Source organism: Telopea speciosissima, chromosome 8 (genome assembly GCF_018873765.1).
Source record: "Telopea speciosissima isolate NSW1024214 ecotype Mountain lineage chromosome 8, Tspe_v1, whole genome shotgun sequence".
Lineage (NCBI taxonomy): Eukaryota > Viridiplantae > Streptophyta > Magnoliopsida > Proteales > Proteaceae > Telopea > Telopea speciosissima.
In genome coordinates this window covers 42,815,118-42,959,296 of record NC_057923.1, presented here as the reverse complement: position 1 = coordinate 42,959,296, position 144,179 = coordinate 42,815,118, and positions in this window count along the sequence as shown.

The window sequence follows — 144,179 nt, the reverse complement described above, 5'->3', positions numbered from 1 at the left end:
CATTCTGAATGCTTTCACTTCGGGTTATCTCATTACCTAACCCAACTTTAGAATGATTTGGAATATTGATGAAATCTCCTATTGTTCACTCCCAGTATGGAGGGAATGCATTTGGTGACCCATTACCCCATTCATATCTGTCATTGGAGAAGGTCTTATTACATCCTTCAGTTTTAGCTTTCACAACCTTATAAACCTACTATAGAGTCATCCCACAGGGGAAAGTCCATAATGGTCCTCTTTCGAGAACCAAACAACCTCCTAATAGTTTTGGTCCAAGTTAATTCATTTTAGTAGGTTTTAATAATTTACCTACCCGATCATTGTCAATTCATTGACCACTAACTCGTGATCAACATGACCAAGGTCGGGGCTCAACTAACTAATCATAGTAAGGTTGAGACAATGTTACATTGTAATGTAGGGGAGTTGATTTATGCACACATTATGGTTCAAGGGATATATTTACCCTATCTCGTTTTACTTTCAATTCACACATATATACAAGTATAAGTTTAATAATTTCATTCATATCCCTAAGGTTGCATTTGTCACCTAGGTAAATCCACAAGAACAAGGAGTTTTTAGGTACGGTATACTAGGTCTCTCTGGAAGGTCTAAATACTATTCAAGGCTCCATTTATGGGTCTAAACAAAATTTGGATAAACCAAGCAAAATTTTCAACAAAGTTGTCACTAGCCTGTGAGGTGTCATGAATGACCTTCACTTCTACAAGGTCTCTATTAATCACCCAGCTAAGCTTATTTAAAACCGTTCCTATCATTTCCTTTCTTATATCTGACTACGAGTCTGGATCCTATGCACCCCATTAAGGGTTCCTACCTGCATAGGTTTAGGCTTCCTATCCATAAGTTTTAGTTCATTAAATTCAAGGGGTTTAAGGATTTTCATCCTCAAGGGTAACTCTCCTCCTTTCTCGAAAGAGGGGAGCCACAGCATATACTAATGCCTGCCATCTCTCATTGGCTGGCCTAGTCGGGTGTAGGCCCTAACCATTTCACTTTTAAGGCATTAAACTAGACTTAGTTGATCTCCACGAATGGATCAAGCAACAGGGGTGTTAAATCTAGGGTATAGGCATAAAATCATCACATATAGGTGTGGTCAAAAGGCCTAAAAAATCTGGGCTCAAAATCCTAAAAGACATCTGGCAGACTCACGGATGGAATCAGTGCCATGAGTCCGTTCGTGACTCCTCCGTAAGATAGGTAGAGCGAACTAATAGGCGGATGTGGAATGTGAATCCATTCGTTCGTCCATTCTCAGAAGACTCAATTTTGTAAAAATACCGAGACGATCGAAACTTCAGACAGACTCATGAGAGTGGATCCGTTCATTACTTTGCGTAATTTTAAGAATGAAAAGTTGTAAGTTTATGCGGGGCGGATTCACGGGCGGAATCAAGACAAGTGGATCCGTTCGTTCGTTCGTTCCCAGAATTTTCATAAAACAGAGCCACGAGTTTCAAACCTCATTTTGGCTCCAAAAGAGAGGGACACACCCATAGGAGAAAAGGCTCTCCAAGGACTTTCGCTCAAGTATCCTTGCCCCCTTTTGGGTGGTTTTTTGGCGATTCAAGCCCTAAAATCGATCTCCTCCACTCCTAAGGTAAGATTGTTCTTCCCATTTTTCCTTTCATTTTCTCTTCCTTTCCATTTGCAAGGTTTTTTCTTGTGTCTCTTCATCTTTCTTTTCCTTTTTCTTGGATTTGGGATGAACATCTCAAGTTTGTGATTCTGTCTTGATTTTGGTTGTATTCTCCTAGCCATGTACACCAAGACCATACCAAAATCGATTGGGACTAGGGTTTTTGGGGTTGAATCAAGTCCTATTCGATCAATGGCACTATGTTAGTGGTTACTCGTATGCCTATTGTACCTTTTATTAGTTTTAAAAGTCTTTACAAGCATCTTAAAGATTGGTTGTCATGTTTGCCATGCCTAGTTGAATTTCTTAAATTGTTTCTAGGTTTTGGTTGGGTAGAATCTTCAAATCCTCAATGCTTTGGGAAAAACTCTTAAAAGCAGGTTTAATTCATTATATGCCCTAAGGCTTCATAGAAAATCATTACCTTGTCATATCCTCAAGCATATTCTCTTCTTGTTCATGGGGTTATTAGTGCAATCCTTGGAATTTATCCCCTTTTTCTTCAAATAATTAATTCTTGTCTCTTGTTGGGGTATTTCATTCAATCACTTGCATGCTTGGTGTTCATTGGGATGTAAAATAGTCAAAAACACATGTTGTTCATATTAATCTCATTCTTTCACATCCACACAGTAGGGATCTCACATGGATTTTATATATGTATTGATCTTGCCTCCCTTCCTTCACTTCAGTCATATCTCCAATGGTATCCATGTTCTATTTTATTATTATTTTTTTGATCTTCTCATTATGTATAACCTTTTCATCTAACCATCTCCATATCATTTAGGCATTTTACTTCTATAATTTTATTTGCCAATCCTAACTCATTTACTCCACTTTGGCTTACATTTGTTGTCTTCTTTGGTGGTTTCTTGTGTGTAGGAAAATAGTCATGGCTCCCAAAAGGAAAAGGGATCTTTCTATAGTGCCAGCTATTCCCACGGCCTATAATGTGGGGCAGTTTATCTTGGCAAAAATCGAAGGAATATTCTGGGAACACCTCTTTAATAGGAAAATTTTAGTGGAGAGAGATGTAGTGTTGGAAGAGCTTCTGGCCTACATGGTGGGTGCTAGGTTTGACAGGATAAAGGGGAGCAACATGCTTACTCATCCAGAACTTTACTATCCCATATTGGTCAGGGAATTTTACTCAAATTTGGTACTGGTCAAAGAGGATGATAATGGCTTCAAGTTGACCTCCTTTGTGAAGGGGGTCACCATTGGTTTTAATGCTACGGAGTTGGGGATTCTCCTGGATGTTTCTGTAGAGGGTGATAGGGTTTATCATCCCCCAGGCAGTGATCCTAACAAGTGTCTATCTCTAGTAGAGAATCAAAAACTGTTCAAGACTCTCACCAACAATAAGTATGATGAGAATGAAGACCTTTCCTGGTTTCCTCCTTCACAAGGGGTTCTTACATTCATAGCCACGACCAATCTGGCTCCTTCCAAGGCACATAGTACCCAGGCTCCTATGATGTCTATAGTACTAGCATATTCCCTGTACACCGGCCAGCATTTTTGTCTACCACATGTGATTATCCAGCATATGGCTCACGCAGTGTTAAATCCTACCTGCAACAGTACTTTGCCATATGGTAGACTGCTCACCAGAGTCTTTCTATATTTTGGGATTGATCTTGACCATGAGCCTAAGGAAACAAGTACTGAGGGGCCTATTGGGTTCAATGCATTACAGAAGATGGGACTGTTATGCGATTATGACAGTTTTGGAGAGCCAGTCAGATATGGGGAGGGTAGAGGACCAGGAGATGTTGATGATGATAGTGATGATGACATCGAGTTCATGGGCTTCGAGCCATTTACTGCAGGGACTTCTGCAGCACCAGGGGAAGGTGAAAGTGATATTCTCATTACTATCATACGATTGAACTTGAGGATGTTGGAGGGCTTCGATGATGTTAATAAGTAATTCTCCAATCAGGCTTGGTGTCTCGAGGGCATAGAGAGAGGAGTGGACGACATCAACACCTTCCTTGGTTGCGGTGGTGATGATGGCGCGGATGACTAGCCCAGTTCTTTCTCCAAGCAATTTGAAGTTATTTTGATCAATCTTTTGTTTTCTTATTCTTGGATGGATGTTGGAACTTTTCTTTTAGTTTTCTTGCTTTACCTTTTTTTTTTTTTTTTGATCAGCTAGTTTGGGGAACTTTTGATGGTGGAAGTGTGTGGAACTTTTGGTTTATGGTGGACAAAATCATATGTTTTGAGTTGGATTCATTGGGATCTTGTGTTTTGAATTGAGAGAATCATAATTACTCCTGATTCTCACTCCCAAGCAGGAATTGGAACATTATGATGGTTAGATTTGTATCTTTTGATTTGGCAGGACAGAATCACAGGTTTTAAGTTTGAGGTAGATGAGATCAAGAATGTTGAGTTGAGAAGGACATGAATGCCCTCAAGGAAGGATTAGAACAATTTGGAAGTTTACTTAATTCCTTCTTTTGGATCATCTTTGGACTACTGTGGATTGTTCATGTTTGTTTTATCATTGTTTACTGTGAATCATCATATATAATTGCCCACCTATTAACTACTTAAACTCAACCAACCAATTACACAGTTGTAACTTAACAATTTATGTTTCAAGTTCTAAGTTCTATGTTACCTATTATCTTCTAGGTTCTCATGTCACCACAATCAATCTTCTCCTATGTCTGCACACAATCATTTATGTTCTTGAGATTTTTTAATTTAAAACCTAATTTGTAGAGAGTAAATCAAGTGGTTACGCCAGACTGTGGTCGATGCAGAGCATCATTGCTCTGATACCACTCTGTCACTCCCCCATCCCGAAGAAAGATATTTTACAATAAAGGGGGTGACTGAGACAACATGTGTCACCCAATACCTACCAGGATCACAGATATAGTGTCCCGAGCCGCAGCCCACACTGCCATCAATCGTGATAATAGCAAGGAACGTGCCCAAATGGAATAAATCGTTCCAATCACAAAGTTAGCGGAATCAAAATTTAATTAAATCATGTAAAATTATAGAGCATCGGTTCTCTAATGATAACATATAGTACAATTTCCATAAATGTAACTATTCATTTCTCTCCTTATAACTAAACATAAAGTTCATATATGATTGTTGATGAATACATAAATTAAATAAATAATCGCCACTAGGGCACCATTCTTGGGTGTACATCGACATCTAAGTCACAACCACCGGCTCCACTTGATTCGTATCCAACGGTGCTCACCAAGAGTTTACCTGCATATCAAATAAAAAAGGGTTATGTAATTAGGTTAGCTACACTAGCTAGTGAAGGATCAAAGGGGAATGCACATACATACACAAAAAAAATTTCAAGCAGAATGATGCATGCTAATGTTAGATTCATTTTCCACCTAACACACAATTTTATAAGTCAAGTGTATACTACTGTGATAACTCGGGAGACACTGAGGGTCACTTAACTTATCACTCCAGTGAAACCTCAATTATCACACGGGAGCCTACGCTGGTAGAAACCATCCAGTCACCCAGTGGCAGACCCCGATAGCCATCACTACCCCTGACCTGGCCTCTCCCACTTGCACAGGCAATAGGTGCTCAGACTATCCAACACATAAACCCCTGTTGGCAAGGGTTGTAGCATAAGGGAGCAAGTATCCTAGCCATAGATATACTACATACAAGTCCTATCGTCCCAAGAGGTATTTCGGGTGCATCAACGTCCCATTCCATCTAGTACCTGGGTACCAGCACGGCACGACACATACAGATCAGGGTGACATATAATAGTTTTCATAATTAAATAAATTGGGGTTCCGGTACCGTCACCCGATATAATGGTGAGAATAATATCACATTCATATCAAATTCACATTTGAGGTAAATAATGCAATGCGCACAATGTTTATATTTATATAATAGCATGATCAAGTTTTCTTAATATATATTCAAACTGAACAAAGTCACCCAAAACCCACTCACCAAACTCGGGTGTCACCTGGCGTGGTTGACATGAATCTCACCGGTGCACCAGCTATCTATCGAGTTGGGTAGCCTAAAATATAAAAGCAATCATTAAACAATGTATAGAGGGGTCCCATGCTAGGCCCCCAAGGTTAAAACTAAGTTTCAACCAAGATAGCACGAGCGAACTCATGGACGGAAGCAACAGGGTGAGTCCGTCCCTAACTTTGTTCAGGCCAAAAGGTCAAAACACAAGGAGTAGATCCACGGATGGAACTTCTTTCTTGGATCTGTTCGTGCATCTGTTCGATTTCTGAGACACACCTGAGAGCGAGCGGACCCACGGACGGATGCGCCATCTTAATCCGCCCTTGCATCCGTTCATTTTCTGAGACATACCCGAGAGTGAGTGGACCTATGGGCAGAGACAACTAAATGAATCCGTTCCTTCATCCATTCAAGTCAAGTCACTGGGATTGCACTATACGGACTGATGGATGGTACCACGATTAGTGGATCTGGTCGTGCGTCCTTTAGAAATCTTTTTTGAGATTTCAAAGGGCTTCTCCTCTAGCTTGAAGCTCCAGCACTCAAGGTCATGGAAGGGGTATCTAGGTCTCCCTAGGGTCATTAGAACCTAGGCTTACCTCATGGATTCAAGATCACACAAAGATTTTGTTCCAAAGATAGAGTTTCATAGTTTGGAATCAAAGGTTCAGCTACAATGGCTATAATGCAACTCATATAGGTCTTTAATAGGGTGTCAGCACCATTTGAGCTCCCATTAAGGGTCAAACATCACCTTGAGTCCCAAATGGAACCCTAGGTTAGCTCAAGCTCAAGGAATCTATCAAAATGGAAATGGAAAGAGAAGTACCAAGGGTTTAGGTCATACCTTAGTGAGAGGAGCTCTAATTCTAGCCCTAGCCAGCCTTGAAGATCCCCTCCTTTTCCTTCCTCCCTTCCTTTCCATCTCTTCTTCTTCTTTTAGCCTTGTCCGGACAACAAGAAGAGGAGATGTGGGGCAGCCAGCCATCTTGGCATGCCTCCATCTTCTTCCCTTCCCCTCTCATTCCTCTCCTACTTCCACTTCTTCTTCTTCCTTGTCTCTTCTCCTTCACGATTTGCTTGGGAGGGGGAGAGATAAGGGAATATGAAGTTCTCTTATCTTTTAAAGATAGGAAAGGGCCTTAGGCCTTGTTTGTTTAGGTGCCCCTAAAACACTTAGTGGTCTCCTAGGTTCAAATGGGTTTTAATTTGGGCCTTAGGTCTAGTTTTGGCCCAAGTCACAACCTATTAGGTCTATTTAGTTAGTTAGGTCATGTTTGGGTTCACCCTAAGTCCCATAAGACCTATTTGTTCTCTATGGTATGTTTGGTTTAAGTTAGATTATAAAACTCATTATTTATTTTAAGTTAAGTCTTGTGGGCCTACTTTCATGGCCCAATTAACCAATTGATGGTAAGGGTGGGGGTCCATCGAGTCCAAGGGTCCAAGTGTGGTGTCCAGAACATGGGGATGTGGGTCCCACAAGAAAATAAATCAAAAGGGCAAGTAATAGCACGGGCGGATCCACGAGCGAAACCAATTAAGTGAGTCCGTTCGTGACTCCATTGCTGCTGTTAGGGCCCAAACTTCAATGAAAGTTGTGGGGCTTTGACCCGTACTTCCAGGACTTCGAGGGGACACTTATAATAAAATATTAGGTTTAAGGTCATAAGTGTTGACCATAGCCACCATGGCATTATCCCTTGGTAAGGTCTAAATTGCCTTGGGGCATTAGGGTATATTTCGGGTGCGGGTGTAACATAACTAATTGTCAAACTAGTTTAGATAGTAAAAAAGCACTGTTCAACAGTGAATCACTTGGGGTTGACATCGAGGTTGATTCTTTGACAGTGTGTCGATGCCGAGGAGCCATGGTTCGCTGTCGAATCGAGAAGTTTCACTGTCGACCCTGTGTTTCCAATTCTAATTTGTTTCCTTTTTGGAATGCCCAGTTTTGAGATTTTCTGATTTCCCTTCCCTCCCTGGGCCTTTGCTCATCCTTGGGGCTATATTAAGGGACTTGGTGAGTATAGAAACTCTCTACTATTGCTCTCCTTGCTCTTGGGGTGTTACCTTGGTATTTTTCTCTCCCTCCTTCTCTATTTTGCTATTTTTTTATTTTCTTCACCAATGGACAAGGCTTTGAGTTTGTGGATGGATTCCATGTTGAATGATGATCGTGAATCCTCGGGGAGAGTGCATCTCCAGCCTTTGGTGGGTTTGAAAAACATGACACTTGCATGGGACTTGTTTCGAGGCATTTTGAGGTATTTCTCGCTATTGGATCATAAAAATTCATGTGTTCCGCTTTGGTACAATTGAGGTATGTCCAATTTATGAAGAATTTTGTGCATACTTTCTCTCTCCTCATTATGGTGCTATGATACATCCCCTCTTGAAGGATGATTATTCCAAAGGCATCATGTTATTCTTTGGTTTGGAATAAGGATGCCTTCCCCACTTTATGCATGATCACCGTATTGACGTTTTGGTGATTATTCGTCTCTTTGTGGGTCAATGTAGGGGTGACCATGGGTTCATGGAGTGTAGGAAGAGAGCTTTCTTGTTCTATGTGATTGCTCAATTCCTTCTTCGTTCTGGTGCTCGTGGGGCTTCCCCTGTGCTGATGGAGGTTGTTAAGCAAATCCAACGAGGTGGTGACATCGTTCCTACTATTTTGGCAGAGATAAAGAGAGGGTTGGATATCTTGAGTGGGATTCAAACTCCTCGGAACGAGGATTTTACTGGCAGCCCATACTTGCTGCAGGTACCTTATTTTCCTCTCTTTCTTGTGGTTTTTCTTTTTGTTCTTTGCCATGCGTTTGGAACTACCCTTGCTTCCATTTGGATGGCAGGTGTGGCTTTGTACGAGGTTGTAGTTCGTGAAACAGATGAGAGGAGACCTCAAGATTAAGCACTATCATCTCCGTTCGGTGGTGACGGAGTATCATCAATGGGACTCTAGGGAGCATGCTTTATCCTGTATTTCTTTTGATGACATCCATTGGCAATGCTCCTGGTTAGATGTTAGTGCACCGGTGCTAAATTCATTTGGATGTAACTATGTGCGCCTGATGGGACTAGGTCACACTTCCTTCTATATACCTATTCGGTTGCGTCGACAGTATGGGCTGACTCAAGATGTGCCTGAGGACTTGGTGAATTTCTATCCACTGCAACAGTTGGACAAGGAGCTAGTGGGAAGGATTGTGAGTTTATGCCGATCCAAGACATTATTGAAGACTGTGGGAGCCATTGATGATGGCGGAATGATTGTTGGATATGAAGACTGGGTGAAGACTCAAGGAAAGGAGAAAGGGAGACTATAAGGAGGAGGTTGACATGGGAGCACAAGGAGACTTTAAGGTCTTCAAGTTCCAAGAGTTCTAGGGAAGTGGAAGAAGATGATGGTGAAGACATAGATGATCCAATTGTCCTGAAGGCGAGGATTGCAAAGTTGTAGAAGAAGGTGGAGGATTTGAGCTATTAGGATGTTTTGGGTACCAAGAGTATTTTTTCTTTTTTTAATTATGTTTTTTATTGAGCTTTGAACTTCAAATTTGTGATTGAACCTTGAACTTGATTAAATGATGATTTTTTTTTTGATGTGATGTGACTGGTCCTAATGTTTATTTTACCAAAATGCCTATGTACCCTCAAGTTTTTGAGGGATCAGGTCGAACGTAGTTCCGTTGTTTAGGAAACTTTAGACATAGTACTTCTTGTGTTGATCCATGTTTGTTAAGTGAGGGAGTTTGATCCCGTCTAGATCCACCACTCGAACTACTTGGCCAGGTAATATTTCTTTAATCATGTAAGGACCAGTCCAATTAGGCCTGAATTTACCTCGTGGATCGTGTATAAGGGCTTGTTGCTCCTTGAGCACCAAATCACCAACGGATAGTTGATGTGGCACAACTTTCTTGTTGACTGTCTATATCATCCTTTGTTGGTATTTCTTCATGTTTTCCATTATATGCATCCTTCTTTCGTCAATGAGGTTTAGCTCTTGGAATCTTGTCTTGACCCATTCTGCTTCTGGAATTTCGCTATCCATCATAACCCGAAGCGAGGGTATCTCGAATTCGACCATGAAGACTGCTTCCATTCCACAGACTAGTGAGTAAGGTGTTACCCCAGTCGAAATTCGGATGGATGTTCTGTATGCCCAAAGTGCATAGAGCAGCTTGTCGGCCCAATCAGTGTGCTTGTTGGCCATTTTCTGTATTATCCTCTTAATGTTCTTGTTGGTGGCTTCTACCACGCCATTGGTTTGAGGTCTATAAGGTGATGATGTATGCCTTTGAATGTTCATCTTATCGCACAATTTCTTCACTTCTCCCTTGAAGTTGGATTCTTGATCTGATATGAGTTCTTGAGGAACTCCATATTGGCACATGATGTTGTTGCTTATGAACTTGGCCACCTTGGCTGTCGTTAGTTTGGCATAGGATTGTGCTTCCACCCATTTAGTGAAGTAATAAATAGCTACTAAAATGTACTCATGACCATTAGAGGATTTAGGGACCACTTGGCCGATAACATCTATGCCCCAAGTAGTGAATGGCCAGGGTGAGCTTGGAGTGTGTAACTCTAAGGGCAGTGTATGTATGAGATTGCCGAATATCTGGAACTTATGACATTTCCTCACGTATTGTGCACAATCAGCTTCCATAGTGTTCCAAAAATACCCTAGACTTAGAATCTTTTTTGCCATCATCCTTGCATTCATTGTTGAGGAAAGGACCTTATACACTCCTTTATGATTTTGATGATAACAAATAAAACCTTGTGGACTAACTCTTGTTCTAGATGTTTAATAAGTCTAGATGAATAAGAAGCCCTCTACAAGAGCATAGCAACAAGTGAGGGGGAGAGACTATGCTCAAGAGTATATACACACATGCAACACAAGCACTTCAATTCATGCTTGGAAGGATTTCAAAGTAAGCTATGACATATTCAAGACATGAAGCACTCAAGGACTTGAAGACTTGAAGAAGTGTTGAATTTGTGTTAAAATTATAAAAAGATGTATTACGATTTTAAATCAATGTATCGCATACACACACGCATGCATACATGAAGAAAGACCTTAGGAGGTGAGAAATAACTCAATTCTATGTGCCCTTGCCAATTGGACATCACCCCGTATCAGCCCTTTTAAAGGACATGCAGAAATCACACAAATTTGCTGATTCGAGATATTGAATTTGAATCCGGCATACCGGATCACATTAAACTTTCAGATATACAGTCACAGAGAGCAAACAGAGTGCTCTGGATTGAATCCAGCATACTGAATCATTATCCGGCATACCGAATCAAGATCCAGCATATCGAATCCAAATTTGACTATTATGTTCTGACCGTTGAGACAAAAGCTCAAATTAGGTAATTTGGTAATCCGGCATACCGGATTGGGATCCAGCATACCAAATTATCTTTGGATTTGGAATCCGATCTCATATTAGATTCCTAATTAAATTAAGCCACCTAGCTTATAAATAGACTATTGCTTAAGGCTCTAAACACTATTACTAATCATAATTAAGAGCTTTCAATATAAGATCATTGCAATAGCCTCAAGTGAGAATTCAAGCATTCATTCAAAGCACAATCTCACACAAGCTCCTTCATTCACTTAGCATTAAGCTTCAAAGTTGAAAGGTAGCAAACACTACTAAAGTTGAGGTAACTCTAATCCTTAGTACACTTTTTATTTTATGTGTAGTTGAGTTCTCTTGCTCAGAATCAAGAGTAGTTTGAGTCCTCTTGCTCATTAATCAAGATTAGTTGTTGTTGAGTTCTCTTGCTCATACTCAATATTCGTTTTAGTGAAATTCTCTCTAAGGTGAGAGGAGTGGACGTAGGCAAGTATTGCCTGAACCACTATAAATTTCGTGTGTTATCTTTTTTATTTAGTTATATTTCATTGATAACTTGTTTATTTTTGCAATATTTTTTTAATCCCTACCTTCACCTATTCACCTCCCTCTAGATAAATTCACATTTGGTATCAGAGCGGGAGCTCAAGACCTTGATTATTTTTCAATCTATTTAAGAGTTAAGGACCATGGGATCCTCTGACAATCGTAAGGTTGGGATACAACATCATCCGACCATCCTTCATTGAAGGTGAATGATTTTCCTATTGGAAGAATCGCTTCAAGAACTTCGTTTGTACCAATAACATTGATGTATGGGAAGTCATTGAGAATGGACCAAACACAATAGACAAACCCAAAGAAGAGTGGACTCAAACTGAAAAAGTAAAGGTTCAACTCAATTATATAGCAATAAGTTACATCTAATGTGTTTTGGGAGAAAAAGAATATAATAGGACTTGTATGTATGACTCCGCTAAGGAGATGTTTGACAAGCTCGCTGTAATCTATGAAGGTACTTTGGAGGTCAAACAATCTAAGATTGACATGCTTGTAAACGAATATGAATTGTTTAAGATGAAAAATGATGAGGACATAAATGCTATGTTTACCCATTTTACTAACATTGTAAACAAGCTGAAATGTTTAGGAAAGATTTATTCCAATGGTAAAAATGTTCGAAAGATACTGAGATCTCTCTCAAAGGAATGGAGACCTAAAACTACGACAATTAAAGAATCCAAGGACATCGACAAATTAAGCCTAAATGAGCTGTTGGGATCACTCCAAACCCACGAGATGGAACTTAAACTTGACACCAAGGAAGATGAACCAAAAGAACCTAAGAAGAACGTCGTAGCGTTCAAATCATATAAAATCAGCGATGATGAAGAAGAACTGTTTGAGGATGAGATCGCTTATTTATCCAAGAAATTTTTAAGATTATTAAGGAACAAAGGCAAAACTACATTCAACTTGAAGAAATTCTCAAAAGACCAAAAAAGTAAGAATGCTCTTAAATAAAATAATGACTCTTCTTCAAAAGACATTATGTGCTATGAGTGTAGGAAACCAGGACACTACAGGGGAGACTGTCCAAAAATAAAGAAATACAAGAAGGCCTACAAAGCTGAGCACTCCTTTGATTCAAGTGATGACGAAGAGGATGATTAAGTATCTCAAGAAGAAGAAGAACAAACCAATCTCGCACTCATGGCTATCGAAGATGAAGAAACTCAAAAAGAGGTAACCCCCACTTCTCCACCTCATAAGGATAAAGACTTTTTAGAATTGGAAGAAGCCTTTGAGGACCTCTACCAAAGTAGCATGGAATTAGCTACTACCAAAAAGAATCTTTTATAAAAGATAAATACCCTCAAAGACCAAAACACGACTCTAACTTCTCAACCTAACAACTTGGAAGAAGAAAAAGTGAAGTTGTGCAAAGCTTTAGAATCTTTTACTAATGATAAAAAGACTCTTGACATCTTACTTGGAAATGCATCCAAAACACCTCTCAACAAGGAAGGGGTAGGCTATGACGAGAACAAAAGTTCAAATCAAACTAAAGAGCCAAGTACAAGTAAAATGACAAGTAAGAAAGTAAAGAAGAAGTTTTGTAACTACTGTAGGAAGAAAGGACACTCCATTGAGGAATATTACTCCAAGAAGAAAAGTCCTCAATTTAGCAAACCTAACCCCAAAGGGAAGACTCTATATATTCTTCAAATTGTTGTATGCAATAATTGCAACAAGAAGGAACATACTATCTGGGAATGTTATTACATGAACTAATCTTTCCACCATCTTAGAAGACCTTACAATGGTCAAAATAGGATGAATCATCTAAAGGTGCAAAGACTAATTAGAACTCCACCTAAGGTGCAAAGACCACTCAAAAACCAAAGATCACATAGAGTACCTCAAAATCAAAGGCCTTGGAATCCCCAATCATACCCAAATTGATATGGAAACCAAAATGAAAAATGGTAACTAAATGGTTTAGAGACCAAGAGAAAGGTATGATACTAACAATGACGGACCCAACATACAATGGGGACCAAAATTTTATTAAGTATCTTTGTTTTGTAGGTGCACATGAGCAATATGGAATGGTACATCGATAGTGACTGCTCAAAGCACATGACATCCAATCCAAACCTGTTTTCAGAGCTCAAGAAGCAAAAAGGAGGATGGGTATCCTTTGGAGACAACAGCAAAGGAAGAATTGTTGGAAATGAATCTATAAAATTTGGAGGTACAGTAATTTCCAACGTTAGCCTAGTTGATAATCTTAAGAATAATTTACTCAGCATAAGTCAACTATGTAATAATGATTACTTCATAAATTTTAATGCCTCTAAATGTAAAATTAAAGATTCTAATGATAATATAATTCTTGAAGGTTGTAGAAAGAATAATGTGTATACTTGCATATTTAGTGTAAACTCACAAGATACCTATTTTATTTCAAAATCTGATGATGCTACCTTATGGCATAGAAAATTGAGACATATTAATCCTAAGATAGTTAGATTCCTTTCCTCTAAGAATTTGGTAAGAAATTTATCTAAGTTGAACTTTGATAAGCAACACACTTGTGGAGCATGTCAAAGAAGTAAACTTACCAAAGTTTCTCACAAGGCCATTAATTTTGTTGCTACTTCGAGACCCTTTCAATTACTTCACCTTGACTTGTTTGGACCTATCCAAACCACAAGCCTAGGAGGGAAGAAGTACACTTTTGTTATTGTAGATGACTACTCCCGATTCACTTGGACCCTCTTTCTCAAGCATAAAAATGATGCATTTGAGGAGTTTGTATCTCTTTGCAAGAGAATACAAAATCAGAAAGGTTACTTGATCACTTCTATAAAAAGTGACCATGGTGGTGAATTTGATAACATAGATGAATTTAATGACTTTTGTCGAAAACAAGATATAACTCATAACTTTTCGGCTCCTAGAACACCACAATCAAATGGTGTGGTAGAAAGAAAAAATAGAACCATCCAAGAGATTGCAAGGACAATGCTCCATGAGTACTCTTTGCCAAAGTATCTTTGGGCCGAAACTGTTCATAGGGCATGTTATGTGTTAAACCGGGTTTTGATAAGACCTGTACTTTTGAAGACCCCTTATGAACTCTTTCATAATAAGCTTCCTAAAGTTGACTATTTCAAAGTTTTTGGTTGTACATGCTTTATTCTTAATACTAAGGATAATTTAGGAAAGTTTGAACAAAAGGCCAATGATGGTATTTTTCTAGGCTACTCCACAAATAGTAGAGCTTATAGAGTATTCAATTAAAGAACACTAGTTGTGGAAGAGTCTATGAATGTAAAGTTTGATGAATCTATGGCCAATGATAAGTACAAAGACTTAGAAGAAGATGATGAAGATGAAATACTTGAAATTAGGAAAAGAATTGAAAATATCTCTTTAGAAGAACCTAATAATCAAGTATATCAACTTCCAAGAGAGATAAGGACTGTTAAAGACCTTCTTAACCTTGTCATTGGTAGCCTAGAGAAAGGCATACAAACTGAAGTAAAGTTCAAAATGTTTGTTCAAATGTAGCCTTCATCTCTACCATTGAACCTAAGAATATAAAGGAAGCCCTTTTGGATAGTAATTGGATAATTGCTATGCAAGAAGAACTTAATCAGTTTGAAAGGAATCAAGTTTGGGACTTAGTGCCAAGACCCTCGAACACCAAAATAATTGAAACTAGATGGGTATTTAGGAATAAACTTGATGAAGATGATAACATAACTAGAAACAAGGCTAGACTGGTTGCTCAAGGCTATAACCAACAAGAAGGCATTGACTTTGATGAATCATATGCACCTGTAGCTAGACTTGAATCTATTAGAATGCTGCTTGTTTTTGCTTGTCATAAGAATTTCAGGTTACATCAAATGGGCATGAAAATTGTATTCTTAAATGGCTTCATAAATGAAGAAGTATATGTTATTCAACCTCCTGGATTTGAAGACTCAAAGTATCATAATCATGTCTACAAGCTGAAGAAGGCCCTATATGGCTTAAAACAAGCCCCAAGAGCTTGGTACAACAGATTAAGTAAGTTTCTTGTTGACAATGGTTTTTCAATGGGTAAGATAGATACTACTTAGTTCGTTAAGCATGAGAAGAATGACCTAATTATAGTTTAAATTTATATCGATGATATCATTTTTTGTTCTACCAATGAATCGTTTTGTCTTGATTTTAGTGAAACCATGAGTAGTGAATTTGAAATGAGTCTAATGGGAGAATTAAATTTCTTTCTAGAAATTCAAATAAAACAAACCCCTAATGGGATTTTCATCAATCAAACTAAGTATCTTAAGGAACTTTTAAAGAAGTTTGACATCAATGGACAAAAACCTTTGAGTACTCCAATGAGTACATCAGTAACCTTGTCCAAAGATGAAGATGGAACTCCTGTTGACCCTACCAAATATGGAGGCATGATAGGTAGCTTAATTTACCTAACGGCTAGTAGACCAGACATAATGTTTAGTGTCTGTGCTTGTGCTAGGTTTCAAGCTAAAATATGCAATCCCATTTGAGTACTCTAAAGAGAATCTTTAAGTACTTAAAAGGAGCTCCAAGCATTGGCCTCTGGTACCCTATGGACAATGACTTTGACCTTGTTAGCTTCTCCGACGCCGACTTTGTCGGGTGTCATGTTGATCGGAAGAGTACAAGTGGAACTTGTCATTTCTTAGGATCATGTTTGGTTTCATGGTTTAGTAAGAAGCAAAACTCAGTTGCTATGTCTACCACCGAGGCTGAATATATCACAATCGGACGGTGTTGTGCACAAGTATTATGGATGGCAAACTCTCCAAGATTACGGAGTTATGTTTGACACTTCCTCAATCCAGTGTGATAATACCAGTGTAATTAACTTAAGTAAAAACCCAATTTTACACTCAAGAGCAAAACATATTGATATTCGCCATCACTTCTTGCGCGATACTGCTCAAAGAGGTGAAATCAGACTTGACTTTATTAAGAATGAGAAGCAACTTGCAGATATCTTTACAAAATCCCTGAGTGAGGAGGGATTTTGTATGTTAAGAAGAGAACTAGGGCTTTGTAGTCTCTGTGACTAATAATCTGTATGTGTTTTTTTTTTTAAACTGTGAAAAATTGCTGAAAAACTCGATTCGGCATACCGAATCTGGAAACGGCATACCGTTTCATATTTTTTCTGCAGATGTGAACTTCCCGACAGTAAACGACATACGCCGGATTCGATTCGGTATATCGGATCGTATTTTTCTTGCAGCTTTTTGGCCATTTTCTAGCCGTTGGAGGCTATGTTTTGCCTATATAAAGGACACTATTTTTTCTTGTTGTTCACTCTATTTCACTCATATATCACTCCCATTGTGCTAAACACATCAATTACTTACCCTCACTCATTTTCTCTCAAATCTCTCACTTTCCCTTTAAGCATGAGTTGTAAAGGAAAGGAACAATTGCCTCAAGATGCCCCACTTTCTAAAAGAGGATGGACTGGAGGTCGATTTGCTCCAATCCGTGGAGCCTCTTCAGGAGCAGGAGCTGGTGTCAGTAGAATCTTCCCCAACGATGAATACCGAGATACTTGGCCTCCCTTCAATGATAAGAAAATTAAAGAAGGACATGATGTGGACGTTCCTTCTTTCCAAAGTCTACATCTTGAAGAAAAATTCAAGGATTTGGGTTGGGATTCCTTCCTTCATCTTTCGGAACCTTGCTACCCAAATCTTGTTAGATACTTCTATAACAATCTCCGATTTAGCGGATCAGAAAGGGAGTTAAAGATAAATACTTTTGTAAAGGGCAATCAAATGGACATTTCTATCGATGATCTTGCTAGCTATCTCCAAATCTCTAGTGAAGGTCTGTGTATCTTTTGGACCCCCCAGAGCACTTCCTTTCGTGACTTCATTGATCAGCAAGAAGTATATTCTAACATCCTTGAAGAATATCATGGAGATGAGGGAATCGGTTCCTATTTCTTGCCTCAAGCTCATTCCTCACATCATTTCATACATCATCCAACATAATTTCATTCCTAGAGGAGGAGATCAAAGTAAGTGCTTGACCCCTCAAGCTTACCTCACCTATTATGTGAACACCTTTACTCCTTTGTGCCTTCCTTACTTTATTATGTAGTACATGGAGTCCATTGCACACCCAAGGAGGTCCACAAACCTTCCTTATGGTCGCCATCTTACACGCATCTTCAAGGCATATAACATTGACCTTGATCGTGAGGTAGAATCTACCACTTCATTCCTTCCAATCACTCAAAATTCTTTCCATACCATCAATATTCTGGACTTTGATGAAGAATATGAGGAGGGAGACTCAGGAAATGAAGGTGAGTGCCAACCAAGGAGACAACCCTATCAACAACCTTGGGCACCCGAAGTTTTTCAAACTTGGGTTTCCAACTTGGAGGACTACATGGAGGAGACCAACATAAGAGTAGTTGATCTTGAAATGGGACAACAACAGCTCCAATAAGATGTGGTGTCATTGTGTCAAGAAGTCCAAACCGGTTTTGATTCTTTAAACTCTAGACAAGAGCAGATCCTCACAGCGGTCCAAAATTTGACTATGAATCTTGGTTTTGTGAATTCACCTAGAGGGGGGTGAATAGGTGAAGGTTGGAAAAATTAAAAAAATATGCAAAAATAACCAAGTAAAGATAAGCAATAAACAAACAATAAATTAAAGAGTGACACAAGAGATTTATAGTGGTTCGGCCAACACTTACCTATGTCCACTCCTCTCACCTTAGAGAGATTTTCACTAAATCGAATCTTGAGTAAGAGCAAGAGGACTCGTACAAATCTTGAGATAAAGAGCAAGAGGACTCAAAAACAACTAATCTTGATTTAATGAGCAAGAGGACTCAAACTACTCTTGATTCCGAGCAAGAGAACTCAACCTACTTATAAAGTAAAAGTGATACTAAAGGGTTTAAAGTTACCTCAAACCTTAGTAATGCTTTGCTACCTTTCAAACTATGAAGCTTTAATGCAAAGTTGAATGAAGGAAGCTAAGTGAGAGTGAATGCCTTGAATTGGTGTTTGAATTCTCACTTGAGAGTGACTTATTTTTTTAGGCTCTTGATTGTGATTAGTAGTGGTGTTTAGAGCCTTAAATAAGTGGGTATTTATAGGCTAGATGACTTAATTTAATTAAGAATCTAAATTAAGATCGGATTCCAAAAGCCATATATAATTCGGTATGCTGGATTCCAATCCGGTATGCCGGATTACCTAATTTCTATATTGAATAGGGGAATAACGGTCAAATTATACCAGTAATACACTGATCCAGTATACTGGATACCTATCCGGTATGCCGGATCAGGGTAAAACAAAGGCCAACAAGGATCCGGTATGTTGGATCATAATCCAGCGTACTCCAGAGGGCTACTGTGACCATTTTCCTGAGATTCCCATTGATCCGGTATGCCGGATTGGGCAATTTCAGTGGAAATAGTCCAATTCCATTAAGGGGTTGGTTTGGGGGGGGTTCCAAAACTCAATAGTCACATGTCTAAGGGGTCAAAATACCTCCTAAGGACATTCTAAATGGATGTATACGTGCGTGTGTGCATTACATCAATTGTGACTTTATCATTACAACTATTTGAATACATAGTCTTCAAATTATCTTCAGTCTTAAATAGGCTCTTTGGTTAGTCACAGCCTTTTGTCTTCAAGCTTTGACTTTTAACTTCCATGTCTTTGAAAAACATATTGAGCCGTATTCTTGTATGCATTTGTACACGCTCTTATATATGCTCTTGTATACGCTCCCCCTCACTCGGTGCTATGCTCTCATCTAAACATCTTACACAAATGTTAGTCCAAGAGATGCTTTATTTGTTATCATCAAAACATGGCTTGGAGTGTATAAGGTGTATTCCTCAACAATCTCCCCCTTTTTTATGATGAAAAATAATCCAAGTGAATAAAATAATAATAAAGCAAAAACATGTAAACAAATGCAAAACAAGCAAAGAGTTCCAAATATACATGCATACACATTCCAAATTTTAAAAGATTCCAAAACATAAATATATTCAAAAAAAGTTCCAAACATCACATCCAAGTCCAAACATTACATTTTTATTCTCAAATATACTCCCCCTTTGTCATTGTCAAAAAGAGGGTCAATACAAATCATGGATTTGGGTCAAAGGGTGGAATAGGTGGAATGGAGCTTGATGCACCAGGAAAAGGTGGTCTAACTCCTTGAGGGATGATCCCTTGAGGAGTGGCTCCCGGCGTGTCAAGAGATAGAAAGCCAAGATTGAGAGAGAGTTGATGAACTGCTTTAAAAATTTTGTCTTGGCGAACATTTAGAGAATCAAACCCGGTCTTCACGTCATTGCGAAGAGAAGTCACATCGTCTTGAATTCAATGTTGACCAAATTCAAGTTCCATGATCCGGTTATTTGTTTCGTCCATATATTCATCGATGCTTGAGACCCATTCTTGTAGAGATGCCGGTATCCCTTCTTGTGCTTGACGAGTAGGGGGCACATTCTCATCCAAAACTTCTTCTTCTTCAATAAACACATCGGAAGGAGGAGGAATAGCTATGGTGTGAAAGCTATTACGGATGATGTGTTGGAAAGACAAAGTGGACTCTTCCTCACGATCAAGATCAATGTCAAAGGCCCAAAAAATGCGAGTGAGAAGCCGGCCATAAGGAAGATTAGTGTGCTTGTGTGGGTAAGCACACGATTCCATATACCTAATGATGAAATATGGAAGACAGATAGGGTTGTTGGTGTAGATGCAATAAGTGATGTAGGTCTATGGAGTAAGGCACTTGTTTCTATCACCACCCCTAGGAATGAAGTTGTGTTAGACTATGTAAGAGATGACATGAGCGATGAGCCAGAGGCGACCGGTGACAACGGTCCCCGCATTAGGGTCAAATTGTTTGAGAGTGGAGGAATATACTTCTTCATGGTTGATCAAATCACCAAAGTTAGTGTTCTTTGGGGTCCAAAAGATGCAAGGTCCATCATTAGGGATTTCAAGAATGCGGGTAAGGTCATCAAGAGAGAGTTCTATATGAGTGCTTTTCACATAGGAGTGAAGTTTCAAACCTTGTTCCGCCCCGCTGAAGTAGAGATTTGCATAGAAGTACTTGACAAGATAGGGATAACAAGGGTCCAAAATGTTGAGAAGAGGTTCCCAACCAATCTCCTTGAATCGTTCTTCAAGACGGATGCTGTTGAAGGAGAACACGTCAACCTCATGTCCTTCTTCTATTTTTCTTGCAAGGTGGAGATGCCAATTTGCACGGCATTCCCTAGACCTAAAAAGTCGATCTTCTCCTTCAGCATAAGGAGGTCTTAAACCGCTTCCTCTTCCTTCAGTCCTTCCTCTTTTAGAAGGTGGATTCTCAGCCATTGTCTCCTTACCTCTTCGACTCATTGTGAAAGAGAGAGAGAAAGAGTAAAAGTAGAGAGAGAAATGCTTAACAAAATGTAAACACAGTGTAAATCACAATTAGAGTGAACAGTGAATAGGAAAATGACAAAAAATTGGGCTTTAAATAGGCAAACACATCTGCATAACAGTCAAAAAAGGGTCAAAAAATCCAATCCGGTATACCATTTTGGGTCCAACGGCTATAAAAATAGCTAGAATTACTGAACCAGCATACCGGTTGGCAATCTGGTATGTCGTTTCAGCAGAAACAGAGGCAAAATAGCAATAAAACAGTGTAAAGGATTAGGCAAAAGGATCACAAATGCCTAGGTCTCTTCTAACGGTGTAGAATCTTTCTTCACTCAAGGATTTTGTGAAGATGTCCGCGAGTTGCTTCTCGGTCTCAATAAAATCAAGTCGTATTTCACCTCGTTGAGTTGTGTCACGTAAGAAATGGTGACGGATATCAATGTGCTTAGCTCTTGAGTGTAAAATCGGATTAAGGTTAATTGCACTTGTGTTATCACATTGGATAGAGGAAGTGTCAAACTTAACTCCATAGTCTTGGAGGGTTTGCCTCATCCATAGCACTTGTGCACAACACCGTCCGACTGCAATGTATTCAGCCTCGGTGGTACAAAGAACAACAGAATTTTGCTTCTTACTAAACCAAGAAACCAAACATGCTCCTAAGAAGTGACAAGATCCACTTGTACTCTTACGATCAACATGACACCCGGTAAAGTCGGCGTCAGAGAAGCTAACAAGGTCAAAGTCATTGTCCATAGGGTACCAAAGTCCAATGCTTAGGGTTCCCTTCAAGTACTTATAGATTCTCTTCATAGTACTCAAGTGGGATTGCATAGGTTTGGCTTGAAACCTAGCACAAGCACAGACAATAAACATAATGTCAGGTCTACTAGCCATTAGATAGAGTAAACTACCTATCATGCCTCTATATTTAGTTGGGTCAACAGGGGTTCCATCTTCATCCTTGGACAAAGTTACAGATGTACTCATTGGGGTACCAGATGACTTTTGTCCATTGATGTCAAACTTATTTAATAATTCTTTAAGGTACTTTGTTTGACTGATGAAAATCCCATTAGAGGTCTATTTTATTTGGAGTCCTAGAAAGAAATTCAATTCTCCCATTAGACTCATTTCAAATTCACTACTCATACATTTACTAAATTCATGGCAAAGTGATTCATTTGTAGAGCCAAAAATAATATCATCGACATAGATTTGAATTATAATTAAATCATTCTTATCATGCTTAACAAACAGGGTAGTATCTATCTTACCCATTGAGAATCCAGTATCAACTAAAAACTTACTCAATCTATCGTACTATGCTCTTGGGGCTTGTTTCAAGCCATACAGGGCCTTCTTCAGCTTGTAGACATGGTCAGGGTATTTTGAATCTTCAAATCTAGGCGGTTGAATGATGTATACTTCTTCATTTATGTAGCCATTCAAGAATGCGCTTTTGACATCCATTTGGTGTAACCTGAAATTCTTATGACAGGCAAAAGCAAGCAACATTCAAATTGACTCAAGTCTAGCTACAGGTGCATATGATTCATTAAAGTCAATACCTTCCTGTTGATTACAGCCTTGAGCAACCAGCTTAGCTTTGTTTCTAGTTATGTTACCATCTTCATCAAGTTTATTCCTAAATACCCATCTAGTCCCAATAATTTTGGTGTTAGAGGGTTTTGGTGTCACACCCCAAACCACCCCCTGGAAGGATTAGGTAGGTGACCCGAATTGCATAACGGCAATCCGCCAAATCCCACGGATCTAGAAGCGGTGCTTATATTCACAGAACCACATTCGTTCACTTTACCAAAGGCAAGATCAGAGTGCTGCAGATAAACTACAATTCCAATAATAAAATAGAAAGCGTAGCAATACGGGAACTGGTGATGATATATATACATAGATAAGTTTGTGCTGATACATTTCCCCATAACCCACAACTTAAGAGCAAAGCAGACAGAAACAAAGCTAAAACTACCATATACATATATATACAGGGCGAGATAACTCAGCCCCAAAAAGAAAGAAAAGAAACTACAACAGAACCGCAGTCAGTATAGGGATAAACTCCTAGACAAAACAAAAAGGAGTCCCCAAAACAAAAAGCATCAAGTGCACCCTTCAATGGTCTTCATCCATGACCACCGAGAATACACACATCGTCGACACAACCTTCGTCGGGGTCCACACCAAGATCATCATAACAACCAAGGATCTCCTCCTCATAATGAGCCTCCACGCCACAACGGCATCGATCTGCAAAATCATCTAAGAAAAAAATAATGTATAATAAAGTGTGAGCCCCACTGAGCTCATGAGCAAAACATATCATCATGCATGCACATGTAACCATAATACACATGATCCTACATAATATGCAAGTCCAGATTATTTATTAGCCACCTAACAATACAACTAAGTTAGATCTGTGCTACTACAATCCCCAATATATGTATCCCTGGTGCGGGCTTCTAACCCCTTCCCGCGATACGCCCATTGAGTTTTCGGAGAGGACCAGTCAGCTCCCACATTCGTTCACCAAGGTCAGCCCAACCAGCCCTCTGTGATTAACCCACGGGACAATCCATTTCTTTTCTATTTTCTTTTCTTTTTTGGCTCGTAGCCCATATTCAGCATTCCAGTGTTCTTTTAATTGATTGACCATTCCGATGTTCTTTTCAGTTCTTTTCTCTTTTTCTCATATACATATGGTCGCCCCCACAGGCATCCAACACCTAAACCCCTGTTGCCAAAGGTGCGTAGCACGGGTGATGAAACTCTAACTCCATGTCTATATGGCATCATATGAGTCGGGTGGTGTCAACCGCATCCCATTCCACGGGCTACCACAGGCCTCATTTCCAAGTTGACTACGGCATCTAGTCTAGCATTCACAATCATTATATAAGAATTCCCAGTGTTGATCAACAGACAGTCATTATGCAGTGATTTGAGTAATTTGAAATAGAAGTAAGTAACACAGCATTTATAATTTCAATTCTTAATAGCCGGCATAGCATCATAATTACATATGCACATATGATGATATTATTCACTCACCTGAGTTTGGTTCTAGAAACTCGATTGCAAACTCAGTTCCAATAGCAGTTTGATTGTTGATCTCGAGCGCGAGATCAAGTCCTAGATATGAATCAGAAGTTGTCATATTAGGTTTCCAAGCTGTCTCTAGTAGTCCTAGGTTTAACCTAAACTTACTGGGTTGACCCGGTACTCAATTGGTACACACTTGGAATCATTGGGCCATTCACTCAGCCTAGGTCCATGTCCTGGTGCATCTTCCAGTATCAGTGGCACAGGGGTAAGATGGTCATTAATAGTGACTGTACATGACCCTAGGTCAGATTAGGTTCACAGTACTATCCACAGCTTGTTTGTGCTGTAGGACCAAGCACAGGCAGGGTTTCCTTCACCTGCAGGGCCTACTAGGGCTTTTAATATGGACAGATGTGGGGAAGGGCATTTATGTCATTTCCCACCTTCCCACAGTGTCCCACAGCCATTGGGTGAAATCCCCAAGGTTTGATTGCAGAAATAGCAGCATTTCCTTCACTGGGCGATGGCTCTGGGCGTTGGGTGCATCGCCCAGTGCCCTCAAATCGACATTGGGCTGAGTTCCCAAGGTTGGGCTTTTTAGGATATGCTCAATTCTGATCCTTTGCATGTTAGGGGGGTCAGTTAGCCCCTGGGATGATCTACCTTTTGATCCAAATGGATCTTCCATCAGGGTCACCATTTGGCTGCCAGAGGCTGCCCAGACAACCTAGTGAATAGTATCACAGGGTTTTCCCCAAACTTGAAAAATTCGATTTCATCCACATGCAAGGCTGGATTTACACATGCAACATGGTTCTGGGGCTGCTACCACCTAGGGCTAGGTCAGTGCAGCCCTAGCTTGCATCCAGGGTTCCAAATCACAAAGCAACAGAGCATCTGGCAGTGCAGCTGTGCACAACCAGATTCGGCTCTCAAGAACAGTGTAACAGCCTTATAAAATTCAATAAAAATCATAGGTCTCCCATGCTCAAGGCTTGCATGGTAGATCTGGAGCTGTCCCGGGCAAACCCTAGTTGTTCAGGGCTGCCCAGAGAACAAGAACATCACAAATACAGAGATGAAATGGGGGCAGCAGGTAAATATAGGTATTCTTATACCTGAGCAGGTCTTGAGAGAGCTCGAACCAGCCTTGGATGGGGGTGGCAGCTCCTCCTCTTTCTTCTTCTTCCTTCTTCTTCTTCCTTCTTCTCCTTTCTTCTTCTCCTTCCTCTTCTTCCTCTCTTCTTTCTTTCCTTTCTCTCCTCATGGTTTTAGAGTTGCTAAGGGCTCTAAATATGCCCAAGGCCTTCTTATTTATAGGCCCAGCCCACACTGAGGCTTGTTTGGCTCACTGGGCGATGTCACTAGGCCTTGTCTACATCGCCCAGTGTCATCGTCCAAAGAATTCTAGCAAACTGTAATTCAGTGGGGCTTGCACTGGGGTCTGGCCCTTGGTCAGGGCATTGTCCCCACATGCCTTATAGGAGATTTTACACACTTTTTTTAGAGGTGGGTCCCACTGTTTGGGGAGGAGAGAGATTACCTGGGGTCTAGGCCATACATCATGTTATGAGCTGTGCAAGTGTAGGGGTCTGCTATCCATCTTCTGACAGGTATATAGGGGAACCTGTTCATAGTCTTCTCATTGATCCCATTGACTGGAGTGATGCTCCACAGTGTTCCTGGTTGCCTGGTCAGGGGTTCCTGCTCTTAAATAAAAAATCCAACCAATCAGGAGCAGGGTTTGACATTTCTCCCCACCTTATAAAAATTTCATCCTCGAAATTTGCTTACCCTGCAATCCAAAGAGTTGAGGATACTTCTCCTTCATTTCTTCCTCATGCTCCCATGAAGCTTCTTCTATCGGGTTGTTTCCCCATCAAATTTTTACAAAAGCGACTGTGCGGTTTCGAAGGTTATGCTCCTTTCTGTCCAATATCTCCGTAGGTTGCTCTTCGTAGGTCATATCCACATCCAACTATTCAGGTTCAGTTGATAGCACATGTGTCAGATTATTAATATACTTCGTCAGAATCGACACATGAAAAACATCGTGGATGCCTGACAAAGATGGTGGTAGTGCCAGTCGGTATGCTACGGGTCCTACTTTATTGAGTATTTCATAGGGACCAATGAATCTTGGGCTTAACTTGCCTTTTTTATTAAATCATTGCAATCCTTTAGTTGGGGACACCCGAAGGAATACTTTTTCTCTGATTTCAAATTCAATATCCTTCCTTCGATTCTCTGCGTAAATTTTCTGTCTTAACTGGGCTACTTTGATCTTCTCTCTTATAACATCAACCTTATCGCAGGTCGCTTGTATCATCTCGGGTCCAAGATACCTTCGCTCGCCGACTTCATCCCAATATAGCGAGGTTCGGCACTTCTGGCATAGAGTGCTTCGAATGGTGCCATGCCAATGGTGGAGTGATAACTATTATTATAGGCAAATTCCACCAACGGTATGTGAGCATCCCAACTATCATTCATTTCCCAAACACAGGCTCGAAGCATATCTTCTAGTGTTTGGATGGTTCTTCCCGAATGTCCGTCCGTTTGTGGATGGAAAGCTGTACTAAGATTTAGTTGAGATCCCAATGCCTTTTGCAAACTACTCCAAAACCTTGAGGTAAATCGAGGATCTCGGTCAGACACAATACTAACAGGCACGTCATGTAGGCAGACTATGTTTTCAATGTATATCTGGGCAAGCTTCTCCATTGGGTAACTTATTTTGATTGGTATGAAGTGTGCCGCTTCCGTTAGTTTGTCTACAATCACCCAAATTACATTCATGCCCTTCCTAGTATTGGGCAGGTTTGTCACAAAATCCATAGTTATTCTTTCCCACTTCCATTCAGGTATGGGTAGTGACTCTAATAAACCATACGGTCGGTGTCTCTCTGTTTTTATCTGTTGATAGGTGAGGCACTTGGACACGTATATTGCTATGGTTGCTTTCATTCCCATCCACCAATAATACTTCTTCAAATCCTTGTACATCTTTATACTTTAGGGATGGATTGTATAGGGTGAATTGTGCGCCTCTTTAAGAATTCGGTCTTGGACATTACAATCATCAGGCACGCACAATCTGTCTCAAAACTTCAACGCACCATCATGGGCCAAAGAGAAATCTGGGTCCTTATAGACACCTTGTTGTACTTCCTAAATTATCTTGGCCAGCTCAGGATCTAATGGTTGCTTTACAATTACTTCTTCACGTATCGACGGTTGCAGGTCCATAGCTACTAATTGCATAGCCGTTCCTTCAATCACGAGTTCCAGATCAAATTTCCGAGCTTCTTCTATCAATTGTTCGCTTACTACTAAGGAAGCGAGAGATGCAGTCTGAGATTTTCTGCTTAAAGCATCCGCAACAACGTTGGCCTTGCCGGGGTGGTACTGGATTTCACAATTATAGTCTTTCACCAATTCCAACCACCGCCGTTGTCTCATGTTCAGCTCCTTCTGGGTGAAGAAATACTTCAGACTTTTGTGATCGCTGAAGATTTCACTCTTTTCACCATATAAGTAATGTCGCCATATTTTTAACGTGAAGACCACCGCTGCTAATTCTAACTCATGAGTAGGGTAGTTCTTCTCGTGCTCTTTTAATTGTCTGGAGGCGTAGGCAACCACTTTTCTTCTCTGCATTAAGACGCCACCCAATCTTGTTCTGGATGCGTCAGTATATACTACCATTCCTCCAGTACCGTCTGAAATGGTCAGGACCGGAGCTGACACCAATCGGGTTTTCAACTCCTGAAAACTTTTATTGCATGCCTCGTTCCATTCAAATTTGGCTCCCTTCCTTGTAAGTTTTGTCATGGGTACTAAAATTCATGAGAAATTTTCAATAAACCGTCGGTAGTATCCAGCCAAACCTAAGCAACTTCGAATCTCAATGGCACTCTTTGGAGTTTCCCATTCAAGAACTGCTTTCACCTTGCTTGAGTCTATTTTAATGCCGTCCTTGGTGACGATGTGTCCCAAGAATCCGATCTGGTGAAGCCAGAATTCACATTTGCTGAATTTGGCAAAAAGCTGGTGTTCCCGCAACCGCTGCAACACGAAAGTAGGGTGTCACGCGTGTTCTTCCTCATTCTTAGAGTACACCAAGATGTCGTCAATAAATACTATGATGAACTTATCCAGCACGTCATGGAATTTTCTATTCATAATATCCATGAATGCTGCGGGGGCGTTGGTTAACCCGAACGATAGAACTAAAAATTCATAGTGTCCGTATCGAGTTCGGAAAGCTATCTTATGGATATCACCGCTCTTGATCTTCAATTGATGGTATCCCGACCTAAGATTGGTTTTGGAGAAAACCCGTGCTCCTTATAATTGATCAAATAGGTCATCGATACGCGGCAACAGATATCGATTCTTGATAGTCAACTTATTCAACTCGCGGTAGTTGATACATAGCCGCATACTACCATCTTTCTTCTTAACAAATAGCACGGGTGCTCCCCAGGGTGATACACTGGGTCGTATAAATCCTTTCTTCAGCAAGTCTTGAAGTTGAACCTGTAATTCCTTCAATTCAATTGGTGCCATTCGATATGGTGCCTTAGATACTGGTCCTGCATCAGGAATTAGATCAATCGCAAACTCTATATCGCGGTCAGGCGGTAGTTGCATCAGATCTTTCGGAAAGACATCAGGAAATTCTTTGACAACTTTAAGTTCCTCCGTTGGTTTTATCTTTGCCTCCGTGTCTATTACTGTGGCCAAAAAGCCTTGACATTCATCGTCAAGCAACTTACGCGCCTGAAGAGCTGATAAGGTTATTTTCTTGGATTTCTTCCTTGGTTCACTTTGATATGTTAAGATTGAACCATCCCCCAACTTAAACATTATCTTCCTTTCCGCACACAAGACGTTTGCATCATAGGCAGACAACCAGTCCATGCCTAGTATTACGTCAAAATCCTTTATATCCATCTTTATCAATCGTGTGGTTGGTTTCTTCTCATAAATTTCAATCTGACAAGGGTTGTAGACCTTCTTCAAGCTCACGACACTTCCTGTCGGCGTGCTGACTACTAGCTCATGCCCGATGTCTCTCGATTGATCTTTCATCTTACTTGCAAAGGTCGAGGAGATGAAAGAGTGGGTCGCGCCTGAGTCAAATAATACTCGTGCGGGTATGGTTGAGACATTCAGGGTACCTAGGGTTTATAGGTAATTTAGGTTACATAAAGTAAGCCAATTAGTCCCTATAAGTTAGTAGTGCTCAGCAAACTTACTTGTCAATACATCAGGGTTTGCCTCAGCTTCTTCATTTGTCATCGTAAACACCTTTCCTCGCATCTGATTATCCCGCGGCTGGAAGGACCTAGCATAGGGCTGATTCAGCGAGTTGTTGCTGTACCCACGCGTTTTACAATCTTTGGCCATATGCCCTTCCTTATTGCACTGGTAACACTTAAAGGGTGGAGTAACAGGTGTTGAGGCTTGGCTCACTTGACTTGTTGCTGGTCGGGCTGGCGAAGCTGCTGTTGTCGCTTGACTCATCGCCGGTTGAGCAGGTCAATTGAAAGCGGGGTGGAAAGGGTTCTGACCCATGTTCGGCCTATGATACGGAGTCGAGACGGAATTTGAGTTGGTTTCGCGGTAAACTTTATTTGGCCAGGCATAGGTCTGGAAATTGTTTGGCCTTTTGCCCATGGACGACGCCACAGTTTTTTCTTTCTCTTTCTCTTTAAACCTATCGTCTATGGTCTTCGCCTTATCGACCGTTTGAGCATAATCCCGGATGTCCATGATTGAAAATACTGACCCGATCTCAGTCTTGAGTCCTTTCTCAAATTTCTTCGCCTTACTAACTTCCCCTTTCAGGTGTTCTAGAGAAAAATGGAATAAGTCCTCAAATCGCTGTTGATAATCGAGCACTGACTTGGTTCCTTGCACCAGTGCGATGAATTCAGCTTCTTTTCTATCCCTGAAACTCTCCTGGAAGTAGTTCTTGAAGAAAACTTCTTTAAACTTCTCCCATGTGGGATTTGGATGAGTGGCTTCCAGATTTGGCATAGTAGCCTTCCACCAAGCTTCGACTTCATTCTATAACTGATAACCCGCACATATCAACTTCTGTGCATCCGTGCACTCAAGTACTTCAAATGCCTTCTCTAGTGCACTAATCCACCATCCCGGCTGCATTGCTTTAGAAGTTATTTTGGAAAATGCAGGCGGTTGGAGTTTCTTGAATCTTTCCATAACCTTGGTGATAGAATTCTCTGCTAAGTGTTGAGGCATAGGTGGTGGAAATAGTATGGGCCGGTTGGGTGGTGGTGGTGGTGCAGCACGTTCGTGCATCATGGTTGCAAACTGTGTGGACATCTGACCAAGTAATTCTTGCTGTTGTTGCATGGTCCGCATCATAGTGGTCATGAATGCAATAACGTCGTCGGCTGCCACATTTGGCTGAGGTGCTGCAGCAGTGGCTTGTGCAGCCACTGGTGCCTCTAATGAAGCAGCCAATGCTTCAGAATTTTGAGCCTCAGTTCCATTAGGTAGTTCAACCTCTGGTACAACTTGAGGTTGTTTTCCTTTACGCCATCCATGAGAACCTCTTCTAGTGTTGACCATGATGGCTTCTCTGAAAAGAGGAGCTTGTTCAATATTCTAATATCATCCGTATGGATCAACAGTTATTACCTAGCTAGAGCAGGTACAAATCTAGTCCACAGTTCCAATGAGTTTCATGAGTCGCACCAATAAGGTGGATTATTAGATATGTTATCTTGGTTTATAGTGAGATGTTTCATTGTTTGTGCTTTGTTTCTCTGGTTTAAACATTTTTATGTATCAATATGCTATGCATGACACTATATAAGAGGCTTCAAATTTTTTAAATAGAAGGCTTTTAACTATTTACCTGATCTAACAGGCAAGCATCTCCAGCTTCTTCCCTGTCATAAACTCCATCGCAAGCAGAAATTCTATGTCTGCTCTTACCTCTTCAGCTAAGGTCATAAAATAGTCTCGCTTTTCTGGTCCACTAATGGCAGCAATGGCTAAATAAAAATCCAATCGATTCTCGGCTCGGGGCAGTACTAGTCGTATCCATCTCAATCTCTCTCATAAATGTCTAATATAAATCATGATGCTGGGGTCTCCAGCCTTGGCTGAGGTAGTAGGTCCTGTCATAGAAAATGATTCTAAACATTAGGTCATACTTAATTAAAAGAATTAAGTACATGTCTATTGGAGTTTAAATGACTAAGATTCAATAAAACTAATCTTGGGATGGCTCAAAGTACCTTAACGTCTAAGTGCTTCGATTGGTTAGACAACCTATTCTCGATTGACCTAGTCCTCGGGTAAGGTAAGATCTACACTCCCTATACATCATAATTATGCATACAACCTACCTATTTATCTATGTTTGGTTTTGCATTACATCAGACCATTCGGTTCATACATCCCAATATTAGCACTTAATAACCAAATATTTATTACTCACACCAACTTTTATAGATATAAATTTATTTATTTATCCACAAGTTCTTACTCTAATGAGAAAATAAAAGAATGTGTTATATGTGCCCCACCAAAAATTCCCAAATAAGAGTTGTCTTCCCTTTGCTTTAAGAAATCTACACTTGTTTGATTAATTTAATTATTTATATATTTATATTATAGTTTTTTTTTACTAAATAAGAATATTCATATTTTTATGTCCCTTAGGGTTATTATGGTCAAATCTCAAGTCCTTATATGCAAATAGCCCAAATCAACAAAATTACATTCACTGGGCAATGTCTTTGGGCGTTACCACATCGCCCAGAGAATCGGGGCACAGGTTTATTAATCCGAGAGGGGCCCATTTGCTTTCTAACTTCTTCTAAACCTCTCTAAACTCCTAGGAAAAGTCTTTGGAGGGTAGTGGGACTCATTCTATACCAAATCCTCGCACTTCCTTGTGTTCTTCGCGAATCTACACGTGTCTAGGTAAGATTTCTTAGTTGTTTTCCCTATTTTAGCTCTTCTTTTTGTTTTCCTAATATTTTGACTAGGGTTTTGCCAAATTTCTTGCCCTAACTATATTCTTTTCTCCTCTTTTTGTAGAAAATGTCTACAAGTCACCGTACAGCCAGGAAATCTGTGGCTCAGAAGCGACTTCAAGTTGAATCTGAGGATTCCTCATTTTCCTCGGTGCCTCCATCATCTCCTATGGATGATTCTTCTTCGGAGGAACCCAACTTTGACCGGTTTCTCTTTTCTAGGTACGAACATGCTAAGGAGTGGAAAAATTTTGAATCTCTAAAGATTGTGAATGGTCGGGTGGTCTAGGTAGAGGACTTTCACTAGTATAGTCTTTATGCTAGGTTCAATGCCCTAGGTTGGGCTTCTATGTTGGCACCTACTGAGCCTCGTTATCCCAACTTGGTTCGATACTTCTATTGTAACTTGATGCCATCTAGGGCACAAGAGTTTATACTGTTGAGTAGGGTTAGAGGAGTGGATATTAGGCTATCCACTGCCCTTTTAGCAGAGATTCTGAGTTTACCTGACTCAGGAGAGAGGTGTTATTATCAACCACGGATGGATATATCAGAGATGTTTTCTTTGGAGACTAGGAAGAGGGTCTTCAAATCATTGACAGGATCACAGGTCATGCTTAGGTCTGAGACTTCTTACAAGCCTAGTGCTCGTGTCATTAGTAGATGCGTGACCTACAACATCTACCCCAAGGACGGTAACAGGGGTAGTATATCTATGTTGAGAGCCTACATCACATATTGTCTTTTGGAAGCTGGTAAGGGGGGTTCAATCATAAACCTCCCAGATCTTTTACTTCAGGTGATGCTTTACCATGCTAGGAACCCAGCTGATGGGAACCTTCCTTATGGGAAGTTCCTCACTTTAGTCTTCTAGTACTTTGGGGTTCCATTGGAGGGTGAGTACGCTGAGAAAGACAGGTCCCGGCCTATTGACAAGACTTCCATTCTGAAGATGAAAGTGCCTGGGGAGGATCCACCAGAGGATGAGGAACAGATGGGGATGCAACAAGGAGATGAGGGGTTGGATGCGGAGGAGCTGGGTGTTGATATTCATGATGAGGAGGTGCAGGACTTTGGAGTGGACATCCAGGGCGAGCATGGTGAGAGGTAGGGCATGGGTGCAAAGGAGCAGGGCATGGGTCAGGGTGATTTCGAGGGCATTGGCACGCAGTACACTGACTTACCTGCCTATGAGGCCATGGGTGCCACTAGTTCTCAGGTTCTAGGGCCATCAGAGTGGACACAGATGATGACATACTTTCAGAGTCTCGGTACCCAGCTTTCAGATATGGCGACTAGGATGGATCGAGGCTTTACTTCATTGGAGAGTAGAGTGGGTTCTGTAGAGCAGCGTCTGGACTTCTGGGACAGATTCTATAGGGTTGACTCTCGCCAGACACAGCCTCCACCTAGCAACTTGCCTCTGACTGAGTAGCTCCTGATCAGCTTCAGTTGCTCATGCTACGTGATTTAGACTATTTCTCTTTTATTTAGGTTATGTATTTTTTTTTCCTTTGTTTGTGATGTTTCTAGTTTAGCGTTTGTTTCTTTTCACCTTATGTAATTATTGAAGTAATACTTTCAATCAGACTTATGTAGTGGCTTGGCCAAAATTATCTTTTATTTAATGGAAATTATGCATCTTCTATTTAATTGCAACTACCTCCCCTATAGCTTTTAGTTGTTACTTGTTTTATTATTTATAGCTTATTAGTCCTAGTTCTGCACTCCATGGATGTAAGAACAGACTCATGCTCTGATACCAAGCTCTGTCACACCCCAAACCACCCCCTGGGAGGATTAGGTAGGTGACCCGAATTGCATAACGACAATCTGCCAAATCCCACGGATCTAGAAGCAGTGCTTACATTCACGGAGCCACATTTGTTTACTTTACCAAAGGCAAGATTAGAGTGCTGCAGATAAACTACAATTCTAGTAATAAAACAGAAAGCATAGCAATACGGGAAATGGTAATGATATATATACACAGATAAGTTTGTGCTAATACATTTCCCCACAACCCACAACTTAAGAGCAAAGCTGACAGAAACAAAGCTAAAACTACCATATACATATATATACAGGGCGAGATAACTCAGCCCCAAAAAGAAAGAAAAGAAACTACAACAGAACCACAGTCAGTATGGGGATAAACTCCTAGACAAAACAAAAAGGAGTCCCCAAAACAAAAAGCATCAAGTGCACCCTTCAATGGTCTTCATCCATGACCACCTAGAATACACGCATCATTGGCACAACCTCAGTCGGGGTCCACACCAAGATCATCATATCAACCAAGGCTCTCCTCCTCGTAATGAGCCTCCATGCCACAGCAGCATCGATCTGCAAAATCATCTAAGAAAAAAATAATGTATAACAGAGTGTGAGCCCCACTGAGCTCGTGAGCAAAACATATCATCATGCATGCACATGCAACCACAATTCACATGATCCTACATGATATGCAAGTCCAGATTATTTATAAGCCACCTAACAATACAATTAAGTCAGGTCTGTGCTACTACAATCCTCAATACATGTATCCCTGGTGCGGGCTTCTAATCCCTTCCCGTAATACACCCATTGAGTTATCGGAGAGGACCAGTCAGCTCCTGCATTTGTTCACCAAGGTCAGCCCGACTAGCCCTCTGTGATTAACCCGTGGGACAATCCATTTCTTTTCTCTTTTCTTTTCTGGCTCGTAGCCCATATTCACCATTTCGGTGTTCTTTTCATTCATTCACCATTCCGGTGTTCTTTTCATTTCTTTTTTCTTTTTCTCATATACATATGGTCGCCCCATAGGCTTCCAACACCTAAACCCCTATTGGCAAGGGTGCGTAGCATGGGTGATGAAACTCTAACCCCATGTCTATATGGCATCGTATGAGTCGGGTAGTGTCAATCGCATCCCATTCTACGGGCTACCACCAGCCTCATTTCTAAGCCAACTACGGCATCTAGTCTAGCATTCACAATCATCATATAAGAATTCACAGTGTTGATCAACAAACAATCATTATGCAGTGACTTGAGTAATTTGAAATAGAAGTAAGTAACACAGCATTAATAATTTCAATTCTTAATAGCCGGCATAGCATCATAATTACATATGCACATATGATAATATTATTCACTCACCTGAGTTTGGTTCTAGAAACTCGGTTGCAAACTCAGTTCCAACAACAGGCTGATTGTTGACCTCGAGCGCGAGATCAAGTCCTAGATATAAATCAGAAGTTGTCATGTTAGGTTTCCAAGCTGCCTCTAGTAGTCCTAGGGTTAACCTAAGCTTACTGGGTTGACCCGGTACTCAATTGGTACACACTTGGAGTCATTGGGCCATACACTGGGCCTAGGTCCATGTCCCGGTGCATCTTCTAGTATCAGTGGCATGGGGGGAAAATGGTCATTAATAGTGACTAAACCTGACCCTAGGTCAGATTAGGTTCACAGTGCTGTCCACAGCTTATCTGTGTTGTAGGGCAAAGTACAGGCAGGGTTTCCTTCACCTGCGAGGCCCACTAGGGTTCCAAAGCATTCCTTTAATATGGATAGATGTGGGGAAGGGCATTTATGTCATTTCCCACTTTCCCACAGTGTCCCACAGCCATTGGGTGAGATCCCCCAGGTTTGATTGCAAAAATAGTAGCATTTCCTTCACTGGGCGATGGCTCTGGGCGTTGGGTGCATCATCCAGTGCCCTCAAATCGACATTGGGCTGAGTTCCCAAGGTTGGGCTTTTTAGGCTATGCTCAATTCTGGTCCTTTGCAAGTTAGGGGGGTCAGGTAGCCCCTAGGATGATCTACCTTTTGATCCAAATGGATCTTCCATTAGGGTCACCATTTGGCTGCCAGAGGCTGCCCAGACAACCCAGTGAATAGTATCACAGGGTTTTCCCCAAACTTGGAATTTGATTTCAGTCACATGCAAGGCTGGATTTACACATGCAACATGGTTCTGGGGCTGCTACCACCTAGGGCTAGGTCTGTGCAGGCCTAGCTTGCATCCAGGGTTTCAAATCACAAAGCAACAGAGCATCTGGCAGTGCAGTTGTGCACAGCCAGATTCGGCTCTTAAGAACAGTGTAACAGCCTTATAAAATTCAATAAAAATCACAGATCTTATAAAATTCAATAAAAATCACAGATCTCCCATGCTCAAGGCTTGCATGGCAGATCTGGAGCTGTCCAGGGCAAACCCTAGCTGTTCAGGGCTGCCTCAAAAGCAAGAACATCACAAATATAGAGATGAAATGGGGGCAGCAGGTAAATATAGGTATTCTTATACCTGAGCAGGTCTTGAGAGAGCTCGAACCAGCCTTGGATGGGGGTGGCAGCTCCTCCTCTTTCTTCTTCTTCCTTTTTCTCCTTTCTTCTTCTCCTTCCTCTTCTTCCTCTCTTCTTTCTTTCCTTTCTCTCCACACGGTTTCAGAGTTGCTAAGGGCTCTAAATAAGCCTAAGGCCTTCTTATTTATAGGCCCAGCCCACACTGAGGCTTGTTTGGCTGTGAATGCCTCTTCTAAAAATCAATTTTTAAACTGATTCTGAGTTATTCTGGGCACACTGGTGGGGTCCATTATGAACTAAGGGTATGAGGTGGTCCCTCAGACTCCCCTCTATCTATGGAGGGTGCCCATGTCCAGGTTGGGTGGTCCCCATAATTAAAAACTATTAAAAGTATGTTGTTTCACTCACTGGGCGATGTCACTGGGCCTTGTCTGCATCGCCTAGTGCCATCGTCCAGAGAATTCCACCAAACTGAAATTTTGTGGGCTTGCACTAGGGTCTGACCCTTGGTCAGGGCATTGTCCCCACATACCTTATTGGAGATTTTATACACTTTCTTAGAGGTGGGTGCCACTGTTTGGGGAGGAGAGAGATTACTCGGGGTCCAGGCCATACATCATGCTATGAGCTGTGCAAGTGCAGGGGTCTGCTGTCCATCTTCTGACAGGTATATAAGGGAACCTGTTCATGGTCTTCTCATTGATCCCATTGACTGGAGTGATGCTCCATAGTGTTCCTGGTTGCTTGGTCAGGGGTTCTTGCCCTTAAATAAAAAATCCAACCAGTCAGGAGCAGGGTTTGACATTTGGCACTAAGTCCCAAACTTGATTTCTTTCAAATTGATTAAGCTCTTCTTGCATAGCAATTATCCAATTACTATCCAAAAGGGCTTCCTTTATGTTCTTGGGTTCAATGGTAGATATAAAGGCTACATTGGAACAAACATTTTGGATTTTACTCCTAGTTTGTATATCTTTATCAAGGTTTCCAATGACAAGGTCAAGTGGATGGTCTTTAACAGTCTTAATCTCTTTAGGAAGTTGATGTACTTGATTATTAAGTTCTTCTAAAGAGACATTTTCAACTCTTTTCCTAATCTCAAGTACTTCATCTTCATCCTTCTTCTAAGTCTTTGTACTTGTCCTTGGCCATGGATTCATCAAATTTTATATCCATAGACTCTTCCACAACTAGAGTTCTTTTATTGAATACTCTATAAGCTCTACTATTTGTGGAGTAGCCTAGAAAGATACCATCATCAGCCTTTTCTTCAAACTTTTCTAAGTTGTTTTTAGTGTTAAGAATGAAACATGCACAACCAAACACTTTAAAATAATCAACTTTTGAAAGCTTATTATGAAAAAATTCATAGGGGGTCTTTAACAAAATAGGTCTTATCAAAATCCGGTTTAACACATAACAAGCCGTGTGAACAGCTTCGGCCCAAAAATACTTTGACAAAGAGTACTCATTCAGCATTGTCCTTGCAGTTTCTTGGATAGTTCTGTTCTTCCTTTCAATCACACCATTTGATTGTGGTGTTCTAGGAGCCAAAAAATTATGAGTTATACCTTATTTTCGACAAAACTCACCAAATTCATCTATGTTATCAAATTCACCACCATGGTCACTTTTTATAGAAGTGATCAAGTAACCTTTTTGATTTTGTATTCTCTTGCAAAGGGATACAAACTCCTCAAATGCATCATTTTTATGCTTAAGGAAGAGGGTCCAAGTGAAACGGGAGTAGTCATCTACAATAACGAAGGTATACTTCTTTCTTCCCAGGCTAGTGATTTGAATTGGTCCAAATAGGTCAAGATGGAGTAATTGCAAAGGTCTAGAAGTAGCAACAAAGTTAATGGCTTTGTGAGCTACTTTTGTAAGTTTACTTCTTTGACATGTTCCACAAGTGTGTTGCTTATCAAATTTCAATTTAGGTAGATTTCTCACCAAGTTCTTAGAGGAAAGGGATTTAATAATCTTAGGATTAATATGTCCCAATTTCCTATGCCATAAGGTTGCATCATCAAACTTAAAAAAGAGACATACGTTATGAGAATTTATACTAAATACACAAGTATAAACATTGTTCTTTCTAGTTCATTCAAGGATAATATTATCGTTAGAGTCCTTGATCTCACATTTAGAGGCATTGAAATTAACAACATAACCATTGTTACATAGTAGACTTACACTAAGTAAATTATACTTAAGATTATCAACTAAACTAACGTTGAAAATAATTGTACCTCCAAATTTTATGGATCCGTTTCTAATAATTCTTCCTATATTGTTGTCTCCAAAAGATACCCATCCTCTTTTTTGCTTTTTGAGTTCTGAAAATACTTTTGGGTCGGATGTCATGTGTTTTTAGCAACCATTATCAATGTACCATTCCAAGTTGCTCATATCTTACAAAATAAAGATACTTAATAAAACTTTGGTCCCTATTGTATGTTGGGTCCATCATTGTTAATATCATACATTTTCCTTGGTCTCCAAACCATTTAGTTACCATTTACCTTTTGGTTCTCATACCAATTTGGGTATGATTGGGGGTTCCAAGATCTTTGGTTTTGGATTACTCTATATGAACCTTGGTTCTTGAGTGGTCTTTGTACCTTAGGTGGATTTCTCCTGTTTTGACCATTGAAAGATCTTTTAGGAGTTTGACCATTAAAGGGTCTTCTAGGAGGGCAAAAAGGTTATTTCATATGATAGCATTCCCAAATAGTGTGTCCCTTCTTGTTGCAATTATTGCATACAACAGTTTGAGGGATATATGTGGTCTTCCCTTTGGGATTGAGTTTGCTAAATTAAGGGCTTTTCTTTCTTAAGTAGCACTCCTCAATAGAGTGACCTTTCTTTTTACAGTAGTTACAAAACTTCTTTTTGACTTTCGTACTTGCCATTTTACTTGAACTTGGCTCTTTTGATTGATTTGAACCTTTGTTCACATCATAGCCTACCCCTTCCTGTTTAGAGGTGTTTTGGAGGCATTTCTAAGTAAGATGTCAAGAGTTCTTTTTTTGTTAGTAAAGAATTCTAAGGCTTTACATAATTTCTCTTTTTTTTCTTCCAAGATGTTAACTTGAGAAGTTAGAGTTGTGTTTTGGTCTTTAAGGGTATTTATCTCTTTCAAGAGATTCTTTTTGGTAGTGGCTAATTCCATGCTACTTTAGTAGAGGTCTTCAAAAGCTTCTTCTAATTCTAAAAAGTCCTTATCGTTATGAGATGGAGAAGTGGAGGTTACCTCATTTTGAGTTTCTTCATCTTCAGTAGCCATGAGTGTCAAATTAGTTTGTTCTTCTTCTTTTTGAGATGCTTCATCCTCATCTTCTTCATCACTTGAATCAAAAGAATGTTCAGCTTTGTAGGCCTTCATGTATTTCTTTATTTTTGGACAATCTCCTCTGTAGTGTCCTAGTTTCCTACATTCATAGCACACAATATCTTTTGAAGAAGAATCATTGGTTTCTTTGAAAGTATTTTTACCTTTTTGATCTCTTGAAAATCTCTTCTTATTGAAAGCGGCTTTTCCTTTGTTCTTCAAAAATTTAGAGAATATCTTGGATAGATAGACAATTTCGTCATCAGACAATGCTTCTTCATCATCGCTAATGTCATATGTCTTGAATGCTACAACATTCTTCTTTGGTTCTTTCTAATCATCCTCGTTGGTGTCTTGTTTGAGTTCTATCTCATGAGTTTGGAGTGATCCCAACAGCTCATCTAGGCTTAGCTTGTCAATGTTTTTGAATTCTTTGATTGCAGTAGTCTTGGGTCTCCATTCTTTTGAGAGCGACCTCAAAATCTTACGAATATTCTCACCATTGGAATAAACTTTTCCTAAACCTTTCAGCTTGTTCACAATGTTAGTAAATCGAGTAAACATAGCATATATATCTTCATCATTTTTCATTTTAAATAGCTCATACTCATTTACTAGCTTATCAGTCTTAGATTGCTTGACTTCAGAAGTACCTTCATAGGTAACAACAAGCTTATCAAACATCTCCTTAGCGGAGTCACATATGCAAGTTCTATTGTATTCATTTTCTCCTAGAGCGCATTGAATATAACTTATAGCAACAAAATTAAGTTGAATCTTAGCTTTTTCAGCTGGGGTCCACTCTTCTTTGGGCTTGTCTATGGTATTTGGTCCATTTTTAATTACTTCTCATGCGTCAATGTTATTGGCACACACAAAATTCTTGAAGCAATTCTTCCAATAGGAGAATCCTTCACCTTCAAAGAAGGGAGGTCGGGTAATGTTGTATCCTTCAATCTTACGATTGGCAGAGGATCCCATGGTCTTAAACTCTTAATTGAATTATAAAAATCACAGTCTTGAGCTCCCACTCTGATACCAAATGTGAATTCACCTAGAAGGGGGGTGAATAGGTGAAGGTTGGAAAAATTAAAAAATATGCGAAAATAACCAAGTAAAGACAAGCAACAAACAAGCAATAAATTAAAGAGTGACACAAAAGATTTATAGTGGTTCGGCCAACACTTGCCTACATCCACTCCTCTCACCTTAGAGAGAATTTCACTAAATCGAATCTTGATTAAGAGTAAGAGGACTCGTATAAATCTTGAGATAAAGAGCAAGAGGACTCAAAAACAACTAATCTTGATTTAATTAGCAAGAGGACTCAAACAACTTTTGATTTCGAGTAAGAGAACTCAACCTACTTATAAAGTAAAAGTGATACTAAAGGGTTTAGAGTTACCTCAAACCTTAGTAATGCTTTGCTACCTTTCAAACTATGAAGCTTTAATGCAAAGTTGAATGAAGGAAGCTAAGTGAAAGTGAATGCTTTGAATTGGTGCTTGAATGCTCACTCGAGAGTGATTTTTTTTTTGAGGCTCTTGATTGTGATTAGTAGTGGTGTTTAGAGCCTTAAACAAGTGGGTATTTATAGGCTAGATGGCTTAATTTAATTAAGAATCTAAATTAAGATCAGATTCTAAAAGCCATATATAATCCGGTATGCTGGATTCCAATTCGGTATGTCGGATTACCTAATTTCCATATTGAATAGGGGAATAACTGTCAAATTATACCAGAAATACACTTATCCGGTATGCTGGATACCTATCCGGTATGCCGGATCAGGGTAAAACAAAGGCCAACAAGGATCGGGTATGCTGGATCATAATCCAGCGTACTCCGGAGGGCTACTGTGATCATTTTCCTGAGATTCTCATTGATCCGGTATGCCGGATTGGGCAATTTCAGTGGAAATAGTTCAATTCCATTAAGGGGTTGGTTTGTGGGGGGGGGTTTCCAAAACTCAATAGTCACATGTCTGAGGGGTCAAAACACCTCTTAAGGACATTCTAAATGGATGTATGTGTGCGTGTGTGCGTATGTGCATTACATCAATTGTGACTTTATCATTACAACTATTTGAATACATAGTCTTCAAATTATCTTCAGTCTTCAATAGGCTCTTTGGTTAGTCATAGCCTTTTGTCTTCAAGCTTTGACTTTTGACTTCCATGTCTTTGAAAAATTTCTTAAGCCGTATTCTTGTATGCATTTATACACGCTCTTGTATATGCTCTTGTATACGCTCTCCCTCACTTGATGCTACGCTCTCATCTAAATATCTTACACAAATGTTAGTCCAAGAGAGGCTTTATTTGTTATCATCAAAACATGGCTTGGAGTGTATAAGGTGTTTTCCTCAACATGTTTTCTATCTCTTGATACTCCGGGAGCGACTCCTCAAGGTTTCACCCCTCAAGGCTTTCAACCACCTTTTCAGGCACCCTTCCCCAGAGAGTCTAGTTCTATTCCCTCCATTCCACCTTTTCTCGATAGGGCTTCTCAAGATCCAGCCAATCCCGAAGCCCCATAGTTTATCTGTTGTTAATAGTTTTTGATAATGTCAAAAGGGGGAGAAAAAGTGGAAAATGATTGTAGTAATGTAATCTTGAAAGTCTTTACTATTTATGTTTATCTCTTATTTATGAATTTCAATCATGATATGCTTTATGGTTTTAATTGTGTGCACGATTATCTTATTTTCCTTACTTTGATATGTTATTTGTCATCATCAAAAAGGGGGAGATTGTTGAGGAAAGGACATTGCACATTCCTTTATGGTTTTGATGATAACAAATAAAACCTTATGTACTAACTCTTGTTCTAGATGTTTAATAAGCCTAGATGAATAAGAAGCCCTTTATAAGAGCATGGCAAAAAGTGAGGGGGAGAGACTAAGCTCAAGAGTATATACACACATGCAACACAAGTACTTCAATTCATGCTTGGAAGGATTTCAAACTAAGCTATGACATATTCAAGACATGAAGCACTCAAGGACTTGAAGACTTGAAGAAGTGTTGAATTTGTGTTAAAATTGTAAAAAGATGTATTAAAGTTTTAAATCAATGTATCGCACACACACACGCATGCATACATGAAGAAAGACCTTAGGAGGTGAAAAATAACCCAATTCTATGTGCCCTTGCCAATTGGATATCACCCCATATCAGCCCTTTTAAAGGACTTACATAAATCACACAAATCTGCTGATTCAGTATACCGAATCTGAATCCGGCATACTAGATCACATTAAACTTTCAGATGTATAGTCACAAAGAGCGAACAGAGTGCTCCGGATTTAATCCAGCATACCGAATCCAAATTTGACTGTTATGTTCTGACCGTTGAGACAAAGGCTTAAATTAGGTAATTTGGTAATCCGGCATACCGGATTGGGATCTAGCATACCGGATTATCTCTGGCTTTGGAATCCGATCTCAAATTAGATTCCTAATTACACTATTACTAATCACAATTAAGAATTTTCAATACAAGATCATTGCAATAGCCTCAAGTGAGAATTCAAGCATTCATTCAAAGCATAATCTCACACAAGCTCCTTCATTCACTTTGCATTAAGCTTCAAAGTTGAAAGGTAGCAAACACTACTAAAGTTGAGGTAACTCTAATCTTTAGTATATTTTTTATTTTATATATAGTTGAGTTCTCTTGCTCGGAATTAAGCGTAGTTTGAGTCCTCTTGCTCACTAATCAAGATTAGTTGTTGTTTAGTTCTCTTGCTCATTCTCAAGATTTGTATGAGTTCTCTTGCTCATACTCAAGATTCGTTTTAGTGAAATTCTCTCTAAGGTGAGAGGAGTAGACATAGACAAGTATTGGCCGAACCACTATAAATTTCGTGTGTTATCTTTATTATATTTCATTAATAACTTGTTTATTTTTATAATATTTTTTATTCCCTACCTTCACCTATTCAACCCCCCCTCTAGGTGAATTCACATTCATGTGAGGCCCACATGTCTTGGTGGATTTGATCCATGACTAGTTTTGATTGTTTTTCATTAATGCACAGTAGTTGCACTCCATCATATGATCTCTTTAGAGAATGCCTTCTAGGAAGACGGATTCCGTAGCATATCTCCTCAAGAAGCGCTTTTCTTTGGTTGTAGCCTCTTTAAGGTATCGTCCTTCTCTAATGAAATCCAAAATGTTCACGTACCATGGTCATCCATCAACCATCAAGGCATGAATGTGTGTGATGTATGCCGGTTGATGTCTTTGGATGATCGAGAATGGGTGTACCTTTGTTTCGGATTCCATCTCAACCATAGATGCCAAAGTTGCTAGTGCATCGGCAAACCGATTGTTGTCTCTTGGCAAGTAGGAGAAGGTGATCTCGAATTCCCTAGATAGTATCTCCACATGTTCTTGATAGGGAATTAACTACTCATCTTTAGTTTTCCATTTCCCTTGCATTTTTCATATGACCAAGGAAGAATCCCCATAGAGTTCTAGTCTCTTGAGTCCTATTGATAAGGCGGCCTTAAGTCCTATGGTGCAAGCTTCGTACTCAGCCATGTTGTTGGTGCAATCAAAATTTAGCTTAAACAACCAGGGCATATGGGTTTCATTGGGTGTGATTATTAGTATGTCGACTCTATAACCCTTGTGATTGGTCACTCCGTTAAATACCAATTGCCAGACCGTATTGGTGTCTTCTGACTCTAATTGTGCAATATCCTCGTCATGAAATATATCTTCCAACGGTCTGGTTTCAAGAGTTGGATGTGTTGATAAATGATCTGGGTTGCTCATCCTTTGATTGACTTTTGAGTCATATGTTTGACATCAAATTCTGATAGTAAGAGTAATGATCGTGCCAATCTTCCTGCCAAGATCGGTTTCTCGAATAGGTATTTGATTGGATCCATTCTCGAGATTAAAAACACTTGGTAGGCTATCATGTAATGCCTCAATTGCCTTGTGGCCCAAATCAAACCTGTGCAGACCTTCTCTAGTGGTGTATATCTAGCGTCATAGTCAACAAATTTCTTGCTCAAGTAGTATATGGCTTGTTCTGTTTTGACATCTTCTTGGTGTTGTGCTAGCATTGCTCCCATGGCCATGTCTGTTATAGATAGGTACAGAAACAAAGATTTTCCAGATATCGGGGGTGCCAATACTGGTGGGTTAGCAAAATTTTCCTTGATTGTGTTGAATGCAGCCTGACATTGCTCATTCCATTCTTTTGGCTCGTTTTTCTTGAGTAGCTTGAAGATTAGTTCGTACACCATAGTTAACTGAGAAATGAACCGATTGATGTATTATAATCTTCCAAGAAATCCTCTTATTTCTTTTTCAGTTTTGGGTGGTGGCATATCCATAATTGCCTTGATCTTGGTGGGGTCGACTTCTATGCCCCTGTGGCTGACTATGAATCCTAAGAGTTTTCCAGCCGTGGTTCGAAATACAAACTTTTGGGGGTTTAGCCTTAGCTTGTATGTCTTAATTCTTTCAAAGAATTTCCTTAAGGCTTTAACATGTCCTTCACGTTCTTTTGACTTGACAATCATGTCATCAACATAAACCTTGACCTCTTTGTGCATTAGGTCATGTAAAATGGTGGTTGCCACTCTCTGATCACTTTTTCACCCTCTTTGGCATTTTTCTTTCACTATTCATTCTCCATTGAGCCTAAGTGATTGTGAACTACTTCAAACTCTTCACTTCCATCACTCTCTCTCATTTCCACAACATGAGTCAAAGGGGAAAAGAACCAATGGCGGGCGAAGATCAACCCTCCAAGCATGGGCGACGAGGAGGATGATTTACTCCTATTCGGGGAGCTTCTTCTCGATCTCAAGGAGCTTCTCATCATACTCAACAGTCCATTCAACACTTTCCCTCCCAAGAATTTCTTGAAACATGGCCCTTGTTTGCATCAAGAAAGATTGAAAAAGGCCGCTTCGTCGACATTGCCTCCTTCGAAGGTTTTCATCTTTAAGAACTGTTTCAAGAACTAGGTTAGGAATCCTTTCTTCACCCTTCTGAATCTTGCTACCCCACACTTGTTCGCTAATTCTACAATAATCTCTGATTCAGTGGCATGGAACAAGACTTGAAGCTCTCTTCCTTTGTCAATGGCGTCACCATTGAGCTTACCATCAATGAACTTACCGCATTACTTCATATTCCTACTACCGGACCTTGTATTTATTGGAATCCGAAGTACACCAATTTTGAAGACTTAGTCAATCATGAAGATATTTATTAAAATATTCTCACCGAATATCAAGGCAATGAATCATCCGTTCCAATCGGTCAACTCAAGATGGTTCCTCATGTTATATCTTATATTATTCAACATAATTTTATTCCAAGAGGAGGAGACCGGAGCAAATGCTTGACCCCACAAGCTTACCTCACATATTGTGTTTTCACCGGCACTCCGACATGCCTTTACTACTTTATGATGAGGTATATAGAACACATTGCAAAGCCATCTTGGAAGACCAATCTTCCTTATGGCCGCCTTCTCACCCACATCTTCAACTCCTTCAATATTGATCTTTCTTATGAAGTGGAATCATCCGAAACTTCACAACCCATCTCTAGAATTCTGCTTCGTAATATCAATATTCTGGACCCTCTCGAAGAATCTGGCGGTGAAGAGGATGTACCACCAAGACGTCAACAACGTTCACAAAGGTTTGTACCGGACACTTTCTAAGAGTGGGTTTCCAATATTGATGAGTATTTGGATGAAGCAAACTCCTGATTGGTGGAACTTGAAATGATACAACAACATATCCAAGAAGATGTTTCCTCCCTCCGCCAAGATTTGAAGACCGGTTTTGATTCTCTCAATTCTAAACAAGAAAGCATACTCATGACAATTCGTTCTTTGGCTCTCAATCTTGGACATCTCCCATTTGATACACTGGGAGCTACTCCTCAAATCGGACCATCTCACGGCATTACTCCTCAAGGATTTATTCCCTCTATCCCTCCATCTCTGGGGATGTCCTCTCAAGACCTGAATGCTCCTCCGGAGTGATTTTGCTTTGTTCCCTTCTTTTTTCTTTTTGATAATGCCAAAGGGGGAGAGAAAATTGGGTTTATGTTTATATCTATGTTTCGTTCTTTGGCTCTCAATCTTGGACATCTCCCATTTGATACACCGGGAGCTAGACCTCAAGTCGGACCATCTCACGGCATTGCTCCTCAAGGATTTATTCCCTCTATCCCTCCATTTTTGGGGATGTCCTCTCAACCTGAATGCTCCTCCGGAGTGATTTTGCTTCGTTCCCCTCTTTTTTCTTTTTGATAATACCAAAGGGGGAGAGAAAATTGGGTTTATGTTTATGTCTATGTTTATGAGTTTATGATATGCTATGAAATGAAATGTAATTTTGTTTTGAAATTAATTCAATTATTTGTTTTGAGATTATCTTTTGAACATATATTGTCTTCATATTTATCTCTTGATATTTTTTATTTGTCATCATCAAAAAGGGGGAGATTGTTGAGGTAAGGTCCTCACACATCATCCATTATAGTTTTGATGATAACAAATAAGTCTTGTATATTAACTTATGTTAAGTTGTATAGAGAGACTTCACAAGAGTAGAGCATCAAGTAAGGGGGAGCACCGAGCACTTAAAAGATTGATGCACCAAGACAAAGCTTTCAAAGATTTTTGAAGACCACAACCCAAGACAAAGTAAGGTTTCAAAGACTCTTAAAATGAAGGCTACAACACAAGACTTCTCTTCAAACAAAATTCATGGGAAACAAGCCTTAGAGAACTTTGTCTATTTTTGTATCGAGTTGTATTTAAGTTGAAGTCCATATTCAAATGTAATGCACACACCACGCATACATACATGTAGTGTGACCCTTGGAGGTATTTTTAGACACCTCTTACATGGACTAAACCCAAGCAACTGGCCCCGTCCTGTCCAAATAAGGACTTAGCCAGTTTCAGCAAAGACAGCTGATCCGGCATACTAAATCCAAATCCGGCATGCTGAATCCACTTTTGATTGCAAACTACAATCTCAGGGTTTTGCTCACAGTGACCAAATGGAATGTGCCGAATCTTGATCCGGCATACCAAATTACAATCCAGCATGCCGAATCATGATCCAGTATACCGAATTGGCATTTGACTGTTATGAATTAGTCGTTGGTCAATGGATATATTCCATGATCCAGTATACCGAATTGGGAAATGGCATACCGGATTAGGACAGATTAGTATCCGAATTTAGCATTAATTCTTAGATGCCTTGAACACATTTGCCTATAAATAGGTAAGCTTAATTAAGCTAAACACAATTAATCAAAGCATATCAAAGGCATCAAAAGGCATTACTACTTGATCATCCAAAGCATTGAAGTGTGCATTCTTCATCAAGTTTTCATTCAAGTATATTCTCTCACTAGCTCCTTCATCACACTTAGCAATAAGCTTCAAAGTGAAAGGTAGTAAAACACTACTAAAGTTGAGGTAACTCTAATCTTTAGTACACTTTTTATTTTATGTATAGTTGAGTCCTCTTGCTTGGAATCTAGAGTAGGTTGAGTCCTCTTTCTCAAAAATCAAGATTAGTTGTTGTTGAATTCTCTTGCTCGTTTCTCAAGATTTGTACGAGTTCTCTTACTCATACTCAAGATTCGTTTTAGTGAAATTCTCTCTAAGGTGAGAGGAGTGGACGTAGGCAAGCATTGGCCGAACCACTATAAATCTCGTGTGTTATCTTTGTTATTTAGTTATATTTCATTGATAACTTGTTTATTTCCGTAATATTTTTTTATTCCCTACCTTCACCTATTCACCCACCTCTCTAGGTGAATTCACAGAAATGTTCAATGATCTTCCACTTCATCTCCTAAAAATAATCCAACAAAATGAAGAAAAAAGAGTTCAACCAATCTCTGATTAACTTTAAATGAACTAGAGGTCCAACCTCTAATTTAACTTTTAAAGGAATACATGGAAGTGTTCACATGGTCATACGATGACATGTCCAGAATTGACACCATCATTGTCACACATCATCTACCTTTATACCCTGGGATGAAACTAGTAAAGAAAAAACTTAGACGGATGAGGCTGGAATTGATCTTAAAGATCAAAGAGGAAGTCACTAAACAACTTGAAGCAGGATTCTTAGAAGTGACGGAATACCCTGAATGGTTGGCCAACATTGCGTTGGTACCCAAGAAAGACGGACTAGTCCGAATGTGTGTAGATTTTAGAGACCTGAGCAAAGACAGTCCAAAAGATGACTTTCCCCTACCGCACATTGACATACTCGTAGACAATACGGCCAAGCACGCCCTTCTATCATTAATGGACGGGTTCTCGAGATATAACAAAATCAAAATGGCACCCGAAAACATGCAAAAGACATCCTTTATAACTCAATGGGGAACATACTGTTATAAGGTAATTATACATTCCCAAACCCACACATTGTGAGATTTGATTATGAGCCTAGCAAAATTTTTGGTCTCACTGTGTGGAAGAGGGAACCATTAATTTTAAATAGGGTTTTAATAGAAATATTTTTTTGAATGCGTACTAAATGTCCTCCCTTGCACATTGTAGTGATGGCTACCAAAAATGTTGTTGCTGACCTTAACCAAGGCAACAAGTTGGATGGAACCAACTATGACATGTGGCATCATAAGATGAAGTTCTTACATAATGAACAAGATTACCTTAAACACCTGACCTCTGAAATGGCTTAACCCGATAAGGGTACTACCGCCCATCACCGTCAAGAAAAGGAAGCCCATGAGGCTTGGTTTAAGAGAGAGCATAGTGCTCGCTTTATTGTGTTAAGCTCGATGCACGATGATTTTATCGTCCAGTTTAAAAAGTGTGAAACTGCCAAGTTCATGTGGGATTTGGTTAAGTTAGAATGTGGTGGTACATTAACTACAAGGCTGCGGGCCATGACCTTGAAGTATGAGATGTATCGTAAAGACCCCAAGCACAATATGGTTGAACACCTTATGTTTTGAAAGACATGATACGAAATTTAGATGATGCTGGGATATCACCTTACTGATGAGCAGCAAGTTCAAGCCGTCATTAGGATGTTACTTGATTCTTGGGCCCAAATGAAAGTGGTTCTCACACATAATGGCAATGTCAAAACTTTCAATGACATTGCCGCTCATGTGGAGCTAGAGACGGAGCACCTAGAGGCGACCCAATTACATGCCCTTGTCGCCCAAGCGGGGCAGCACAAGACTTCTTGGTCTAAACGCAAGAGACAAAGGAACACATGGAATCAGGGACACGCTCAGAACACTGCACCAAGTGGAGGCAAAACCGCAAAACGCAAATGTGGCAAGCGAGGATGAAAAAGAGATATTACTAGGGTCAAGTACTATAACTGCCAGAAGATGGGGCACTTCGCTCGTGATTGCACTGAAGCAATGAAGGTACCATTTCTATCCCTCTCTTCATGTACTTCTGTCTATACACATGTTTTTATGGTGACACTTTTGAGATACTTTTGGATGGTAGTTCTTTTAGACAATGCAAATTTGAAAATGGTTTTATTAAATTAGACTTAATAACTCCTGTGATTACTTCTTCATCTTTTGTAATTAATATTAATGTTTATTCAGAATCAATTACATGGCATGCTAGACTAGGACACATAGGTCGAGATAGGATGGGATGGTTAGCTAGAGAATGCCTTCTTGGTCCACTCGCTAAAATCAACCTACTGACATGGGAGCCCTTAGCTGGTAAGGCCCACTGGAAGCCTTTTGGAAAGGCAATCCAGGCAACCCAGACCCTAGAACTTGTCCATTTGGACATCTGCGGACCAATGAATGTGAAGGCATGTCATGGTGCTTCTTATTCCCTTACCTTCATAGATGACTATTCACGATATGGTTATGTCTTTTTGATCGCTCACCGCTATGAAATATTAGATTGCTTCAAACGCTTTATAACAGAGGTTGAGAATCAATAAGGCAATGGTTTAAAAACTCTACGCACTGACGGAGGATGCGAATATCTGTTAGATCAGTTCAAAGAACTATGTGAGAAAAAAGGAATCACTAGAAAATTAACTATTCCATACACTCTGTAGCAAAATGGTATAGCAGAGCGAAGGAATAGAACACTTCTAGATATGGTTAGATCAATGATGGCCCAGGCCAACCTCCCAATATCTTTCTGGGGGGATACTCTATTGACCGCTGCCTACATCCTTAATCATGTGCCCTCATAGTTAGTTCCTTCCACTCCCTATGAATTATGGAAAGACGCAAAACTCACTTTGGGGCATATGCGACAATGAGGATGTGTAGGATATGTTCATAGTACCTCCCATAAATTTGGAAAACTTGGTCCTAGAGCTAAAAGAATATTTTTATAAGATATTCTGATAGCTCAAAAGGTTATGTAATGTACGATGGATGTCAGGATGGAGGAATGACCGAGACTGAGTCCCGGGATGTTGATTTTGTTGAAATCGATTTCCCTAGTATTACCGACGCTAGCAGATATCTTGATCTCTTTGAGATAGAGACTGATGAAAATGTTTCACCTACTCTTAAAGAATGTGGAGAATTAATAACTCATCATGAGATTGCCAGAGAGGGTGAGAGTGATCATTAGTCTAGTGGGAGTGCGCCACTTAGTGAAAACGCTCAACCCGAAGGTCAAGATCTCTTTGAGTGTAGGAGCGCACATAGACATTTTGTTATACCCGCACGTGAAATATACCCTAGTACCCCAGAGCAATTTAGACCATACCAAAGGGGTAATGCCATGGTGGCAATGGTCAACACTTATGACCTTGAAACTAGTATTTTATTATAAGTGTGCCCTCGAAGTCTTGGAAGTACGGGTCAAAGCCCCGTAACTTTCCTTGAAGTTTGGGCCTTGACAGCAGCAACGGAGTCACGAACGGACTCACTTGACTGGTTTCGCTCGTGGATCCGCCTGTGTTGTTACTTGCCCTTTTGATTTATTTTCCTATGGGACCCACATCCTTGTGTCTCAGATACCTTAATTAGATCCCCGGACCAAATGGACCCCCACCCTTACCATTAATTGGTTAATTGGGCCATGAAAGTGGGCCCACAAGACTTAACTTAAAATAAAGAATGGGTTTTATACCCTAACTTAAACCAAACAAACCTTAGAGGATAAATAGGTCTTATGAGACTTAGGGTGAACCCAAACATGACCTAACTAACTAAATAGACCTAATGGGTTATGACATGGACCAAATAAGACCTAAGACCCAAATTAAAATCCATTTAAACCCAAGAGCCCACTAAGTGTTTTAGGGGCACCTAAACAAACAAGGCCTAAGGCCCCTATGGTCCTTAAAAGAAGGGATAAGTCTCCTATTCCCTTATCTCTCCCCCTCCCAAGCAAACCGTGGAGGAGAAGAGACAAGGAAGAAGAAGAAGTGGAAGTAGGAGAGGAATGAGAGGGGAAGGGAAGAAGATGGAGACCATACCAAGATGGCTGGCTGCCTCACATCTCCTCCTCTTGCTATCTGGACAAGGCTTGAAGAAGAGGAGAAGAAGAAGAGATGGAAAGGAAGGGAGGAAGGAAAAGGAGGTGGATCTTCAAGGCTGGCTAGAGCTGGAATTGGAGCTCCTCTCACCAAGGTATGACCTAAACCCTTGGTACATCTCTCTTTCCATTTTTATTCTGATAGATTCCTTGAGCTTGAGCTAACCTAAGGTTCCATTTGGGACTCAAGGTGATGCTTGACCCTTAATGGGAGCTCAAATGGTGCTGACCAAACCCTATTAAAGACCTATATGTGCTGCATTGCAGCCATTGTTGCTGAACCTTTGGTTCTAAGCCATGAAACCCTATTTTTGGAACCAAACCCTTGTGTGATCTTGGATGCATGAGGTAAGCCTAGGTTCTAATGACCCTAGGGAGACCTAAGACACCCTCTTCCTGACCCTGAGTGCAAGGGGTACTCCAAGCTTCAAGTTGGAGGAGAAGCCCTTTGAAATCTCAGAAAAGATTTCCAACGGACGCACGATCGGATCCACCAATCGTGGTGTCGTCCTTCAGTCCGTCCAGTATAATCCCAGTGACTTGACCTAAATGGATGAAGGGACGGATTCATTCTGTTGCCTCCGCCTGTGGGTCTGTTCCCTCTCGGGTATTTCTCAGGGATCGAATGGATGCAAGGGAGGATTAAGATGGCGCATCCATCCGTGGATCCGCTCGCTCTCGAGTGTGTCTCAGAAATCGAACGGATGTACGAACGGATCCATCCAAGAAGTTTAGTCCATGGATCCGCTTGCTCTCAGGTGTGTCTCAGAAATTGAACGGGTGTACAAACGGATCCATCCAAGAAGTTTCGTCTGTGGATCCGCTCCTCATGTTTTGATCTTTTGGCCTGAACGGAGTCAAGGACGGACTCACCCTGTTGCTTCCGCTCATGCTGTCTTGGTTGAAACTTAATCTTATCCTTAGGGGCCTAGCATGGGACCCCTTTATACACCTTTTAATGATTTCTTTTGTATTTTTAGGCTACCCAACTCGATGGATAGCTGGTGCACCGGTGAGATTCATGTCAACCACGGTGAGTGGGTTTTGGGTGACTTTGTTGGGTTTGAATATATAAGTTAAGCAAACTTGATCATGTTACTATATAAATATAAGCATTGTGCGCATTGCATTATTTACCTCAAATGTGAATTTGCTATGACTGTGATATTATTCTCACCATTGTATCGGGTGACGGTGCCAGGTGTGCCGATACTGGAACCCAAATCCACTTCAAGGTATGCATTTGTCCTAGGAGGCGGAGTTGTTACTTGGAATAGTAAGAAACAAACCAGTATCACCCTATCCAAGATGGAATCGGAGTATGTTGCATGTTTGACAGCAGTTCAGGAGGCCGTTTAGCTTAGAAGGTTCTTGCAGAGACTTAGTGTTTCTACTCACTTAGATGACGCTATGCTTATACATTATGACAGCATGGCATCGCTTGCATTTGCGAAGGATCCCAAGTTTCATGGTAGAGCCAAGCACATTGATATACGGTATCACTACATTCGAGATATGGTCACGCAAGGTGAAGTTTTTTTTTGTAGCATATCTCCACTGGCAATATGTTAGCTGATTCTTTGACAAAGCCCATTGCCAGAAATGTTTTTCTAGTTCATGTTAGGAACTTTGGACTCAGGCGGATTTGATGTGTATTTTTTGGAACACTTTTATGGATGGATATTTATTTGTATTACTCTTACATTTATTAATGCAAACATATTTGTTTGAGCAATGTGACATGCCCACCTCAGTGGGAGTTACACCATAGCATACATATCAAACTGTATGTGCTTATACCGATCGATAATGAGAGTGACTGAATGGATCCCTGCTTCGTCACTGTGTGAGCCATGTGGATTATATTAATCCCTCAGTACCCTTAGTACCTGAGACAATGTCATGAAGAGGATGCCCAATGATGCTACTTTGACGTACTCCTTAGGATCATGGATGATGCGGTCCAGCGGGATATGATTGGGACAACTGTTGGGAACAATCGGATTGACATGAGGGGCTCATGGAAAACTATCTGCCATTACACCTTTGTTTTGTGACTCATTGCCTGGGCTACTTGTCGTATTTGTGATCGACGTAGTCATGAGTACACTGCATAGAAAGGGTTAGCACTGCTCATCATGAGGGATTGAGAGTGCTAGATCTGGTGTAATTGGATTGTTTGGGGTAATTCGAGATTGTTGAGTGATGTACTATGTTGGTTAGATGGAAGCATAATATAATATTCTTACCCTGTATTATCTTGATAGGTTGCACGCCCCATTTCCTGTATGAAGATCGAGTAACACAATTGAGAGAGACTTGGATGCATAGTTAAACTATTGCGCCTCATGTGGGCAAGTGGGAAATGTAAATCAACACGAGGCCAGGCCCAGTACAAGCCACCCACAAGGGGTAACTCAAACCAGACCCGACCCGACCCGTTGCGTGTGGAGAAAACCAACCACTTAAGTGGCTGGGTCTCTCCCCCCCCCCCCCCCTTCCTATTTAGTCGATTCCCAGTGGGAGTCTAAATAGGGGCAAGGGTCTTAGGGTTTTGGCTTTAAATAGAAAGCTGTAACCCTAAGACCAAATCATCTGAGAAACCAAATTCTCTCTCTCTGGTGTTTTGTGTTCTCTTTGGGATTCCATCTTTTCCCAGGGATTTGTGGTGTGGAGTTCTTCTTTATAGAGAAACCTTTCAAGATATTCGAAGATCATGAGAAAGATTGTTCGAGTTCGTGAACCTAGTAATCAAACCCGTACAAGATCCTCTTCTGCTGCATTCCCATCTCCGTTCAGGTAACACCCTAATGGGTGATGATTTATTTATAGGCACCATATCACGGGTTTGAGTCACAGAAAGTGCTACCTAAGACAGGGCTACCTGGAGTAAAATAAAAGCTATCAAGAAAGGATTATCTGCCTCCAGGCAAAACCTTGGAGTATAGTGGAGTCACTTGGAAAAGGCTACCTACCGCCAGAGTGAGAGCCACCGAGGGTCCGGTCTAGTGTATGGGCGCTAGATTGGACTAGCCTAGTATGGGATGGATTAAAGGGCTTGATTTAATGCATTCCATTATCTCTGGAGTTTTTGGTGTGTCAGTCAAGTACCTAACATTTGCTCGCATTCTGATCGACCTCTACGCTGATACAAGAATTACACGACGAAACAACAATCTCTTGCCCAAAATTTTTATTGAAATTAGAAAAAGATAATGGATGAAAAGACAGAATATGATCCACCACCACCTATAAGTGTAAGGATGATTCCTTCCACCATCAGATGTTGCAAAAGGTGGTCCATTAGCTCAAAACTTGATTTAGACCACTCGGAGATTGTTGCCTTAACTTACGACCAAATACATCAAACCATCCACCTTCCCTTCATGGACCCTCCTCCCTCTTTCTCATACTTTTCCTTTCAAATCATCAAGAGTTGCAGGTGGAGCACTCAATTTCATCTTAATGGAGTTTTTCTTTTTATCCCCTCAAAAGACTCAACAAATTGTACAATGCCGCTATGATGCCCGGCCTGAATCATCCTCATTTGGTCTATTATTAAACCAAAGTGAGCCGAGCCCAGACCAACCGGACTTATTTTGGTTCAAATTTGAGCAAAACTCTGACCTCCTTGGAGTACAGCATTAATTAATAACTGGTGCAGCTAAACACCAACAATTGGTTCAAGTTCCACTGTAATTCTCATGGACCACGGTCCACTTGGGCTGAGATGAGGGACTATGTAAGGACGGCTTGGAAGAATAAAAGAATAAACTCTCTGACTAGATAAACAGTACGCAATTTGTCAAGAAGCATCTACCCTCTTCATCGTGGAGTTTAAAGGATTGGGAATTGATGGACCTAATCCCAAGATTCCCAAGAGAACCAATCGTGCTATATCGTAAGAACACTAGAAGACATGTAATTGGGAGGGAATGATTAGATATAGTTCTGTCCATCCTACATCTTTCGATGATTGATTTTTTATGGGCCCCACCTTGGAAGGTTCAGATCAGCTATTTTAATTTGCCATTTTATGGAAAACGACAAGGTAGATACATGGCTAAAATTTGATGATGATATACACCAATAAAAATACAAAGAAAGGCAATTGCCAGCATAGTTGGTGGTAACCTGCTAAAATCCTCACCATGGCTTGAGAAATCGCCATCGGTATCGTATCGGCCAATTTGTATTGGTATCGGTGGAAAATGATATTGATTCTTGGTCGATCCGTATCAGTAAATTGGTATAGAATAAGGGTAAAAATGTAGAAAAATAAATCCAATTTTTTGAAGATTATAGGGGTAAATTTGTCCGATCCAAACTGATACGGGCCGATCTGAATTGATACCGGATCAAAACCCTGTTCCGCATGGGGAAGGAGAATAGAAGTTGAATAAAATATGAAGAAAAGTTCTCTTTGGGGGAGTGGATTGCCCATGCCTAAACACAGGCGGAGGTGAAATGACTATCCCACCCTATGAAATGTAAAAATCCCATCCCAATGATGCCAACACGTGTGTTGACATTGGCTCCCTCACACGCATAAAAACCATGCTGCCCCGTAAATATATGTTTCTCATCAGGAATAGAATACATATTTTATGTAAAAGTATAAAACAAAGACATGACCGATGGATCGGTGCATGCACTGAATGGTTTAGATTGGCTCCAACGGATGGACCACAAGTACGGTAGAAACATAGAGACACTATAATACAGTGGCCCATGTGGCCATGTGGTGAATGGAACCATTATAGGTCACTAGAAGCAGGAATCACGGGTTGTACAAAGAACGGGACGGAGTGAAAGCGGAGAGGAGGAGAAAGGTTGTCTGTTTCCGTTGAGTGTCATTATCATGGGTCCGTTCACAGGCTGGTAACCCCAACGGTCCGTAACGGCACCTTCTTTATCATTAATTAGAGTAACGTGAGATGTAATGGCCGTTGGATCCACATATCATAAGGTTGGGTTGGTGAGGAAATAAACACGAAAGATGGTCCCACCCAACAGAATACTCCAAGAGAGCTCAATAATGAACATCGACATTTTCGAAAACTGTTTCTCATAGGGTTACGTGTGTCAGCAAAAGGTTGCTCCAGGATCTAGGTAAGGGTGTCGAAACCTAACCCGATCCGGTAAATTTGACCGGAACCGATTGAAAAAACTGATCAAACCGAATCGATCTTTATCGAACTGCTTTTGGACTGGGTGCAAGGGGACCAACTCAAAAAACGGATCATATTGAACCGACCGATATTAGACCATAGTTATAAAGAAGAAATGTTACAAATCAATGAGTATAAGGTTCTGAAGAGGGACATTGATTTGTGACAATGCTTCCATTGATCTCTTTGTTCACCATACAAAATTAGTTAGATAATTAAATGAATGATTTTTTATAGGGAGAAGTTTTCATACACAGTCATGTAAGCATGCACGGTCGTGTCCCCTCTCACAAAGAGTTGAAAAAGTCATAAATCCCTATCCATTAATTAAGGCCTTGAAACTCCCACCCTCTCACATACACGGCTTACACAGCCGTGTATGAAAACTCTCTTTTGTTTATAATAAGATTCATTTTCTGATTTCAATATTAGTTATCTTTCTCAAACAATTGTAAACAATGATTTGATTTATAATAATAATTTCATTACAAATTCTATTTATCTATTGATTTTAATAATAGTTATATTTCTCTTTATTACTATTACAACATGAACACAAAAATCAAATTTTCTATTCATGATTGTTTATTTAGTTGACTTAGAAAAGATGATCTAAAGTGTTTTTACAGAATCTTTCCCTACTATAAGTTCAAAAGATACCAATGTGGTGCAAGCTAAAAACCAAACTGATCTAAACTGATATTAGCTCAATACTAAAAAACCAAAATAAATCAAAATTATATCAAACTGAAACCGAAACGACCAAAAATCAAAATTCTTTAACGATTTGAGTTTGGTCTCAATCATTCTCAAACAGAACCGGATTTTGAACTGATCGTTTAACAACACTTAGATCAAGGTAACGGGGTAACTTACCATTCTATCGTGAGATGTCCCACATGGTAACATTTCTTCGAGGTATAAAACCTCCCATGCATGCAACTCTGTTACTTACTACTGCCCATTTTCCCCAAAAATAAAAAAATTGTTTGCCACTACCTTACGGGCTACAGCCTTTCATGGATGATGGATGAGACATTGTTGAGGCCAATGCTAACGTGCGCAGAATCAATAAGTAGCTTTTCATCCCTTCAGATCCCATATAAGGAATAAGTATACCAAACAACAAAATGTGATGAGTTCCATCAGCAAAGCTTAACTGACGCATTCACTTTCTCACCATCTCCCTCGGGTTTCCTTCCATTTATCAAATTGCTCTTAACTTTAAGAGACTTGGTGCTTTTCTTGTTTCTTTCTTGTTTCATATGAACCCTTCCATATTTTTCCACAGCTTTCTTGAACTTCAAAAATCAGAAATGGATACAAAATGAATTTGTGATTCAACACAGGTTCATCAAGTTCAAGACAGCTGTGGGAGAAGATGGACTGGTTCAAACAACTCCCATGAATTGGTGTTGATGGATGATCTTCAACCTCAAGGTAAGTGCTTTTATTCTTTTTTGAGGTTTTTTTTTCTTTTTTCTTTTTTCTTCTTCTTTTTAATGAATGTTCATAGCTTTGAATTGTTTTAAAGATCTGTATGTTGCAGACAGGACTGAGAGGACCAAGCAAATTGAGTACTTTTGTACTAACTGCAAGTTGGGTTAGATTGCGAAGTTCTGATACTTGCATTTGGGTGGGTGGTAGTGGAGATGGATCGGAGTTGCACTACTCTTGATCTAAATGTGCTTTGCACACATGGGATGTTTCCCTCCCCTCACTTAATTATCTGGGAATAATGGGTCTCAGATAAGTTCAGAAGCAGTAAGTGCATGGTCAGAATTAAGAGTGTAGGGAAGGATTTCTTGGGCTAGTGTTGGCTGAAATTTCCAACTTGGCAATGTGCTGTGATCTGATACGCATTGTCTCACTACAATCTTGTTGGAAAAGAATTCGATTATGAATTGGATTTTGATTACCACTAGGAATAAGCCACAGAAATCTCTTATGAAATCTTGAATAAGACCATTTGCCCTTACTTCAACAAAGGAAGCATGAACCTCTTCTTCTTTTATAGAAAAGATATTTTTGCCTTGGTCCCAATTCACTACTAAACAAGTCTGAACCAATTGAATACTTGTGTGAAAAATTCCTCAAATTGGTTTGCCATTTCCATAAAGGATATAATTGACAACTTGAAGTTGCACATTATCCCTTTCCTGCAACAGATCCTGTGGGAATAGCGTTGTTATATTTATTCCTTCTGCTCATTCATATGTGATTACGGGGATAATTTGGTAATTACCCTATCACTTAGTGTTAGGATTTTGCACTATATAAAAATATGTTGTGAAAAACCCTGGTGTTGGCTCTCATAATTTGGTTGAGGTTTTCCATCTTCCTTAGTTTTCTTCTCTATCACTTTGTGATCAGGATTTTGGTAAAAACCTAATTGATTGTGGAGGAGCTTGCATTCAAGGAAATGCAAAGTTGTACATGTGTATGAGACTCATTGCGAAAGGGCTAAGATCACGTGAAGGTTTTGCACTTGTGAAGTTTCAAGTAACGATCAAAACCCTAAGGCTCGTCATGAGATTTGAATGGTTTATCCCATCGGTTGCAACGATTCTAATTTGCTTCCGTCGAATTGTACCCACGATTATAACAGTGGTATCAGAGCCTCGTTGCCGTATAGGAAAACTTTCGAATTTAAGTCGGCATTATGTACTTGATTCTTTAATATTTGTTTCATTAAAAAAATAATAAATTAAAGAGGAAAAGTAAAAGACCAAAGTGTTTTTGGATTTCAAGGATGAATTTTATTGAAGTATTCGTATCCTTTTATATAAGTATATGGAGAGTTTTATCTCCATGAGTTTAGGTAAGTAGTTCCTTTATCGTAGGAAACTAGTTTACAAAAGATAAAGATAAACATTAAAAGAGATACACTAGAGATTAGAAATAAGGTTCTAGATAAGATGAGTCTTGTGCTTCATTGATGGGAATTATGTTATTAACCACCCTCAAACTAATGGGATTCGCAATCACAGTCAGTTTGTCCCTCAATAACTTGAATCGTGGGGTCGTGAGACCTTTGGTAAACAAGTCCGCAATCTGATCTTGTGCAGAAACATACCAAACTTGGAGAACCTTTCGAGTGACACATTCACGAACGAAATGGTAACCAACTTTGATATGTTTTGTCCGTGCATGGAAAACAGGATTCGCAGCAAGACTTGTCGCCCCTATGTTATCACACCAAAGTGTTGGAGTAGCAGAAATATAGACACCAAGATTTTTGAATAAATGTCAAATCCATGAGAGTTCGACTGATGTAACTGCTAGTGCTCTATATTCTGACTCTGTGCTGGATCGAGACACCACTGGTTGCTTTTTGGCAGCCCACAATATTAGGTTGGGATCTAAATAAATGCAATAACCTATTATGGAGCGCCTATCATCCACATCACCTACCCAATCTGCATCGGAATACATAGAGAGAGGTGTGAGAGGTCCTTGGCAGATTAGCAAGCCATTATTAATGGTCCCTTTGAGATACCGTAATATTTGCTTCACTACCTCCCAATGTGTAGTCCTTGGACTGTGCATATGCTGGCATACTTGATTTACAGAATAAGTAATATTAGATCATGTAAATACCAGTTATTGGAGAGATCCAACTGTGCTTCTATACAGACTGGCATCTGGTACTGGATCACCATCATAAGCAGATAACTTGGCACCTATAGCAACTGGGGAACCCACTGGTTTTGCTCCAGCCATGTTCGATCGACTGAGAACATCAGTGATGAACTTTGTCTGATTCAGATGAATACCGGCACTATTCCTGTGAGCATGAATGTTGAGGAAATAATGTAAGTTGCCCAGATCCTTCATGGCAAATTGTGCACCAAGTTTGTGAAGAAGAGAACTGAGTGTTAGATTTGAATTGCCAGTTATAACTATATCATCTACATAAAGTAGAAGATATATCATGACATTATCCTTGCCGTAAATAAAGAGTAAAGAGTCGGTTGTTGATGCAACAAAACCAAGGCCAAGAAGAAACGTGGTGAAGCGAGTAAACCAAGCTCACGGTGCTTGCTTTAGACCATAGATTGCTTTGTGCAAGTGACTTACATGATTGGGATACTGAGCATCTGCAAAACGCTGTGGCTGAGCCATATATACCTCTTCATGGAGAACTCCGTGGAGGAAGGCATTGTCAACATCTAATTGTTTGATAGGCCAGTTTTTGCTGATTGCAATTGATAAAATAGTTCGTACCATTGTAGGTTTAACAACTGGGCTGAAGCTATCTTCATAATCAATGCTAGCATGTTGATGATACCCTTTAGCAACTAACCTGGCCTTGAAACGTTCAACACTACCATCAAGCTTTTGTTTGACACGGTATACTCATTTACAGAATACAACATTATGTTGGGCTTGTTTGGGTACTAGGGACCAAGTACCATTTTTTAGTAAAGCATCAAACTCTTTTGACATTGCAAGACGCTAATCCTTTGATTTGTTTGCTTCAGTGAAGCATGTTGGCTCATGCGGGATTACGGCATAAAGCGTAGTGGCCAATGGGTATTTGGTAGCACATAGGACCCTAGGAGTTCAGGTGCCGTCTTTGGATCTGGTTACCATCGGATGAGTGTTATGCTGGACTGATTGACTCACTAATGGTAACGAGCTTTGTGTACTGGCCGGTGGGTGTGTATCATTGGCACTTGGTGCAACAGAAACTCCTGGAACAATAGTTGGAATAGACGCAATATGCTCATCTATAGGTGGTGAGCGAGTGCCCAATGGTATTGTTATTGCAGGACTGGGAACCGTGGCAGCCCCCCTTGGTGGAGGATTAGGGATCGTGGCAGTACCCCTTGGTGTCAAATTAGACATGACACATGGCAGGTATCCAAGCTGAATTTTGGTTGTTTGCTTGAGTGGCGGTGATGGTGATGACAGAGTAGTGGTGGTGAATGGAAAGAGAGTTTCATCAAACACAACATGGTGGCTGGTATATATCTTCCCATTTGATGGATTTAGGCATCTATATCCATGATGTGTAAGGCTATACCCCAAGAAAATGCATTGTGCGCTGCGGTACTCCAGTTTATGATTCTGATATGGTCTCAAGTACGGATAGCAAGCACAACCGAAGACACGTTGAAAATTGTAATCTGGCTCCCTTTGATATAAAATCTGATATGGGCTGTGCATCTTGGTTGTGCACGATTGTAGCCTATTGAACTGATAGACTGCAGTTTGGAATGCATCCATCCATAGAGCTTTGGGTGCACCAGCATGGGCTAGAAGTGAAAGCCCTGTTTCAACAACATGTCGATGCTTGTGCTCTACCTAGCCAACCTGTTGAGGAGTATGAGGACAAGCAATATGGTGTAATATACCCTTTGAAAGAAGGAAATGGCGTAGTTTGTTATTTGCAAATTCAGATCCACCATCAATTTGTATACTCTTAATGGATGCACTAAATTGATTCTCAATTTGCATAGCAAAGATAGTAACAGTTTGAGTTACTTCATCCTTTGAAAATAAAGGAAATAACCAAGTAAATTCGGAATAATGATCCACAACTAACAAATAATATTTAAAACCATATGCAGAAAGAATGGGTGTTGGACCCCAAACGTCCATAAACAACAATTCAAAAGGTCTAGAGCTTACAAAATGTGAATTAAAAAATGGCAATCGTTTGCTCTTGTCGTATTGGCATGAAGGACAAACTTTATTAAAAACAGAAGAACAGAAGAAGTGCAAGGAAGATGATGTTGATAAAGAACTCTACGTAAAATTGGAAAAGCTGGATGCTCTAGTTGATGATGCCAAGTTGTTGTGGAGACACGTTCATCAAGAATAACACTAGGAGATGAAGAAGAATTTACAGGTGCAGCGGAGCTGGTTGTCAGAAGACGAACAGAGTAGAGACCATTACTAAGTGGTCCTTGAAGTAGTGTTTTCCCTGTTTTCATTTCCTTGACAAGAAAAAAAGTTGGATGAAACTCAAAAACACAATTATTGTATTTGCTAAATTGAGAGAGAGAAAGCAAGTTCTTGGCAATATGAGGAGCGTGTAAGATATTAGGCATCCTTAAAGAGTTAGTTAACTGATGGGAACCAACATATAAAATATCCAAACCTGAACCATCGCCAACCATAACATGATCCAGTCCCGAATAATCTGCTGGGAGATGAAGGGTGGAGAGATCATTGGTAATATGATGGGTAGCGCCTGAGTCTGGGTACTAGGTAGATGTATCTGCAGTACAGGCAACAAGTTGCTTGGGAGGCTGGCGTCCCTAGTAAGCCAGATTTTAGTGATTGTAACAATCAAGAGCCACATGACTGGGGTTAGAGCATATTTGGCATATTGGGCGGCCATCAGTTTGGCCAGTAGGGCGGCAACCTTGAGGCTGATGTCGTCCTCGATCGCGACCACGTCCTCTTTGCTGCATATCAGAGGATTTAGCATCGTGATTATGGTTGGAATACTGACCTTTGAAGGTAGTTAGAGAGACTGAATTGGTAGTAAGCAAAGCCAATGTTGCTGGTTCGGTCACTGTTTTGAATTGTTCAAGATGCAGTTCATGGCTGGGAAGTAGACTATGTAATTCCTCAGAGGAAATTGGATCAGTCCTTGTCATGATTGCAGTGACAAATGGCTCAAACCCAGGTACAAATCCACCAAGAATATACAATATGAGATCACTATTTGGAACCGGCTGGGAAGCAGCGGCCAAAGAATCCGTTATTCCTTTGACGCGGTTGAAGTAATCTGCAACAGAATTTCACCCTTTCTTTGTTGTTTGCAGCTGATAGCGAAGCTGCATTATCTGAGCACGAGATTGGGACGAAAACAGTCTTTCGAGAGTGTCCCAGATAGCGGAAGAAGTATGGATGTCACAACCCAAACCACCCCTGGGAGGATTAGGTAGGTGACCCGAATTGCATTACGGCAATCCGCCAAATCCCAAGGATCTAGAAGCAGTTAATCCATTCACAGGCACACACATCCATCATAGTGCATACGGTAAAACTCAGAGTGCTGCGGAAAAGCTATATTTATATTGAATATTTAAAAGAGCAGTAAAACAAGGAAAAGAAACTATATACAACATAGTGTTTTAATTCATTCTCTCTCTCACTCCCAAAGAAACAACAGCTCCTAACTCTATCAACTACAACTTTATACAAAAGAATATAAACAGGGCAAGGTAACCCGAGCCCCAAAAACAAAGCTAAAAAACAAAAGAGAGACTCCAACAAAAATAAAAGGAGCCTCAAGAACAAAGTAAAGTCAGTAGCACCCCTCACGGGTCATCCTCAGCTACCACCGAGAATACTCGCACCTGCGTTATGACCTCCGTCCGGGTCCATACCAATACAGTCATAACCACCATGGCTCGCCTCCGGGAGATAAGCCTCCCCGCCAAAGTAACATCCACCTATAGGATCATCTAATAGAAAAACATATATAATAGAGTGTGAGCTCCACCGAGCCCGTGAATGAAACCACCACACATGCACATGCAATCACACCCATATGAGTCCTACATGAGGTGCAGTTCATTTTATTTATTAGCCACCTAACATCACAACTAAGGCGGGTTAGTGCTACTACAATCCCCAATATATGTATCCTTGGTGCGGGCTTTTAACCCCTTCCCACGATTCACCCATTGAGTTGTCGGAGAGGACCGATCAGCTCCCGCATCAGTCACCAAGGTCAGCCCGACCAGCCCTCTAAATTAACCTGCGAGGCATCCATACTTTTTCTCATATCATATTTCTTTTCTGGCTTATAGCCCATAATCACCTTTTCGGTGCAATACATTTCTTTCTTTTCTTTTCTTTTCTTTTTTTTTTCTCTTTCATATGGTCACTCTCACAGGCATCCAACACCTTAACCCCTGTTGGCAAGAGTGCGTAGCACGGGTGATGAAATTCTAGCCCAATGCATCTACATAGCATCGTATGAGTTGGGTAGTGTCAACCGCATCCCATTCTACAGGCTACCACAGGCCTCATTTCCAAGCCGGTTACAGCATCTAGTCTAACAATTCACATACAACATTCAATGTCCATTTATAGAATCTAGCAGTCAAACATATCTTTATTAACAGAATTGACAATTTATGAATTAAGTAAACAGTATAATAAGTTTTATATTATGATTCATTTTAACATATTAGTCATGTTACATTTACATACACGGTGTAATCTCACTCACCTTGTTCTGGTCCTACTGGTTCAGCTGTTGGTTCTGTTCCAGCCAGTGTCTGGCTATGTACCTCGAGCATGGGATTAAATCCTAATTTATGAGATCATAAATGTGTGTCAATTAATATTCAAAGCTGTATTAATATCCTAGTGTTGGTCTAGGCTTACTGGTCTGACTCTGTGTTTATTCTGATGACACTTGGAATTCTCTGGGCCTTGCATTGGGCTTTCAGGTCTATGTCCCAGTGCATCATCCAGAGATGTGGAATCAAATCTGACTTGGTATCCAGTAGTATAGTCTGTTAGTACATGGTCCAGATAGTCATATAAACCAGTACCCAGGTCAACAGTTCAGCTGAAACCATTTCTGGCATGGTTACCTGGCCTTGTGGGGCCCATTTGGATACCCAAAGTACGAATATCAACAAACATTAGTGGAGAGGGGTATTTTGGTCATTTACCACCTCATCACATAGCCTTTAGGTCACTGGTGAAGGCCCACAAAGACTAGACATCAATTCAGTCCAAAATATATCTCTGGGCATTTCACTTAGTGTTTGAGCCAATCGCCCAGTGCATCACCCAACACCTGTTTGAGACGAGTTTTGGGCTGAATTCTTGAATTCTGCAACATGGGCTGCCAAGGCATCGATCATGGATGCATGTGGGATGGTCATGGACCATATTTGGAGTGTAATCCATTTGTTCCAATGGTTTTGGGTTTTATTTACCCATTTGGAAACCAGGAGCTGTTCTGACAGCACAAGAGAACAGCTGTCTAGGCTGTGCTCAAGGTCAAGGTTTCGTTTGGGCTGCATGCAAGATCAGTTCTACGTATACTTTCATGGTAGGATGCTGTTCCTACACATAACTAAGCAAGGACTAGCTTGCAAGCAAAGATCCATGCCCAGACTGCCTGTTCTGGGTGCCACTAAGTTGTGCAATCAGGTATAGAGATTGGTTTCAGTCCCAGCTGCAAAACAGCAGCATGATCATGTCCAAAATGATCAGATCTTACATGCAATAGCTTTGCATGTCAGATCAGATGAATCCCAAGGCAAACCACAAGGTGTTCTAGGCTTTACTAGCCAGATACACCATCAACAGAGCAGTGATCAATATGTAAACACTAAGGACAGCAGCATATGGAGGTAAAGATGATTATCTGGGGATGGTATGCTGCAGAGATAGGGTGCAGGATGTAGCTCAAGTAGCCTTCTTCTCCTTCTCCCTTCCTTCTCTTCTTCTTCCTTTTCCTCCTCTTTCTCTCTTTCAGCTGGGGCAGTAAAACGAAATGAATACTGCCCCCCCCCTTCTATTTATAAAGTTAGCCCCACTGGGGTATGTTTGGGTTTGGGCCCCCTTCTCCCAGAATGCATTTTTAACTGAATTCTGGGTCATTCTGGCTGCACAGGTGGGGTCCACATGGTTCCAGGGGTGGATAATGGTTCCTAAAATTCCCATCTACCCCTAGAGGATGTGTATGGTCTGTATGGGTGGTCCCCACATGTTTGGAGTCCAAAATACACATTTAAGCCACTCTGGGTGATTCTCTGGGCCTTTGGGCCAATCGCCCAGAGAATACAACATTGCTGTATAGGCCCTGTGCTTGCACAGATGCTTGGCCCAGGGCTTAGGCTTTGCACCAACACCTCATCCAGGGTCTGATACACATCTGAATAGGTGTGGGCCCCATATTTATGGATAGGAGAGAGAGTACCTGGGGTTGATGTTGTACATCATGCTGTGTGTAGTACAACCGCATGGGTCTGCAATCCATCTTCTTATAGGTATATAGGAGAACATCCACGAGAGTTCTTCATTAAATTCAACCACTGGAGTGATGCTCAACAGTGTGTTTGGGTGACTGGTCAGAGGTCCCTGTCCTTCATCCAAAATTTCAGTTAGTCAGGGGCAGGCTTAACATTTCTTCCCACCTTACAAAAATTTCATCCTCGAAATTGGCTTACCCTGTAGTTCGAAGAGTTGGGGATATGTTTGCAAGAAACAATTACCGCAAGCGTATGGATCAATCGTAGCTACGAGTCGAACACAAGGAGATGTACGCCACTCTATCTTACTCACTTAAAAGCAATGTAAACTGAACCAAATTAATTATAATGTTTGATTAAACTAACGATAATTAAACTAACGAGTCCTAACTCACAAACATCTATGTCCTAACACATATCCATCTAACGAAATTACGCATCTAACTAATTGAATTGACGTCCTAACACATATTCATCTAACCTATCAAAACTAACGCGGATTTGAAGGAATAAATTGCCACAACCACACACCACAACCACACAAAAACAAAGGAAAAACAATTCTAAGGGGTCAAAGAAGTAAAACCCGAAGGTGCTTGAACCGGACTGAAATTGCTTGCTTTTCACTACCACACTTGAAATGCTTTTACCAAATTTGAAAATAAAACAAAAATAATTAAACTAAAAGCTTAACATAATGCATGATGATGATAATAAAAAAAAAAAAATAGAATTCCATAAGCATGGAAGAATTAGAGAGGTAGAGAATGAGAATAAAAATAAAAAGAGTGAAAAATTAAAGTCCTAATAGAATGGAGGGTTAGAGGGGATGAGAGTGAGATTAAAATAAAAATAATCAAAAAATTAAGAGATTAAGAAGAAGAAAAATAAAAATAAAAATAAGAACTAATACTCCTTTCTACCAAACTTGTGATTGCATGAATTGATTAGGCATTGAATGGATATAGTTGATGAAGCTTGAACAACTTGAATGAACCTTGCATGGGTTCCTCTTCCAACTCTCTAAGTCTTCTCACAATAATTAGAAACTTAGACTAGAAAGCTTGAAAACTAGAACTAGAATTAAGAGATTACAACCATATTGAAGACAATAATTGAATTAAGGCTTGCATAAAATTATTACAACCATTGAATTAAATTCATAAAATCAAACTAGAAGCTAAAAAGCCAAACATTAGAGGGAGAAGAAGAAGAAATTTTACTAAAAGTTGGATTAGAACTGAACAACTTTACATCCCAAAGCCTTGGGTATTTATAGGGGAAGGAGAGGAGAAGAGAGAAGAGAAGAGAGGCCTCCACGGTTTTGGGAGGCTCTCTCCTTCTAAAACCGTGGAGGGTGGAGAGAAGAAGCTCCCAAAAATAATATTCTTCTATCTCTCCTTCCTTTACAAAAAACTTGAATCCTAAGGGAAAAAAAAAAAAAGAAAGTAAGAGAGATACAAAGCTTAATCCAATAGACCTGCTATTTTCCAAAAAGTAGACATTTCAATTTAATTCTTGTGTTTTCTTTTCTTTGCAGAAGTTTTCTCCAAGTAATGTGATCAAGGCATCTCCAATCTTTGACTTTTCAACCTTCCAAGGATGAGAGAATATTCTCCACAAGATATCTATCCATAGTCAAATTCTAAAAATACCCTTGGAGATTTGGGGGAGAGAGAGAGTGATGACTAGGATTCCACTCAAGAATTAAATAAATCCCATTGCTGTCCTTCAAAAAATCGTGGAGCCTTGTGCACTCTTCAAAAATCGTGGAGGGTGGGTCCCCCATGTGTGGATGGCAACTCTTCTCTCTCTTCAAGTAATGAAAATCGCAGACAGGGTCTTGTATTTGCATTAAATCTCAGTCCTTGATTAGAAATACCTTCTTTAATGTGAAAAATACCATTGGGAAGTGGCAGACAGGCTTGGGCTTGCATTCCAGCTCATTTCTGGCCCATTATTCTTTCCTAGCCTGAAAAGAATAATCGCTTGCATGGAGGTCTAAACGAATGCGTACTTGAATTCCGTCACGTCCATCTTGCTCAAAATTCAGTTCTCTTTATAGCCATGGAGAGAAAAATGGTGACTTTACATGTAGATTAGGAGATGCAGCTCCCGATAGCCCAGAATAGCATAAAATGGCCAAAAACCTGAAAAGTACAAGAAAACACCCGAGTAACTCTGTTCAATATGGTAAAATGCATGCTTTATACCCTAAGATTTCACACATAAATGTGCTCATCAGAATACTTCTCTCGCATTTCCTCTTCACGTTCCCACGATGCTTCCTCTATGGGACAATTTCTCCATTGAACTTTGACGAACACGACCGTCCAGTTATGGAGGTTATGTTCCTTTCTGTCCAATATCTCCATTGGCTGTTCTTCATAGGTCATATCCGCATCCAGTTGTTTAGGTTCAGCTGAGAGTACATGTGCCAGTTTATTGATGTACTTCCTTAACATTAACACATGGAAAACATCATGGATGCCTTGCAAGGATGGTGGTAGTGCCAGTCGATATGCTACGGGTCCCACTCTGTTGAGGACTTCGTAAAGACCAATATATCTTGGGCTTAGTTTGCCCCTCTTGTTGAAGCGTAGAAGCCCCTTTATTGGAGATACTCGGAGAAATACCTTCTCTCTGACTCTAAATTCAATATTCTTCCTCCGATTGTCGGCATAACTTTTCTGTTTGGATTGACCCCCTTTGATCTTTTCTCTGATTACATCCACCTTCTCACAGGTTGCCTGTATCATTTTGGGCCCAAGATACTTTTATTCTCCGACTTCGTCCCAATACAATGGTGTACGGCACTTCCGACCATATAAAGCTTTATATGGTGCCATGCCAATGGTGGAGTGGTAGCTGTTGTTGTATGCAAATTCCACCAAGGGTATGTGGGCATCTCAACTGTCGTTCATTTCTAATATACAGGCTTTGAGCATGTCCTCCAGAGTCTGAATAGTTCTTTCGGACTGTCTATCCATCTTAGGATGGAAAGTCGTGCTGAGATTCAGTTGGTATCCCAGTGCCTGTTGCAAACTCTTCCAAAATCTTGAGGTGAATCGGGGGTCCCTGTCTGATACAATGCTGACAGGCACGGCATGTAGGCGGACTACCTTCTCAATGTACAGTTGGGCAAGATTTTCCATCGAATAGTTTATTCTGATGGGAATAAAGTGAGCCGCTTTCGTTAGTCCCTCCACAATCACCCAGATTGCATTCATCCCTTTCCTGGTGTTGGGTAGAGTGGTCACGGAATCCATAGTAATTCTTTCCCATTTCCATTCGGGAATAGGGAGCGGCTGCAATAACCTATACGGTCGGTGTCTTTCTGCCTTTACTTGCTGACAGGTGAGGCATTTGGACACATATATCACTATAATTTGCTTCATTCCAATCCACCAATAGTACTTCTTCAGATCCTTGTACATCTTTATGCTACCAAGGTGGATTGAATAGGGTGAATTATGTGCCTCCTTAAGAATTCGATCGTGCACATACGTATAATCTATCTCTGAATTTTAATGCCCCGTCATGGGCTAGTGAGAAGCCTGGGTCCCTGTGGACTCCATGCTGCACTTCCCAAATTATCTTGGCTAGATCGGGGTCTTTGGGCTGCTTCTCAATTATCTCCTCCCGAATCGACGACTGTATATCCATGGCTGCTAGTTGCGTAGCCGTCCCCTCAATCATAAGTTCCAAATCAAGTTTTCAAGCTTCTTCTATCTGTTGCTCGCTTACAACCAAGGCAGCGACAGATGCGGTTTGGGATTTCCTACTTAATGTATCCACTACCATGTTGGCCTGGCCAGGGTGGTGCTGAATTTCACAGTCGTAATCCTTCACCAATTCTAACCACCGTTTCTGTCTCATATTCAACTCCTTCTAGGTGAAGAAATACTTCAGACTCTTGTAATTGCTGAAGATCTCACTCTTTTCACCATAGAGATAATGCCGCCATATTTTCAACGCGAAGACTACCGCAGCCAACTCCAAATCATGATTGGGGTAGTTCTTTTCGTGTTCCTTAAACTGCCTTGAGGCGTAGGCGACCACTTTACCTCTCTGCATCAACACATCATCCAATCCTGTTCGGGATGCATCGGTGTAGACCACCATTCCTCCGTTGCCATCTGGAATAGTCAATACTGGCGCCATCACCAATCAATTCCTTAACTCTTGGAAGCTTTTCTCGCAAGCATCGTTCCACTCAAACTTTGCACCCTTCTTTGTCAGCTCTGTCATGGGTGCCGAGATGCGCGAGATATTCTCAATAAACCGGCGGTAGTACCCGGCTAAACCCAAGAAGCTTCGGATATCAGTGGAATTCTTCGGAGTCTTTCACTCAAGAACCGCCTTCCCCTTGTCTGGGTCTACCTTGATGTCGTCTTTGGTTATGATGTGCCCCAAGAATCAAATCTGGTGGGGCCAAAATTTGCACTTGCTGAACTTGGCAAATAGCTGGTGCTCCCGCAATCGCTGCAACACGAAAGTAAGGTGTTGAGCATGCTCCTCTTCACTTCTAAAGTATACCAGAATGTCATCGATCAATACAATGACGAACTTGTCCAACACGTCATGGAATACCCTATTCATCATGTCCATGAACACTGCCAGGGCATTGATTAACCCGAATGATAGTACTAGAAATTCATAATGTCCGTATTGAGTTCTAAACGCCGTCCTATGAATATCACCGCTCTTGATCTTCAATTAGTGGTACCCGGACCTAAGATCAATCTTAGAGAAAATTCTTGCACCCTGTAGTTGACCAAATAGATTATCGATGCGTGGCAACGGGTATCGATTCTTGATCGTCAGTTTATTCAGTTCACGATAGTCGATGCACAAGCGCATACTACCATCCTTCTTCTTCACGAATAGCATGGGGGCTCCCCAGGGAGACACGCTAGGTCGTATGAATCCTTTCTTCAACAGATCTTGTAATTGGACCTGCAATTCTTTCAATTCAAATGGTGCCATTCGGTATGGTGCCTTGGATACTGGTGGCGCACTAGGAATCAGATCAATTACGAACTCTGTCTCACGATCAGGCGATAGCTAGGTCAGATCTTCTGGGAAAACGTTAGGAAATTCTCTAACGACGTCAAGCTCTTCCAATGGCTATATCTTTGCCTCGGTATCCATTACCACGGACAAATAACCCAGACATCCATCATCCAGCAACTTTCGCGTCTCGGGGGTGGATATGGTTATTCTTTTGGGCTTCCTCATTAGTTCACTTTGATAGGTGTAGACCGAGCCATCATCCAACTTGAATGTAATCTTCTTCTCCGCATAGAAGACGTTCGCTCCATAGGCGGATAGCCTATCCATGCCTAGTATCACGTCAAAGTTCTTCATATCGAACTTAATTAAACGTGTGGTTAAGTTCTTCCCACAAATTTCTACCAGACAAGGGTCGTAGACTTCTTTCAAGCTCACGACACTACCAGTCGGTGTACTGACTACTAAATCATGCCCAATATCCCTTGGTTGAACGGTCATCCTACTTGCAAAAGTTTTGGAAACGAAAGAGAGGGATGCACCTGAGTCGAATAATACTCGTATGGGGGCGGACGACACAATCAGGGTACCTAGGGTTTGTATAAAATAAGGATGCAATATGTTTCTTGCATCCACAGGTTATTCCCTACAATTTGGTAGTGTTAAGTGGACTTACCTATCATCACTTCGGGATTCACCTCCTCTTCTTTGTTAGTCAGCGTAAACACTTTTCCTCGAGTCTGATTGTCCCGTGGCTGGAAGGGTCGAGCGTGGGACTGGTTTGGTGAGTAAGTGTTGTATCCGCAGTGTATGCATTCCCTGGCCATATATCCTACCTTGTGGCACACATAACATCTATTGGACAACACGACCAGTGAAGTGGCCTGGGTCACTTGGCTCGTTACAGGTCGGGCTGGCGAAGCTGCAGTTGTCGCTTGACTTGTAGTTGGGTGGGTAGGCCGGTTATAAGTGGGGCAAAAAGGGTTCTGGCCCACATCTAGCCGATGATACTGAATCGGGTTGGGGCTTGAACTAGCTCCTCGAAAAACTTTGTTCGGCCATCCGAAATTCTGATAGTTGCTTGGCCTCTTGCCCAAGCCGGGCGACGTTGTAGCTTTCTCTTTCTCTTTCAATCTGTCTTCCATGGTCTTCGCCTTGTCGACCATTTGAGCGTAGTCCTAAATATCTAGGATTGACAAGATAGACCCGATCTCTGGCTTGAGTCCTTTCTCAAATTTCTTTGTCTTACTAGCTTCCCCCTTCTGGTGTTCTGGAGCAAAGTGGAACAAATCTTCAAACTGCTGCTGGTAGTCTAGCACGGTCTTGGTTCCTTGCACGAGAGCAGAGAACTCAACTTCCTTCTTGTCCCTAAAGCTCTCAGGGAAGTAGTTCTTAAAGAAAACTTCTTTGAATCGCTCCCAGGTGGGATTTGGATGAGCTGATTCAAGATTAGGCTTGGTTGCCTTCCACCATGCTTATGCCTCATTCTGTAGCTGATATTCAACACATATCAGTTTCTGCGCATCCGTACATTCAAGTATGTCGAATGCCTTTTCCAAGGCGCTAATCCACCGTACCGGCTGCATTGCCTCCGAATTTATCTTGGAAAACGCCGGTGGCTGGAGCTTCTTGAATCACTCCATCACCTTGTCTGTAGCATTTTTTGCAGTGTGTTGAGGCACAGGTGGTGGAAATTGTATTGGCCGGTTGGGTGGTGGTGGTGGCATTGCTTACTCTTGCATCATGGCCGCAAATTGTGTAGACATTTGGCCCAGCAGCTCTTATTGTTGCTGCATGGTCTGCATCATGGTAGCCATGATGGTATTCACCTCTCCAGCTGCCACTCCTGGCTGAGGTGTAGCGGCAGTAGCTTGGGCAGCCATTGGTACCCTCGGCGAAGTAACCGACACTTCAAAATTCTGAGCTTCGGCTCCATCCGGTAGCTCAACTTCTTGGACAAATCGAGGGCGTCTTCCATGACGACCACCCCTGTTGGATCTAGTGTTGACCATGATTGATTTTTCTAAAAGGAGCTATATGTTCAATATTTCCCACACCCTTAATGGGGACAATTTATAATTTCTAACTATCACATGTACATTACCAATTCCACAGTTCCAGTGTAATAATGTTATCATTCCAGTAAGATGTGTTATTCACCAATAGTCTTTGCTAAGGGTTTTATGTCCGTGGGGTGTTTTATGCCATGATATGTTATGCATGATGTCATGTTACAGATATATATTAAGCAGTGATTTTTTAGTTTTATACCCATACCTAGCACGCAAGTCTCTCCAACTTCGTCCTGGTGATAAGAGCCCATACGTATAGGTATCCTATATCGCCCCTAACCTCGTCTGCTAAGGAAAGGTAGATGGCATGATCCTCTGGTCCACTAGTATCGGCGAGTACCAAGAAAACAATCAGTCGCTTCTCGACCCGGGACTGTATCTCTCGAATCTAAGCTAGTCTCTTCCTCAGTCGCCTAGTATAGAGCATATTGCTGGGGTCTCCAAGCCCGAACAACACAATCAGGTCTTGCCATGGAGAATTTCTAAGTATCAGGTTTCTATGGCTACTTAACTTAAAATAATGTTCAGCACTATAGGTAAATAAAGCAATCATAGACAGGCAGTTAAATGGATCAGCTTGAGGTTGCACACAGTGTTACAGTGTTCTACGGGGTCTAGCACACCACTCAGGTAAGGATAGGTGCAGTGCTTAAAGATCTTATTTTGCTCTGTAGCCTATTAGGTTTAACTTTGGTTGAGTTAAGCTATGGGTAAGGTATGGCCTACTTGCAGGCACAGTGTTTTAGGTAATGTCTAAATTCTCAAGACTTTGCAACCACACATCACCATATGCCAACATATCCATGTTTGAGTTTTGCACAACATGACCCACATAAAGGTTCATACATACAAGTGTATATAAACATATATTGCTTATACATATTAGTTATGCCTAAATTAGCCATATAAAGAGAAAAATTCATCACCTTGAATCTCTTACTTCCTCATCCTATCTTGTATACACCTATGTAATTTTACTTAATATTGATTTATTTATTTATTATATTTTTTTTTTCACAAAATCATACAAATGTCGTAATAGTGTTATTCATGTCATTACATTGTAGGAATCATAAGCCCATAGGTCAACAGTTCAATTTCTGTTGAAAATCCATTTTCTGGGCGTTTGGCTCCATCACCCAATGCATCGTCCAGAGAATCGGGTCTCAGCTTAAAACACTCCGAGAGCTTCATTTCTCATTCCAAATCCTATTTTGAGAGCTCCAAACCCCTAGGGCAGTGCTCAAAAGGACTTTGTGACTGATTCCTCACCAAATCCAATTGTTTTCGCAAGTCTCCCACGCATCCACGCGAATCTATTATAAGTTTTCTTTGCATTTTCTCCGTTATTGGACTGCTGCCCATATTTTTTTTTTACTTCTGCTTGTTTGACCTACTGTTTTCATGCCCTAATTCTTCTTTCTTTCTCTTCTTGCTTGCAGCAACCATGTCCACAAGTGGTAGACACAACACAACGAGGAAGGCAGTGACCCGCAAGCGTCTATGGTCTGACCCAGTGCCTTCCTCACCTTAGGCAGTACCTTCTCCATCGCCCAAAGATGATTCCTCGTCTGAGGAACCGGAGTTTGACCGATTTTGGTTCTCCAGGTACGAGCATTCGCAAGATTGGGCGAAGTTCAAGTCTAAAAATATTGTGAATGGTAGGGTTTTGCAAGTTGATGACTTCCACCAATATTGGCTCTATGCCAAATTCAATGCCTAGGCTAGGCACCGATGTTGTCTCCTACGCTGCCATGCTACCCGAACTTGGTTCGATATTTCTATTGCAACCTTGTACCGGCTTCTGGGGTGCAAGGGTTTGGTTTATAGAGCAGGGTGAAAGGGGTAAACATAAAGTTCACCACTGCCATTCTAGCAGAGATTTTGGGGCTGCCCAACATAGGCGACAGATGTTACTACAAGCCTAGGGTAGACATTTCTGATATGTTTTCTTTGGAGACCAGGAGGACGGTCTTCAAAGATTTGACTGGGATAGAAGGGATTCCAAAGTCTGAGGCGGATTACAAGCCTACTGCTAGGAGCATCGGCAGATGCATTTCCTATAACATCTATCCCAAAGGTGGGAACCGGGGGAGTATTTCCATGCTCCCGGCATACATTACATATTGCCTACTGGGGGCCGGCAAGGGGGTCCAGTGATCAACCTCCCTTACTTATTGATGCAGGTCATGCTCTACAATGCCCAGAACCCATCAGATGGGAACCTGCCCTATGGGAGATTCTTGAAGCATGTGTTCCAATATTTTGGGGTTACTCTTGCTAGCGAGTACGAGGCAGGTGATAGGTCGAAGCCTATCAGCAAAACCTCCATCCAGAAGATGAAGATGTAGGGGGAACCAAAGAGCGATCTAGAGTTTGAGGAGGAGATGGAGGAGGGGCATTAGGTAGCTGAGGGAGTTGGGTTAGGTGAGCAGGAGGGTGATCCAGTGGATCCTAGTACACAGTTTGGAGATCTACCTTCCTATGGGCCGACTAGAGCTTCTAGTTCTCAGGTGCCACCTAAAGGTGCCTGAATCCTATGGTTGGTCTGACATGATGGCACAGTTCCGAGGTCACCACACTCAGCTTGCCCAGATGTCGACACGGATGGATCAGGGTTTCACTTCCCTGGAGGGGAGAGTAGGTTCCGTTGAGCAGTGCCTTGACTTCTGGGATTCCTACTACCAAGTCGACTCTCGCCATGCTCGGCCTCCGCAGAGCGATGATCCTCCACAGGAGTAGTCCCCCAGCTTCAGTTTCATACCTAGGATTTGGTCTCTTTTACTTCAGCCTGACTTTATGTAGTTTGTTTTTTTTATCATGGGTTATGTAGTTCTTTGTTTTAAGCCTTTATTTTTCGTTTATTTCTCTACTGTTTGTATCTGGAAGTAGTACTTCCATTGCGAACTTCTATGTAATGGCTTCTGCCATATTTCAGTCTTTATTAAAGCTTAATGTTAGTGTTCTACCTTTCTTTGCTGTCAATTATTTACATTTGCCCCCCTTTTAATTTAATTATTACATGTTTTACTTCCTTGCAAGTTATTAATCCTATTCTGCTGTCTGTGAATGTAGAAAGAGCTTCTCGCTCTGATACCAAGCCCTGTCACACCCCAAACCACCCCTGGGAGGATTAGGTAGGTGACCCGAATAGCATTACGGCAATCTGTCAAATCCCAAGGATCTAGAAGCAATTAATCCATTCACAAACACACACATCCACCATAGTACTTAAGGTAAAACTCAGAGTGCTGCGGAAAAGCTATATTTACATTGAACATTTAAAAGAGTAGTAAAACAAGAAAAAGAAAATATATACAACACAGTGTTTTAATTCATTCTCTCTCTCACTCCCAAAGAAACAACAACTCCTAACTCTACCAAATACAACTTTATACAAAAGAATATAAACAGGGCAAGGTAACCTGAGACCCCAAAAACAAAGCTGTAAAACAAAAGAGAGACTCCAACAAAAAAAAAAAGGAGCCTCAAGAACAAAGTAGAGTCAAAAGCACCCCTCACAGGTCATCCTCAGCTACCACCGAGAATACTCGCACCAGCGGTATGATCTCCGTCCAGGTCCATACCAATACAGTCATAACCACCATAGCTCGCCTCCGGGAGATAAGCCTCCCCGCCACAGTAACATCCACCTGTAGGATCATCTAACAGAAAAACATATAAAACAGAGTGTGAGCTCCACCGAGCCCGTGAATGAAAACACCACCATGCATGCACATGCAATCAGAACCATATGAGTCATACATGAGGTGTAGTTCATTTTATTTATTAGCCACCTAATATCACAACTAAGGCGGGTTAGTGCTACTACAATCCCCAATACATGTATCCCTGGTGAAGGCTTTTAACCCCTTCTCGCGATACACCCATTGAGTTGTCGGAGAGGACCGATCAGCTCCCGCATCAGTCACCAAGGTAAACCCCACCAGCCCTCTGGGATTAACCTGTGAGGTATCCATTCTTTTTCTCATATCATATTTCTTTTCTGGCTTATAGCCCATAATCACCTTTTCGGTGCAATTCATTTCTTTCTTTTCTTTTCTTTTTCTCTTTCATATGGTCACTCTCACAGGCATCCAACACCTTAACCCCTATTGGCAAGGGTATGTAGCACGGGTGATGAAACTCTAGCCTAATGCATCTATATGGCATCGTATGAGTCGGGTGGTGTCAATCGCATCCCATTCTATGGGCTACCACAGGCCTCATTTCGAAGCCGGCTACGGCATCTAGTCTAACAATTCACATACAGCATTCAATGTCGATTTACAGAATGCAGCAGTCAAACATATCTTTATTAACAGAATTGACAATTTATCAATTAAGTAAACAATAGAATAATTTTTATATTATGATTCATTTTAACATATTAGTCATGTTACATTTACATACACGATGTAATCTCACTCACCTTATTCTGGTCCTACGGGTTTAGCTATTGGTTTTGTTCCGGCCAGTGTCTGGCTGTGCACCTCGAGCACGGGATCAAATCCTAATTTATCGGATCATAAATGTGTGTCAATTAATATTCAAAGCTGTATTAATATCCTAGTGTTGGTCTAGGCTTACTGGTCTGACTCTATGTTTAATCTGATGACATTTGGAATTCTCCGAGCCTTGCACTGGGCTTTCAGGTCTATGTCCCGGTGCATCATCCAAAGATGTGGAATCAAATCTGACTTGGTATCCAATAGTATAGGAAGTTAGTACATGGTCCAAATAGTCATATAAAACCAATACCTAGGTCAGCAGTTCAGCTAAAACCATTCTTGGCATGGTTACCTCGCCCTATGGGGCCCACTTGGGTACCCAAGGTATGAATATCAGCAAACATTAGTGGAGAGGGGTATTTTGGTCATTTACCACCTCATCACACAGCCCTTAGGTTACTGGTGAAGGCCAACAAAGACTGGACATCAATTCAGTCCAAAATATATCTCTGGGAGTTTCACTGGGTGATTGGGCCAATCGCCCAGTGCATCGCCCAAAGCCTGTTTGGGATGAGTTTTAGGCTGAATTCTTGAATTCTGTAGCATGGCATGCCAAGGCATCGATCATGGATGCATGTGGGATGGTCATGGACCACATTTGGAGTGTAATCCATTGGTTCCAATGGTTTTGGGTTTTGGTTACCCATTTGGAAACAAGAACCTGCTCTGGCAGCACAGAGAACACCTGTCCAGGCTGTGCTCAAGCTCAAGGCTTTGGTTTGGGCTGCATGCAAGGTCAGTTTTACGTATACTTTCATGGTAGGATGCTGTTCCTACACAAAACTAAGCAAGGACCAGCTTGTAAGCAAAGATCCATGCCCAGACTGCCTGTTCTGGGTGCAACTGAGCTGTACAATTAGGCACAGAGACTGGTTTCAGTCCCAGCTGCAAAACAGCAGCATGATCATGTCCAAAATTATCAGATCTTACATGCAATAGCTTTGCATGTTAGATCAAATGCATCCCAAGGCAAACCCCAAGGTGTTCTGGGCTTTACAAGCCAGATATACCATCAATAGGGCAGTGATCAATATGTAAACACTGAGGACAGCAGCATATGGAGGTAAAGATGATTATCTGGGGATGGTAGGCTGCAGAGATAGGGTGCAGGATGCAGCTCAGGTAGCCTTCTTCTCCTTCTCCTTCTCCCTTCCTTCTCTTCTTCTTCCTTTTCCTTCTCTTTCTCTCTTTCAGCTGGGGCAGTAAAACGAAATGAATATTGCCCCCCCTTCTATTTATAAAGTTGGCCCCACTGGGGTATGTTTAGCTTTGGGCCCCCTTCTCCCAGAATGCATTTTTAATTAAATTCTGGGCCATTCTGGCTGCACAGGTGGGGTCCACATGGTTCCAGGGGTGGGTAATGGTTCCTAAAATTCCCATCTACCCCTACAGGGTGTTCATGGTCTGTATGGGTGGTCCCCACATGTTTGGAGTCCAAAATACACATTTCAGCCACTCTGGGCGATTCTCTAGGCCTTTGGGCCAATCGCCCAGAGAATACAACATTGTTGTATAGGCCCTGTGCTTGCACAGATGCTTGGCCTAGGGCTTGGGCGTTGCACCAACACCTCATCCAGGGTCTGATACACATCTGAACAGGTGTGGGCCCCACATTTAAGGATAGGAGAGAGAGTACCTGGGGTTGATGATGTACATCATGCTATGGGCAGTACAGCCGCATAGGTCTGCAATCCATCTTCTTACAGGTATATAGGAGAACATCCTCTAAGGTTCTCCATTAAATTCAACCACTGGAGTGATGCTCCATAGTGTATTTGGGTGACTGGTCAGAGGTCCTTGTCCTTGATCCAAAAATCCACTCAGTCAGGGGCAGGCTTGACATTTCTCCTCACCTTACAAAAATTTCATCCTTGAAATTGGCCTACCTTATAGTTCGAAGAGTTGGGGATACTTCTCTCGCATTTCCTCTTCATGTTCCCATGATGCTTCCGCTATGGCACAATTTCTCCATCGAACCTTGATGACCACGACCGTGCGGTTATGGAGGTTATGTTCCTTTCTGTCCAATTTCTCCATTGGCTATTCTTCATAGGCCATATCCGCATCCAGTTGTTCAGGTTCAGCTGAGAGTACATGTGTCGGGTTGTTGATGTACTTCCTTAGCATTGACACATGGAAAACATCATGGACGCCTTGCAAGGATGGCGGTAGTGCCAGTTGATACGCTACGGGTCCCACTCTGTTGAGGACTTCATGAGAACCAATATATCTTAGGCTTAGTTTGCCCCTCTTGTTGAAGCGTAGCAACCCCTTTGTTGGAGATACTCGGAGAAATACCTTCTCTCCGACTCTAATTCAATATTCTTCCTCCGAATGTCGGCATAACTTTTCTGTTTGGATTGACCCGCTTTGATCTTTTCTCTGATTACATCCACCTTCTCACAGGTTGCCTGTATCATTTTGGACCCAAGATACTTTTGTTCTCCGACTTCGTCCCAATACAATGGTGTACGGCACTTCCGACCATATAAAGCTTTATATGGTGCCATGCAAATGGTGGAGTGGTAGCTGTTGTTGTATGCAAATTCCACCAACGGTATGTGGGCATCCCAACTGTCGTTCATCTCTAATATACAGGGTTTGAGCATGTCTTCCAGAGTCAGAATAGTTCTTTCGGACTGTCTATCTGTCTTAGGATGGAAAGTCGTGCTGAGATTTAGTTGGTATCCCAGTGCCTGTTGCAGACTCTTCCAGAATCTTGAGGTGAATCGGGGGTCCCTGTCGGATACAATGTTGACAGGCACAGCCTGTAGGCAGACTACCTTCTCAATGTACAGTTGGGCAAGCTTTTCCATCGAATAGTTTATTCTGATGGGAATAAAGTGAGCCGCTTTAGTCTGTCCGTCCACAATCACCCAGATTGCATTCATCCCTTTCCTGGTGTTGGGTAGATTGGTCACGGAATCCATGGTAATTCTTTCCCATTTCCATTTGGGAATAGGGAGCTGCTGCAATAACCCATACGGTCTGTGTCTTTCTGCCTTTACTTGCTGATGGGTGAGGCATTTGGACACATATATAGCTATGGTTTGCTTCATTCCAATCCACCAATAGTACTTCTTCAGATCCTTGTACATCTTTGTGCTACTAGGGTGGATTGAATAGGGTGAATTATGTGTCTCCTTAAGAATTCGGTCATGCACATCATAGTCGTTAGGCATGCACAATCTATCTCTGAATTTTAATGCCCCGTCATGGGCCAGTGAGAAGTTTGGGTCCCTGTGGACTCCATGCTGCACTTCCCAAATTATCTTGGCTAGATCGGGGTCTTTGGGCTGCTTCTCAATTATCTCCTCCCGAATCGACGACTTTATATCCATGGCTGCTAGTTGCATAGCCACCCCCTCAATCATAAGTTCCAAATCAAATTTCCGAGCTTCTTCTATCTATTGCTCACTTACAACCAAGGCAGCGACAGATGCGGTTTGGGATTTCCTGCTTAATGCATCCGCTACCACGTTGGCCATGCCAGGGTGGTGCTGAATTTCATAGTCGTAATCCTTCACCAATTCTAACCACCGTCTCTATCTCATATTCAACTCCTTCTGGGTGAAGAAATACTTCAGACTCTTGTAATCGCTGAAGATCTCACTCTTTTCACCACAGAGATAATGCCACCATATTTTCAACGTGAAGACTACCGCAGTCAACTCTAAATCATGAGTGGGGTAGTTCTTTTCATGTTCCTTCAACTGCCTTGAGGCGTAGGCGACTACTTTACCTCTCTGCATCAACACATCGCCCAATCCTGTTCGTGATACGTCGGTGTAGACCACCATTCCTTTGGTGCCATCCAGAATACTCAATACTGGCGCCGTCACCTATCGATTCCTTAACTCTTCGAAGCTTTTCTCACAAGCGTCGTTCCACTCAAACTTTGTACCCTTCTTTGTCAGCTTTGTTATGGGTGCCGAGATGCGTAAGAAATTCTCAATAAACCAGCGGTAGTACCCGGCTAAACCTAAGAAGCTTCGAATCTCAGTGGCATTCTTCAATGTCTCCCACTCGAGAACCGCCTTCACCTTGTCTGGGTCTACCTTGATGCCGTCTTTGGCGACGATGTACCCCAAGAATCCAATCTAGTGGAGCCAAAATTCGCACTTGCTGAACTTGGAGAACAGCTGGTGCTCCCGCAATCGCTGCAACATGAAAGTAAGGTGTCGAGCATGCTCCTCTTCACTTCTAGAGTATACCAGAATGTCGTCGATGAATACAATGACAAACTTATCCAACACGTCATGGAATACCCTATTCATCATGTCCATGAACGCTGCCGGGACATTGGTTAACCCGAATGATAGTACTAGAAATTCATAATGTCCGTATTGAGTTCTAAATGCCGTCTTATAAATATCACTGCTCTTGATCTTCAATTGGTGGTATCTGGACCTAAGATCAATCTTAGAGAAAACTCTTGCTCCCTGCAGCTGATCAAATAGATCATCGATGCATGGCAATGGGTATGATTCTTGATCGTCAGTTTATTCAGTTCACGATAGTCGATGCACAATCGCATGCTACCATCATTCTTCTTCACGAATAGCACGGGGGCTCCCCAGGGAGACACGCTAGGTCGTATGAATCCTTTCTTTAACAGATCTTGTAATTGGACTTGCAATTCTTTCAATTCAACGGGTGCCATTCAGTATGGTGCCTTGGATACCAGTGCCGCACCAGGAATCAGATCAATAGCGAACTCTGTCTCACGATCAGGCGGTAGCTAGGTCAGATCTTCTAGGAAATGTCGAGAAATTCTCTAAAGACGTCAAGCTCTTTCAATGGCTATATCTTTGCCTCGGTATCCATTACCATGGCCAAATAACCCAGACATCCATCATCCAGCAACTTCCGTGCCTGAAGGGCGGATATGGTTATTCTTTTGGGCTTCCTCATCGGTTCACTTTGGTAGGTGTAAACCGAGCCATCATCCAACTTGAATGTAATCTTCTTCTCCACACACAAGACATTCACTCAATAGGCGGATAGCCAATCCATGCCTAGTATCACGTCAAAGTCCTTCATATCGAACTTAATCAAATGTGCGGTTAAGTTCTTCCCACAAATTTCCACGGGAGAAGGGTCGTAGACTTCCTTCAGGCTCACGACACTACCGGTCGGGGTACTAACTACTAAATCGTGCCCGATATCCCTTGGTTGAACGGTCATCCTACTCGTAAAAGTGTTAGAAAGAAAAGAGTGGGATGCACTTGAGTCGAATAATACTCGCGCAGGGGCGGACGAGACAATCAGGGTACCTTGGGTTTGTATAAAATAAGGATGCAATTAAGTTTCTTGCATCCACATGTTATTCCCTACAATTTGGTAGTGTTAAGTGGACTTACCTGTCATCACTTCGGGATTTGCCTCTGCTTCTTTGTTAGTCAGCACGAACACTTTTCCTTGAGTCCGATTGTCCCGTGGCTGGAAGGGTCGAGCGTGGGACCGGCACGAACACTTTTCCTTGAGTCCGATTGTCCCGTGGCTGGAAGGGTCGAGCGTGGGACCGGTTTGGCGAGTAAGTGTTGTATCCACAGTGTTACACCCACACCCAAAATATACCGTTATACCCCGGGGCAATTTAGACCTTACCAAAAAGGTAGTGCCATGGTGGCAATGGTCAACCTTAATGACCTTGAACCTAATATTTTATTTTAAGTGTCCCCTTAAAGTTTTGGAAGGACGAGTCAAAGCCCCGTAACTTTCCTTGAAGTTTGGGCCCTGACAGCAGCACCGGAGTCATGAACAGACTCACTCAAACTGAATTCGCTCGAAGATCCGCCCGTGTTGTTGCCTACCCTTTTGGTTTATTTTCCTATAGGACCCACATCTCCGTGTCTCGGACACCTTAATTGGACCATTGGACTAGATGGACCCCCACCCTTACCATTAATTGGTTAATTGGGCTATGAAGGTGACCCACAATACTTGATTTAAAATAATTAATGAGTTTTATACCCTAACTTGACCAAATGGACCTTAGAGGACAAATAGGTCCTATGGACTTAGGGTGCACTCCAAACATGTCCTAATTAACTAAATGGACCTAATGGTTAGGACATGGACCAAACAAGACGTAAGTCCAAATTAAAACCCATTTAAAACCTAAGTGTTCTAAGGACACCTAACCAAACATGACCTAAGGCCCTTCTACCCCTTAAAAGATAACCTAAACCCCTTTATTTCCTTATCACTCCCCCTCCCAAGCAAACTATGGAGGAGAAGAGATAAGGAAAGGAGGAGAAGGAGGAAGGAAGAAGAAGAAGTAGAAATAGGAGAGGAATAGGAGGGGAAGGGAAGAGGATGGAAGCCATGCCAAGATGGTTGGCTGCCCCACATCTCCTCCTCTTGCTGTCCGAACAAGGGGAGAAGGAGAAGAGGAGAAAAAGAGATGGAAAGGAAGGGAAGAAGGAAAAGGAGGTGGGTCTTCAAGGTTGGCTAGGGCTGGAATTGGAGCTCCTCTCACCAAGGGAAGACCTGAAACTTGGTACTTCTCCTTTCCATTCTCATTTTTGGTAGATTCCTTGAGCTTGGGCTAACCTAGGGTTCCATTTGGGGCTCAAGGTGAGGCTTAGCCCTAATTGGAGCTCAAATGATGCTGACCGAACCCTAGTTGAGGTTTGTTTAAGTAGCATTGCAGCTGTGGTAGTTGAACCCATGGTTCTAAGCCATGAAACCTTACCCTTGGACCAAATTGAGACCAAACCCTTGTGTGATCTTGAATCCATGGGGTAAGCCTAGGTTCTAGTGACCCTAGGGAGACCTAGACACCCCCTCCATGTCCCTGAGTGCAAGGGGTAACCCAAGCCTCAAGCTAGAGAAGAAGCCCTTTGAAATCTCGGAAAAAGATTTTCGACGAACGCACGACTGGATCCACCAGTTGTGGTACCGTCTGTTAGTCTGTCCAGTGTAATCCTTATGATTTGACCTGAACGGATGAAGGAATGGATCCAATCTGTTGCCTCTGCCCTTGGGTCAATTCACTCTCGGGCATGTCTCAGGGATTGAACGGATGCAGGGGTGGATTAAGATGTTGCATCCGCCCGTGGATCCGCTCGCTCTTGGGTGTGTCTCAGAAATCGAACGGATCCAAGTAGGATGTTCTGTCCGTGGATCCACTCCTTATGTTTTCACCTGTTGGCCTGAACGGAGTCAGGGACGAACTCACCCTGCTGCTTCCGTCCGTGAGTCTGCTCGTGCAGTCTTTGTTGGAATTTAGTTTTAACCTTGGGGGCCTGGCATGGGACCCTTCTATACACCTTTTAATGCTTGCCTTTGTGATTTTAAGCTACCCAACTCGATGGATAGCTGGTGCACCCGTGAGATTCATGTCAACCACGCTGGGTGACACCCGAGTTCGGTGAGTGGGTTTTGGGTGACTTTGTTGGGTTTAAATATATATATAATTGGCAATCATAAGCATGCTATTACATAAATATAAGCATTGTGCGCATTGCATTATTTATCTCAAATGTGAACTGTTATAAATGTGATATTATTCTCACCATTGTATCAGGTGACGATGTCAGGTGTGCCGGTACCGGAACCCCAATTTATTTAATCATGAAATTTGTTATATTCCATCCTGATGTATGTGCCGTGCGGTGCTGGTACCTGGGTACTAGATGGAATGAGACGTTGATGCATCCTACTTTAATTCGGTTCACTTTACATTACTTTTAAGTTAGTTAAATAGAGTGACGTAAGTCTCCTCGTGTTCTACCCGTAGCTGCGATTGACCCATACGCTTGTGGTTTTATTTTAACTCAAACAGGGTACATGATGCCCTAACATGCATGGGGGAATGATTTGGTCACTGCCCATGGCCAGCAAAGTTGGAAACTCAGCCAGATCACGTTTTTGAAATCTCTGGGCGATGCAGACATCGCCGAGTGTGTGAAATGTTACTGTTTTGATGCTCTGACTTGGGGGACTTCACCCATTGGCCCTGATATAGTGTAGGGAGGTGAAAAATGAACTAAATGCCCCTCCCCACATTTGTCCTTGTGTATGAGTGCTTTGGGAACCCAAGTGGGCCCCGCAGGATTGGGAAACCCTGCCTGTGATTGGTCCTACAGCACTATCAAGTTGGGGACAGCACTGTAAGTCTAATGTAACATAGGATCATGTACCAATACTGTAAATGACCATTTTCCCCCTAGGCCACCATCTCTGGATGATGCACCGAGACATAGACCTAAGGCCCAGTGCAAGGCCTAGAGAATTCCAAGTGAAGACCAATTGTACACCGGGTCAACCCAGTGAGCTTAGATCAACCCTAGGACCTCTAAAAACAGATTGGAATATTAAAATGATAATTTCTGATTTATATCTAGGATTTGATCCCGCGCTCGAGGCCTACAGCCAGACTGCAACCGGAACTGAATTTGCAACTGAGTTCTTAGAACCAGACCAAGGTGAGTGAAGTATTATCATATATGTATGTGTAACTGTATTACTATGCCAGTAATTAAAATTCTTAAATTATTAATGCTGTGTTATTTAAATTCTGTTCAATTACTCAAATTACTACACATTGATTTTCTGTTGATCAACACTGTGATTCTTATCTGATGATTGTGAATGATAGACTAGAAGTCGTAGTCGACTTGAAAATGAGGTCGGTGGTAGCTCTTAGTATGGGATACGGTTGACACCGCCCGACTCATACGATGTCATTTAGACATAGGGCTAGAATTTCATCACCCGTGCTACGCACCCTTGCCAACAGGGGTTAAGGTGTTGGATAACTGTGAGGACTACCGTAAAACCCTAGAGGCGTTTACACCAGGAAGCCTCAGCACAGCTGGGATGCCCCAGGGCAAATATGCTAGGAAGCCTCAGGCTACAAGCTTGGGAAGCACCGAAAGGTGAATTTTTGGGTGAATGCCACATATTATGATTATGCACCGGTTTGATGAATTAATATTGAGTCGGTTACCTCACAGGAGTTAATCCAGAGGGCCGGTCAGGCTGACCTGGGTAGGAAGATGCGGGAGCCGACTGGTCCTCTCCGACAACTCAATGGGTGTATCGCGGGAAAGGGTAACCAAGCCCACACCAGGGATACATGTATTGGAGATTGTAGTAGCACTAACCTGACTTAGCTGTATTGTTAGGTGGCTAATAAATAATCTGGACTTGCATATCATGTAGGATCATGTGGATTGTGGTTGCATGTGCATGCATGATGATATGTTTTGCTCACGAGCTCAGTGGGGCTCACACCCTGTATACATGTTTTTCTTCTAGATGATTCTGCAGGTGGATGCCACTATGACATGGAAGCTCATTACAAAGAGGAGAGCCCTGGTTATTATGATGATATTGGTGTGGACCCCAACGGAGGTCGTGCCGATGATGCGTGCATTCTCAATGGTCATTGATGAAGACCAGTGAGGGGTGTACCTGATGCATTTTGTTTTGGGGACTCCTTTTTGTCTTTGTTAGGAGTTTATCCCCGTCTTGCTTGTGGTGCAATTTTAGTTTTCTTTTCTTTTTGGGGTTGAGTTATCTCACCCTGTATATATATATATATATATATATATATATATATGTATGTATTTTCTTTGGCTTTTGTTCTTGTCAGCTTTACTTTTCAGTTTGTAGGTGTATGAGGAATGTATCAGAACAAACCTATGTGTATACATTACCATCTTTCCCGTATCGCTACGATTTCTCTTTTGTTATTATAATTGTAGTTATCTGCAACACTCTGATCTTGCTAATGGTAAAGTGTTAAATGTGGAACCGTGAATGTAATAACTGCTTCTAGATCCGTGGGGTTTGGCGGATTGCCGTTATGCAATTCGAGTCACCTACCTAATCCTCCCAGGGGGTGGTTTGGGGTGTGACAGAGCTTGGTATCAGAGTGTGAGGCTCTTCTTACATTCACGGGATGTAGACTAGGTCTAATAAGTTACCAACATTAAAACATGTAATCAAGTAAAAGCTATAGGGGAGGTAGAAGTAATTAAAAGACAAATATGCAATATTTCCATTAATTCAAAGACAATTGTGGCCGAGCCACTACATAAGCTTTGACTGATAGTACTACTTTCAGATATTTACATAAGCTGACAAAAAAAAAAAAAAAAGTACATACTGTTCGGGAAAAAAAAAAAAGTACATAATCTTAAAAGAAAAGATGATGTAAGTCTAAACCAAGTAACAGAAGGTCAAAGGCTGGCTGAAAGAACTACTTCGGCTGAGGCAAGTCGCTTGGTGGAGGATGTGACTGGCGAGAGTCAACACGGTAGAACCTGTCCCAAAAGTCCAAGCACTGCTCTACGGATACCACTCTGCTCTCCAAAGATGAGAAGCCCTGATCCATCCTAGTCGACATGTCAGAAAGCTGAGTGCTGAGACCCTGGAACTGTGACATCACCTGTGCCCACTCAGATGGCTCTGGCACGTGCGAGCTAGTAGCACCCGTCGCCTCATACACAGGCAAATCCGTGAACTGTGTGCCAACACCCTCGAAGTTGCCCTGCTCCTCGCCCTGAATGTCTCCCTCAATGTCATCATGCTCCTCACCATGCTCATCACCACCTTGCATCTCTCCTAACTCCTCATCTCCCTACTGCTCCTCCTCCTCCTGTGGATCACCCCCTGTCACCTTCATCTTCAAAATTGAGGTCTTGTTGATATAGGCCTAGACCTATCTCTCTCCATATACTCGCCCTCCAAAGGAACCTCAAAGTGCTGGAAGACTAAGGTAAGGAGCTTCCCATATGGAAGGTTCCCATCAGGGGTTCTGTGCGTGATATAACATAACCTGAAGTAGCAAGTATGGGAGGTTTATCACTGGACCTCCTCTGCACTCCCAATAGGCAGTAAGTAATATAAGCCCTCAGTATAGAAATGCTACCCCTATTTCCGCCCTTGGGGTAGATGTTGTAGGTCACACACCTACTGATGATATGAGCACTAGGCTTGTAGGAAGCCTCTGACTTGGGTGTGCTCTCAGACCCGGTCAATGCCTTGAAGACCCTTCTCCTGGTCTCCAATGAAAACATCTCTGAAATGTCAACCCAAGGTTTGTAATAACACCTCTCCCCAGTGTTGGGCAACCCCAAGATCCCTGCTAGTGAGGCAGTGGTCAACCTAATATTCACTCCCTTCACTCTGCTCGCTAGTCCAAACACTTGTGCCCCAGATGGCACCAAATTACAATAGAAATACCGAACCAAGTTGGGATAACAAGGTTCAGTAGGAGATAACATAAAGGCCCAACCCGAAATGTTGAACCTAGTAAACAGACTGTACTAATGGAAGTCGTCCACCTGTACCACCTGGCCATTCACAATTTTAAGGGATCTAAACTTGTCCCAATCCTTGAAATGTTCATACCTAGAGAAGAGGAATCGGTCAAACTCGGGTTCCTTCGATGAGGAATCGTCCCTAGGTAAAGAAGGGGGCACCATAGAGGAAGAAGAACGTTCGCTCTCAGATCGTAACCTCTTGCGGGCTACGGACTTCCTAGCCGTGCGATGACTTGTAGACATTAGGCTACAAAAAGAGAAGAAAAAATGGTTAGGGCTAGGGAAATGACAAAACCCTAACTAAAACAAGGAGAGACCAAGAAAAGATCTAAATAGTAAAAACAATAACCAAGAAATCTTACCTAAGCTTGCGTGGATTCGCGAAAGACCCGAGGAAATGTGAGGATTTGGTGTGGAAAAGGTCACACTACCCTCCAAAGGGTTGCCCTAGGTGTTTAGAGAAGTATAGGAAAAGAATGAAATGAAATGGGCCCCTCTCGGATTGTTATACCTGAGCCCTGATTCTCTGGACGATAGCACTGGGCGATGCATCTAACGCCTAGAGATTATTTTGCTGCTGTTTTTTGTGCAATAGCCTATGGAAACCTCAAATTTGACTTGAATAACCTCTATAAACATGAAAACATGAAATTTTATAAACAACCATAATATGGGAAAAAAAAAATTAAAATAATTAGTTAAATTAAATAATTATATGGATCTAATTTGATTGGAATATAAATACTACTCAGGAATTTTTTGGTGTAGAACACATGGGAATTTGAAATTTCTTGTTTTTATCTTGATAGAAATACCTAATAATAGATAAATATATATATATACTTATAAAGAACAGTGTGTGTGTGTAAATAATTAATATTATGTGCCTAATACTGTGTTTGTATGAACTGAGTGGTGTGATGCAATGCAAAACCAAACATAGATACGTAGGTATGTTGTAATACGTATTTACGACGTGCAGTGAGCGTAGATCTTACCATAACCACAGCCTAGGTCAGCCAAGATTAGGATCTAATAGGTTGTCTAGCCAATATGAGCTCTTTAGACGCTAAGGTACCTCGAGCGAACCCAATTATATTTTTATTGTTTATAGTCATTTAAATACCAGTAGACATATACTTAATTCTTTTAATTAAGTATAACCTGATGCTTAGATCCTTTTTATGACAGGACCCATTATCTCAACCAAGACTGGAGACCCCAGCATCATGATCTATATTAGACAGCTACGAGAGAGACTGAGAAGGATACGTCTAGTACTACCCCGAGCCGAGAACCGGTTGGACTTTTATCTAGCCCTTGCCGCTATTAGTGGACCAGGGGAACGGGATTTCTATCTGTCCTTAGCCGAGGAAGTTAGAGCTGACATAGAGTACCTGCTTGCGATGGAATTTGTGACCGGTAGGAAACTGGAATTACTTGCCTGTTAGACCAGGTAGGTGACTAAAAGACTTTTACTTAAAAATTTGAAGTCTCTCATATAGTGTCATGCATAGCTTACCATTATATAAAATATTTAAGAACAGAACACATAAATGAAAGAAACATCTCATAACAATCAAGAAGACATATCTAACAACATACCTTACTGGTGCGACTTATGAAAATCACTGGAACTATGGATTAGGTTTGTACATGTACTAACTAGGAATTAATTGTTGACCCCGATGAACAATATTGGAATATTGAACATGCTCCTCTTTTCAGAGAAGCAACAATGGTCAACACAAGAAGAAGTTCACGAGGTAGTCGTAAAGGAAAACAACCTCGTGTTATACTGGAGGTTGAATTGCCAAATGGGACTGAGGCTCAAAATTATGAAGCATCGGCTGCTTCATCAGAGGCACCAACGGCTGCACAAGCCACTGCTGCAGCACCTCAGCCGAATGTGAAAGTCGGCGATGTAACTGCATTCATGACCACCATGATGCGGATCATGCAACAACAACAAGAATTGCTTGGCAGATGTCTACGCAATTTGCAACCATGATGCATGAGCGTGCGGCACCACCACCACCACCCAACCGGCCCGTACTATTTCCACCACCTGTGCCTCAACACTTAGCGGAAACCTCTACCACCAAGGTTATGGAGAGATTCAAGAAACTCCAACCGCCTGTGTTTTCCAAAATAACTTCCGAGGCAATGCAACCGGAATGGTGGATTAGCGCCCTAGAGAAGGCATTTGAAGTGCTCGAATGCACGGATTCACAGAAGCTAATATGTGCAGGTTATCAGTTACAGAATGAGGCTGAAGCTTGGTGAAAGGCTACTAAGCCCAATTTGGAAGCCACTCACCCAAATCCCACATGGGAGCAATTTAAAGAAGTTTTCTTCAAGAACTACTTCCCAGAGAGCTTCAGGGACAGGAAAGAAGCTGAGTTCACCGCACTGGTGCAAGGGACCAAGTCAGTGTTGGATTACCAACAGAGGTTTGAAGACCTATTCCATTTCGCTCCGGAGCACCTGAAAAGGGAAGTTAGTAAGGCCAAGAAATTTGAGAAAGGACTCAAAACTGAGATTGAATCAGTACTGTCAATTATGGACATTCGGGACTACGCTCAGATGGTCGACAAGGCGAAGACAATGGAAGATAGGTTTAAAGAGAAAGAGAAAGAAAAGGCCACAACGTCGCCTGGGTTGAACAAGAGGCCAAATAATTTTCAAACTTTTGGATGGCCAAATAAAGTTTATCGAGGAACAAGTTCAAGCCCTAATCCGACTCTGTATTGTAGGCCGAACGTGGGTCAGAACCCATTCCGCCCCACTTTCAATCGACCTGCTCAACCGGCTACGAGTCAAGTGACAACAGCAGCTTCGCCAACCCGACCAGCTACAAGTCAAATGAGCCAAGCCTCGTCACCTGTTGTTCCACCCTATAAGTGCTATGTGTGCAATAAGGAAGGACACATGGCTAAAGAATGCAGATCGCGTGGGTATAGCAACAACTCGCCGAATCAGCCCTACGCTAGACCTTTTCAGCCACGGGACAACCGGACGCAAGGAATGGTGTTCGCAATGACGAACGAGGAAGCAGAGGCAAACCCCGATGTATTGACAGGTAAGTTGCTGAACACTACTAAATTATAGGGAATAACTGGTTTACTTCATGTAACTTAAATTATGTACAAACCCTAGGTACCCTGAGTGTCTCAACCATACCTGCACGAGTATTATTCGACTCGGGCGCATCCCACTCTTTTGTTTCTACCACTTTTGCGAGTAGGATGAAAGATCAACTGAGAGACATCGGACACGAGTTAGTAGTTAGTACACCGACGGGTAGTGCCGTGAGTTTGAAAGAGGTATACGACCCTTGCCAGATTAAGATTTGTGGAAAGAATCTAACCGCACGGTTGATAAAGTTTGATATGAAGGACTTTGACGTGATACTAGGCATGGATTGGTTGTCCTCCTATGGTGCAAACGTCATGTGTGCGGAGAAGAAGATAGTGTTTAAGTTGGAGGATGGATTAGTTCTCACCTATCAAAGTGAGCTAGTGAGGAAACCCAAAAGGATAACCTTATCTGCCCTCCAGCTTGGAAGTTGCTGAATGAAGGACGTCAAGGTTTTCTGGCCACAGTAATAGATACCGAGGCGAAGGTAAAGCCCTTGGAGGAACTTGACGTTGTCAGAGAATTTCCTGATGTCTTTCCAGAAGATCTGACACAGCTACCACCAGACCATGACATAGAGTTTGCAATTGATCTAGTTCCTGGTGCAGCACCGGTATCCAAGGCACCATATCGGATGGCGCCAATCGAACTGAAGGAGTTGCAGGTCCAACTTCAAGACCTGCTGAAGAAGGGATTTATACGACCCAGCGTATCACCCTGGGGAGCACTCGTGTTGTTCATGAAAAAGAAGGATGGTAGTATGCGACTGTGTATCGACTATCGCGAGTTAAATAAGCTGACCATCAAGAATTGATATCTGTTGCCATGCATCGATGACCTATTTGATCAGCTACAAGGAGTACGAGTTTTCTCCAAAATTGATCTTAGGTAGGGATACCATCAATTGAAGATCAAGAGCGGTGATATTCATAAAACGGCGTTCTGAACTCGATACGGACATTATGAATTCCTGGTTTTGTCGTTCGGGTTAACCAACGCCCCAACAATGTTCATGGATATGATGAATAGGGTGTTCCATGACTTGTTGGACAAGTTCATCATTGTGTTTATTGACGACATTTTGGTGTACTCTAAAAGTGAAGAAGAACACGCTCGACACCTTACCTTTATGTTGCAACGGTTGCGAGAACACCAACTTTACGCCAAGTTTAAAAGTGTGAATTTTGGCTACACTAGATCGGATTCTTGGGACACATCGTCACCGAGGGCGGCATTAAAGTAGACCCAGGAAGCGATTCTCGAGTGGGAGACTCCGAAGAGTGCCACTGAGATCCGAAGTTTCTTAGGATTGGTCGGATATTATCGACGGTTCATTGAGAATTTCTCGTGCGTCTCGGCACCCATGACAAAACTTACAAAGAAGGGCGCCAAATTTGAATGGAATGAAGCATGCGAGAAAAGTTTTCAAGAATTGAGAAATCGATTGGTAACAGCTCCAATCTTGACCATTCCAGACGGCACCGGAGGAATAGTGGTATATATTGACGCATCCAGGACAGGATTGGGTGGCGTCCTAATGCAGAAAGGTAAAGTGATCGTCTATGCCTCCAGACAATTGAAGGAACACGAAAAGAACTATCCCAGTCATGATTTAGAATTGGCAACGATAGTCTTCGAGTTAAAGATATGGCGACATTACCTAGACGGTGAAAAGAGTGAAATCTTCAACGATCACAAAAGTCTGAAGTATTTCTTCACCCAGAAGGAGCTGAACATGAGACAGAGGCGGTGGTTAGAACTGGTGAAAGACTATGACTGTGAAATCCAGTACCACCCTGGTAAAGCCAACGTTGTTGCTGATGCTTTAAGTAGAAAATCTCAGACTGCATCTCTCACTTCCTTGGTTGTAAGCAAACAGTTATATGAAGAAGCTCGAAAGTTTGATCTAGAACTCGTGATCGAAGTGACGGCTATGTAACTAGCAGCTATGGATTTGCAGCCGTCGATATGAGAAGAGGTAATTGCAAAACAACCATTGGACCCCGAGCTGGCCAAGATTATTTGGGAAGTACAACAAGGAGTCCATAAGGACCCAGATTTTTCATTGGCTCATGATGGTACACTGAAGTTTCGAGACAGATTATGCGTGCCTGAGGATTATGATGTCCAAGACCGAATCCTTAAAGAGGCGTACAACTCACCCTATACAATTCACCCTGGAAGTACGAAGATGTACAAAGACTTGAAGATGTACAAGGACTTGAAGAAGTACTACTGGTGGATGGGAATGAAAGAGACCATAACAATATACATGTCCAAGTGCCTCACCTGTCAACAGATAAAAGTAGAGAGACACCGACCGTATGGATTATTGCAGCCACTTCCTATACCTGAATGGAAGTGGGAAAGGATCACTATGGATTTCGTGACAAATCTGCCCAACACCAAGAAGGGCATGAACGCGATTTGGGTGATTGTAGACGGACTGACCAAGGCAACTCACTTTATACCAATCAAGATAAGTTATTAAATGGAGAAGCTCGCCCAATTATATATAGAAAATATAGTCCGCTTACACGGCGTGTCTGTCAGTATTATGTCTAACAGAGATCCTCGATTTACCTCAAGGTTTTGGAGGAGTTTACAAAAGGCATTGGGATCTCAACTGAATCTTAGTACAGCTTTGCATCCGCAGATAGACGGACAGTCAGAAATAACTATCCAGACTCTGGAGGATATGCTCCGAGCCTGTGTTTTGAAAATGAACAATAGTTGGGATGCTCACATACCCTTGGTGGAATTTGCATACAATAATAGTTATCACTCCACCATTCGCATGGCACCATTCGAAGCTCTCTATGGTCGGAAATGCCGAACTCCACTATATTGGGATGAAGTTGGCGAACGCAAATATCTCGGGCCAGAGATGATACAAGCAACCTGTGACAAGGTGGACATCATAAGGGAGAAAATCAAGGCAGCCCAGTCAAGACAGAAAAGTTATGCGGATAATCGAAGGAAAGACATTGAATTTGAAGTCGGGGAAAAAGTATTCCTCTGAGTGTCTCCGACAAAGGGATTGCTACGTTTCAACAAGAAGGGCAAGTTGAGCCCAAGATTCATCGGTCCTTATAAAATTCTTAATAAGGTGGGACCCGTAGCATACCAACTGGCATTACCACCATCTTTGTTGGGCGTCCACGATAATTTCCATGTGTCGATGCTAAGAAAGTACATCAACAACCCGACACATGTACTATCAACTGAACCTGAACAGTTGGATGTGGATATGACCTACGAAGCGCAACCTACGGAGATATTAGAGAGAAAGGAGCATAACCTCCGTAACCGCACAGTCGCCTTCGTAAAAGTTTGATGGGAAAACAACCCGATAGAAGAAGCTTCATGGGAACTAAGAAGAAATGAAGGAAAAGTATCCTCAACTCTACGAATTGCATGGTAAGCAATTTTCGAGGACGAAATTTTTGTATGGTGGGGAGAAATGTCAAACCCTACCCTTGACTGATTGGAATCTTGACTGAAGGATAGGAACCCCAAACATGGCAACCAAGCACACTGTGGAGTATCACTCCAGTAGTTGAATTTGATGAGGAAACCCTGTGCAGGACTTCCTACATAACAGTCAGAAGATGGACTGCTGACCCTTGCAACTACACAGCTCATAGCATAATGTACTGCCTGGACTCCAGGTATTCTCTCTCCTCTCCATAACTGTGGGTCCCACTCCTGGAAATGTGTGTAAAAGACCCTAAGTGACATGTGGGTACAAGGCCCTGACCCTGGGTCAAACCCTTTTGCAAGCTCACAGAGTTTCAGCCTTGCTGAATTCTCTGGGCAATGCACTGGGCGATGCAGACATCACCCAGAGACATCGCCCAGAGTGCAAAACAGCATTATTTTAAGGATTTAAATTGTGGGGACCACCCATATTGGACATGGGCACCATCGGAGTCTGAGGGACCACCTCATACCCCTGGACCACTGTGGACCGCACCAGAGTGCCCAGAATGGCTGAGAATGCAATCAAAAATGCATTTTGAAAATGGACCTTAGCAGCCAAACAAACCCTAGTCATGGGCTGGGCTATAAATAGGGGTACCTTAGGCTCATTTAGAGCTCTTGGTACTGTTCAAATCGTGGGGGAAGGGAGAAGAAAGAAAAGAGAGGAAAGAGAGGAAGAAGAAGAAGAAAAGAGAAGAAGGAAGGAAGGAGGGAGCAGCCCACACTTCTGAGCATTGATTTCGTGGCACCTCAGACTTGTGCAGGTATAAAATCCATACACATACCTGCTGCCTTCTTTGAATCTCTATGTTTTGCTTGATATCTGACCATTGGCAGCCTAGAACAGCTGGGAACTGCCAAGTACCACCTCAGATCTGCCATACAAACATAATGCATGGAAGATCTGAGTGTTTAAAGATGATTTTCATACCTGATTTACAGATCTGGAACCGAGGCCCAGTTACACTGAAAATAGGCTGTTTGGAGTCCTGAACTCTTGATCTGACTGCATGAGACCAAACCCTAAGTGGTAGCAGACTTGAATCAGCGTATTAAACCTGTAATCAACCTTGCATGTGGCTGAAACCAAGTTTGGAAGTTGGAGAAATCGTGGGTTACTATTTACTGGGCTGTCTGGGCAGCCTCTGGCAGCCAAGTGGTGGGCCCAGTTGAAAATCCACATGGACCAGAGTGAAGATCACCCCTGGGGGTACATGATGCCCTAACATGCATGGGGGAATGATTTGGTCATTGCCCATGGCCAGCAACCTTGGAAACTCAGCCAGATCACGTTTTTGAAATCTCTGGGTCACCTAGAGACATCACCCAGTGTGTGAAATGTTACTATTTTGATGCTCTGACTTGGGGGACTTCACCCATTGGCCATGATACATTGTAGGGAGGTGGAAAATGACCTAAATGCCCCTCCCCACATCTGTCCTTGTGTATGAGTGCTTTGGGAACCCAAGTGGGCCCCGTAGGACTGGGAAACCCTGCCTGTGTTTGGTCCTGCAGCACTGTCAAGTTGGGGACAGCACTGTAAGTCTAATGTAACCTAGGATCATGTACCAATACTGTAAATGACCATTTTTCCCCTAGGCCACCATCTCTGGATGATGCACCGGGACATAGACCTAAGGCCCAATGCAAGGCCTAGAGAATAACAAGTGAAGACCAATTGTACACCGGGTCAACCTAGTGAGCTTAGATCAACCCTAGGACCTCTAAAAACATATTGGAATATTAAAATGACAATTTCTAATTTATATCTAGGATTTGATCCCGCGCTCGAGGCCTACAGCCAGACTGCAACCAGAACTGAATTTGCAACTGAGTTCTTAGAACCAGACCCAGGTGAGTGAAGTATTATCATATATGTATGTGTAACTGTATTACTATGCCGGCAATTAAAATTCTTAAATTCTTAATATTGTGTTATTTATATTCTATTCAATTACTCAAATTACTACACATTGATTTTCTGTTGATCAACACTGTAATTCTTATCTGATGATTGTGAATGATAGACTACATGCCGTAGTCGGCTTGGAAATGAGGACGGTGGTAGCCCGTAGTATGGGATACAGTTGACACCGCCTGACTCATACGATGCCATTTAGATATGAGGCTAGAGTTTCATCACCCGTGCTACGCACCCTTACCAACAGGGGTTAAAGTGTTGGATAACTGTGAGGACTACTGTAAAACCCTAGAGACATTCACGTCGGTAAGCCTCAGCACAGCTGGGATGCCCCAGGGCAAATATGCCGGGAAGCCTCAGGCTACAAGCTTGGGAAGCACCGAAAGGTGAATTTTTGGTGGAATGCCACATATTATGCTTATGCACCGGTTTGGTGAATTGAAATTGAATCGGTTACCTCATAGGAGTTAATCTAGAGGGCCGATCGGACTGACTTGGGCAGGGAGATGCTGGAGCCGGCTGGTCCTCTCTGACAACTCAATGGGTGTATCACGGGAAAGGGTAACCAAGCCCACACCAGGGATACATGTATTGGGGATTGCAGTAGCACTAACCTGACTTAGCTATATTGTTAGGTGGCTAATAAATAATCTGGACTTACATATCATGTAAGATCATGTGGATTGTGGTTGCATGTGCATGTATGATGATATGTTTTGCTCACGAGCTCGGTGGGGCTCACACCCTGTATACATGTTTTTCTTCTAGATGATTCTGCAGGTGGATGCCGCTATGGCATGATGGCTCATTACGAGGAGGAGAGCCCTGGTTATTATGATGATATTGGTGTGGACCCCGACGGACGTCGTGCCAATGATGCGTGCATTCTCGGTGGTCATTGATGAAGACCAGTGAGGGGTGTACCTAATGCGTTTTATCTTGGGGACTCCTTTTTGTCTTTGTTAGGAGTTTATCCCCGTCTTGCTTGTGGTGCAGTTTTAGTTTTCTTTTCTTTTTGGGGTTGAGTTATCTCACCCTGTATATATATATATATATATATATATATATATATATATATATATATATATATATGTGTGTGTGTGTGTGTGTGTGTGTGTGTGTGCGTGTGTGTGTGTGTGTGCGTGTGTTTATTTTCTTTGGCTTTTGTTCTTGTCAGCTTTACTTTTCAGTTTGTGGGTGTAGGGGGAATGTATCAGCACAAACCTATTTGTATACATTACCATCTTTCCCGTATCGTTACGCTTTCTCTGTTGTTATTATAATTGTAGTTATCTGCAATACTCTGATTTTGCTAATGGTAAAGTGATAAATGTGGGACCGTGAATGTAATAACTGCTTCTAGATCTGTGGGGTTTGGCAGATTGCCGTTATTCAATTCGGATCACCTATCTAATCCTCCCAGGGGGTGGTTTGGGGTGTGACATGGACTATTGCTCGAGACACTGTATCTGTGATCCTGGTAGGTATTGGGATGACACTGGTTGTCCCAGTCACCCCCTATTTAATGCAAAATATCTACATCTGGATGGGGGCGTGACAGATTGGTATCCGAACAATGATGCTCTGCACCGACCACAGTCTGACGTAACCTCTTGATTTACTCTCCACAAACTAGGTTCTAAATTAAAAATCTTAAGAACATAAATGATTGTGTGCAGACATAGGAGAAGACTGATTGTGGTGAAACAAGAATTTAGAAGATAATACGCAACATGAAACTTAGGACTTGAAACATAGGTTGATAAGTTACAACTGTGTAAGTGCTTGATTGAGTTTAAGTAGGTAATGGATGGGTAATTACGTATGAGAATCCACACTAAACAATGATAAAACAAACATAAACAACCCATATATATATATATACTAGTAAACTCACACGTGCATTTCTATATGTTGGTGAGAGAGAGAGAGAGACATGTGTGATCTGAAATAAATTATATCAGATTATTAAGGAAGTGGCAAAACCTCAAATGAGAAGTTTACATTAAATCCTTTAGATACATTAGATAATATCTTATTCTTCTATTTAAAAAAATATTAATTTATTCTATATTACTTTTTTGGCTTATGTACATGAACGAATCTTTAATTTTAAGTAGTTAACTTGTTTCATCCTTGCATATCTAAAAATAATCCTGTTTACATCCTCATCTTTCCTTGAACCAAAAACTCAAGCTATTCAAAAAGTAGTTAAATTTTATTTTTTTTAAAAGTAGTGACTTTTTCCTATTTTAATTTAATTGAAACAGAAGCAGAAGCTGTAACATTTGGTGAAAGAATTATATTCATCCCATTAGGTAATCCTATAATTTCAGCCTGTCAAATATATTAAATCTTTTGCAGACACTATGTGTATGTCTAATCTTTGGCGAAAGCACAACTACTCTTGTGCAGATTAGTGCAGATTTTTTAGTGCTAACCCTTCATTACTGATTTCCCCATAAATTTCTTCTAGGAGCAATCATGGGCAGCGTGATCTGTGTGAGACAAAGGAAGAAAGAGAGTGGTGACGGCCGTGAGGGGAGTGATGGGGAGGGGGAGTTTTGGTCCCTGTAACTGAACTACACCCTTTGGAGTTAGAATCTAGTAACATATTTGATCTTTTTTTCCTTTTTCTCTTTTAATCTCCAGCATTTCAAAATTAAGTTTTAACTGACCCAAATGGCAGTTCGGATTTCTAACATTTAGAAGGATAACAAAGTACACCAAGATTGCTCTTTTGCATGAACTTTCCATTTGCTCAACTACTTAACAAGGATATTCTACCATTTGCAAATAACCAACCCAAGAAAGCAGCAAGAAATAAGTTTCTTATGATTTACCATTAGAACCTGAATCCTAAACAATATTATTAGCTGCAACTCTGCAAAATAAATGATCGATAAGGAATCAAGATGTAAGAAGTAAATAATCAATTACTTTCTTCTAGGAAAAGAGAGCAAACATTCTACATACCTTCATGTACAAGGACACTACAAACTTTGAAATGACCAAGAGCAACCACCAGATGGTACAGTTCAGGTGCCCTGATTTTAATAAAAATCAGTAACTTTATACCCCTACATTGTCTAGATAAAAGTATATCAAATTTCCCAAATCAAGGTATATAAGCAGGAAACCGTGATCATATACGTGGGCTTTGACATGCTCCTCCAAGACATTCAACACATCCAACATTTCCTCTTCAGAGCCATCACTGGAATCCTTGCTCTTCAAAAACTTGACAAAAAAGGAGAAAATTTTCAATCCTTTGCAACCCCAATGGTGCAAAACTACCATGCTATTCACTTAGATAAAGCAAACAATTAGACACACGGTGAATTTGAAATAGAACCCTCCTTATGCTCTCACGTATCATAAATTAGCTTCAAAGTATTAAGTTGAAATTGCACAATATGGAAATGGGACTTAATCAATAACATGATTAAAGTGCAACTGAATAGAAAAATCAATGATATTGAGAATGTACTTTTAAAGACAAATTAGGACTGAAATTAATAATATATAGACAATGCCATCGGTCTTCTTCACAATGGAGAAATTCATGTTTTTAAGTAGCCAATTTCAGATCATATCAAGAGTGCTCAAAGAGAGACACGCTGAATCCAGTGGGTCTGTCCAGTGAAGAAGAGAACCATACCTGAGTTGAGTGATGAAAATTCGACAGACATTCCCTTGTATTTTCGTAGACATGAGAGAGGCAATTTTGTATATTTTCTTTGTTTTGCTTGTATGGTGGGGTATTTAAAAGTTTGATGATGATGATGATGATGATGATAAGAATCATTGTTACAGGGGAGAGAAGCAACCTTAATTGGGGGGAGAAGAAAGAGAGAGAGTGGTGGGGAGATCACATAAAGAATGAGAGAGTTTGGGAGGAAGCAAGAATGAAAAGAGAGAGAGAGAGAGAGAGGAGAGATGTGTAGAGGAGATATGTGACACTATTTTTAATTCAATTAAAACATTTACCCCTTTTTCTTTCATTATTGCAGAAAATCTCCTACTTTGACTTATAATGCAAAACTGTAATGAACTACTGATTTGCTTTCTTGAGCAACATCATAGATCCCTCTGTACATGAGGATGTCCAACTGTCTAAGGATGTATAAGAGACTGAGATCTACAAATACCTCAAGATTTCGAAAAAACCAAGATATCCATGAGTTCTAATATGTCATATAGGTGTGCCTTAACAACATTTGGTAATGTATGTTAAAATACAATGCTGTGCAATGTGGTATATGGGTGATGACAACTCTTTTGTTGGAGAGATAATTACACTCACAACCTATAAAGACAAACAATGCCATTTTCATTCAGAACAAGGATACATACAAGTAGAAGTAAAGAAAAAGGAGACAAATCGACCTTCACATAAGTTGGTTGGAAGTAACTGAAGAGAAAATAGCCAATTCCAAGTCCTATGGTAATCCCAACACCAAAGCTGAAAAACCCAAAATTCAGTATATTGTCATCTCTTGAAATAAAAGAGCATTTATTCAGCCCAATCTTCCCTTCAACGTCCCATGGGATTAGGCATAGGCTGTACTAAGGAAATCCAAACACATAAATCTAGAATTGTCGGTAACACCTGTGTGATGACTGCAAATGCATGTGGGGACAAGAATATGTGTGTGTTTACGGTAGAGAGAGAAAGAATGGAAAGGGACATCAGAGAGGAATGGGGGGAGTGAGAGATATATGCAAGGGAGTGATCTTAGAACAGAAACAATGTTTGCCAAATTAATGGTTCGGTTGGTTTACTTCTTGTAACTGAGTGTCCCCATAATGATATGCTAAGAGCAACTTAAGAAGGAATAATTAAAGGCAAAATAAACAAAGTTTGCACTAATTAGACGTCATCTCATTCTTCACATTGTTTTCAATTGAAAATAAAGCTTTAATGAATCTAAGAACAATTTATGTGATTAATCTAATCAGATCATAATTTGGCATAATTGACTTCTTTAACAACTGTTGGATTCAAACAATTAACAACCTGGACAAGACACTAATAAGTAAAAAATCCACATTGAGATGTATTCTATCCATAAAACCAGAGCTCCCTAAAATTAGAGTCAGTAGTTTTTAACTCTCAATTGTAGTTGAATTTGGAAGCATGAAGAGGTCTGTTGAGCCTATGAACATGAGCAATGGAGACCCATGTTGGTCATTTCTCTAACTCTAAATTGCAGTAAAATTTAGAAACAGCGCTCCATAATATAATGGGAAGTGTTTAGTGCCAAATGGCACTCTCACATTTAGAGCCAGCGGTACTATAAGGTTGCATACTTATTTAGTAAGGAAAATAACAGAGAAGATGCTGCCATATTTAGACAGAGGCCCAAATCAACTAACCAGGTGTTTCAGCAAGGGCTGGAATTGATATTTTGTGTGTGAGATGGAGAGTAAGAACGAAAGGGACATAAAAGATGGATGGAGGAGGTGAGAGATGAATTCGAGCTATAGAGGGTGAATTTGACTTGAGAAGTTTCTCATGATTAAATTGGTTAAATTGTATTTAACTAATTGGCAAATTTCTACCTATATGTCGGGAATATGTTTTTTCCATCACAGCATAGAGGAATATGATTTTCATACATATACATTGTTTTGAATAAGTTTGGAATGCTGAGCAAACATCAGAGTACTTAATGGTTCATTTACAAAGCTGTAAAAGAAGTAAAGAACAATGAACAAATTGATGGGTCTTCGGAAGACACACGGTTTTCCAGATTATTTTGATGCTTCAATGCAAATGGGTTATTGCATTGAGAAAAATAACTTCAGTTATTCACAGCCAAGGACTGAATACTCTGAGGTACTGCATTTGTTCTATATGGGCACACCATCATATCAATGATTAGTTTTCAAACGGTTATGACAGAAGTATGGGAAGTAAATGATCATATCAGAATATGGATGGTTGAGGAGGTTAGACAAACAACATAATTAAGAAAAATAACCCTCAATCAAGAATTGACCTAGAAAACACACAAGATAATGTGAAAATAAAAAGACATGAGAAATTGAGATTAGATGATTGGATCCTCTAACAATCAGATCTAAAAAACCTCTGTAAAGGTAGCATGACTGGGGTCATGTCAAGTCAAGTCCCTCATCAGCAAACGCTACTAAACCCAGTCAGTTTGGGTCATATTTGGTTCGATTAAAAGTATTATGCAACTGGTAAATCAAGTATCAGAAGCAGCATTCCCCCTTTCCTCTCCCAACCAAAAATTTTAAAAAAATACAGGCAGAGAGAAAGAGCTGGATTGGATTTGTGAATTTGGATCTACTGATGGCAAAGGATGTAGCCGGGGATCCATATGACTGCATGTTGATGTGGCAGTCCAAAGAAAATATGTTGTAAACCAATACATGCCTAATGGATTGTTCTGTAGAATTATATTGTCTGTGTGAAATTGGTGTCACAAGAGAAGCTAAAGTTTAGAGAGTCCAGATTAACAATTGACAATGGCCAACCACCCTTTTCTGTGGTGGTTAACATGCACTATCTATGATGCAAAATTCATTGTCTGAGAAAGAAAAAGTTATATAGTTTTCAAAGTACAAGCACAGATAAGAAAATACATATAATAGTCCATTAGTAATTTAAACTACAAAAGTTTTAGCTGCTACTGTTACACTGCTTAACCTAACAGTATCTATCAGTTGATCTCTGTTCCAACACAAGTATAACTATTTCAATGTTTCATAAATAATTAATAATTAAGTATGGAAGGAGTCAAAACCCAAGATTCAATACCAAAACTACACAATGAAAACTTGAAGGTTATAAAAGAAATAAAGTTCAGAAAAATAGCTTACCAGAAAAGTCTTAATGCACAACGGGAGAAAACTTGAAGGGTATAGACCCTACATATGAAAGAAAAAACAAAGAAATGGTTAAAGATCAAAGCATGTAAAAGTCAAAATTGGGTCTTAAACATCGTTAACTACCAAAAAAAAGAAATTAAATTAATAAAAATAATAAAAGGACTGTCAGAAAATAATAATCAGAGAGAAGGAAAAGGGGGAAAGGTAAATGCAGAGAGAAGAGGAGGAGGCAAAGGGCAAAGGAGGAGAGAGAGAGGGGAGACGAAGGGAGGTGGACCTTTGGCCGGGGAGTGGGGATAGAGGGAGAGGGAGAGAGGAAGAGAGAGGTCTTACCGGATCTAGGAGGAGTAACAAAAGGGCTTTCGGCATCCTCTTGTCAGTGTTTCTGAATGTTGTCACGGTTGAGGTTGAGTTAACAGTCGCCCATGGCTTCTATGATGGTGAAGGTGGTGTCCTCGCTCCAGCAGTCTTCAAGGAAGGGAAAGGGGTTGTGGCAATGACGATCCACATAAATGAATCAATCATAGTTATAGAAAATGGATTCTGAAAAGAAATTGCCACAGTATATAATTTAATGACTTTACTTTCTTACGCCATAGCAGAAAAGTAAGGAAGATGTTGGGTCTTAAACATCGTGAACTACCAAACAAAAGAAATTAAATTAATGAAAATAATAACAGGGCTGTCGGCAAATAATAATCAGAGAGAAGGAAAAGGGGGAAAGGTAAATGTAGAGATAAGAGGAGGCAAAGGGCAGCAAAGCAGGAGAGAGAGGGGGGACAAAGGGAGGGTATTGTGAATTCCTGGCCACTTGGGGTATTTGACCCCATAAAATTCTATAAAACTTGCACTTCTAAAAAATAATGTTCCTACAATGCATGGCGAATGGTCAATAAGAGTTACAGGAATTATTAAACCTCATAGATTAAAAATCATTAGATTGCATATGATGAAGTGTACAGTTGATCATCACATGGTGCCACCCTGATTTCCCTTGATTCACCAAACTACCACTGTCAATGGTTTCAACGGAATAAGTTTCACAAAAGGGAAGCAGTTCTTATCACTTTCTCTTAACTGTTTTTGTCCACCAAGGATTCAAGTTGTTAGATGGTTTCATCTACAACTGAAGCTTCGAAAGAAGAAAACTACGAAAGCAAACATGGAAGAAAATCTACCAAATTGACATCAGAAACAACAATGAAGAAGGAAATGGCATACCTCTTCCATTGAAGGATGTTGGGAGCAGAAGCAATCTCATGATTCCTTCTACACAAATACTGAAGAAACAATCACCAGAATTCCAATCAAATGTAACTAAAAAAAAAACAAATTAAACCACTAAAGAAAACAATTCTGCTATCCCTAAATTTCCCCATACAGAGTAGGAGGCAGATATTGAATTTGAAGAGAGAAAGAAAAGTACTTCCTGACAAGTCGATTGGGCTCTGTAAAAAAATCCAACTGGGTAAAATATTAGATGAACTGAGACAATGAAATAAATAGTTTTACAATTCGTATTAAGAAATAGAAAATAAAAAAGACCCAAAAAAACTTTGAAGCAGAAATCGTTTTGTTTGCTACTTTACTTATTTGGAATGTGACAACATAAAATAAAACTTCGAAGCAAGAACTGTAAACTATTATAGCATGAGAGGCTATCGTCAAGACTACTTTCTCACCTCTGCGCTTGCGGCCAAAAATTTTCCAGTCTCCATAGGTTGCATTCACAACTGGAAGTGGGTAAGATTGTTAGAGAAGGAGACAGAGGTAGGTGAAAGGTCGTGAAGAGAGGGGGAGCCAGGGAGTAAGAGAGAGACAGATGGATGAGGGAAGGAAGAGAGGATCGGAGGGAAAGAGAGAGGCAGCGACCTACCTTATCTCGAGTTTGCTCTCTTTTGTGGGGGAATGCGTCTATTCGTGAAAGAGGTCTGTTCGGTGAAAGAGAGTGTGAGAAAGGGATATGGGGAAGAATGCGGTCTTGTGTATTTGGGAGGGATCACATGGGTATGTATAAAACTAATTACAACTCTTAAATTGTTCCAAATCCTTCCTCAAGGTAACTATATCTTCTTAATTCAACATTCATGATTTCATCCATTCTAAATTTGAGACCTGTAATTTTGTCCTGCTCAATCAAAAGATACAAATTCAACCATCATTGTTCCAAATTCCTGCTTGGGAGTGACTGTAATTCTCCCAACTCAAAATGCATGATTCCAATAGATCCAACTCAAAAATCTATGATTTTGTCCATCCCAAACCAAAAGATAATATACTTCCCCACAATTCCACCACTAAAAGTTCCCAAATTTGCTGATCAAAAGAAAAAGAGAAAAACAAGAAAATAAAAAAATAAAAAAAACCTTAAAGAAAATAGTTCCAACATCCCAAACTCAAAAGGTCGAAACCAAAAGAACTGATCAAAACAACTTCAACTCGTTGGAGAAAGAACGGGGCTAGTCATCTGCACCATCGCCACCACCGCGACCAAGGAAAGTGTTGATGTCGTCCATCTCTCTATGCCCTCAAGGTGTTGAGCTTGGTTGGAGAATTGCTTCTTAACCTCATCAAAGCCCTCCAACATCCTCAAGTTCAGTCGCCTGATAGCCATACGAATATCACTTCCTCCCCCTGGTGCACCAGAAGTCCCTGTAGCAAATGGCCCAGAGTCCATAAACTCGATGTCATCATCACTATCATCATCAACCTCTTTGGGTCCTCTGCCTCCCCATACGTGACCTGCTCCCTGGCACTGTCATAATCGTAATATAGTCCCATTTTCTGTAAGGCATTAAATCCAATGGGCCCCTCAGTACTTGTTTCCTTGGGCTCATGGTCAAGATCAACCCCAAAATACAAGAAGACTCTGGTGAGCAGTCTAACATATGGCAATGTGTTGTTGCGGGTAGGATTTAATATCGCATGAGCCATATGCTAGATAACCACATGAGGCAGACAAATATGCTGACCAGTGTACAGGGAATGAGCTAGTACTGTAGACATAAGAGGAGGCTGAGTGTTGTGTGCCTTGGAAGGAGCCAGATTGGTCCTGGCTATGAATATAAGAACCCGCTGTGAAGGAGGAAACCGGGAGAGATCTTCATTCTCATCATATTTGTCATTAGTGAGAATTTTGAACAACTTCTGACTTTCTGCCAGAGACAAGCACTTGTCTGGATGACTGTCTGGAGGATAATAGACTCTATCACCCTCTGAGGATATGTCAAGAAGAATCCCCAACTCCACTGCAATAAAACCAATGACAACTCCCTTCACATAGGAAGTCAACTTGAACTCATCATCGTCCTTGATGAACACATTTATGTGTGAAATTTTAGGGCATAAATTATACATTTTACCACATTGGACAGAGTTACTCGGTGCTTTCTTGTGCTTTTCAAGGTTTAGGTGAATTCTTGTGAAAATGAAGGAGATGATGCTAAGGAGATGTTTTTAAGCTTTTTAGAAGTGTAAATGGATGCATAGCCCATCGAGTCAGTTTCGTAATGGTTCAAACGGCACTTAATTCCGAGTTGAAACGAAGAAGTTATGGCCGTTTCCGTAACGACGCGTGAAAATGGTCTGCAGGGGTTTATTTATAATTATTGACAGTCGGATGGGGATAAAGTGAAATGGAAGTTCGGATTTTAGGGGCCTTAATGAAATTATCAGAAGTTACTTTACTGTACCCGAAAGATTCCGTTTGGAAGGCTCTGGACAGTCCAACTTCAACTTGAGATATCTTGGGCTCTCCAACTCCGAATTGGATGAAATTTGGGTCTATTTTGTGTGATTTTTCGCAAGGAACACAATGGTGAGACCTATATAAGCACCCCATGCTCCACGTTTTCTGAAGGACAGAATGGGTATTTTATTTATTCTTGAAGGAATCCTAGTCATCACCCTTACTCTCTCTCTCCTCCAACTTCTCAAAGGCACTTCTGAAATTCTACTTGAGATAGATTTATATTTTCTCATCTATGGAAGGTTGAAAAATCAAAGATACTTTGATTTTATTGCTTGGAGAAGATATCTACAAAGAAAAGGAAGCACTTGTTAAAATTGGAAGTTTATTTTTCTAGAAATAGAAGGTCTTAAACAATCTTCTCTTCTTCTTCTTTCTATTTTTTTTCTTTTTTCTTAGGATTCAAGGCATTCTAAAAGAGGAAAGAGAAGAGAATATTCTCTTTTCTTAGGGAATATTTCTCCTACACTTCCATCTTCTCTCTTCTCCTCTCTTCCACCTATAAATACCCCCTACCTCTCTTGTAAAAATTTGCTCATTCACTTAGTGAAATTTCTTCTCTTCTTCTCCTTCTAATTTGTGATTTTTGGCTTTTATAAGTTCTAGTTTGCTTTTATGATTTTTAGTTAATGGTTATAATAGGTTTAGTTTATGCTTTAATTTCAATTTAAGTCTTCAATTGGGTTGTAATTTCTTAATTCTAGTTTAGGTTTTAAGCCTTCTAGTCTAAGTTCTTAAGTTGATGACAAGACTTGAAGATTTAGAAGAGGAGGCCATGGTAAGTTTATGCAAGTATTCAAGCTTTTCATTTATATTCATGCAAGCACATCCAGGTTTTACTATCTAAACTCTCAATCTCATTCTCCATCTCCTCTATCTCCTCTCTATCTTCTTCTTCTTCCCCCTCTATTTCTTTTATTTTAATTTTATATGGTTGTGGTTTATGGATGCATTTTTATTCTCTTATTTCTTTTTATTTGGTTAGTATGTGTGGCTGCATTTTTATTCCTTTCAATTGTCTTTAGTTTGATAGGTTAGATGCTCATGTGTTAGGACGCCGATTTAATCCCTTAATTTTGTTAGATGCTTATGAGTTAGGATGCATTGATTTTTGTTAGTTTAATTAGTTTAATTTAACACTTTAATTTGATTCATTTTGCATTACTTTTAAGTTAGTTAAATAGAGTGGCGTATATCTCCTCGTGTTCGACCCGTAGCTACGATTGACCTGTACGCTTGCGGTTTTATTTTAACTCAAACAAGTTTTTGGCGCCGTTGCCGGGGAGATTATTGTCCATTTTATTTATCTGATTTTTAAGTAGTTCGAAGTGTTTTAGTTTATTATTTTCTCTTCTTTTTTTTTTTTTTTTTTGAAAAAAAAAAAATCAGTTTTTGAAAACCTCTTCTTGTTTCTCTTCTGTTTCAAATAGTGTGCGCCCAATCTAAAGTCCTTCATATGCTTCAACCCTCCATCTTTTGGTGTCCCTCATAGGATTAAGTTACCTATGATGCTACATCTTGACTTGGTTGGGTGGATTGACATGTGACTTATCTTTGGAGGTGACCACTCTTGATAACAGGAAAGCGACATAGTGAGAGTGTTGGAAACATAAACGTATAGTAGACCTCCATTCTACATCGAATCCATATTGGAGTCGCACGTAGGTGGCTATAGAAGACTATACGGGTTCCCTTCTTGTCAACCTATATGGCATCCTTACAGACTTTTGAACCATTGTTTCGATTTTTGAGGGATAGAGATGCACTATCTACCTTGGGGTCCCTCTTGTTTCTAGTTTTTTTTTTTTTAAGTGTTTTATTTTTCTTTAATTTTTCTAAAGGAGACCTCATATCTATTTAGGTGGCTAAGGTGTGGACTCGTGATTCAAGTAATCGTCTTATTAGAAGACCACCTTCTCTACCACCTTTGACCATGGGTGACCAACAACCCAAGACTCTTAAGGATAGGTTTTACCCCACCAGGGCTGCACAACCCTCATGCATTAGTCTGCCTGTTGTTACAGGGAATAACTATGACCTCAAGACCAACTTCATCAGCATGCTACCCCATTTCCATGGGATGGCTAATGAGGATGCATATCTCTTCCTTAGGGAATTTGAGGAGGTCTGTGTTCTAATTAAGGTCCAGAATTTGACTGATGATGCAGTTAAGCTTAGGTTTATACCCTTTGCCCTGAAAGATCAGGCTAAGAAGTGGCTCTATGGACTGCCAACAAACTCCATTAATACATGGGATGAGTTCAGCATTGTCTTTTTGAGAAAATTCTTCCCTCTTCACAAGACCAATAAGCTTAAAAGTGACATCCTCCAGTTCCAGAGCAGAAACCACATGAGTTATTTTCTAAATTCATGGAAAGATTCAAGGACCTCCTCTTAGAATGCCCTCACCATGGTTTTGACTTGTGGCAGCTATGCCAAATTATTTATGAGGGTATTGATTATCAGACCAAGCAACTTGTAGAGTCTATGTGTTCAGCAGGCTTTACTTCTTTTTTTGAGGAGAATGATGCATGGACATTCTTAACCAACTTGGCTGATAAGACTAGGGAATGGGAATCTTCCCAAGAGACTGAAAGGACCACTAAGGGGTATCTTATTGAGGGTATGCCAGCCAAGGAGGCCAAACTTGATAGCCTCATAAAATGGTTAGAGTCCATAGTTCTTAAAGAGTCTATACCAGTTAATCCGGTCAACCAGGTCAACCATGTGTCGGTATGCAGTTGGTGCCAAACCCCTGGACACCTTTCTGAGGAATGCCCCAACACCTTGGTGGGCAATTCCAGCACTAAGAATGTAAGTGCTCTCTAGCAAAATAACCCATATAGTAATACTTACAATCCAGGATGGAGAAATCACCCCAATTTCTCATGGAATCAAGGGAACCAAGCAGGCCCATCCAACTTTAACCATCAAGGCCAGGTTGGTGCCCAAAGGACCAACTATGCACCACAAAGCCAAGGAATGTCTCCTAACCCCTTTCCCCCTCGTCCTCATCCAGGACCTTCTATCAATTCTGCTAGGCCTCCTCTCCTTGCACCTTATCAGCAACCCCCAGGGTTTACCAATATAGGAGAGGCAATAAGACTGAATGAGATGGACAACAAGATAGCTCTTCTCATGACAAGCCACAATAACATGGAAAAACAACTCACCCAGCTTGTCACAATCCTGCATGAGAGGGAAACAGGGAAGTTACCTAGCCAGCTGAGCCAAATCCTAGGCATCGAGGTTCATATTCAAGAAGGTACCCAAGCTCCTCCAACCAATGTTGCACAAGGCCAACAGCACCAAGGGCCCTCTAGACAGGTAAATGTTGTTTATACTTTAAGGAGTGGCCGTGAGTATCAACAGGCTAGTGCACCTCAGTCTTTATCATCTCATACTCCTGTTGACTCTCCCCCTTCTGAAGAGGCCATTGAAGTGCCTACTGTTTCAGGTTCGTCTGATGAACCTAAAGATATACCAGATGATTTGGTTAAGGAAACCAAAGAGGATTCTGTTGAGGAAGTTAAAAAGACCAACCCTGAAAGAATTTATACCCCACCTGCCCCTTTCCCAAATAGGTTGGTTAGCAAGAAGTCTCCTTCTATGGAGAAGATATTGGATGTGTTCAAACAGGTTCAGGTGAATATCCCCTTGTTGGATGCTATTGCCCAGATCCCCGCTTATGCTAAAGTCCTCAAAGACTTATGCACCCAAAAGCGGACCACCAATGTGCCCAAAAAGGCATTCTTGGTGCTAACATTAGTTCTCTAATCTCACACCAAGAGCACCAAGCATAAGGATCCGGGAAGCCCCACCATCTCTTGCACTATAGGCCATACTACTATTGATCATGCCTTATTGGACCTTGGTGCAAGTGTGAACCTCTTACCCTTTCATGTCTACCAACAACTGGGATTGGGAGAACTGAAACCTACCAAAATTACTCTTCAACTTGCAGATCGGTCGGTTAAAGTTTCTAAGGGAATGATTGAGGATGTCCTGTTGAAGGTTGGGGAATTTATTTTTCCTGTAGATTTTATTGTTTTAGATACCCAACCCACTGCCAACTTCAAGGACCAAATCCAAATCATATTGGGTAGACCATTCTTAGCTACCAGTAATGCTTTAATCAATTGCAGGAATGGTCTCATGAAATTATCTTTTGGCAATACTTCTGTTGACTTCAATGTGTTTAGGTTAGGCAAGCAGCCTGACATGGATGAAGAGGTGCATATGCTTCAAGGATTTCCCGATGATATTGATACGTTCTTTGAGATTGATTTTGATTCGGGATTTCAAGAATGTATGCAAGAATTGGAGGGTGTTGATGATACTCCCTTATCTGAGGTCTGGAGCATCCAACCACCTTTGGAGCCCCTTGGACCCCTATCCACTTCCATTCCCAAATCCTCTATTATTGAGCCCCCCACATTAGAGTTGAAGGCATTGCCCTCCAACCTCAAGTATGTCTTCTTAGGACATGATCATACTCTTCCTGTTATTATTGCTTCTGATTTGACTTCTATTCAGGAAGAAGAGTTGATTAAGCTTCTAAAGGACAATAAGGAAGCCATAGGTTGGACCATGTCTGACATCAAAGGTATTAGCCCCTCCATTGTTCAACATTATATACATCTGATGGAGAGTTCCACACCTTCTAGGGAACCCCAAAGGAGGGCTAATCCTGTGATGAAAGAGGCAATCAAGAAAGAGATCCTAAAATGCTTGGATTATGGCATCATTTATCCTATTTCTGATAGCCAATGGGTGAGTCCTGTACAGGTTGTGCCTAAGAAAGGAGGAGTCACTGTAGTTGAGAATGCTAATAATGAGTTGATTCCAACCCGTATCCAAATAGGATGGAGAGTGTGCATTGACTATAGGAAATTGAATGCGGCAACTTGGAAGGACCACTTCCCCTTACCTTTTATTGATCAGATGTTAGAGAGACTAGCTGGCCATGAATATTATTATTTTCTTGATGGTTATGCAGGCTATAACCAAATTCCTATTGCTCTAGAGGACCAACACAAGACCACTTTCACATGCCCTTATGGAACCTTTGCTTACCGTCGTATGCCTTTTGGGCTTTGCAATGCCCCTGCTATATTCCAAAGGTGCATGATGAGTATCTTTTCTGATATGGTAGAGCACCTCCTAGAGGTGTTTATGGATGATTTTTCTATTCATGGCTCTACTTTTTCTAATTGCTTGCATCATCTCTCTTTGGTTCTTAAAAGATGCATAGAAAAGAACTTGGTCCTGAATTTGAAGAAGTGCCACTTCATGGTAAAGCAATGTATAGTTCTTGGTCACATTGTGTCCAAAGAAGGGATCAAGGTTGATAGATCTAAGGTGGACCTTATAACCAATTTACCACCACCCAAGAGTGTGAAGGACATTCGATCTTTTCTTGGCCATGCAGGTTTTTATAGAAGATTCATCAAGGACTTTAGCAAGCTAGCTAGACCTCTCACCTCTCTTTTGGCAAAGGACTGCCCATTTGATTTCTCTTCTGAGTGTCATGATAGTTTTGAGCAATTGAAAAGAGCATTGACTTCAGCCCCCGTTATTCAAGCTCCAATTTGGACAGTTTCATTTGAACTTATGTGTGATGCCTCTGATTTTGCTATAGGGGCTGTTCTTGGGCAAAGAATCAATAAATTGCCCCATGTGATTTATTATGCAAGTAGGACTCTTAATGATGCACGACTTAATTATACCACCACCGAGAAAGAATTTTTAGTCATTGTGTTTGCTTTAGAGAAGTTTAGGCCCTACTTGGTTGGATCACATGTGATTGTTTATACTGACCATGCAGCTATCAAATATCTTGTGCAGAAGAAAGATGCCAAGGCTCGCCTCATTAGGTGGGTCCTTTTGTTACAAGAATTTGATCTTGAAATTAGGGATAAGAAAGGGTGTGAAAATTTGGTTGCAGACCATCTATCCCGGCTGCCTAATTCCTTGACTGTTGATTCTCCAGTCAACGAGAATTTTCCTGATGAGTATCTGATGGCAGTGTCTAGTGAACCTTAGTTTGCTGACATTGTTAATTATCTGGTTACGGGTGTGACACCTGCACATTGGTCCACCCAAGATAAGAATCGTTTCTTTTCACAAGTTAAGTATTTTTTTTGGGATGATCCTTATCTTTTTAAGACCTGTCTGGATCAAGTAATCCGGAGATGTGTCCCTGATCATGAGCAACCATCTGTCTTATCTTTTTGCCATGATCAGGCTTGTGGAGGTCATTTTGGGCCTAATAAGACTGCGGCCAAAGTTTTACAGTGTGGATTTTATTGGCCTAGTCTGTTTAAAGATGCTTTTACTTATTGCAGGGCATGTTCTTCATGCCAATCCTTAGGACGTCTCACTAAGAGAAATATGATGCCCCTCAACCCAATTCTGGTGGTTGAGGTGTTTGATGTATGGGGTGTTGATTTCATGGGGCCTTTCCCTAACTCTTTTGGTAACCTGTACATATTACTTGCTATGGACTATGTGTCCAAATGGATTGAGGCAGTTGCTTGTAAGACCAATGACCACAAGGTGGTTGTGAAATTTTTGAAGGAGAACATCTTCTCCCGTTTTGGTACTCCCCGGGCTCTCATTAGTGATCGGGGCAAGCATTTTTGTAATCGGCCTTTTGAGGCCCTCATGAAAAAGTATGGTGTCGTCCATAAGTTGGCCACACCCTACCATCCCCAGACCAGTGGCCAGGTTGAGGTTTCAAATAGGCAGATCAAGCAAATTCTTGAGAAAACCATCAACCCGAACCGCAAGGATTGGTCTAACCGATTGGTAGATGCGTTGTGGGCCCATAGGACAGCCTTCAAGATCGATCTTGGTCAATCTCCGTACCGTCTGGTGTATGGAAAGGCATGTCACTTACCTGTAGAGATTGAGCACAAGGCCTTTTGGGCTATCAAGAAGCTTAACTTTGACCTACGCACTGCAGGTGCCCATAGGAAACTCCAACTATCTGAGTTGGAAGAGCTTAGGAATGAGGCATATGAGAATGCCCGAATTTACAAGGAAAAAACCAAGGCTTTCCATGATAGGCACATTTTGAGAAAATCTTTTGAGGTAGGCCAGAATATTTTGTTGTACAATTCTCGTTTGCATATCTTTCCAGGTAAACTGCGTTCTAGATGGGATGGGCCCTATATTGTTCAAAAAGTTTATCCTCATGGGGCTGTTGAAGTCCTTAATCCAAGTACAGGAGCTACTTTCAAGGTCAATGGCCAAAGATTGAAGCTGTACATAGAGATGCCTACTCCAGTTGAAGAAGAGGTCATGAATCTCCGTGAGCCTCTTTACCTTGACCCTGATATCCTGGTATGTATCCCCTCCCTTGTCCTTATTCTTTCTTTTCTGCATGCATTGAGGACATTGCATGAATTAAGTGTGGGGGGGGGGGGGGGTGTTGGACTTTAATTGTGAATTTTGTGAATTTTGATTGTGGCGATAGTTTTTGGGTATGTGCATAAGTCTCTTCGATTTGCAAAGCGAGAGTGAGAGGGAATTAGGTGCCCTCCTAGCATGCGAAATAATAAAAAAATCCCTTTTCAAGGATGGTAGTTGGTTTGTATCCGGTGATGGGGATTGAGTTTGAAAATATGAGTGCTACTTCATGTGATGGTTAGATTCCTCTATGTGTTTATGGACCCCTTTGATCTTTTGGCTAGTAGTTGAGACCAATTTGTTTGTGGCAAGGCAAGGCATGAAAGTGGAAGTGAATGAAAAAAAAAGAAAAAGAAAAAAAAACAAGGAACAGAAAAGAAAGTGGAATTCCTTAGGACTAGACAGGGCACTGTGCCTCATGAAGCAGGGTGACTTGATCGAAATTCCTTGGAAGGAAACTCAAAAAAAAAAAAAAAAAACTCTTGCATCAATGTCTCAATGTCTTATGGATATATGCAAAAAGCGAAGCTACCAAGTATTTGAGTGTCTGGTGTATGCTCCACCATGTCATTCAGAGAACAGTAGTGGAGTAGAAATAGAGTTTGTGGTTGAGAAAGAAAAATAACTTTTGCCTTAATGCCTGAAAAAAAAAAAAGTATGGTCAACAATACTCAATGCCTAAGTCTTTGGTTCCATCGATGCTATGGGGGGTTTACTTGAAGATGAGTAGTGTTCAGAAAATATGAGGAGATCCCTTGAACTTGATGCATGCTTGTTACATGAATTGATGTGGGGTGATAAAATTCAAGTGTGGGGGAACCTTTGGCTCCTTGATCATTAGTTGAACACTTTTTGGGATTATGTGCACTGTCCTACTTATGCCATGATTAAAATTTACAGCATTTATTTACAATTGAATTTTGGGTGTATATTCACTGCAAACACCCACGAGACACAACTCGTCCACTAGGGGTAACCTAGGGGTTTAAAGGCTTGTTGCACATGCTAAGTGCAACCGTGATTCCTACGAAAGTGAGTTAGGATTTTCTGCATTCTAGGTTAGTTTTTGTTTTTGCTTTACTTGAGGACAAGTAACGTTCAAGTGTGGGGGAATCTGATGAACACATTTATGTGTGAAATTTTAGGGCATAAATTATACATTTTACCACATTGGACAGAGTTACTCGGTGCTTTCTTGTGCTTTTCAGGGTTTAGGTGAATTCTTGTGAAAATGAAGGAGATGATGCTAAGGAGATGTTTTTAAGCTTTTTAGAAGTGTAAATGGATGCATAGCCCATCGAGTCAGCTTCGCAATGGTTCAAACGACACTTAATTCCGAGTTGAAACGAAGAAGTTATGGCCGTTTCCGTAACGACGCGTGAAAATGGTCTGCAGGGGTTTACTTATAATTATTGACAGTCGGATGGGGACAAAATGAAACGGAAGTTCGGATTTTAGGGGCCTTAATGAAATTATCAGAAGTTACTTTACTGTACCCGAAAGATTCCATTTGGAAGGCTCTGGACAGTCCAACTTCAACTTGAGATATCTTGGGCTCCCCAACTCCGAATTGGATGAAATTTGGGTCTATTTTGTGTGATTTTTCGCAAGGAACACAATGGTGAGACCTATATAAGCACCCCATGCTCCACGTTTTCTGAAGGACAGAATGGGTATTTTATTTATTCTTGAAGGAATCCTAGTCATCACCCGTACTCTCTCTCTCCTCCAACTTCTCAAGGGCACTTCTGAAATTCTACTTGGGATAGATTTATATTTTCTCATCTATGGAGGGTTGAAAAATCAAAGATGCTTTGATTTTATTGCTTGGAGAAGATATCTACAAAGAAAAGGAAGCACTTGTTAAAATTGGAAGTTTATTTTTCTAGAAATAGAAGGTCTATGTAAACAATCTTCTCTTCTTCTTCTTTCTATTTTTTTTCTTTTTTCTTAGGATTCAAGGCATTGTAAAAGAGGAAAGAGAAGAGAATATTCTCTTTTCTTAGGGAATATTTCTCCTACACTTCCATCTTCTCTCTTCTCCTCTCTTCCACCTATAAATACCCCCTACCTCTCTTGTAAAAATTTGCTCATTCACTTAGTGAAATTTCTTCTCTTCTTCTCCTTCTAATTTGTGATTTTTGGCTTTTATAAGTTCGAGTTTGCTTTTATGATTTTTAGTTAATGGTTATAATAGGTTTAGTTTATGCTTTAATTTCAATTTAAGTCTTCAATTGGGTTGTAATTTCTTAATTCTAGTTTAGGTTTTAAGCCTTCTAGTCTAAGTTCTTAAGTTGATGACAAGACTTGAAGATTTAGAAGAGGAGGCCATGGTAAGTTTATGCAAGTATTCAAGCTTTTCATTTATATTCATGCAAGCACATCCATGTTTTACTATCTAAACTCTCAATCTCATTCTCCATCTCCTCTATCTCTCTCTATCTTCTTCTTCTTCCCCCTCTATTTCTTTTATTTTAATTTTATATGGTTGTGGTTTATGGATGCATTTTTATTCTCTTATTTCTTTTTATTTGGTTAGTATGTGTGGCTGCATTTTTATTCATTTCAATTCGCTTTAGTTTGATAGGTTAGATGCTCATGTGTTAGGACGCCGATTTAATCCCTTAATTTTGTTAGATGCTTATGAGTTAGGATGCATTGATTTTCGTTAGTTTAATTAGTTTAATTTAACACTTTAATTTGGTTCATTTTGCATTACTTTTAAGTTAGTTAAATAGAGTGGCGTATATCTCCTCGTGTTCGACCCGTAGCTACGATTGACCCGTACGCTTGCGGTTTTATTTTAACTCAAATAGTCCTCTTTGACTAGTACTAGATTTGAGTACAATTCCCTGACCAAGGTGGGGTAATAGAGTTCTGGCTGAGTCAGCATGCTAGTCCACCTCAACTTGTCGAATCGGGCACCTACTTTGTATGCTAGAAGCTCCTCCACTATTACATCTCTCTCTACTAGAATCTTCCTGTTGAATAGATGTTCTCGGAAGATCCCCTCAGTCTTTTCTAAAGTGAACCATTTCACATTATAAACTGTGGGAATAGCTGGTACTATGGCAAGGTCCCTCTTCCTCTTGGGAGCCATGATTGTTATCCTACACACAAGGCACCACCAAAGAAGACAAGAGACGTGAGCCAAATTGGGATAATGAGATATAGTTGGCAAATAAAATAATAGAAATAAATTGCCTACATGATATGGAGATTGTAGTATGGAAAGAGTACACAATGAGAAATAAAGACATGGATACCATTGGAGAAGTGTTTGGAGTGAAGGAAAAGAGACAAGACCAATATACATATAAAAATCCAGATGAGATCCCTAGTGTATAGATGTGAAAGAATGAGATCAATGTGAACAACAGGTGCCTTTGACTATCTTACTTCCCAATCAACACCAAACAAGAAAGTGATTGAATGAAATATCCCCAACAAGAGATAAGAATTTATTTATTTAAAGAAAAGGAGGATAAAATTTCAAGGATTGTATCAATAACCATATGAAAAGAGAATGTACTTGAGGATAAGACAATGGGATAATTCTCTATGAGATTATAGTGCATATAATGAGTTGAGCATAGATTTGAAAAGCTTTCCCAAAGCATGGAGGAATTGAAGGATGTACTCAATCAAAACCTAGAAATAATCTAAGTAATCTAATTAGGTTTGACAAACAATCTTTAAAATGCATACAAAGACTGTAAAACTTATAAAGGATGCAATAATCAGACAAAAAGCCACCCATATAGTGCCATCAATCAATAGGGCTTGATTTAAACCCAAAACCCCTAGCCTCAAATCGATTTTGGCATGGTCTTGGTGCACATGGCCATGGAAACACAATCAAGACCAAAGCATGATCATAAACCTAGAATGTCTATCCCAAATCCAGGGAAAAAGGAAAGGGAAGATGAAGAGACACAAGCCAAAAACCCTAGGGCTTGGGAAGGAAAAGAGAAGAGAAAGGAGAATGAGGAGAATACCACACCTTGAGTGTGTGAGAGATGAACCCTAGGGCCTGAGATTGCAAGAAAATCACCCAAAATGGGGCAAGGAAGCTTGGACGAAAACCCTAGTAGAGCCTCTCTTCTTACGGTTATGTTTCCCCTCTTTGGAGCCAAAAGTGAGTTTTAAAACTCGCGGCTCTATTTTGTCAAAAATATGGGAACGGACGAACGAACAGATCTACTTATCGCGACTCTGCTCGTAAATCCGCCTCGAACAAAACTTGAAATTTTCATTCTTAAAACTGCACGGACCAACGAACGGATCCACATCCATGAGTCTGTTCGAAGATCCGATCGCCTCGGTAATTTTACAAAATTAAGTCTTCTGAGAACGGATGAACGAACGGATTCATGTTCCACATCCGCCCGTTAGTCTGCTCTGCCTATTTTGCGGAGGAGCTACAAGCAGATCCAGAGTACTGATACCGCCAGTGAGTCCACCCGATTTCTTTTAGGATTTTGAGCCCAAATTTTGGAAGACCTTTTGATCACACCTATATGTGACGATTGTATACCTATACCCTAGATTGACACCCCTATTGTGTGACCTTGTGGGGATCACCTAAGCCTAGTTTAATGTCAAAAAAAATTGAATGGGGTTAGGACTTGCACCCGACTAGGCCAGCCAATAAGAAATGGCAGGCACTAGTGTATGCTGTGACTCCCCTCTTACATAAAAGGAGGAGAATTACTCTTGAGGGTGAAAACCCTTAAACCCAGTGAAATTAAAGAACCAAAGCCTATGGTTAGGAAGCCTAAATTTATGTGAGTAGAAACCCTAAATGGAATGCATAGGATCCAGACTCGTAGTCAGACGACAAGAAAGGAATTAATAGGCTGGTTTCAAATGGCTTAGTTGAGTGATAATTAAAAAGACCTTGTAGAAGTGAAGGTCATTCATGACACCTCACAGACTAGTGACAAATCTATTTGAACTTTACTTAATTCATCCAAACCTTGTTTAGACTCATAGAGGGAGTCCTAAGTTGTAATTTGATTTCCAAAATGACTTAGTATACTGTACGTAGGGCTTGCCTACCCTTGTGGTTTTACCTAGGTAACAGACATAATCCTAGGGATATGAATGTAATTATTAAACTTATACTTGTGTATATGCATATTGAAAATAAAATAAATACCTCCCTTAAGTCTTGGAGGGAGTGGCTAAACTAACTTTCTAGCACTCCAAATGTGACCTCACCCGATCGTACTGTGTTAACTAGTTGAAACCCGACCTTGGTCAACCAAATCCTAAGTAATAGGTGATGAATTTAATAATGACCGGGTAGGTTAGTTATTGGAACCCACTCGAATAAATTGACTAGTACCAACACTATTAGAAGGTTGTTGGCTCTCGAAGGAGAACCATTGTGGACTTTCCCTATGGGATGACTATGTGGTAGGTTTATAAGGTTGTGAAGGCTGAAACTGAAGGATGTAACAAGACCTTCTCCAACAACAGACATGAATGGAGTAATGGATCACCAAATGCGTTCCCTTCATATGAGGAGTGAACAATAGGAGATTCCATCAATATTCTAAATCATTCTAAAGTTGGGTTAAGTAATGAGATGACCTGAAGTGAAAGCACTCAAGCATGAACCCTATATTGGGGACTGGACAGGTTAAGTCCTGTAACCTAAGAATGACCAGAGTAGTAAGGGGTAGAGTGGTATCACCAGATCTAGAAGATCTAAGGAACTTTTTGTTCCTTATGGCTTAGTCTAGTGTGTGAGGCCTTATGTTACTCACTGGAATATTGTAACCACCGACCCTTAACCCAATCGAGCCTAGGGTTATTTTTAACCACACCCCCTGTGGTAATGTGACCCTATAGGGAAAAGATATGGTAGGACTTGACTTGTAGTACTACGTAGGTACTGCCCTACCTTGATTGAACCCTGACTTAGTTCATGAAGTGGGTGATAGAGGTGTTGTTATTTAACAAGCCCTCACCCTTGAGACCCCTAGCGGCCTCAAATTTTGGGGACGAAATTTTTAATAAGGTTGGGAGGATATTACACCCGCACCCAAAATATACCCTTATACCCCGGGGCAATTTAGACTTTACCAAAAAGGTAGTGCCATGGTGGCAATGGTCAACCTTAATGACCTTGAACCTAATATTTTATTATAAGTGTCCCCTTGAAGTTTTGGAAGTACGGGTCAAAATCCTACAACTTTCCTTGAAGTTTAGGCCCTAACAGCAGCACCAGAGTCACGAACGGACTCACTCGAACTGAATCCGCTCGAGGATCTGCCAGTGCTGTTACCTGCCCTTTTGGTTTATTTTTCTGTGGGACCCACATCTTCATTTCTCAGATACCCTAATGGACCCTTGGACTAGATAGACCCCCACCCTTACCATTAATTGGTTAATTGGGCCATGAAGTGGACCCACAATACTTGATTTAAAATAATTAATGAGTTTTATACCCTAACTTAGATCAAATGGACCTTAGAGGAAAAATAGGTCCTATGGACTTAGGGTGCACCCCAAACATGTCCTAATTAACTAAATGGACCTAATGGTTAGGACATGGACCAAATAAGACCTAAGTCCAAATTAAAACCCATTTAAAACCTAAGTGTTCTAAGGACACCTAACCAAACATGACCTAAGACCCTTCTACCCCTTAAAAGATAACCTAAACCCCTTTATTCCCTTATCTCTCCCCCACCCAAGCAAACCGTGGAGGAGAAGAGACAAGGAAATGAGGAGAAGGAGGAAGGAAGAAGAAGAAGTAGAAGGAGGAGAGGAATAGGAGGGGAAGGGAAGAGGATGGAAGTGCCAAGATGGTTGGCTGCCCCACATCTCCTCCTCTTGCTGTCTGAACAAGGGAAGAAGGAGAAGAGGAGAAGAAGAGATGGAAAGGAAGGGAAGAAGGAAAAGGAGGTGGGTCTTCAAGGCTGGCTAGGGCTGGAATTGGAGCTCCTCTCACCAAGGGAAGACCTGAAACTTGGTACTTCTCCTTTCCATTCTCATTTTTGGTAGATTCCTTGAGCTTGGTCTAACCTAGGGTTCTATTTGGGGCGCAAGCTGAGGCTTAGCCCTTATTAGAGCTCAAATGATGTTAATCAAACCCTAGTTGAGGCTTGTTTGAGCTGCATCGCAGTTGTGGTAGCTGAACCCTTGGTTCTAAGATATGAAACCTTACCCTTAGACCAAATTGAGACCGAACCCTTGTGTGATCTTGAATCCATGGGGTAGGCCTAGGTTCTAGTGACCCTAGGGAGACCTAGACACCCCCTCCATGTCCCTGAGTGCAAAGGGTAACCTAAGCCTCAAGCTAGAGAAGAAGCCCTTTGAAATCTCAGAGAAGATTTCCGACGGATGCATGACCGGATCCACCAGTCGTGGTACCGTCCGTTAGTTCACCCAGTGTAATCCCTGTGATTTGACCTAAATGGATGAAGGAACGGATCCAATCTATTGCCTCTGCCCGTGGGTCAGTTCACTCTCGGGCATGTCTCAGGGATCGAACGGATGTAAGGGCGCATTAAGATGTTGCATCCGCCCATGGATCCGCTAGCTCTCGGGTGTCTCAGAAATCGAACGGATGCACTAACGGATCCAAGTAAGATGTTTCGTCAGTGGATCCGCTCCTTATGTTTTCACTTGTTGGCCTGAACGGAGTTAGGGATGGATCCACCCTACTGATTCCGTCCGTGAGTCCACTTGTGCTGTCTTGGTTGGGATTTAGTTTTAACCTTGGGGGCCTAGCATGGGACCCTTCTATACACCTTTTAATGCTTGCCTTTGTGTTTTTAGGCTACCCAACTCGATGGATAGCTGGTGCACTGGTGAGATTCATGTTAACCATGCCAGGTGACACCCGAGTTTGGTGAGTGGGTTGGGTGACTTTATTGGGTTTGAATATATATATAATTGGCAATCATAAGCATGCTATTATATAAATATAAGCATTGTGTGCATTGTATTATTTATCTCAAATGTGAACTATTATGAATGCGATATTATTCTCACCATTGTATCGGGTGATGGTGCTGGGTGTGCCGGTACTGGAACCCTAATTAATTTAATTATGAAATCTATTATATGCCATCCTGATCTGTATGTGCCATACCTTGCTGGTACCCGGGTACTAGATGGAATGGGATGTTGATGCACCCGAAATACCTCTCGGGATGATAGGACTTGCATGTAGTATATTTATAGCTAGGATGCTTGCTCCCTTATGCTACGACCCTTGCCAACAGGGGTTTATGTGTTAGATAGTCTGAGCACCTGTTGCCTATGGAGGTGGGAGAGGCCAGGTCAGGGGTAGTGATGGCTATCGAGGTCTGCCACTAGGTAACCTGCAGGTTTCAACCGGCATAGGCTCCCGCGTGATAATTGAGGTTTCACTGGGGCGATAGGTTAAGTGACCCTCAGTGTCTCCTAAGTTATCACAGTGGCATACACTTGACCGATAGAAATTGTGTGCTAGGTGGAAAATAAATCTAACATTAGCATGCATCATTCTGCTTGAAATTATTTGTGTGAATGTATGTGCATTCCCCTTTGCTCCCTCAGTAGCTAGTGTAGCTAACCCCGTTGCATAACCCCTTTTTAGTTGATATGCAGGTAACCTCTTGACAAGCACCGTTGGATGCGAATTAAGTGGAGCCGGTGGCTGTGACTTGGATGTAGATGTACACCCAAGGATGGTGCCCTTGAGGTAATTATTTATTATTTAATTTCTGTATTCATCCACAATCATGTATAAAGTATATGTTTAATTATAAGGAGAGAAATGAATGGTTACAAATATTGAGATTGTATTATGTGTTATCATTAGAGAACCGATGCTCTATAATTTCACATGATTTGATTTAATTTCGCTTCCGCTAACTCTGTGATTGGAACGATTTATTCCATTTGGGTACGTTCCTTGCTGTTATCATGATTGATGACAGGGTGGACTGTGGCTCAGGACACTGTATTTGTGATCCTGGTAGGTATTGGGATGGTACTGGTTGTCCAGTCTCCCCCTATTTAATGTAAAACATCTACATTGGGATGGGGGCGTGACACGCAGTGTATGCATTCCCCGACCATATGTCCTGCCTTGTGGCACACAAAACATCTGTTGGACAACACGGTCGGTGATGAGGCCTCGCTCACTTGGCTCGTTACAGTTCGGGCTGGCAAAGCTGCAGTTATCACTTGACTTGCAGTTGGTTGGGCAGGCCGGTTATAAGTGGGGCGGAAAGGGTTCTGGCCCACATCTGACAGACGATACTGAGTTGGCTGGGGCTTGAACTAGCTCCTCGGAAAACCTTATTCGGCCATCCAAAATTTTGATAGTTGCTTGACCTCTTGCCCAAGCCGGGCGACGTTGTAGCTTTCTCTTTCTCTTTCAATCTGTCTTCCATGGTCTTCGCCTTGTCGACCATTTGAGCGTAGTCCTAAATATCTAGGATTGACAAGATAGACCTGATCTCTGGCTTGAGTCCTTTCTTAAATTTCTTTCTCTTACTAGCTTCCCCCTTCTGGTGTTCCAGAGCAAAGTGGAACAAATCTTCAAACTGCTGCTGGTAGTCCAGCACGATCTTAGTTCCTTGCACGAGAGCAGAGAACTCAGCTTCTTTCGTGTCCCTAAAGCTCTTAGGGAAGTAGTTCTTAAAGAAAACTTCTTTGAATTGCTCCCAGGTGGGATTTGGATGAGCTACTTCAAGATTAGGCTTGGTTGCATTCCACCATGCTTCTGCCTCGTTCTGTAGCTGATATCCAACACATATCAATTTATGTGCATCCGTACATTCAAGTACGTCGAATGCCTTTTCCAAGGCGCTAATCCACCGTTCTGGCTACATTGCCTCAGAATTTATCTTAGAAAACAATAAAGGCTGGAGCTTCTTGAATCTCTCCATCACCTTGGTTGTAGCATTTTTTGCTGTGTGTTGAAGCACAGGTGGTGGAAATTTTATTGGCCGGTTGGGTAGTGGTGGTGGCACTGCTCGCTCTTGCATCATGGCCATAAATTGTGTAGACATTTGGCCCAGCAGCTCCTGTTGTTGCTGCATGGTCCGCATCATGGTGTTCATGATGGTATTTACCTCTCTAGCAGCCATTCCTGGCTGAGGTGCAGTGGCAGTAGCTTGGGCAGCCATTAGTACCCTTGGCAAAGTAACCGACACTTCAAAATTCTGAGCTTCGGCTCCGTTCGGTAGATCAACTTCTGGGACAAATTGAGGGCGTCTTCCATGATGACCACCTCGGTTGGATCTAGTGTTGACCATGATTGATTTTTCTGAAAGAAGCTATATGTTCAATATTTCCCACACCCTTAATGGGGACAATTTATAATTTCTAACTATCACATGTCCATTACCAATTCCACAGGTCCAGTGTAATAATGTTATCATTCCAGTAAGATGTGTTATTCACCAATAGTCTTTGCTAAGATTTTTATGTCTGTGTGGTGTTGTATGCCATGATATGTTATGCATGATGTCATGTTAAAGATTTATATTAAGCAGTGATTTTTTAGTTTTATACCCATACCTAGCATGCAAGTCTCTCCAACTTCGTCCTGGTGATAAGAGCCTGTACGTATAGGTATCCTATGTCGCCCCTAACCTCGTCTGCTAAGGAAAGGTAGATGGCATGATCCTCTCGTCCATTAGTATCTGCGAATGCCAAGAAAACAATCAGTCGCTTCTCGGCCTGGGACTGTATCTCTCGAATCCAAGCTTGTCTCTTCCTCAGTCGCCTAATATAGAGCATGTTGCTGGGGTCTCCAAGCCCAAACAACACAATCAGGTCCTGCCATGGAGAATTTCTAAGTATCAGGTTTCTATGGCTACTTAACTTAAAATCATGTTCAATACTATAGGTAAATAAAGCAATCATAGACAGGCAGTTAAATGGATCAGCTTGAGGTTGCACATAGTGTTACAGTGTTCTATAACCACTCAGGTAAGGACAGGTGCAGTGCTTAAAGTTCTTATTTTGCTCTGTAGACTATTAGGTTTAACTTTGGTTGAGCTAAGTTATGGGTAAGGTATGGCCTACTTGCAGGCACAGTGTTTTAGGTAATGTCTAAATTCTCAAGACTTTGCAACCACACATCACCATATGCCTACATATCTATGTTTGAGTTTTGCACAACATCACCCACACAGAGGTTCATACATACAAGTGTATGTAAACATATCTTCCTTATACATATTAGTTATGCCCAAATTAGGCCACATAAAGAGAAAAATTCATCAGCTTGAATCTCTTACCTCCTCATCCTATCTTGTATACACCTATGTAATTTTGCTTAATATTGATTTATTTATTTATTATATATTTTTTTTTCCACAAAATCATATAAATGCCTTAATAGTGTTATTCATGTCATTAAATTGTAGGAATCATAAGCCCATAGGTCAACAGTTCAATTTCTGTTGAAAATCCATTCTCTGGGCGTTTCACTGGGCATTTAGCTCCATCACCCAGTGCATCGCCCAGAGAATCAGGGCTCAGCTTAAAACAGTCTGAGAGCTTCATTTCTCATTCCAAACTCTATTTTGAGAGCTCCAAACCCCTAGGACAGTGCTCAAAAGGACTTTGTGACTGATTCCTCACCAAATCCAAGTGTTTTCGCAAGTCTCCCGCGCATCCACTCGAGTCTACGGTAAGTTTTCTTCGCATTTTCTCCGTTATTGGATTGCTAGCCATATTTTATTTTTTACTTCTTCTTGTTTGACCTACTGTTTTCATGCCCTAATTCTTCTTTCTTTCCCTTCTTGCTTGCAGCAACCATGTCCACAAGTGGTAGACACAGCACAGCGAGGAAAGCAGTGACCCGCAAGCATCTGCGGTCCGACCTAGTGCCTTCCTCACCTTTGGTAGTACCTTCTCCATCGCCCGAAGATGATTCCTTGTCCGAGGAACCGGAGTTTGACCGATTTTGGTTCTCCAGGTACTAGCATTCGTAAGATTGGGCGAAGTTCAAGTCTAAAAATATTATGAATGGTAGGGTGGTGCAGGTTGATGACTTCCACCAATATGGGCTCTATGCCAAATTCAATGCCCGAGGTTGGGCACCGATGCTGTCTCCTACGCTGCCATGCTACCCGAACTTGGTTCGGTATTTCTATTGTAACCTTGTACCGACTTCTGGGGTGCAAAGGTTTGGTCTACAGAGCAGGGTGAAAGGGGTAGACATAAAGTTCACCACTACCATTCTAGTAGAGATTTTGGGGCTGCCCGACACAGGCGACAGATGTTACTATAAGCCTAAGGTAGACATTTCTGATATGTTTTCTTTGGAGACCAGGAGGACGATCTTCAAAGCTTTGACTAGGACAGAAGGGATTCCAAACTTTGAGCAGATTACAAGCCTACTACTAGGTTCATTAGTAGATGCATTTCCTATAACATCTATCCCAAAGGTGGGAACCGGGAGAGTATTTCTATTACACCCGCACCCGAAATATATCCTAATGCCCCAGGGAAAACTGGACCTTACCAAAGGGTAATGCCACGATGGCAATGGTTAACACCTATGACCTTGAACTTAAATTACCATTATAAGTGTCTCCTTAAAGTCCTGGAAGAACGGGTCAAAGCATTGCAACTTTCCTTGAAGTTTGGGCCTTGACAATAGCAATGGAGTCATGAACGGACTCACTTGACTGGTTCTGCTCGTGGATCTGCCCATGCTGTTACTTGCCCTTTTGATTTATTTTTCTATGGGACCCACATCCCCGTGTGTCGGACACCATAATTAGGACCCCGGACCAGATGAACCCTTACCCATACCTTCTGGTGGCAATTTAGGCCATGAAAGTGGGCCCATAAGACTTAACTTAAATAAACAATGGGTTTTATACCCTAGCTTAAACCAAACAAGCCTTAGAGACTAATAGGTCTTATAAGACTTAGGACCAACCCAAACATGTCCTAATTAACTAGATGGACCTAATGGGTTATGACATAGACCAAACAAGACCTAAGGCCTAAATTAAAACCCATTTAAACCCAAGAGACCACTAAGTGTTTTAGGGGCACCTAAACAAACAAGGCCTAAGGCCCCTATGGTCCTTAAAAGAAGGCATAAGCCTCTTATTCCCTTATCTCTCCTCCTCCCAAGCAAACCGTGGAGGAGAAGAGACAAGGAAGAAGAAGAGGTGGAAGTAGGAGAGGAATGAGAGGGGAAGGGAAGAAGATGGAGGCCATACCAAGATGGCTGGCTGCCCCACATCTCCTCCTCTTGCTGTCCGGATAAGGCTTGAAGAGAAGAAGAAAAAGACGAGATGGAAAGAAAGGGAGGAAGGAAAAGGAGGTGGATCTTCAAGGCTGGCTAGGGCTGGAATTGGAGCTCCTCTCACCAAGGTAATACCTAAACCCTTGGTACATCCCTCTTTCCATTTGTATTTTGATAGATTCCTTGAGCTTGAGCTAACCTAGGGTTCCATTTGGGACTCAAGGTGATGCTTGACCCCTAAAGGGAGCTCTAATGGTGATGACCAAACCCTAGAAGAGGTTGTTATGAGCTGCATTGCAGCCATTGTTGCTGAACCTTTGGTTCTAAGCCATAAAACCCTACCCTTGGACCAAATGAGACCAAACCCTCATGAGATCTTGAATCAATGAGGTAGGCCTAGGTTCTAGTGACCCTAGGGAGACTTAGACACCCCTTTCATGACCCTGAGTTCAAGGGATACTCCATGCTTCAAGCTGGAGGAAAAACCCTGAAAAATCTCAGAAAAGAACTCCGACGGACGCACGAACAGATTCACCAATCGTGGTACTGCCCGTCAGTCCATCCAGTGTAATCCCAGTGACTGGACCTGAATGGATAAAGGAACGGATTCATTCTGTTGCCTCCGCCCATGGGTGTGTTCCCTCTCTGGTATGTCTCAGAATCGAACGGATGCATGGGCGGATTAAGGTGGTGCATCCGTCCGTGGATCCGCTCGCTCTCAAATGTGTCTCAGAAATAGAACAGATGCACAAACGGATCCAAGCAAGAAGTTTCGTCCGTGGATCCGCTCCTTGTGTTTTGACCTTTTGGCCTAAACGGAGTTAGGGACGGACTCACCCTATTACTTCTGTCCGTGAGTCCACTCGTGTTATCTTGGTTGGAACTTAGTTTTAACTTTAGGGGCATAACATGGGACCCCTCTATACACCATTTAATGACTGCTTTTATATTTTTAGGCTACCCAACTCGATGGTTACCTGGTGCACTGGTGAGATTCATGTCAACCATGTCGGGTGATACCCGAATTAGGTGAGTGGGTTTTGGGTGACTTTGTTGTGTTTGAATATACATATTAAGCAACCATTATCATGCTATTATATAAATATAAGCATTGTGCGCATTGCATTATTTACCTCAAATGTGAACTGTTATGAATGTGATATTATTCTCACCATTGTATCGGGTGACGGTGCCGGGTGTGCCGGTATCAGAACCCCAATTTAATTAATTATGAAAACTGTTATATGTCATCTTGATATGTATGTGCTGTGCCATGCTAGTACCCGGGTACTAGATGGAATGGGACATTGATACACCCAAAATACCTCTCAGGATGATAGGACTTGCATGTAGTATATCTGTGGCTGGGATGTCTGCTCCCTTATGCTACGACCCTTGCCAACAGGGGTTGATGTATTGGATAATCTTAGCACCTATTGCCTGTGGAGGTGGGAGAGGCCAGGTCAGGGGTAGTGATGGCTATCAGGGTCTGCCATTGGGTGACCTGATGGTTTCTACCAACGTAGGCTCCCATGTGATAATTGAGCTTTCATTGGGGCGATAAGTTAAGTGACCCTCAGTGTCTCCCGAGTTATCACAGTAGCATATACTTGACTCATAGAATTGTGTATTAGGTGGAAAGTGAATCTAACATTAGCATGCATCATATTGCTTGAACTTGTTTGTGTGTATGTATGTGCATTCCCCTTTGCTCCCTCACTAGCTAGTGTAGCTAACCCTGTTGCGTTACCCCTTTTTAGTTGATATGCAGGTATTTCTTTTGATGAGCACTGTTAGATACGAATCAAGTGGAGCCGGTTGCTATGACTTGGATGTCGATGTACACCCAAGAATGGTGCCCTAGTGGTGTAATTTATTATTTAATTTTCGTATTCATCCACAATCATGTATAAACTTTATGTTTAATTATAAGGAGAGAATTGAATGGTTACAAATATTAAAATTGTATTATGTGTTATCATTAGAGAACCGATACTCTATAATTCACATAATTTAATTTAATTTTGCTTCCGCTAACTCTTTAATTGAAACGATTTATTCCATTAGGGTACGTTCCTTGCTGTTATCATGATTTGATGACAGGGTGGACTGTGGCTCGGAACACTGTATCTGTGATCCTGATAGGTAGTGGGATAACACGTGTTGTCCTAGTCACCCCCTATTTAATGTAAAATATCTTCATCAGAATGGGGGCGTGACAGAGTGGTATCAGAGCAATGATGCTCTGCACCTACCACAGTCTGGCATAACCTCTTGATTTACTCTCCACGAATTAGATTCTAAATTAAAAATCTCAAGAACATAAATGATTGTGTGCAGACATAAGAGAAGACTGATTGTGGTGAAACAAGAACCTAGAAGATAATAAGTGAACATTGAACTAGGACTTGAAACATAGGCTGTCAAATAATAACCATATTGATATTTTGTTGGGTTTTGAGTAAGTGATGGAAAAATATATATATGATGATCTACAGTAAACAATGACAAACCAAATATAACCAACCCACAATTATCAACCATGATTCAAAAGAAGGAAATAACTAAACACATAAATATATATATATATATATATATATATATATATATATATATATATATATATATATATATGTGTGTGTGTGTGTGTGTGTGTGTGTGTGAAATCAAATACAATTTCCAACATGTTCCAATTCCTGTTAGGGCATAGTGGTGTCCTTCTCAACTCAACATTCATGATTTCATCTATCTTAAACTTAAAACCTGTGATTTTGTCCTACTCAATCAAAGGATACAAATCTAACCACCATTGTTCCAAATTCCTACTTGGGAGTGATTGTGGTTCTCCCAAACTCAAAATACAAGATTCCAACAAACCCAACTTAAAACATATGATTTTGTCCACCTTAAAGCAAAAAGTTCCATATGATTCCACCACTAAAAGTTCCCAAACTAGCTGATAAAAAAAAAAAAAGACAAGAAAAGCAAGAAAACTAAAAGGAAATAGTTCTACAACTATCCATCAGAGGACAAAAAACCAAAAGACTAATTTAAAACAACTTCAAAATGCTTGGAGAAAGAACTGGGCTAGTCATCCGCGCCATCGCCGCCACCACGTCTAAGGAAGGTGTTGATGTCGTCCACCCCTCTCTCTATGCTCTTGAGACACCGAGCCTGATTGGAGAACTGCTTCTTGACATCATTAAAGCCCTCCAACATCCTCAAGTTCAATCATCTGATAGCCATTAGGATATCACTTCCACCTTCCCCTGGCGCACCGGAAGTCCCTGCAGCAAATGGCCCGAAGCCCATGAATTCGATGTCATCGTCACTATCATCATCAACATCTTTGGGTCCTCTGCCCTCTCCATAGCTGACCTGCTCCCCGGAACTATCATAATCGCAGTACAATCCCATCTTCTGTATTGTATTGAACCCAAAAGGCCCCTCAGTACTTGTTTCCTTGGGCTTATGGTTGAGATCAATCCCAAAATACAGAAAGACTCGGGTAACCAGTCTACCATATGGCAAAGTATTCTTGGGGGCAGGGTTTAACACCGCGCGAGCCATATGCTGGATGACCACATGAGGCAGACAAATATGCTGGCTAGTGTACAAGGAGTATGCTAGGACTGCTGACATCAAGGGAGGCTGGGTGCTATGTGCCTTGGAAGGAGCCAAATTGGTCTTGGCTATAAATGTGAGAACCCACTACGAAGGAGGAAACCTGGAAAGATCTTCATTCTCATCAGACTTATTGTTGGTGAGAGTCTTGAACAGTTTCTGATTTTCTGCTGAAGACAAACACTTGTTGGGATCACTGCCTGGGGGATGATAAACCCTGTTACCCTCTGTAGATACATCAAGAAGAATCCCCAACTCCACCGCATTAAAACCAATGGTAACCCCCTTCACAAAGGAAGTCAACCTAAAGCCATCATCATCCTCTTTGACCAGTACAAGATTAGAATAGAATTCTCTGACCAATGTGGGATAGTAGAGTTCTGACTGAGTCAGCATGCTACTCCACTTCAACTTGTCAAATCTGGCACCCACCTTGTAGGCCAGGAGCTCTTCCACCACTACATCTCTCTCCACTAAAATTTTCCTGTCATGGGGGTGTTCCCAAAATATTCCCTTGGTCTTCTCTGAGATAAACCGCCCCACATTGTATGCTGTGGGAATTGCTGTCACAATAGCTAGATCCCTCTTTCTTTTGGGAGCCATGGCTACTTTCCTACACACAAGGCATCACCAAAGAAGATAACAAATGTAAGCCAAATTGGAATAATGAGATATGATTGACAAATAAAATTATAGAAGTGAAATGCTTACATGATATGGAGATTGTAGTGTGAAAAGAGTATACAATGAGAAAATAGAATATGGGTACCATTGAAGATATGACTGTAGTGAAGGAAAAAAGACAAGATCAATACACATATGAAATCCATATGAGGACCATATAGCACAAGCATGAAGGGATGAGATCAATGTGAATGGCATGTGCCTTTGGCTACTATACATCCCAATCAATGTCAAACCAATAAGTGATTGAATGGAAGACCCCAACAAGAAGACAATGAATTATTTATTTGAGGAAAAAGGGGATAAATACCAAGGATCTTACTAACAACCACATGAATAAGAGAATATGCTTAAAGATATGACAATAGAAAAAATTTTCTATGAGATTATAGGGCATATAAAGAGATAAACATGCACTTGAAGAGTTTTTCCCAAAGTATTGAGAATTTGAGGATTTTATCCCAACAAAAACCTAGAAATAATCTAAGAAATTCAACTAAATATGGTAAACATGACAAGAAATCTCTAAAATTCTTATAAAGACTTTTAAATTCAATAAAAGACACAATGTTCATATAAGGATCCACTAACCTAGTGCCATTGATCGAGTAGGGCTTGATTCAACCCAAAAACCCTAGTCCCAATCGATTTTGGCATGGTCTTGGTGTACATGGCCATGGAAATTACAACTAAAATCAAGACATAATCACAAACTTGAGATGTTCATCTCAAATCCAAGAAAAGGGGAAGGAAGATGAAGAGACACAAGCAAAACCCCTACAAATGGAAAGGAAAAGAGAAGAGAAAGGAGAAATGGAGAGAGAACCATACCTTGAGCAAGTGAGAGATGAACTTGAGGGTTTGAGATCACCAAAAACCACCCAAAATTGGGCAAGGTTGCTTGAACGGAAGTTCCTTGTAGCAGTTTTTCGCTATGGGTGTGTCCCTCTCTTTAGAGCCAAAAATGAGTTTTGAAACTGGTGGCTCTATTTTATTAAAATTTTGGGAACAGACGCACGACTGGATCCACTTATCGTGATTCTGCTCGTGAATCCGCTCAGCACAAAATTGTAAAAATTCGTTCTTAGAACTGCGCAAAACAACAAACGGATCCACTTCTATGAGTCCGTCCGAAGATCCGATCACCTCCGTATTTTTACAAAATTGAGTCTTCTGAGAACGGACGAACTAACGGATTCACGTTCCACAGCCGCCCGTTAGTCCGCTCTGCCTATCTTGTAGAGGAGCCACGAACGAACTCATAGACTGATTCTGCCCGTGAGTCTGTCTGATTTCTTTTAGGATTTTGAGCCCAGATTTTTGGGACCTCTTTGCCACACCTATATGTGTTGATTTTGTGCCTAAACCTTAGATTTAACACCCCTGTTGTTTGACCCATTGGTGGAGACCACTCAAATCTAGTCTAATGCCTTGAACTTGAAGGGTTTAGGGCCTACATCAGTCGGGCCAAGCCGATAAGAGATGATAGGCTTTAGTGTACGTTGTGGCTCCCCTCCTACATGAGAGGAGGAGAGTTACCCTTGAGAATGAAAACTCTTAAACCCCGTGAATTTAATGAACTAGAACTTATGGATAGAAAGCCTAGACCTATACGGTGTAGAACCTCCGAGGAGATAAATAGAATTTAGACTCGCAGTTAGATAATAAGAAAGAGAATTAATAGGCTGGTTTCAAATGGTTTAATTGAATGATCCATAGAGACCCTGTAGAAACGAAGGTCATTCATGACACCTCACAGGTTAATGACAATCCTGTGTGGAACCTTACTTGGTTCATCCAAACCTTGTTTGGACTCATAGTTGGAGTCCTGGGTCATGTCTAGACTTTTGAAATGACCTAGTATACCATACCTAAGACTAGCCTACTCTTGTGAATTGACCTAGGTGACAGATACACCCTTAGGGATATGAATATAATTATTGAACTTATACTTATGTATATGTGTGAATTCAAAATAAAATAAATATATCCCCTAAATCTTGGAGTGTGTGGCTAGACTGATTTCTCTAGTACTACAAATGTGACCTTACCTTACTATGTTGGTTAGTTTGAGTCCCTATCTTAGTCAAGTTAATCTTGGGTTAATTGGTGATGAATTTAACAATGATCGGGTAGGTTAATAACTAAGACCTGCTTAAAAGAGATGACTTGGGCCAAAACTATTAGAAGGTTGTTGGCTCTTGAAAGAGAACCAATATGGACTTTCCCCTGTGGGATGACTGAGTAGTAGATTTAAAAGGTAGTGAAAGCTGAAACTGAAGGATGTAATAAGACATTCTCCAACAACAGATATGAATGGGGTAATGGGTCATCAAATGCATTCCCTCCGTATCGGAAGTAAACAATAGGAGATTCCATCAATATTCCAAATCATTCTAGAGTTGGGTTAGGTAATGAGATAACCAGAAGTGAAAGCATTCAGAATGTGAACCCTATGTTGGGGACTGGACAAGATAAGTCCTGTAACCCAAGGATGACCAGAGTGGTATCACCTGATCTGGAAGATCTAAGGAATTTTTGGCTCCTTGTGGGTTAACTTAGTATTTGAGGCCCTGTTTCCCTTGGGATATTGTAACCATCGACTCTTAACCTAATTGAGTCCAGGGTTACTATGAACCACACCTCCTGTGGTAATGTGAGTCTAGAAGAAGAGGAATTGTAGAACCTGGCTTGTCGTGCCATGTAGGCACTGCCCCACCTTGATCGCACCCTTGATTTAGTTTATGTTATGGGTGACTAAATGGTGTCACTATCTGACAGTCCACACCTACTGAGACCATAGACGCGTTAAATTTCAGAGATAAAATTTTTAATAAGGTTGGGGGGATGTTACACACACACCCGAAATATACCCTAATGCCCCGGGGTAAATTGGACCTTACCAAAGGGTAATGCCATGATGGCAATGGTCAATACCTATGACCTTGAACTTAAATTACCATTATTAGTGTCCCCTTGAAGTCCTAGAAGAATGAGTTAAAGCCCCATAACTTTCCTTGAAGTTTGGGCCTTGACAGCAGCAACGAAGTCACGAACAGACTTACTTGACTGGTTCTGCTCGTGGATCTGCCTGTGCAGTTACTTGCCCTCTTGATTTATTTTCCTGTGGGACCCACATCCCCGTGTCCCCGACACCATAATGAGGACCCCGGACTAGATGAACCCTGGACCTTCTGGTGGCAATTTGGGCCATGAAAGTGGGCCTATAAGACTTAACTTAAATAAACAATGGGTTTTGTACCCAAGCTTAAACCAAACAAGCCTTAGAGACTAATAGGTCTTATAAGACTTAGGACCAACCCAAACATGTCCTAATTAACTAGATGGACCTAAAGCGTTATGACATGCATCAAACAAGACCTAAAGCCCAAATTAAAACCCATTTAAACCCAAGAGACCACTAAGTGTTTTAGGGGCACCTAAAAAAACAAGGCCTAAGGCCCTTATGGTCCTTAAAAGAAGGGAGAAGCCTCTTATTCCCTTATCTCTCCCCCTCCCAAGAAAATTGTGGAGGAGCAAAGACAAGGAAGAAGAAGAAGTGGAAGTAGGAGAGGAATGAGAGGGGAAGGGAAGAAGATGGAGGCAATGCCAAGATGGTTGGCTGCCCCACATCTCCTCCTCTTGCTATCCAGACAAGGCTTGAAGAGAAGAAGAAAAAGAAGAGATGGAAAGGAAGGGAGGAAGGAAAAGGAGGTAGATCTTCAAGGCTGACTAGGGCTGGAATTAGAGCTCCTCTCACAAAGATATGACCTAAACCCTTGGTACATCCCTCTTTCCATTTGTATTTTGATAGATTCCTTAAGCTTGAGCTAACCTAGGGTCATTTGGGACTCAAGGTGATGCTTGAGGAGCTCTAATAGTGATGACCAAACCCTAGAAGAGGTTGCTATGAGTTGCATTGTAGCCATTGTTGCTGAACCTTTGGTTCTAAGCCATGAAATCCTACCCTTGGACCAAATGAGACCATACCTTTATGAGATCTTTAATCCATGAGGTAGGCCTAGGTTCTAGTGACCCTAGGGAGACTTAGACACGCCTTCCATGACCCTGAGTGCAAGGGGTACTCCATGCTTCAAGCTGGAGGAAAAACCCTAAAAAATCTCGACAAAGAACTCCGACGAATGCACGAACGGATTCACCAATTATGGTACCATCCGTCAGTCCGTCCAGTGTAATCCCAGTGACTGGACCTAAACGAATAAATGAATGGATTCATTCTATTGCCTCTGCCCGTGGGTCTGTTCCTTCTCGGGTATGTCTCAGGGATCGAACGGATGCATGGGAGGATTAAGATGGCGCATTCGTCCATGGATCTGCTCGCTCTCGGGTGTGTCTCAAAAATCAAATGGATGCACGAACGGATCTAAGCAAGAAGTTTCGTCCGTGGATTCGCTCCTTATGTTTTGACCTTTTGACTTGAACGGAGTCTGGGACGGACTCACCCTGTTGCTTTCATCCATGAGTCCGCTCGTGCTGTCATGGTTGGAACTTAGTTTTAACTTTGGGGGCATAACATGGGACCCCTCTATACAAATTTTAATGATTGCTTTTGTATTTTTAGGCTATCCAACTCGATGGATAGCTGGTGCACCGGTGAGATTCATGTCAACCACGCCGGGTGACACCCGAATTAGGTGAGTGGGTTTTGGGTGACTTTGTTGGGTTTGAATGTACATATTAAGCAACCATTATCATGCTATTATATAAATATAAGCATTGTGCGCATTGTATTATTTACCTCAAATGTGAACGGTTATAAATGTGATATTATTCTCACCATTGTATCTGGTGACGATGCCAGGTGTGCCGATACCGAAACCCCAATTTAATTAATTATGAAAATTGTTATATGTAATCTTGATCTGTATGTGCCATGCCATGCTGTTACCAGGGTACTAGATGGAAGGGGACGTTGATGCACCCGGAATACCTCTCGGGATGATAGGACTTGCATGTAGTATATCTGTGGCTAGGATGCCTGCTCCCTTATGCTACGACCCTTGCCAATAGGGGTTTATGTGTTGGATAGTCTGAGCACTTGTTGCCTGTTAAGGTGGGAGAGGCCAGGTCAGGGGTAGTGATGGCTATCAGGGTCTGCCACTGGGTGACCTGATGGTTTCTACCAGCGTAGGCTTCCGTGTGATAATTGAAGTTTCACTAGGGCGATAAGTTAAGTGACCCTCAGTGTCTCCCGAGTTATTACAGTAGCATATACTTGACTCATAGAATTGTGTGTTAGGTGGAAAATGATTCTAACATTAGCATACATCATATTGCTTGAACTTGTTTGCGTGTATGTATGTGCATTCCCCTTTACTCCCTCACTAACTAGTGTAGCTAACCCCATTGCGTAACCCCTTTTTAGTTGATATGCAGGTATTTCTCTTGATGAGCATCATTGGATGCAAATCAAGTGGAGCCGATAGCTGTGACTTAGATGTCGATGTACACCCAAGAATGTTGCCCTAGTGGCGTAATTTATTATTTAATTTCTGTATTCATCCACAATCATGTATAACTTTATGTTTAATTATAAGGAGAGAAATAAATGGTTACAATATTGAAATTATACTATGTGTTATCATTAGAGAACCGATGCTCTATAATTCACATAATTTAATTTAATTTCGCCTCCGCTAACTTTGTAATTGGGAACGATTTATTCCATTTGGGTACGTTCCTTGCTGTTATCATGATTTGATGACAGGGTGGACTGTGGCTTGGGACACTATATCTGTGATCCTGGTAGGTAGTGGGATGACACGTGTTGTCCCAGTCACCCCCTATTTAATGTAAAATATCTTCATCGGGATGGGGGCATGACAATTTCCATGCTCCAGGCATACATTACTTACTGCCTACTTGGGGCCAGCAAGGGGAGTCCAGGGATCAACCTCCCTTACTTACTAATGCAGGTCATGTTCTACAATGCCCAAAACCCATCAGATAGGAACCTACCCTATGGGAGATTCTTGACTCATGTGTTCCTATATTTTGGGGTTACTCTTGCTGGCGAGTACGAGGGAGGTGATAGGTCGAAGCCTATCAGCAAAACCTCCATCCAGAAGATGAAGATGCAGGGGGAACTAGAGAGCGATCCAGAGTTTGAGGAGGAGGAGATGGAGGAGGGGCATGAGGTAGCAGAGGGAGTTAGGTTAGGCGAGCAGGAGGGTGATCCGGTGGTTCCTCGTACACAGTTTGGAGATCTACCTTCCTATGGGCCGACTGGAGCTTCTAGTTATCAGGTGCCACCTCAGGTGCTTGAGTCCTATGGTTGGTCTGACATGATGGCACAGTTTCGAGGTCACCACACTCAGATTGCCTAGATGTCGACATGGATGAATCAGGGTTTCACTTCCCTAGAGGGGAGAGTAGGTTCCATTAAGCAGCGCCTTAACTTCTGAGATTCCTACTATCGAGTCGACCCTCGACATGCTCGGCCTCCACAGAGCGATGATCCTCCACAGGAGTAGTTCCCTAGCTTCAGTTTCATACCTAGGATTTGGTCTCTTTTACTTCAGCCGGACTTTATGTAGTTTTTTTTTTGTTTTTTTATCATGGGTTATGTAGTTCTTTGTTTTCAGCCTTTATTTTTCGATTATTTCTCTACTATTTGTATCTGGAAGTAGTACTTCCATTGTGAACTTCTATGTAATGGCTTCCACCATATTTCAGTCTTTATTAAAGGTTAATGTTAGTGTTCTACCTTTCTTTACTGTCTATTATTTACATTTGCCCCCTGTTAATTTAATTATTACATGTCTTACTTCCTTGCAAGTTCTTAATCCTATTTCGCTGTTTGTGAATGTGGAAAGAGCTTCTCGCTCTGATACCAAGCCCTGTCACACCCCAAACTACCCCTGGGAGAATTAGGTAAGTGACCTGAATTGCATTATGGCAATCTGCCAAATCCCAAAGATCTAGAAGCAGTTAATCCATTCACAAACACACACATCCACCATAGTACAGAAGGTAAAACTCAGAGTGCTGTGGAAAAGCTATATTTACATTGACATTTAAAAGAGCAGTAAAACAAGGAAAAGAAAATATATACAACACAGTGTTTTAATTCATTCTCTCTCTCACTCCCAAAGAAACAACAGCTCCTAACTCTACCAAATACAGTTTTATACAAAAGAATATAAACAAGGCAAGGTAACCTGAGCCCCCAAAACAAAGCTGTAAACAAAAGAGAGACTCTAACAAAAAGAAAAGGAGCCTTAAGAACAAAGTAGAGTCAGCAGCACCCCTCACGGGTCATGCTCAGCTACCACAAAAAATACTCGCACCAGCGGTATGACCTCCGTTCGGGTCCATACCAATACAGTTATTACCACCATAGCTCGCCTCCAGGAGATAAGCCTCCCTGCCATAGTAACATCCACCTGTAAGGTCATCTAACAGAAAAACATAGATAACAGAGTGCGAGCTCCACCGAGCCTATGAATGAAAACACCACCATGCATGCACATGCAATCGCAACCATATGAGTCCTACATGAGGTGCAGTTCATTTTATTTATTAGCCACCTAACATCACAACTAAGGCGGGTTAGTGCTACTACAATCCCCAATACATGTATCCCTGGTGCGGGCTTTTAACCCATTCCCGCGATACACCCATTGAGTTGTCGGAGAGGACCGATCAGCTCCCGCATTAGTCACCAAGGTCAGCCCGACCAGCCCTCTGGGATTAACCTGTGAGGTATCCATCCTTTTTCTAATATCATATTTCTTTTCTGGCTTATACCTCATAATCACCTTTTCGGTGCGATACATTTCTTTCTTTTCTTTTCTTTTCTTTTTGTCTTTTATATGGTCACTCTCATAGGCATCCAACACCTTAACCCCTGTTGGCAAGGGTGCATAGCACGAGTGATGAAACTCTAGCCCAATGCATCTATATGGCATCATATGAGTTGGGTGGTGTCAACTGTATCCCATTCTACGGGCTACCACAGGCCTCATTTCCAAGCTGACTACGGCATCTAGTCTAACGATTCACATACAGCATTCAATGTCCATTTACAGAATCTAGCAGTCAAACATATCTTTATTGACAGAATTGACAATTTATGAATGAAGTAAACAGTATAATAATTTATATATTATGATTCATTTTAACATATTAGTCATGCTACATTTGCATACACGGTGTAATCTCGTTCACTTGTTCTGGTCCTATTGGTTCAGCTGTTGGTTCTGTTCCAACCGGTGTCTGGCTGTGTACCTCGAGCACGGGATCAAATCCTAATTTATCGGATCATAAATGTGTGTCAATTAATATTCAAAGCTGCATTAATATCCTAGTGTTGGTCTAGGCTTACTGGTCTGACTCTGTGTTTATTCTGATGACACTTGGAATTCTCTGGGCCTTGCACTAGGCTTTCAGGTCTATGTCCCAGTGCATCATCCAGAGATGTGGAATCAAATCTGACTTGGTATCCAATAGTATAGTCAATTAGTACATGGTCTAGATAGTCATATAAAACCAGTACCCAAGTCAGCAATTCAGTTGAAACCATTCCTAGCATGGTTACCTGGCCCTGTGGGGCCCACTAGGGTACCCAAGGTATGAATATCAGCAAACATTAGTGGAGAGGGATATTTTGGTCATTTATCACCTCATCACACAGCCCTTAGGTCACTGGTGAAGGCCCACAAAGATTGGACATCAATTCAATCCAAAATATATCTCTGGGCGTTTCACTAGGTGATTGGGCCAATCGCCCAGTGCATCACCCAGAGCCTGTTTGAGATGCATTTTGGGCTAAATTCTTGAATTTGCAGCATGGGCTGCCAAGGCATCGATCATGGATGCATGTGGGATGGTCATGGACCATATTTGGAGTGTAATCCATTGGTTCTAGTGATTTTGGGTTTTGTTTACCCATTTGGAAACTAGGAGCTGTTCTGACAGCATAGAGAACAACTGTCCAGGCTGTGTTCAAGCTCAAGGCTTCGGTTTGGGCTGCATGCAAGGTCAGTTCTACGTATACTTTCGTGATAGGATGCTGTTCCTACACAAAACTAAGCAAGGACCAACTTGCATGTAAAGATCCATGCCCAGACTGCCTATTCTGGGTGCAACTGAGCTGTGCAGTCAGGCACAGAGATTGTTTTCAGTCCTAGCTACAAAACAGCAACATGATCATGTCCAAAATGATCAGATCTTATATGCAATAGCTTTGCATGCCAGATCAGATGCATCCCAAGGCAAACCCCAAGGTGTTTTGGGCTTTACTAGCCAGATACACCATCAACAGAGCAGTGATCAATATGTAAACACTGAGGACAGCAACATATGGAGGTAACGATGATTACCTGGGGATGGTATGCTGCAGAGACAGGGTGTAGGATGCAGCTCAGGTAGCCTCCTTCTCCGTCTCCCTTCCTTTCCTTCTCTTCTTCTTCCTTTTCCTCCTCTTTCTCTCTTTCTCTCTTTCAGCTGGGGCAGTAAAATGAAATGAATACTGCCCCCCTTCTATTTATAGAGTTGGCCCCACTGGGGTCTATTTGGCTTTGGGCCCCCTTCTCCCAGAATGCATTTTTAACTGAATTTTGGGCCATTCTGGCTGCACAAGTGGGGTCCACATGGTTCCAGGGGTGGGTAATGATTCCTAAAATTCACATCTACCCCTAGAGGGTGTTCATAGTCTGTATGGGTGGTCCCCACATGTCAGGAGTCCAAAATACACATTTTAGCCACTCTGGGCGATTCTCTGGGCCTTTGG